This window comes from Lytechinus variegatus, chromosome 19 (genome assembly GCF_018143015.1).
Source record: "Lytechinus variegatus isolate NC3 chromosome 19, Lvar_3.0, whole genome shotgun sequence".
Classification (NCBI taxonomy): domain Eukaryota; kingdom Metazoa; phylum Echinodermata; class Echinoidea; order Temnopleuroida; family Toxopneustidae; genus Lytechinus; species Lytechinus variegatus.
In genome coordinates, this window is record NC_054758.1 from 20,603,996 (window position 1) to 20,725,891 (window position 121,896).

The window sequence follows — 121,896 nt, forward strand, 5'->3', positions numbered from 1 at the left end:
TTCTCGTTTTCTCTTTTTTTCTTGACATAAATCACCGTCATTCGGAAGTGAAGACTCCCCCCCCCACACTTTTTCTTTTTTGTTGTTTGTCATTTTGTTTTCTGATTGTGATTAGTATTGATTCTATTTCCCTTTAACGGCCCTACAACATTTCTACATTTTTGTTGATACGTACCGGCCACCATCACGTGAGGGTGGGGGGGGGGGGGGTGCGAGGATGACTTCTTATTTCTCAATTGATAAAAAACAAAAGGGGAAAAGAATACAAAGGAGAGGTCTGGCTCACTGTAATTATTACATTTTTAGGGGAAATGACGTCATCTTAGAGTCGGCTTGCCTTCCCCCACCCCCTCTCCAATCTTATAGAGGGGCGTAGATTGAATGAAAATGGAGAGAACTCAGAATCTGAGAGAAGGGAGGGTGTCTCTGATCTCCAGTAGCCCCCCCCCCTCCCCTTCTATCCTGCCACCGCACTTTCTTTTGTCGGCCGGCCCTCTCGTTTTGTTTGTCTGAACAACCTTCAATAATTTTTTGACAATTTTTTCAACCCCTTCCCCTTATCCGACTTCCCATCTTTTATGCTCCTCCTTGTTTTCATTTTACTTTCTCTCTTGTTCGTTTCGTCTCTCAGCTCTCCTTTTTCTCTTTCCCCCTCTTTTTCTACCGACACCTTATTTTCCCCTCTTGCGCCTTTTCTTTTTCGGCCCCACCCCATCTCTCCTTCCTTTTCTCTCCCTCTGACCATCCCTAGTCTGCAGGCACAGACCCTGATTAGAACTTTTATCAACAAGTGTGCCTCTACGCAAAGACTAGCACATACAAAACTTACAATCACTGTTCCAGTACACGAGGCATGAGTAGGCTGCACATTCAGACCATTAACTCGAGTGAAGGGTTTGCCCAGCAGACTAGACCACCCCCACTCCTCTTCAACCTCTCTCCCCCTTCTCTCTCCCTCTCTCTCTCTACATCCCTTCATTCAATAATACAAATGCAATTTCTCTCTAACTCTCAATCATCAGATAAGCTACAATTATGTCTTCATTATACTTAGGAAGCAAATAAAATCATAACCTCATCTGTTTAAAAAAGAACTTATGTTATTCATGTGCACTACATCGACTTGCTTAAAATATTTACACAAATTACATATGGTACAGATAAATAATTGAAAGGTTGAAATGCCAAATAAAATATAAATATTGGAAATTCTGGATGAGCTACAAGTATTTCTTTACTCAACTTACTTTACATTTAAGACCATTTGGGGTATTTTTACTATTTGACACATATTCCAGTTCAATCATCTGGAATGTTGTTGCAATACTGACTAAGGGTGATTTCAAGTGCAGTCTTGACCTTATAGTGTTGGTGTCAATAATAAGTCATTTTACCGGTAACACCAAACATAAAATGAAGATGGTCCTGAAAAGTCACTAGTTGTTGAGGCGTCAATAATGTGATCTGGATCAGTTTTACAAACTCAGAATAGGTTTTGGAGCCAGGGGAAGCAATTCAACTTGTGCTTCTTACACCAACGCCAACACAGAACTTAAAATCACCCTATGTCTTTAATATTTTAAAGCGGTAAAATGTTGATTGTGAGGAAATGAGGTCATATCAGGAGTTTATGCCAGTTTATAATTGGCAGTTCAATTTTTTTTTCATTTTTCATCACAGGGTTGTGAAACAGACTTTAGGGGAGCGTTTCATCAACATTTTTGTCTGACAAGTTGTCAGATCTGACATCTTTCCTTGATTCTGATTGGCCCAGAGGCACTGTTACTATAGTAACTGTTGTATAAAATGGGACTTGTCGGATAAAACATCCAACAAGTCCTTTCATGAAACGCTCCCCAGAAAAGATCATGTTATAAATATCTAACCAAAAGAAAGTCAAAGGAACTTCAGAACAATGTATGAAGAAGACTTGAATATGAAACCATCGTTTCCCACAACTTATACACCCTTGTAATTTTACTTGAAGTCAAATGTACAAATGGTTTAGCGGATTGACTGACTGCTAATAAAGAGAAAAGGCATCAAATGGAATTACCCAAAATTACAATTTCTGCGAAAAATGAAAACTGGGGTCCTTAAATTGTTATTTTTATCAGGCACAGAAAATATTAGGCACTGTTTGGTATTGGTAGAAATAAGGTCATGTATTTTACAAACTTTTTACATAGTGAGTGCAATTGGTTCCGACCATATTGAAATTATCGTTCATGATTTTTAATGTAACGCCAATATCATTTGTGATATTGATGACTTCCATTGCTTACATCGTACTTCGAGGAACCAGATTCCAGAGTAATTATTCTACACATCACCTCCTAGTTCTGTTGCGTCAAGCATTGTAATAAAATGAAAAATTTATAGCATTGCATGTTATGACCTGCTTTAATATATGTCCTTTTATGACAGCATATTAGAATGTTTATACCATCAACTAAAAAATGATATTTGCTTATGTCATAAAACAGAACTGTATATATGGTGCAGAGGATATGATTTCTCAACATTCAGCCATCGATGACTAAATAAGGAAAGTTCACAGTTAATGCATGACTGCAATAACCTCAAATATTCTCAGATATTTATAGCATGTCTTTAGCTTTTGTAACAGATTATTTATGTGATGTATTTTCTAGATTAGTATCATCAAACAGTGCAATAGAAAAGCGTTGTAATCGTTGACTGATTTTACACATTAGACTTTAAATATGTCATCTTCAGCCATTTAGGATGTAAATTCAAATCTACCACCACTCTTGTTGTTTTAATTTCATTCAAAATTATCCTTGTCTTTGCTTTACATATTTATCAATTGGATTAAATTGGATATTAGAAAGCTATTATCCTGAATTTTTGTGTTTTATATAAACAATACAAAATAATACAGATATTCTATTTTGACTTGGCACCCGGTCTAAATTAAACTATGATGTAAAATCAGCAAATTTATCTACGAAAACGCATTTTAGTTTATATCCTTTATACCACAACTGTTTTGAGGCATTAACATATTCAAGTACTGAAATGGAATAGTCAGGGGGTATAAGTGGTCACAAATAAAAAGATCTGAAAAAAGCTGAAGAGTGTTGAAAATGTCTGAAAAAGAAAGAGCTCCCATACTTTTTGTACAGAAGAAAACCAAAAATTAAGCTGAAAATCAAATCCAAAAGAAATCTAAAATCAGCTAAAAATCTGAACTGTCACACCCCTAAATAGTGACAAGCATTTTTTTTGTGTTGGGGGGGAGGGGCATTTACCAAAGGGCAATTCCATAAAATGATCAACCTTTTTGTGCGTCCGACCCCCATTTTTCTCAAGTTTTACTTCACTTCATAAGCTGACCAAGTCATGGTCTTTTCAGAACATTACAGACTGTCAAAAGAACAAGAAATCAGAGATAGAAAATTTCATGAAGGTCCCACATACAGGGGGGGGGGGGAACATACATATTTTCTGGAATTGCCACAAAACTAAAAATAGGCTTTAAACATGGAGAGATCATTTCTATGCACTTACATGTAGGATATCTCCCAGTGTCACGAAGAGTTTATCATGAATAGCTTTAATTTCATTTTGATACAAAAGATTCCTCTTTTAAATGTGCAGTTGCCTGAACCGGTATCTGATTTATGTTAAAGGTCAAGTCCACCTCAGAAAAATGTTTAGAGAAAAATCAGACAAAATCGGATGTAAAATAAGAAAGTTATGACATTTCAAAGTTTCGCTTATTTTTAACAAAATAGTTATATGAACGAGCCAGTTACATCCAAATGAGAGTCGATGATGTCACTCACTATTTCTTTTGTTTTTTATTGTTTGAATTATACAATATTTCAATTTTTACGAATTTGATGATAAGGACCTCCTTGCCTGAAGCACAAAATGTTAAAATAATGGAATTCCATGTGTTCAGGGAGGAATGAAACTTCATTTCACATGACAATGACGAGAAAATAAAAATATTTCATATTTCAAACAATAAAAAAACAAAAGAAATAGTGAGTGACATCATCGACTCTCGCATTTGGATGTAACTGGCTCGTTCATAAAACTGTTTTGTAAAATGAAGCGAAACTTGAAAATGTCATAACTTTCTTATTTTTACATCTGATTTTGATGAAATTTTCTTTGTTATGCTTGTTAAATTTTTCTCTTTTCATTTAAATCAAGTTTTTGTTGGGGTGGACTTGTCCTTTAAAGATAATTTCCAGTTCTGGTAACGATCTCAAAATGACTTTTAACAGACTTCAATATAATGACCACACAAGTGTCTGTTTGTATGAATAAAAATCTGTGCCAAAGGATTCTGGAAGAAATTGTGTAATTGCTGAGAAATAAGCAAAATAAGCACGGATTTGGTCACTTCCGTCGGGTCTTTATTCCAGCAATAATACTGTTCCACGTGTGCCTGTTTTGGCGACCTTCAGTGTGATTGTATTTCAGCTTAGATTTTATGATTTAACAAAGTTCAGTTAATGTTGCTGTACCAGATCTAGATCCACGATGATATAGTAATACTTAAAGGTATTGTTTAACTTTGTGAGCAGCCAATTTAAAAAATTCTCAAACCAAGATGAAACATGTGTACAAGTGCATGTATTTGAAGTAATAAACCCTGAAAACAACCATTATTGAGAATGAAAAGCTAAAACTACAAGGCGAACCCCGATTTTGTAAATAGGCGTCTTATAGACACCTAAATAGTAGACATTAGTGTATGGGATGAAATTAAGATGGTGTTTCCGGTCACTTTATATTTCAATTTTTGAAGCACTAAATAATCATTTTCGAACACAATTTTTTCTGGGCTTCATTTTTGGAACATATCACAGACACAGGTGACAAGAGTGACCTTCTAGCTCAGATTTTTTAAAAGTCAAACCAATGTTAACCAATCACTTTAACCTTGGTTTTACAGTATTTCTCACGGAATTAGTGTTTTACTGCAACTACTATCATTTAGCTTTAAGATAATGTTTGCTTTGCAATATAGCAGTTGGAAGCAATCGGTCTTTTTGAATATCACATCACCACTGACAAAGCCAATAAGCCTCCTTTGTAAAATAGTACATAAGAAACATATTCAAGTCAACACATGATATAAACAACAAATTTCAATCAATCATGATTTGCTTACAGGCAACGATACTTATGTTGATCCCTCAAAGGCTAAATATTTGTTGAAGTTAAGAAAGAACATTTCTCTGAATCAGAGCCAAGGCAAGGACTATTCATTTTCTTCAAATTCAGTTTATCAAATCAGCTGCGAATGTGGTCCTGACCCCTTCAAGGTCACAGGTTCACTGAGGTCAAAGGTTGAAATCCAGGTTGACACTTTGACCTTGGTTGACATGGACGACGTGCGTCTGTTGACCTTTGCCCTTTCCCCATCCTCCTGCTGTCACAGCGTAGGTCCCTGGCTGAACTTGGATGTGAACGTCTTCAGATCGCTCAAGCTGCAGGGAAAAAAAGTACAGAAAATGACAACACAGTTTACATTCTCCATCATGAATGTCTAATTTCCATGGAATGTTGCAGGCAGCTAAGCATTTATACACCGATTGGAAGTTAGCCAGTAAGTTCTGATTGTGTCTATTGGATTGGCTCTGTCTGAAGAGTGCATGGTATTAGCGTGAGATTCAATGGTATTACTGTGAGAGCCCCCACACTACATTATTATCCATCAAAACCTCTAATTCCCTGCGCACACTGCAAGATTGTGTATGCGACTATCAACAGGTCACAGTTATACGAAAGTTACAAGAAGTAAAATTATTTTATTTGAAGTCTGGCATTATGCATAATTTTGCACAACAAGCAGTCTGTTCCATGACATTTGCTCCGGCGACAATCGATCTGCTGTAAATTCAATACATCAATGGAATGACCAACTTCGATCCTGGATTTAACACTACACCCTATCCCAAACAAACCTAACACAAAACCCTAATTCAACCCAAACCCTCTATTTTAAACAGAATAAAGCCCGGAGCAATTGTCGCCAGAGGAAATGTTGCATCACCAAGCAATCATGCATTGGTCGAGGATAGATGATGTAATGAATCATGCAAATGGAAGGAGGGATAAGGACACTTGCTGTGAGAGAGAATCCTGCACCCCTGTCCAGCCGAGATGAAACTAGAGTTTAATAATTCATCGGACCATTGACTGTCTGACATGACATATGAAAATTTTTGTTAACTGCTGATAATTAGCGATGAAATAAATCCTTTAAGTGTTTCAAAGAAACTAGAAAGCGACCAAGCATGTCATTGGGGTGGGTATTTTGCATGAGGATTTTGTGTACAAATTTTGGGAAGAATCTCTCAGTAAAAAAAAATGTAAGTTTTCAAAATGCTTTGTAAAATGTAAACAAAAGGATTTACTTACCGGATGTTGCATTTTTCTGGGCTCGGTGTATCTCGGAGCATGGAATCTCCCACAATGCCGCTTGTCTAGTGCATTCTGGGATGAAGCTGGAATACTGGAGTAGTATCTCTGTCAAATAAAATTACAAACCAAGAATTGGTATGATGGTCTTATGACAGGATTAATTAAGAAACAATAAATATTGTACTTTGAAGCGGGATGGGATTTTTTTTACCGAATGGCACAAAATGACTCCAAAGCAGCTTTATTTTGGAAGCAGCTCTGAACACAATTTCCAATACAAAAAAAAATATATTTTTTTCCTGAATATATTGTGAAATTATTTGAAATACAGTCATACTTAAATAGATCTATATCTCATGAAAACTTGTGAATTTGCAATGGCCTTCATGAAATTACTTGGTACTTTCATTAGTAAAATTACTTTAAACTTGAAGTCTACAAAAGGCTAATGAAACAGACTGCGAGTCAATGTGATAGATGAATAACTCTACACTTTTGTCCATTAATTTAGGCGTAACTTTGGGAAGGGTTTTCTGAAACATTCCCTGGTCAATGGGATAGAGGACTTACTCTGCATTTTCATTCGTAAAGTTAATCATAACAATACAAAAGGCTAATGAAACAGATCCCTAGTCAAAGGGATAGATTACTTACATGTATTATATACTTTTGTCCATAAACTTAGCCTAGGAGTAACTTTAGACTTGTAACTTATAATAACAAATACATGTACATATTCTATAACAAATTTGTCATCAGCCAATTAGATTGAAGGATTTAAACTGTAATTGCAAATTTCTGTCATAAAAAAGTTTTATGAAACAGACCCCTGGGCAATTGGAAAGATAACTTACTCTGCATTGTCTGCTACTGGTTGTCATATACTGTAGGATGCTACCGAAGGCCTCATCTATGGTGGTGTATGCCAGGGCATCCTGCATGAATCCAATATCAAATGAAAATATTTTAAACATGAAAGCAAGAAAATATAATAAGGGGAGGGGAAGGTTTCACAAAGAGCTGTGAGTTACTTAGAGACATGCTTAAATGCCAATGCACGCGTTACTTAGCTCGTAATCAGAGTGACCGATATAGGGTAGAGTGCATCCTGTGAACATGATCTGAACAATTGGGTTGATGCACTCTCTAACGCATGCAACTGCAATTTAATGTAAGTGTGACTGTAAGTCACACATAAATCCTTAAGTGAAACACTCCTAGATCAAGAATAGTGTAACAAATGCAGAGAGAGACACAAAGGAAATAATGTTGAAATCATGGGCAGATCCAGGATTTTTTTAAAGGGGGGGGTGGCACATTTCCCAAGAAAATTTTGACAAGCAAAAAAAGGTTTTAACCAAAAATTAAGGGGATTTTGTCCATGAAAAAAATGGACAAGCAAAAAAAAAAGGGCTTTCACTTTCAAAGGCGGGGGGGGGGGGGGGGCACATTTATGTTTTAATGGCATTTTTACATTACAAATTTTAATTGTGCCTCCCAAAGGGGGGGGGCATGGGCCGACTGTGCCCCTGGATCTGCCAGTGGTTGAAATGTTGGAAAAAAAGGAATGTAAGTGGCAAAATGATTCAAATAAAATAGAAGCATACTATATAATGCCACAAAAAATTGCCCATTCATTGGCCCGCATTCTGAACTCTGGTTTTATTCAAACTCTAATTTAAAGTTGTGGTTCTACTATGGATAGCCAATTGTGTCATAAACCTCTAATGTTAAGTGTTCAATGTATCTGCTCATTTGGTTTTAAAATCATTCTTAACTGTCTTGCAAGGGTAAATAATAAAGTTGTCTTCTCCATTCATCAAGAATTAGGAAAGACCCCAGTGAACATACAATGCAAACAAAATTCTGACATGTTGGCTTCCCATAATTTTAGCAAAGTTAGACCACAGACAGTTTAAGTTAAACCCAACTACGGAATAGGGGCCATAATCCCACTTTTCCAGATAGCCCTACAGTTGCCCGAGGGGAGGCAGACTTGACAAAAAATGAATCTCGCTGTTACACAGAGTTTGCTTCCCAACGAGATGTCTCTGTTACAGAATTTCCAATAAAGTTTTAACAAAATCTGGGGGCAGCAAAAAATTATGAAAGTTGATGCTCGTGCGATTTAAATGTTGTCTGAACTGACCTGGATGGGAGGAGTTCCATGTTCTCTGGGTTCAGGCCATGAGATCTCTCTTCTTCTAGCTCTCTCTAGGACCTGCTGCCCTTGGTGATTTGCTCTGCACAGTGTACAGGTCATCCAGTCTTCAGGGTGCTGGTCAATTCAAGCCATAAAGGGAAATAATGATTTATATTCTTATAGTTCACATTATACATTGAGGAATAAGAAATTTAAACATCAAACTGAAAACAGAGAGGGGAAATATTATGAAAGTACGGTAACACACATCAAGAGGGCATTAGTAAGAATTATACAAGATACTATTATTTTGTTTTGAATGTTTTTATTCTGATTTCATGAACAAAAAGTTACATTTCAAATCACATATAATACTTTACACTTCATATTTTCACTTTTTTTACATTAACAGCAGTTCTAACACCAACGATGCATAGCCAAGGGCATTAAAAAAGGGTTCCAGCTTTTCATAAAAAAAGTATTCCTTGATTTTGCCCTGATGAAGATTAGAAATTCCCCATCAGGTGATAATTATTTAAACCCATGCCCAGTTTCAATTGTTTTTTAAGCTGTTGCAGTGAATTTCATGTATTTTCAGTATGAAAACTATGAAGTAAACTAATTAGATCTAGTACCACCATAACCAGTCATTCAATGGATGTTGCTTTGAAATGCAACATATAAAACAGAGTCTGACTGACTACCGCGCTTTCGACTTTTGGGCTGATCAAAATTCCCTGATTTTTCCCTCATTTGAAGTATTTCTTATCGAATTCCCTGACTTGGAGACAGGCAGAAACAACATTTGTCATGGTATCCTCATATGTACAGAACACAACATTTACTTTTCTGGCTATTTATTGCATGAATATTGTGAAAATACAAAGCCATGATATTTTGAAATGTATCTGGATCTGCGTAAGTGCCCGGGCATCGGATCCCCCCCCCTACAAAAGCATCTACCAAAAATGGTTAGATCTAGGCCTTTAGCAGTACTCACCGAGTGGTTCATTTTGAGATGGCTGAACTAAGATGACTGGCGCTCTTTCACGAGAGATGTCACAACTCATCAACTGTTTCAAAATGGAAGTATAGAAGAAATATAAATTTATTGGAAAATACGAAGTCTCTTTGTTTTGCGATATGTGTGCTGTAACTACATGTATAGCAAAAGACAAAGAAATCAGATTTAAGATAGCAACGTAAAATTGGCAAGTTCCAATCTTTTCATATTTTCTCAGGTTTTTAATGAATTCTTGTATGAAATCAATATAGCAGAAATGAAGTTGTATCCCATTTCCATGATTTAGGGCTACATGTAGATCCTTTAGAATGGAAAGTAGAAATCTCGGGGGTAAACTTTTATTTTTTTCGCGGTACACGCACATCATGGAATGGATCACTCACACTATTGTGATGTTAGTATATGCATGGACCCTACAGGGTCCATGGTATATGCTATACGAACCTCGCACAACCAACGGAAATTGTAGTGGATTTTAGAGTTGTCGTTAGATCGCTTCATTATGTGAATGATGTTTGCCGAAACCCATTCCGCTACTCACCAGAGCTTTTTCTGGTAGGAAGCGTTCCATTTTCAATTTTTAACATATTTTTTTTAATTTAAAAAGGACACAAAAAAGAGCAATATCGCTTTATACCTCCGCCTGGAAAGTGGCTTCGCACGTCTCTTCCAGGGAAATAAAAGGTCGTTGGTGGCGATAATACAGTTCATAACCTTAATTCAGCTTGGTGGTATTTTTTTTAACTAGATTAATGATTCATTGTATGCGCAATTTCAATAATTGTTTGATAAAATAGAGACCCCAATTAATAAATGCAATAACTTCAAAAACATACTTTTTATTATTTTTGCCGACGATAAAATTTTTTGGAAAACGTTACAAACGAACACGAAGAACAAAAGGAAACAAGATGGCGGCGTAAACATCGGGCAAGTCTCTTCTATCTTGTCATGATATTTATTCATTTTTTTGATGAATTCTTGTTTGAAAATAAAATCGATGGCGAAGAAATGTCGGAATTGAAGTTACATCCCATCACCCATGTATGGTTGGAACTACCCCTTATTCGACCACCTAATCTTCTAAGCATCGTATCTGAGAAAATATTCAATTTTACCCAGTTTTCGTCTCATTTGTGCAGAAAATGGAGCAGATCAGAATCCCATGTTTTGCTCGGCGACTCCGATTCGATCCGTGTATATATTGACGAACAACGAATGCGACGATTTTCCATTTGCTCATTTGCACCCGTCTTTTGAAACCGACCACCCGCGGTACACTAAGTTTACGGATAGGGTTAGGGTTCTTGTCGCGGTGGCGAAATATTTTTAAATCTTTCAAATCAGTTCTATGACGTCAAGATGCTAAATGATCGCCTCACTACTTCCACTGCGAGCTCCGGCGCACGATTCGACGGTTGATGACGGATATTTGCTCTTAAGCCATTTCCTATCGGATTTCTTGGTTTTTCAGCGGAGTTTGGTCAATACAATTTTGAATATTTCTACTAATTTTTTTACTTCATGTTGCTTCTTTTTTTCTCTTAAAATCGATTCTTGTCATTTCTATGGACACTGCACCTACTCTCCCGCGCGTATCGTTTGTAATACGCAATGATTTTAACGCGCACAAGGTGGTCGGTTTCAAAAGATGTGGTCGATATGTGGTAGTCTCACATAGGGCTAGGTCTTTTAGAAGTAGAAATCTTGGGGGCAAAAGTTTCAGGTATTGGCGGCCTATACGCACATAAATGGATAGGGATACATGGCTTCGTTGAGAGTAACCTTACGTTTACTCTCTAGATCTCGAACTAGTCTAGGGCTACGCCTAGAGGCTAGACCCTAGTAGTAGACACTCTAGGCGACACCGCAATACTTACCCGTGTTAAGAAACTGGGACTCCACTCACGCGCATTTGGGCCGCCCTAGCTTAGAACTAAGCTTTCTTTCCGTAAAAAAAAATTATTCTTATGATTCAATAAATGTTAGTTAATACATAATTACTGTTAAATCGGTACTCACCGGTTCTTTTCTTGAATTTTCTGCCAATTTCCCACGCTTCTGGCTACAATTCCGCGTTAAATTTTGTCGTCATAGACAGCTGTTCATGCAACTTTATTTATAAATGGAGCGCCCTTTACGAGAGTTGTTAATGCCGCGGAGAAATCGTTAGGCATTTTGGCCTGTGTTCAAGGCGTAGCTGTTCTATTTTTTTATATGTGTGAGATCGAAATCACAGCGAGTAAACACTCTTCCATATGGAAGAGTGTATACTCGCTGTGATATGATCCCGATAGGGAGGCGCAACACCCCCACCCACATGGGCGCAAACCCCAGGGCCGGGGGACATGTCCCCTCACCCAAAATAGTAGGGGGCACATTATGAAATGTTCCCCTACTATTTTTGGTCATTTTGTTCAAAATCGAAATGTATTTTGGAAGATCTTACTTTTGGGATGCACCCCTTTTTTTTGCTTGTTTGCTTGTCAAATTTCTTTTGGTCAAGATGACCTTCTTTAGAGGGTGATAAACCTTCTTTTTTTTTTTGTTTTTTGCTTGTCAAATTTTCCAGCCCCTGGTCCCCCTACCTTTGGGGAGAGATTTCCGCCCTTGCAAGTAGACATACTCTTGATATTGTTTGCGAATCTGCACGGGCGTCGAGGGCTGGGGATGAGGAAAAGCGGTGAGACGAGAAAAAAAATTGAAGGGAAAAGGCAACAGAAAAAAAGTGAACGAAAGAAAAATTAATGGAAAATAAAAGGGAAGAGAAAATAGGGAGAAATGTGATGGGTAAAATAAATTATGGGAAAAGAGGACAGAAAAAAAGTGAACGAAAGAAAAATTAATGGAAAATAAAAGGGAGGAGAAAATAGGGAGAAATGTGATGGGTAAAAAAATTATGGGAAAAGAGGACAGAAAAAAAGTGAACGAAAGAAAAATTAATGGAAAATAAAAGGGAGGAGAAAATAGGGAGAAATGTGATGGGTTACGTCGAGATTTCATGTGCCCGTGCAAAAAGAAATGAGCAGAGGTTGACATGTTGTCCGTTTGGGCAAATGCCTGTCTATTTCTCGGACTGGCGCTCGTGTTGCAAAAATTATTACCGTAAGCTGATGGAATCACTGCTTCATGTATACCGACAGTGACAGGATTTAGCCAGGGGCGGATCCAGCCTTCGCCAATAGGGGAGGGGGGGGGCGGAAATTTTTTTCAGCCATATTTTCCCCGATCGGCCGCTCGAATATGATTTTTGCCGGGATTTTTTTGTTTCTTTGAAGGGGTAGTCCTAAATGGTCACTTTTTAGATTTATTCTTATGAAACATAAATGTATAATACCATAACCCTTATTTGTATAATGCGAGCGGAAAGCGAGAGCTAAATTTTTTTGGAAATTTTATGTACTTTTTCCTAAAATTTTGAACATTCTGGGAAATGTTTGTTTTCCTGAAAAAAAAAGATGTGTATGCAAGTTAATAATTACTACGAACGTAAAGAGTGAGCAGAAATGAAGTGATGGAAAAAGTATTGTTAGATACTTGCTTGCAGTTAGCCATGAAGACGTTACACATTTTAAAAAATCAAATAATGCGAGCGCGAAGCGCGAGCCGAAATTTTTTGACATTTTTACCTAAGGAATGGAAATTCTTAGACGTTTTGTAACTTAACTGAATAGGTATATAATTAAACATGCGAGCACGAAGCGTAAGCAAAAAAATTCGAGATTTAGACCTGCTGAACAAGACACTCTATTCAATTAGTATTGTAAATCATGAAAAGGATGAGTAAGTGGGGATCTTCCTTACATTAATAATGCGAGCGCAGAGCGCGAGCAGAAATTTTGTGTATACGTTTTGAACTGCTCAAAATTAGACTGCTTGCATTTAGCCATGAAGACTTTACATATTTCAACATTCAAATATTGCGAGCGCGAAGCGCGAGCTGAAAAATTTTGACCTTTTTTACCTGAATAATGAAATGCTAAGCACTTTTTGTAATCTTGGAATGACTCTAAGTATTTTATTGATGCGAGCGCGAAGCGCGAGCGGAAAAATTCTGGACACACTATTCATGTTTTATCATGAAAAGGATAAGTTATTTATCCGCGAGCAGACACTTTTTGATATTGTGATCTGAAACTGGATAATGATTTAAATAGAGAACAATCTGCGTATCTGAATTAACGTGTGTTTTAGATTTCGACCTAGAATTTGGGTATTCTAAGTAACTTTCTTATCATGAAAATCAATAGAGCGCAAAGCGCGAGCTAAAAATATATGATATAACAAAGGGTGAATTTAAGCTCTGTAATGCAAACACTTTGTGGGAAAATTGTGAATTGTGATGGATCACAGTTAAAAAAGAGCTGATGTATTTTATTTTTATTACTTTGAGTTTTTACATAGGACTGGAACATTCTATGAGGGCATTATGTCATCATATGAAAATGATGACCATCTTCCTATTTCTCTTCCTAAGCATGAGAGCGCGAAATGTGTTAATATTATGGCCTGAAAACTGGACATTTAAAGCACTTTGTAATTATGCATAAGAGGCATTATATCTATCAATATGAGCAGAAATCGCGAGTCGAATTTATTGATAAACTGTCATCAAATTAGTTTGATTTAGAATTAATATTGGGATATACATAACCGACTAATCAAAATGCTAGCGTGTGGCGCTAGCTGATACGTTTTAACAATCTGACCTGAATAGGGAACTTTTTGAGAACTTTATGGAATACATGCAGGAAAATAATAGGTACCTGAAAATTCAAATTTTGCGAGCGCGCAGTGCAAGCAGAAAATGATAATGTTCAGACCATAACACAGACATTTTTACAGAGCACTTTTTAAAATCAATTTGTAAATGAAACAAAATAATGAAAGTTCAATTTCCCAGCTGAAATATGTTTTGTATATTGACTTCAAAGTTTGATATTTCAAGCTCCATATTGAGCAAGATAAACAAATACCCTAAAAGACAATAAGGCGCGAAGCGCGAGCGAAAATTTGGTATCCTAACAAATAGATTTAAAAAAAAATAATTTTCAAAGTCTTCCCCTAATGTTATTTCATTTAATCATGTTCCTCCTCTTAACGGTTTGCCTTTCTTCTTTTCTCCTCTCTTTTCCCATCCTTTTCTTTTTTCCTTTCTTTTTTGTTTTCTTTTTTTGCTCCGCCAATAGGGGGGCCCGGGCCCCTCGACCCCCCCCTGGATCCGCCTATGTTAGCGGTTGTAGGTATAAATCGCGCTCTAACGCTCTAAAACTGTGTTCTTTATCAAAAAGCTGTCCTTCATATTCATTTTGTTCGCAAAAGAATATAAAGTTAATTTCAATCATTGTCTATAGTTATCCTGTTTATGATAAAAATACTTAGAAATACTTTGGAATTCATTAAATTAAAGCAAAGTATCTCAACATTAAATAATTAAGGCGGGCGAAGGTATCAGCTAATACACCGATAAATTTTTTTTGGACATTTGAAGTATTTTCGCTAATCATGAAAAAGATTGATATTTCATGAAAGCTCAAATCCCGAGGGGAATATTTTTATTAATTGACTTTTTAAAAAAATGTTCTAAGCCCCATTTAATATTTGATTATAAGTCGATGCAGTAAAAGCTGAAAAAATAAAGTATTTTGTGTTCCTCTATCATAATTGTCTTTCTCTTTAATCCTGGTTCTTTTTTTTTTCTGGGGGGCGAGGAGCATTTTGGTTAAAAAAAGAGAGAAAAAAGATAATTGCTGGCTTGTAGACGCCCGGTGTGGACGGTAGTGGTAGGGACACCCCCACCTCCCCCCCCCCCCCCGTAGTTACGCCAATATGGGACCAAATGATCCTACATGTCCGAGGCGAAACTTGTGCAATCAAACGTTATTTCTGAATAAATTAAAGCTTGCGCTGTTCAACTTCAATCTCTTTCAGCTAAATTGCGATGAACGCTGCGTTATGAAATATATAATTATCAACATCTGGCGAAAAGAATAACCGACCGATCACCTGACGAGAATGCGTATCACGTGATCTGCATATCAGGTCCGATCGCGAGTCAGAAGTGAAGGACAACTGCCAAGAAAATCAGGAAAAAAGTCGTCAAAATGTAAGTTCCCCTTCATTTCTTTCAATTTTTTGTTATTTCCATTAAAGTTTATATCTCAATAAATCAATATTAAATCAAAAGTCTCAAATTTAGCTAGTACTTTTGTGAAAATTACAATAAATTTAAGGACACAAAAAATTAACCCAAAAATAGCACTGATGTCGCCTATGAATGAGGTCCATACATGTAATGTTCGGACCTCATTGGTACTAGGTCTAGGAGTGGTAGTAGAAGCCTCCTGCCCTGGCTAGGTGGGAATGGATGGATGGGATGCATGGGACGCAATCCCTGGCTCAGCTCTGCTGAGAGTAAGCATACGTTAGTGAATGATTTTAGGAGCCTCTTGGCTACCCCATCCTACAAGTTACTGTTGCTATACAGCCTTACAGGGCCGTCACCAGCTTTTTTCTAGGGGGGGTGCTTTTTATGAAAAAAAACACAAAAACACAAAAAACAACGTATCACTCAATTTCATGCAGTTATATAGCCCGCCGGCCACTCATGGTTTCAAATCGTCTCCTGTGTGAAGGATTCATATGCACCTGGTGCACGCGAATCTTTCACACCCTTTTTACTAAAATAACTATGACTTTACATCGTAGCTAAGCATTATATTTATTCTATGACACTTACCGAACCATATGGATCGTTTGTTGAATTCTGTTTGGTGTTGTTTTTAATAAAATAAGAGCATTTTTCGTGATCTTCACGTAGATGCCTCTTGATCAGCGTTGATATCAACTTTTGCCTAAAGAGGGCGCGCGATATTATTTCAAAGTCGGTAGGCACTTAAGAACCAAGTTTGAAAGGATACTCGTAAAATTATGTCACTCTCGCCGATGAATATTCATTAGATCGTGGTCGTGCGTGTTCAATACACACTGAGTGCATGCATGCAGAGAGTTTTTATTGAACACGCACGACCACGATCTAATGATTATTCATCGCGAGAGTGACGTAATTTTACGAGTGTCCTTTCAAACTTGGTTCTTAAGTGCCTACCGTACCTTTGTTTACGGTGTTGCAAGCTAGCTGCATTCTAGGCGATCAGCATTATTTTCTTGCTCGTTCAATCCACTTTCATCATCATCTTGTCAAAAGATGGCGTACTTTACCAATAAGTATATGATGAGATGCAACCTGTTGATTTTTGGTACAATTTCCTATTATGCGCTGACGACTTGAATTGAGAATGTTCGATACGAAAAATTGCTTTTCGATTGTTGTTTGCGTACTTTCCACCGCAGTATTAAGGACGGATCGAACAGAGTATCCTGGTTGAGACTTGGAGGTAAGCGATAAAAACACTTTTATAAATAATTTCCAATTCATTAAAAAAAAAAGTTAAATCATAAAAACAAATTTCCATTAGTGGAGAAATACTCAAATGTTTGGCGCTTTTCATTCCCTCACATTCGTGTGATGAATGAAAACGTCAAAGTCCACTATGAAACCACATGCGTTGTGCGAGGTTAGTATTACTAACTAACCTCGCATGTTGTGTGAGTGGCCCGCCGGCCAGATCTTTTTCAAAAGAGCCCTCAAGTATCCTACCCCCCTCCGGTTTTTTTTTTTTTTTTTTTTTTTTTTTATTTATTATTATTATTTTTTTGGTTCTGAAGGGGGGTGCGTTCGCACCCTCCGCACCCCCCCCCCCCCTGGCGTGTTTGGAGTCATTACGCCATAGCACTCATTAAATGAACAACAAGGTTATATTAATAGACCACCGTGACAACGTTTGCTTCGTATGGGACTGTAAAATATCGATTGCTTTCATCGTATTCGTAGAAAATCAAATGTCATCTAGTTTCTACACAAGGGGTCCCAATATAAATAAGCTAAGACATAAGTTATTATGATTCTCACATTAGGCCTACCTATCATAATGTTTTCCTCATTATCTTCAGAAATTTTACACAATTATTCTTACCTGGTAAGGCAAGCCTCGATCCTATTTTGTTTTTGTTGACGTTTCTCAGCAGCAGTACGCGATCGCGCGACGCGCGTGACCGTGACCACTGAAATGGAAATTCACTGGCGCTGGTCATCGTAGATAGATAGATAGATAGGGTGTTCCATCCCACCAGTGGTGAATCAATTAATTTTAATAAATCAATTGATTCAAAAGGGTGGAAAAATAAACGGGAGGAAAAGGGTGGCAAGATAAACGGGGAAAACCCCATGGAAGTGAATCCCAGAGGGGTAGATCTTGAAAAAGTACAAATAACTTTTTTCAGATTTACCCCTCCCCATATTCAAGTGCATGATGTTTGTCCCATTTAATCTACAACCCTTTTGAATATCACTTCATTTTTGTTATGCTTATATTGTTGTATGCGGTTGGATGTAATTAATATTAAACATTTTATCATGTGACCCCATCGGATACCTCTCATGAAAATATTGAGGTTCAGTGAGCTCAATATAATATGATCATATTTTTACAATTTTTTAATAAGTGAAATCAATTAATTGTTTCAGAAAGAATAATGATTCATTTCTCTCTAAAGCGTATCTTCGGATATGAACATCGGATGTTTTTTTTTCATGTTATTGTTATGGACTTGAATAACTAAACTTGATTAATTTTTTTTTTTTTTTTGGCAAAAAGAAATCTCTTTTGAGTTTGGAAAGGGATGACAGTTTTGCATTCTATATGAACACACTCCTCATATGGTACGTAAATTTTATTTTAAAGGGAAAGTTCACCTTGACAAAATTTTTATTGGAATAATAGCAGAAAAATAATATATGGCCGAAGGTTTGAGAAAAATTCATCAAATTACCAAAAAGTTATTAGAATTTCAATTATTTGATTTGTGACGTCATATGCAACCACAATCCTACATAGCGAATGGTAAAAAATCAATGAAATGTCATTTTCTCAGAAAATTGAAAATGGTTTTCACTGTACCTTTTTTTAAAGAGACAAATCATTTCACACCGATCATGAATAGAAATCAGGAACCATACAAAATTTGAAATTCATGCATTTTATAGGCCTATTACATAACCCTTGGGGCAGCTGCTCGTTTATGACGTCACAAATCCAAAACTTGAATTCATAACTTTCTTGCCCTTTAACGGATTTTCATCAATCCTTCACCAATATTTTTTTACTATTTTTTCTGCTATTTTTACAACAAAGTTTTCTTCAGGGTGAACTTTCCCTTTAACACATATATTAGCTGTACACACTGATGGTTGAAGAAAATGTTGAAGAAATATCATAACATGGCAGTTGAGTTTTGACTGTTTTTATGTTTGTTTTTGTTTCATGCACTTATAAAGCATTTCAAACATGTTAAAGTCCAGGGTTGAAATCGTCTAAGGAATGACGGTAAGCCCGATGGCGCACCAGAAGCCACACAGTTTGTAACTTGTGCTGGTCTTAATTTGTCCGAATCTGCATTTTATCGCCATGCATTAAGAAGAAAAACCAAAATAGCCAGTCGGGTTAGATTTAAGAGAGAAGTTGTATACATCATGCTCAATGAACAGATCAATTTGTACATGGCCAGACAATTTTTGTCATTTTTTCTTTCGTATGATTAGTTTAGAATAGGCTTACTTGTAACACAAATTGAATTTTCAAAAAAAAAAAATTATACAAGTACAGTACACGGCAACAATGAAGGAATTTCCAAGAACACCATGCATATCAACCACTCCCAATTGTCCTAACTTGTGATTTTAGTGGGGGTAATGTTGAAAGATCCCCATCCACAAGAAAATTTTTGTCAATCATCCCCCCCCCCAACCAAGAATACCGATCGACACCCATGGAAGCACCCCCAATGTTTTCCCATCAGGGGATGCTGCGTATATTTTTTTTTCCATAGGCAGCACCCCTGGAATTCTGGTTGGTGTTTAACATACGAGAAATATATGGAAAATGACCAACATCTTGTGTGAATACCCATTTTTGGTTTATCAAATTTCTTGGCAACAAAATGACCTTCATTTTGTAGTGAAACCTTGTTTTGCTTGTTATATGCGGATCACGTACGGGACCCGGGACTCCCTATTGGCGGAGCAAAAAAAGGAGGGGGGCTTTTCAGGGAAAAGAGAGGATGGGTGAATAAAATAAGCTGAAGGGACGACTAACGCTTGGAAAATAAAATTAAAAAAAACCTTTCATGTCATTATATAAAGCTTTCGCTCGCGCTTCACGTTTGCATTGGATGTATGATGAGATAGGCCTGCATGAGATTCTTCCTCAATAGGCTTTAAATATCAAGTTTTTAAGTCAATATACAAAACATATTTTAGCTCCGACATCGGGCGTTAATTATTTTGTTTATAAATTGATGTTCAAAAAGTGCTCTCTAATATGTCCGTTTTATTGTCTCAGTATCAACGCTTTCAGCTCGCACTGCGCGCTCGCGTTATTTGATTTGTCGATTTGTCAGGTATCTATTTTTTCTTCGTGTATTCCATAAAGTTCTCAAAAATCCTTTAATTTTCAGGTTTGGTTGTCAAAACCTTGAATCAATCGGCGCTGCGCACTTGCATTTTGATTGTTGAGTAATGTATACCTCAAAAATTTCCTCTATGATCATAAGCAATTCTAAAACAAACTACTTAATATCCTATTTTCATGACATCGCCATTTGCGCTCTTATTAATTTGTTAAAAATAAATTAACCCATGCATCCTATTCATGATTACAAAACTACTTAAAATATCCAGTTTTCATGAATTGATATTAACAAATTTCTAGCTGCCATGAAATTAACATTAACATTTTCATGAATTCCTAATAAGTATATTGTCTTTTTTTTCAGATGGAATATCTCGCACTTAAGAAGAGGAGTAAAAGAAAGTCATTTTCTTAATTATGATGACAAAACGTCCTTAGAATGTCCAGCTCCAAGGTCAAAATTATATCAGCTTGCGCTTCGCGCTCACATAATTTATTAAGAGCGATCCATAGTATACACTTCACGATTTTCCTACACAGTGCTTGAATTAGTGCTTAAATTGACACTTTTTCAGATAGGAATATTTTCAGCTCACGCTTCGCGATCACGTTAATGATTTTCATGGTAAAAATATATAATCAGAATGCACAGATACTAGGTATAAATATCTTAAACACACGCACGCACTTTTTATTGAGATATATATGCAGCTTGTTCTTTATTCAAAACATGCTTAAATCATCCAGTTTCAGACTTAAATGTTCTGCTCGAGCTTCGCGCTCACATTATTGATGTAGGATATCCAATTACCCATTCTTTTCATGATTTACAAAGCATGAATTAGGTGAGCGGCCAGAAGCCAAAAAGTGCCTTATTTCTTGACTTTAATCCCCCCCAGCTGGATCAAAGCAAAATCATACATCAAATTAAAGGAAATTTCCTGAATTTTCCGGAATTGGGCATTAAAAATGCCGTAATGTGTAGCATCACTATGGAAACCAGCCTTGAACCAGCCACGCCCATTTTAGATACTTATTGAATATTTATCACGAATATTGAATTTTTACTTATTAATTTAAATTATCAGATATTTTTTCTTATTTTCAAAGGCTAGATCTACTATATATTGTAAGAAGAATTACTGAAAAACAACTTAGCATGAATTTTATGAACATTTTCTTAGAAATTGTTGCCTAGCAACATAACTTTCCTTAGCAACCATTTAGCTCCTTAAGTTAACCACTTATTTTTCCATTTCAAACCAAACTTTTAACTTTTTAACTAGGTTGAATTAAACCAAGTAAGTTACACCAATGAAATTACATAAATTATTATTTAAAAATAATATAAAGAACTGAAAACCCCCATTTAAGCTATTGAGAACCTCAAATTAATTTGCTATGCTCAACCGGACACACCCCTTCACATCGTACAAATCGCCATTTCATTGTTCATTTTGACTACATTGTTACATATACATGTACGTACAAGTCACATACTTTATACTATTTTGTGGTGAAAAAGTTGATTGAGTGAATAATTCCTGATCAATTATCTTGTCTTCAATAGCACAGCAACAAAATGACCATTTCACATTATCCATGGATACCAATTTGTTGCCTAGCAACGACTATTTTCCATAGCAACGACTATATTAACACTCTTTTCCCTGGACAAATCTGTGGAAAATAGTCCATTATGAGCAATAATACTGAAACAATTATCAATTTAGATGTCTACAAACTCGTTTTCAGTAATCATTCAACAAACTGTCTATTTTATAGCTTCCATGGAGTCAAATGTGTTGCCCAGAAACAATATTCCCTAGCAACGGCTATGTTACCACTCTTCATCTCGGCTAAATGTGTTGATGAAGTTGTGCCTTAGAGTAAAAATATTGAGAGAATTAACATGTCATAGTTTGTTATCGATAGGCAAACAATATTCCGGATTTTACCATTATGTACTGACACAATTTCATTGCCTAGCAACACTATTTACCTTAGCAACGATATGTTTCCCCCTAACGAATTTGGGGGAAAATATTCCACTTTTAAGTGTACAGTACCATTTGTACAATAATATACCTACATGCATACTGGCAATGGTAAATTGAAGGACACCCCTTAATTTCTTTATCGTTTAAAAAAGAGCAGCTTCAAAGAGAAATTTAAATGTTTTTGCAGATAAAAATAGAATAATATGGTTTGGATGATTCACAAACTGAAACTGAAATAGCTGCTGGGTACATAGCATTTTTCTTTCTTTTTTAGTTTGCTACAGTAGGTATAGCATTGATGATATGATAAAATGGACAACACTACTATAATTTAGGCACAGTCCCTGATTAAAACTTTGATCATACAGTGGGCCTTCACCTAAGGCTTGTACAGATATTTTTTTTTCAATTTCAGGGCCCTCCTATACTAGTACTCAATTAGGTCATTGGCAATGGCTTTTGGCTGCATATTTACATGTAGATTACTTTCTTCGAGTGAATATGGAATGGTTAACAAATGGATCTCTCTTGTCAAATAGTACCTAATCACCCATGCATATCCATCTTCCAAAGTTGTGTCTGTGTTGAGGTTGTAGCCCAAAGATGCCAAAGCTGTGAGTTCGACAAGTTTCTGATGAAACTTTAATACTATTAATAGGTGTCAGAAGTTTAATCACAGGGAATTTATTATGTCACTTTCAATCTGATAACTGTCAAGAAATCAGAAGGATGAAAGTATGAAAACTTGGGATCTTAAGCCTTAATATGGTGTTTTTTACCCGATTGCTAAGAAAGCATGAATGCTTTTAAGCAAACAACCAGAGGACCGACGGCTTAATGTCCTCTCCAAGACCTGGTAATGAGGGTGTAATGAGGATGTGCCTTAAAAAAGAGCACTAATACACCAAGTGAGAATCAAATCCAGGTCACCGGAATCCGAAACCCCCGCTCTATCATGTCTATTGACTGAGCTATCCTTCCGATCAGGCCAAGAAAAGGACAATAAAACCATTAAGGATAAAAAGGCTTACTAAAGTGGGAGATGTTTTCTATGTCTAAGTGTCATGTAATATGTCATGAGGTTTGCACACATCTGCTGAATAGAGACAACCAGGGTGGGGCATACAACGAAAGTCCCAGAATATAGAGAGGAGGCATATCAGCTTATGTAATCTTTGATGTTGTCTTTCGGGTATTTTCTGCTACAGCGATAGTGTCAGTGACTGCGATGGTCAAAAACTGATGCCTTGAATAAAAAAAAAGATGTCTGAAAGAATAGACAAGGATTCCTCTCAACATGCATACATATGTAAAGGACGTTGACATGGGTAAAGCTTCAGAAAACAGGTGCAGATGCCTCTATTGTCATGATTGTTGGGCTTAAACTAACGCTACGCTACTGTTCGTTCCATGGAGATTTAGATCAATGTAAATCTCAAACACATCCATGGTATAAGAAATATTTCTGAGAAAATATCTGAAACTGAAAATTGGGATGATACCCCTACAGTATTGGTAAAACATGCTGATACTAATAATACAAATACAAATGCATCTGCATTTGTAATGATGATTTGTTCAAATGATAAGGCTGGAACATTTAAATTACAGCCATAATTTTGTATCACTACTTGAATGGAGTAGAAATACATTGAATTGAACAGTAATCTCTAAAGTAATAATCACTCCTCAGTGTGCCAAAACGGACTCAGTGATGATCTGGCAAGTTTAACTCCTTACTGTGCTATAAATCATCTCTGTTCCGATCCAGAAAGACTCAAACTTAGTGTATTCCACCTTAAGAACAGAGAGCAGATCAAAAACTGAGGGTCAGGTGGTAACAAGCCAACCTACCTTGGCGTCATTGTAGACCGTTCTTTTTTCATACAAAGAACATGCTGCCAAAACAAATGCAAAATTTGGAGCAAAGGAATATCATTCTGAAGAAGCTGGGAAACATATGGGGAATTGATAGATGCCAAATCTCTCTGTACCACAGCTCTGACTTTATGCTTCTGCACTGCTGAGTACGCAGTCCTTGGTGCTAAATATTGACCCCAAATCTTGAATGGAGCTTGCAGAGCCATCACTGACTGCCTGTGACTAAAAGAAGTGGGTAATCTTTACCTACTATGTATTATTGCCCCCACCGTACGTCAGATGAGAAGTCATCAGCACAGATGAAAGAAAAAAACAATCAAGAACATAGTTTTCCACTCGTCATTCATGAGCCTGCAACGAGACTCAAATCTAGACACAGTTTTCTCTGCTCAATAGAATCCCTTGATGACTCTGCTCGCATAAAAGCGTCACCCACTGGTCTAACAATCTCCAGTCTGTGATGCACAATCTCACTTATGGACTTAGTACGTTACTCTCCAGGTCCAAGTGAAGAATGGCCTACCTGATCTTGTTGAACCGCCTATGGGGCTACAATAGGATTGAAGAAACTTCCTGCAACTGTAAGGATGATCAAAGGATACAACACTTTTTTGGCATACCCCTCCTACCAGAGCTTTGAACTGCCACTGCCTTTGCAACTGCACTCGATTCTTTCCACAGAAAAACTACATGTAGATCTTGTACCATTATCAGGGCATGACATCTTTAATGAGCTAAGAAGTATGTCATTAATTATCTGACTGGTAGAATACACCTATTTATGGTAATCTGACATTTGGGGAAAAAAATATTATTTGGTCATGGGTTGTTGGATGGGGGAGGGGACAGGGACTTAATTGGTTCCTGATGGGGTTGTCGGTTAGGCCATGGACCTAGGTCCATGGTGAGGCTAAAACTTTGCTGAAAACGGTGCCTATATTCTGAATGTTAGTGTTTTAAGGGGAAATTTACAATTTGTCAGTGAAAGAGCAAAGATATTCGATGCTAACAATCTTACCCAATATCTACATACCCCCTTAAAAGGCCATCTATTGGAGAGACAAACTCCTGCACACCTTTGCTTTCATTTGGTCATAGTGTACTGAATGATTTTAAAGGGCAATATTTGCACTGTGCCCATCTTCTCGGGTAACGACACAAGTCCTTTGTAGTAGAGGGTTCAAGCAAGATCTGGCTTTTGGTTTGAGTGACTCCAGATCTTTGGCAGCGCACGGCTCTGGTAGGAGGGGGGGGGGCAGACCAAAATGTGATGCACTGTCTGATCCTCTCCTCAGTCGTAGATAGTGTCTGCATTCCTGCTGTAGCCCCGAACTGCATATTAAGGACTTTGCACCTTTTTGTTCCAGACCATATGTAAGACATAGCCATGTAAGGCATAGCCAGGATGGCCAATTGTCATTTGAACCTGGGGCGTGATTCGTAGGTCACATGGAAAGCTTTTGCGTCACAGACTGGAGGTGGTTTGTCCCTAGGGCGATCCTTTGACTGTGTGCATAGCTATCAAGGGATTCAGTCAAGTGAAGGAAATTGTCTTGATTCCAGTCTCTTTGTGTCAGGTTCATAGTTAGAGTGGAAGAAGGACATCTTTTTTGCTCTTTTTTCCACCCGTGCTGATACCTCTATATCTGGGGGACTGTGCCACACAATAGGTAAAGATCATCTACTCTTTATGGTAGCATACAGACGGATTACTTGGTCGTCTGTGTAGATGTTAAAGAGGAGTTGGGCAAGGACACTTCTTTGTGGGAGACCTTTTTTCTGCCTCCACCATTTGCTGCTGGAACCACTGAGATTCACAACCGGTTTCATCATTTTTTGAATTAGCCTTGTCAACTTGACTTCCTTTGTCACCACAATGACTTTCCTCGTAAGAAGGCCTATCCCACGATTAACTGTTTCATAAGCTGCAGTTAAGTTAACAAAGGCAGCTCTAGTTTTCAGACCTTCCTCAAACCATCTGATGTACCGAGTCAGATTCAGTACTTGATAAGTGAAGGACTTTACTGGCCTGAATCTACTCTACAAAGTGAACAATGCGGTTAAGCAGGAGCTTTTCAAAGGGCTTGTATGTGTGACAGAGTAGAGAGATTTTTCTGTAACTCTGATTGGGTCTTTGCCTGGCTCGACTTTGGCAACTACCCTAAATTTCCTCTTTTTTCTTCATGCAAATAGTGGTTTAACATGTCAGCAGCCATTGGTCCAAGAAGGGTGATCTGCTCACAGAGGACATCATCTAATCCAGGTACCTTGTTGCTCTTAATTATTCCCTTTGATAGCCTAGCACAAGCAGACAAGAAGTTCAGGCTGAATGGTCTTGTGAATTTAAATGACTCTTAGTTGGGAGACTGTCACTGCACTTTTATTTAAGGGAGGTTGGCCCTTCGTGGGCAATAAATAGGGTTACCTTGACTGTACACAAGAAGGTAGTGGGCCACTTGAACGGTGGTCACTATGGGTATATATTGAATCGTTTTTCAAGGATCCGAATCGTTTTCCCCGGCTTTTCTGCTGTTGTGAGTCATGTCCATTGATTTATTAAATTACTGTCACTTTCTATTTTATTATCCATAATGGCAGTTGTCAATTTCCACCACATTCAAGTGTATCGGCACCAAAGGGGCCATTCTCAAAGCTCCTGAAATATTTACTGTACAGCAGCTTCATCATTCGTTAAGCCCGGAGAATAGTTTGTACAGCATCCTCGTGGGATATTCTTCTCTGATGATTTCTTCAATAGCTTTCCAAATGTGTCGTAATGAGTAGGGAGTGCTGGAAGATCCTGTGGATAGTTATCAGGATCTATGACAAACTGCTCCCAGATTGCTTTCTTCAGGGTGAAACATCTGTGAAAGGGAAGTGTGCGTAGAGTGATGGCTTCATTCACCTTCAGCCCAATAGGTTGATGTTAAGTGTGCGGGAGAGGGTCAAGCACAACTTTGTCACATTTTGTTGGGTGATGCAATCTGATTTGCATCTGACCAGTTCTCAACAAGTTCTCCATCTCGTTGGTTCCTCCATACCCCCAGATAATGCTGTGACTGTTGAAATCCCCAATAATTACATTTTCTCGATCGGAGGTGGCTTCTCGAGAAATGGAGAGAGATTGGTTTGGAGTTATAGAAAGAACTTAAATGGGAATACTCATAAGTTCTATGGTTAGGACTTTGCCATTAATCTTGATGAGACAATAACAGGGCTTACACCTAATTAATTCTACTTAAACAGATATGTGACCTGCTAATGAACTGCTGGAATCAGTAATGTAATGCCCACTAATGTACAGAGACTAATCGGTTCTAGTGAGCAACAGGCACAGATTAGAGTAATTTTTGTTGTCTAGTTGGTACATTCGACATACTGAGGATCTCTTGATCTGTGTTTAAATCATGGCAGGTGATCATTGAAAAGGGTTTTTTCATCAAGTTGTGCAGATAAACCAGCAATCATGTTTGAAGGTCTGCAAGTATACTACTTTGTTAAACTGCCCTATTGCCCATTCATTGGTATGATAACAAAAAAAAAACTTCCAACAACACAGGAAAATTGCCAGAATTGCAGATAGAAACTTTGATAGTTCATTGTGATTTACATATTTTAGTAGGAACCTCATAAAGTAATTAGTTTTTTAGTTCACAATGTACAGAGTTGCCAGAATTGCAGATAGAAACTTTGATAGTTCATTGTGATTTACATATTTTAGTAGGAACCTCATAAAGTAATTAGTTTTTTAGTTCACAATGTACAAAGTTGCCAGAATTGCAGATGGAAACTTTGATAGTTCATTGTGATTTACATATTTTAGTAGGAACCTCATAAAGTAATTAGTTTTTTAGTTCACAATGTACAGAGTTGCCAGAATTGCAGATAGAAACTTTGATAGTTCATTGTGATTTACATATTTTAGTAGGAACCTCATTAAGTAATTAGTTTTTTTTTGTTCACAATGTACAGAGTTGCCAGAATTGCAGATAGAAACTTTGATAGATCATTGTGATTTACATATTTTAGTAGAAACCTCATAAAGTACAAGTTTAGCTTTCGAGTTCACAATCACTATATTTCCACAAGATAAATAATTCCGTTTTCCCATGGCAGGCACTCTAAGACTTATTGGCTGGTCTTGGATACACTTTAAGACTTATTTGTTGGTCTTGGATATATATATATTACTTTTCCTAAAATGTATAATAAAATGTTCCAAATAACAAACTAAATGATACTGTTAATAATACTCATTTCCTCTACCATGGCCGTACGCAGCGAAAAGATGCATTTTTAAACTGAAAATTTTCACAAAATTCACCAAAAGTGTGCATTATATCCTTCCATTTACTATGAATAAGCGTCCATTGCCAAACTCGGTCGCTGTGCTTCCTCGCTTTGTTAATCAGAGACTTTTAGTCGGCTTGCCACTCCAAAGAAAAGTTTTCTGTATACACCCATGCCCTCTCTTAATATACCGACTGCCTGGCTAGATGGCTGAAATTAATTGTCATCACCACAATCAATGCTAAGAATAGTATAAGATGCATTTTGAGCAGGACCAAGAAAGGGAATTTGGGGAGGTTGCAGGCTTGAAATATCGCCAAAAAGTGATGGTTGCTAGGTAAGATGGTGTTGCTAGGCAACGTAATGGTTTCCATAGGTAACAGAAAATTTATATGAATACTGAATTATTTAGATTATAAAAGATAACTTGACACAGGGCATCTAACTGAAAATTTTCACAAAATTCACCAAAAGTGTGCATGATATTCTTCAATTTACTATGAAAAAGCATCCCTTGCCAAACTCAGTCGCTTTGCTTCCTCGCTTTGTTTCTTGGAGACTTTCTTGTCACCCCAAAGGAAAAGTTTTCTGTATACAGCCATGCCCTCTCTCAATATACCGACTGCCTGGCCAGATGACTGAAATTAATTGTCACCACCACAATAAATGCTTAGAATAGTACAAGATGCATTTTGAGGACCAAAAACAGGAATTTTGTGGAGGTTACAGGCTTGAAATATCGCGAAAAAGTGATGGTTGCTAGTTAAAATGCTGTTGCTAGACAACGTAATGGTTTCCATAGGTAACAGAAAATTCTATGAATACTGAATTATTTAGATTGTACAAATAACTTGACACAGGGTATCTAATTGAAAATTTTCACAAATTTCACTAGGTGTGCATGATATCCTTCCATTTACTATGAAAAAGCATCCCTTGCCAAACTCAGTCGCTTTGCTTCCTCGCTTTGTTTCTTGGAGACTTTCTTGCCACCCCCAGGAAAAGTTTTCTGTATACAGCCATGCCCTCTCTCAATATGCTGACTTCCTGGCCAGATGGCTGAAATTAATTGTCATCACCACAATAAATGCTTAGAATAGTATAACATGCATTTTGAGGCCCAAAAACAGGAATTTTGTGGAGGTTACAGGCTTGAAATATCGCCAAAAAGTGATGGTTGCTAGGGAAAATACTGTTGCTAGGCAACATAAAGTGGTTTCCATAGGTAACAGAAAAATCTGTGAATACTCAAATATTTAGATTAGAACAGATAACATGACACACTAGGGTATCTATTTGATTTATAACAATATTACAATATCCATTAAATGATTCATATAGTCGTAAATACACACAAACATATCTATTTAGTGATATCCGTCACATGCAGGGGTTAATCAAACACGGCAATAAGGTAACTTTTCATGATCATATATGCATTATACATCCTAGTCTTCCTCTTTTATCACTTTTTCATCAAAATTTACCTTTTTCATTAGTTTTTACAAATTAAAAACTTTAAAAAATTATAAAATGAATTAATCTGGTAAAAAAATTAAAGAATATTGAAAAGTGAATATGGTTGCTAGGGAAAATAATGTTGCTAGGCAACGATTTTGATATCAAATATGTATGAAATATATATTTGGTTGCTAGGCATTATCATATTATTCAATCTGTAGTGATTTTATCCTTGAAAATTCTATACTTATATATAAATTAGTATAATTAATTAACAAATCTAAATAATAACTTGCTGCTTTGCATTTATCGCAAAAATGGGCGTGGCCTATTCAAGGCTGGTTTCCATGGTGAAGCTACACTCTGCGACACTTTTAACTCTCAGTTCTGAAAAATTCAGAAAATTTCCTTCAAAATGATGTATGTTTTTGCTTTGATCCAGTCGGGGGGATTAAAGTCCCAAATTTTTGCCTCTCGCCGCTCGCCTAGAATAGTGTGACCCGTTTTAGGTCTAGATCTCTTTTTTCCGCTCACGCTTCGCGCTCGCATTGTTTAGTTATATGCCCTATATGCCTATCCTGCCCATGATTACAAAATATGCTTAGAATGTCCATTTTTTAGGTTTGAATGTAAATTTTTTCAGCTCGCGTTTCGCACTTTCTTTGTTTGATTATTGAATATGTATCGCTTTATGGCTAACTACAAACAGTCCTCAACAAGTCCCTTTTTGATCAGTTATATTCGGATTTTGTTCAGGATCACAAACATTGCCCAGAATGTTCAATTTTCAGGACAAGACACTTTAAATATCAATAAAATTAGCTCGCGCTTCGCGCTCGCACTATTTACATATGGCTTATGAGATTACTATGTTTTATAAGGATAAAGCAAAGAAGTGACTGTTACGATGAAACAAAAAAAATCATCTTTGAGTGGCCTATCCGGGAAAATATGGGTATTTTTCGCCCCCCCCCCCCCGTTACTGGCGAAAGCTAGATACGCCCCTGAATTTAGAACTTCTTTAGCACCCCCAGCCAATATCAAAATTTCGAAAAAAAATCGTTCCCAGGGCCCTTCTTAGCGCTAGCATTATTGTAAAGTAAGGTGACGATACTGTACACGGACCGTTGTATATGTGCTTAGAATGTCCAACTTTTGGTCGAAATATAAAAAAGAAAATAATAAAAAATAAAAAATAAGCTCGCGTTCCGCGCTTCCGTAAAATGTTTTGTTGGATACATCCTGTTCATGATTACCCAAAATTCTTACTCGAATATTCAAATTTTAGCTCAGAATGTCAATATTTCCAGCTAGCGCTTCGCGCTCGCATCAATTGTTTAGATAGATACTCATCCTGATCATGGTCACAAAAAGTGCTTAGAATGGCAAGTTTTGGGTTGGAATATCAAACAATTTCAATTCGCGCTTCCGCTTGCATCGAGATGCCCATCCTGTTCATGATTACAGAAAGTGCTTATAGGATGTCTATGCAAATTTTAAGGCAGACTATCAACAATTTTTAGTCAGCTCACGCTTCGCGCTCGCATCAATTGCTTAGTTCACCATCCTGTACATAATTATTACCAAAGTGCTATGTCCAAATTTTAGGTCAGAATATTAATTTTTCAGCTCGCTTTTCTCTCTTGCATCAATTGTTTATACTAAAAATTGTTTATGCAAAAAGTGCATTATAGAATGTCCGATCAGGAAACACGTACACCCCCCCCCATTGGCTATAGCTGGATCCGCCCCTGGTAAAGAAATTACAGCTCCCGCACATATGATTTTAGTAGGGCATACCAATCTGATGAGAATTTAAAGTAAATTGAAACCCCTTTGCTTTTTGGACGCATATTTTTTCCCCAAAAGTGGTATTACAACATATTTATTTCATGAACACATTTATTAGATTGCCATTTATCACGTGATTATGTAATAAGATAATTCAATATGTATTTACCTAACTATGATTGCCTGGCCGGGGGGGTGAATTTTCCGAAAAGTTCAAAGGGGCGCCAAAATTAGCCCCCCCCCCCGTGCATGATCGATACGCGCCTGATATTGACGGTAGGAAGAAATTCCTTGAATGCTTGAATTGAGCGCCTGAATACGGTGGCTCAGCTACAATCGGGTTAATGTAAAGCGCGGTAGAGTATTATCATCATTATTTTTTTTATTATTATTTCAAAATCCTAGCTTGTTTAAGAGACTTGTTTGTACTGTATTTACCAGGTCGCTTAACTCTGTTTACATATAACTGATATTAGGTCCTCGCTTTGCCGCATCTCCTATTTTTGGGGGAGGGGGTGAATCTAGATCAATTTATTATTGTTTTTGTTTATTTTATTTGCGTAACATTTTGCGTATATATAATAATAATAATACACAACATTTATAAAGCGCTTTATACATAATGTTTCAAAGCGCTAAGAAAATAAAGAAATGATAAGATATATAACAGTATATATGGGATTTTTAATCACTTTACAATCATTTGTAAATTTGTGTATAATTGATTTTGATTAATTGTAATAAAACAAAGTAAAAAAACACATATATGAAATTTACATTAACATTACTAATTCGGCTGAAAATAACATTTTTTTAAATATACGTAGGAGAAATATATATTTTAAAAACAGGACGGCAATATGAGTAACGTGTGAAACTGAAAATTGACATTTTTTGGTCATGAAAGTTAACATGAATATTTACCAGGTAAATGATGATTTACGTAGACGCATAATGATCCCGTCTTTAAAGTTTTGGAAAAGGATCAGTAATGTGAATTATATACTCTACATAAAATCATTTAACATTCCGACTTACAAACGTTTAGCAGTTTAATGGCGGTTTGATGATTTTCTTCAGCCGGTACGTATATTCTGAGTGTCTGAATATCATGTTGTATATAAAGGAACAGGATATTGTTTACGTTTGTGTTTTTCGAAATTTATTCTCGAAAGGACACTTTGAACTGCTATAACCGACACATTATTGATGGTGGGTCGATATCATAAGGAAACTGTAATTTTCATACTAATCTGTATATAAAGTATATATACTAACATGATGGCCGATGGAGTGGTTTTGCATCAGAGAGAGAGAGAGAGAGAGAACAAAACACAGGGACTTTATTAATAATATTGTTTTTGCTTGGGCAACTGATAAAAACATTCTTTTTTCTCTTTATGTCGCTCCACCTACTTTACAGCAGTTTCAGTTTACATCAAAACAATTGATGTGCGCGTTTGGGGGAATTTACCAAAAAAATAATACAGGCTTTTAATTTTGAAGAACCGAATGTAGGTTCATAGGCCTACAGTATCCATCACAGTATCAAACACCTTCTTCATTGATTTTTACAAATCAAAAATATTATAAAATTATAAAATGAATTAATCTGGTAAAAAAATAAGAGAATATTGAAAAGTGAATATGGTTCTTAGGGAAAATAACAGTTTTGAAATCATACATGTGTGAAATATATATTTGGTTGGTAGGCTTATCATATCATTTTTATCTGCAGTGACTTTATCCTTGTAAATTCTATATTTATACATGAATTTAACAAATATTTTTGCTTTGCATTTATCACAAAAATTGGCGAGGCCTTTTCAAGTCTGGTTTCTGGAAGCTACACTCTCCGACACTTTTAATTCTCAGTTCTGAAAAATTCAGAAAATTTCCTTCAAAATGATGCATGTTGTGGCCTCTCGCCGCTCGCCTATAGTGGCGTAATGATGAGCAAACGTACATTGAGGGGGCGCATGGCGTCTGTCACAATTTTTTTTAAGTCCAGAGAGCAAAACATTGTTGATCAAAGTTTCTAAAAAAAAAAGATTTTCGTGATAGATTTTTGACACAATAAACAGAATGAAAAATCACATCTATTCCCATTTTCGTCCTCTTCCTTTTCCCTGTTTGTACCCCCCCCCCCTTCATCTGTACGTCAGTCGTCTATTGGCCTATTAGAACCCAGTCTAACGTGTCCGCTCTTGGGCGGTATTCTGAAAATCGCATTAACTTCCGTAAATATTTTCTTGAATGTGCTACAAATTTGTGCTTTACTATTACTTAATCACTCCATATCATAATTATACAGGTATAAATCATATAATGTACCCTCCACCGAGGTACCCATTAAAACAAAGCTATTCATCCTTGTAAAATTGATATTTTACAACTTGTTTTCAACATCACTTTGAGCAAAGGGGAAATTGCCAACGAAAACAATTTCCCGAGAATAAAATACGATATTTAATGCTTTTGGAATTTTGAATAATTCATAGTACAAATGTTAAGTATTAGCATAATCATTATTTAGAACTTCAAATTTCTAGTTTCTTTTGCTATATAAGTTATTTCAATAATTGTTACGGAAGTTAGACTTCTCTGCTGCACTTTGCTGAGATAGTACGATTCTAGTTCAAAACAAGTGTCATGGCTTTGTCTAATAGCTCTATGGTCTAATGCTTAAGTCGGCAGAAACGACGCGTCGCGATGGAAAGGGGAAGGAGGAGGAACAAGGAAGCTTTCATGGACAAGGAAAGAAGAAGAAAATGCATCCCACACAATACTGGTCTGCATGCTTTCCAAGAAAGGACTATAAGTCAAGAGAAGGGAGAAAGGCCGTTTTGAATGATAATGATGATAATAATAATAATAATACTAAAAACAATAATAATAATAATAATATAGGATTGGTATCCACCTTGCTAGGTGCTCAAGGCGCTCCTATATTACCCCGGCTAAGCTAGTCTACCGATTCTGGTGCGCACAGCTTTTCGAGATATTACTCCTGCCGTCACCCATTTACCTCACCTGGGTCGAGTGCAGCACAGTGTGGATAAATTTCTTGCTGAAGGAAAACATGCCATGGCTAGGATTCGAACCCACGACCCTCTGTTTTAAAGGCGAGAGTCAGAACTACTAGACAACGACGCCGGCGCTCACACAATACTGGTCTGCATGTTTTTCAAGAAAGAACTAAAAGTCAAGAAAAGGGTTGTTTTGAAGAGAGTAAAGATTTGGCATCAAAAGCGTAAACAGGAATAGATCAATCAAAACTAAAACCATCACAACAAGTGAAGAAGATAAATTAATTGTGACAAAAGTCTATACGTAGTCGCTAATACTACTTGATTGTGTTCTCTCTTTGCTCATACACCACAGCGCGCACTACCTTGGAAGGTGGGAGAGAGACAAACAGAAAGTCTGTAGAGACCGATAGAAGAAAAATACCATACAAAACAACAAATGTCTGTAGGCTTATCCACCAGAAGCCTATAGTTTTTAGGGTATACACCTTTTTTTTTAAACCTAGCATATACATATTTGTATTCTTCATAACAAACTGATTTTTGTATGAATTTATTACGAAAAACGTATAAATTTTTGAAATGGAAGATTTTTTTTTGTGAATTGAAAAATTGAATTATTCAAATTAAAATAAAAATACGGCATGGTTTGTTTTGACGCGATGTCAAAACGGTTAAGCACATCCCAACCAAAGAAGTTTATAAATTTTATGTTAACAGGACCAGGCTGAAAAACAGTTAATCTGAGCCTGCTATCCTGTATAAAGATATTTTAAGAAATAAATACAATAAATAATAAAAATACAGAAAATCAAATAATTTCATAAACCTTAGAAATTACTGTTATGCCATTTAACGTTTTGCTTACTGTATCCCCAACAAAATTTAAAAGCCGTTCTCTCTACTTATCCGTTTTCATGAACAAAAAAACCCCGGAAAATTTATTGTGGTATTTTTGCATCTTGCGTCCCCACTTTTGGCTCAGCGGCTATCCGTCTACGTTTAAAACTGTTCCAATGACCTTGATCGCTTCCTGTCATGTCCATTAATGCATCAGTAATTGTAACTATTATAATCAAATTAGCATGATTAGGGGCTATATAAAGAATATAGTCATGACGGAAACTAGTGCCTCTTCAGGACTCAATTTTTTATTTGACTAATTTCTAGTTTTTGTTTCCTCCTTTTGTATGATGATATGACGCCGCAACGCCACAATGCTGGTAAAATGGCGAGTTGTAACAGCTGCAGCTGTATTTCACCCAGTGGCGGACCGTGACCCGGACAAGACAAAGCATTGGGGGGGGGGCACAGCATTGTTCACAGACAATGCAGTGCCCCCCCCCCATGTTTTGTCTCGTCCGGGTCACGGTCCGCTGCTGGTTTCACCCCACAACCCCACAATGATGATGTGACGCCGGAGACGCCACAACGCATCAATGCTGGCAAAATAAAATCTTGACTTTCCTCGTATGCTCTCTTTTATCATTCATCTACCTATACTGTACATGCATGCAATCTCAATGTATGTCCTCCTGGTAGGTCATAGCGGTTACACTTCTTAATTCCGAAGGTTCTTTATTGCGAAATTCGTGATACCAAAACACGTAAATTGCTAGGTTACACTTCGTAATTCCGAAGCTTCGTAATTCCGAAGGTTCTTTATTCCGAAGGTTCGTAATTCCGAAACACGTAAATTGCCTATACCTCTATGTTCGTTAATCCGAAAACGAAAAAGGGTTCGTTAATCCGAACATTTGTGGCGTAATTCCGACGGTTCGTTATTCCGAAGGTTCGATAATCCGAAAACGTAATAAGGTTCGTTGTTCCGAAGGTTCGTTAATCCGAAAACGAAATAAGGTTCGTTGTTCCGAAGGTTCGTTAATCCGAAAACGAAATAAGGTTCATTGTTCCGAAGGTTCGTTAATCCGAAAACGAAATAAGGTTCGTTTTTCCGAAGGTTCGTTAATCCGAAAACTAAATAAGGTTCGTTAATCCGAAAACAAAATAAGGTTCGTTAATCCGAAAACGAAATAAGGTTCGTTAATCCGAAAACGAAATAAGGTTCGTTAATCCGAAAACGAAATAAGGTTCGTTAATCCGAAAACAAAATAAGGTTCGTTAATCCGAAAAATGAAAACCGGGAAAGCAGAGGCAGAGGCAAGGAGGAGGGGGCGGGGGACACTGTTGCCGTTCAATTGTTATGAGGATGGAAAGGCAAGGGCGGCCGAACGAATTTTCGTTTGGGGGGTAAAGCCAAAAAAATGAAACTCATACGTCAAAATTGACATTTTCACCTTAAGATTATCATCTGCTTGAAGTCATTGTGTGTTTGATAGTGATTAAGTAGAGAAAAACCTTTTTTTGAAGTGATTTCTTATTAAGGCAAAACGTATATTTAGGCTTTATTTTTCGGGAGAGAGTATAATGAGCGAGCGGCTTGGTAAAACAAATTCAAAGGTGAAGTTGTAAAACTTTTTGGGGGTCAATTATTCTTAAAATGGCATTATTGTGAGGTGTTGCGAGCGTGAATCACAAGCTAAAACTTTAGGGTATTTCAATAAAAAATGAAAATAAGTTTTTAAAAATCCGAGCAGATTTCTGCTGTCATTAAACAGATGTGCATCTAACTAAAAAATTAACACGAGCGCAAAACGCGAGCTTAAACATACTGACCAGAAAAGGAACCTGTTAAAGAAAACATTTAGTGAAAATTTGCAATATTCCAGCCTGAAAACTTAACTTGTATACTTTAAAAAGAGTATTTTATTTCGAAAAACACGAAAAACGGCATATTTATTTTTGAAAAAGGAACTTTCCCATTTTGGAAAATATTAATTTCCCTGTTTTTTTTTTATTTCATTTGGGGGGAAGTGCCCCCTGCCTCCCTCCCGGCGAATCCAACTATCGTCAAATAGGGGAGGGGGCAATTTTTTCCAGCCATATTTTCCTCGATCGGCAGCTTAAAGTTGATTTTTGTTTGTTTCTTTGAAAGGGTAGTCCTCACAGTCAATAATTAGCTTTATACTTATAAAATAAAGTAAATATGTAATAACATGATAAATCCTTTTAAATAATGCGAGCGCGAGCTATATATTTTTTATTAATATGATGGGCAATATGTTTGTGATCTTCAAAACGAGATGCCTATGTAACTAAATTAAGATAATAACTGCGAGCAAGAAGCGCAAACAGACATTTTGAATATGTAAGCTCTGACCAGATCAAAAGGGGACATTTTAAGAAATTTTTGCAATTAGCCATGAAGACGATGCGTGTTTCAACCAGTGGCGGCGGAACATATTTTCCTGGGGGGGGGGGGGGAGAGCAAAGCCCAAAAAAGGGGCCAATAGGGGCAATTTGGGGCAAACGTATATTTTCACCATGAGATTATCATCTGTGTAAAGAGGTTGTGTGTTTTGTAGTAATTGCATTGAGCAAAATATTTTAAGTGATAACTGATTGATAAATTATATATCTATGTGTCATTTTTGCGAGCGTAGCGAGCAAGTGGTTTGGGGGAAAGAAATCAAATCTGAAGATGTATAATTCGCCTTTTTGGTCAATTACTGTTAAAAGGGCATTCTTGTGAGATGTTGCGAGCGAATCACGTGCTCAAACTTTTGGAAATTTCATGTAGGCCTAGAATGATAATAATGATAATTATGATATAGATATTATTTACCCTGGGAAGCCACTTCAGTTCTGAAAACTGTTCTCCCAGCTATTATTATTTTTTTTACAAGAATGCTTAGAATGTCCAGTTTTCAGGTTGGAAAATCTGAAAATTTTGGCTCACGTTTCTCGCTCGTATCAAATATTGTTTATTGAGGAACTCATTCTATTCCTGGTTACAAAAAAGTATAAAAATGTCCAGTTTTCAGGTGGAATATCACAAATTTTAAGCTTGCGGTTCGCGCTCTCATTATTTAGTTCGTGAGATATATACTCTATTCATGAGTCACTAAATGCAGTCCTTAAAAGATTACTTAGAAGCCTGTTGCATAAAACATTTTACCTGAGAAAACTCTGGTAAAAACTGAAAACTAAGGTTAGTCTGATTTCCGCCATTATGCCTTTAGCACAGAGCAAAAACTCCGATAAAAACAACCTGAGTTTTCTCAGGTAAAAAGTTTTATGCAACGGGCCCCAGGTCAGTATATAAACAAATTACAGCTCGCCCTCGAGTTAATTTTTTAGAAAGATACACATTTTTCTCACGATTACAAAAAATGCTCAGTATGTTTAAGTTCACGTCTTGTTACATGAAATGTCTACTAGTTTGAGCTTGCGATTCGCGCTTTCAACATCTCACAAGGATCATTATTAGTATTATTTTTATTTTTATTACCAGCAGAAGCTGTTATCAAAAATGACACCCCCTCCAATACAAATTCTATTATCTATGGTTACTCGCACGCGACCAACACACTTGATCCCTGCATCTTTAAACCATTTGCTTAGGCAGCAATTGCTCAGATAAAATCAAAATTAACCTATGCTTGATCAGGGCGCGTATTCTTAATGAAATACATGCTTTTGGCCACAACACAAGCATGTATCATCGATCGTTATTACTATCATTGCAGAATATCGTGTAATCTTGTAATGACAACACCGTTTTTGTTACCAAACTGAATAATTTTCATTTTCGGAAATACGAACCTTATTTAATTTTCGGATTAACGAACCTTATTCCGTTTTCGGATTAACGAACCTTCGGAATTACGAACCTTATTTCGTTTTCGGATTAACGAACCTTCGGAATTACGAACCTTATTTCGTTTTCGGATTAACGAACCTTATTTCGTTTTCGGATTAACGAACCTTATTTCGTTTTCGGATTGACGAACCTTCGGAATTACGAACCTCATTTTGTTTTCGGATTAACGAACCTTCGGAATTACGAACCTTATTTCGTTTTCGGATTGACGAACCTTCGGAATTACGAACCTTATTTCGTTTTCGGATTGACGAACCTTCGGAATTACGAACCTTCGGAATTACGAACCTTCGGAAATACGAACCTTCGGAATAACCGAACCTTCGGAATTACGAAGCTTCGGAATTACGAATGTATGCGAATTGCTATACCTTGATGTTCGTTAATCCGAAAACATAAACGGGTTCGTTAATCCGAACATTTGTGGAGTTATTCCGAAGGATCGATAAGCCGAAAACGAAACTAAGGTTCGATGTTCCGAAGGTTCGTGAATCCGAAAACGAAATGAGGTTCGTTATTCCGATGGTTCGTTTATCCGAAAACGAAATAAGGTTCGTTGTTGCGAAGGTTCGTTATTCCGAAAACGAAATGATTGAGGTTCGTTAATCATTTCGTTTTCGGACAAACGAACCTTCGGAATTACGAACCTCATTTCGTTTTCGGACTAACGAACATTCGGAATAACGAAGCTGGAATTACGAATGTCTGCGGGTCATGCCGGCCATCTAGCAGCAACACTGTATGGATTAACCCAACACCCTTCGTATGCCTAGGGGTATGGCCTCCTTGTTATATCCTCCACGCGTATTTCCTCCTGGCAGATATACACTACCATCAACCCAACCCCCTTCATACGCAATGGGGGCGTGGCTTCCCTGTGATCTGAGCCACCCCCCTTTAATCTCCATGGCTTCCTGATAATGACCTTTATCTTGTTCATGTTTCCTCAAGGTCAACATTAATTCGTTATGTAACTTCCGCCGGATGTTATTTGTTATGTATTTCAAGAAAAGCGATATATACTGGCCCCTATATTCTTCTTACATATCTTGTTCAATATGCTGATATGGATTTTTGAAGTCAATACACAAAAAATATTGCAGCTCGGACATCGCGCTTTCATTATTTTGTTTGATTTATCATTTAAAAAAAGTCTTCTTTAAATGTCATTTTCCCTCGCGCTACGCGCTTGCATTAATGTAATTTGCCAAGTACCTTATTGTTTTCGTTTATTCCACATAGTTTAAAAAAATATTCCTATTCTGATTGTCAAAACGTATCAAGTTGCGCTGCGCGCTCGCATTTTGATTGATAAGTTCTGTATACCTCTATAACTCTATATAACAAACTACTTAAAACCCCCTTTTCATGACAGTTTATCAAACATTTCGGCTCGCGATTTGCGCTTGAAATAATTTTGTTAAAAATATATCAACCCAGGCATCATTATTATTAATAACTGCTACAGTTATAAGTGGTCTATAACTTGACGACAAACGTGACCTTCATCTTTCAATGTATAGCTTTGTTATTTTTATTAATATAGCATTCTTCTACTTTTGTAAAATATAATTATGGAGTAATCATTGAAATTGGGTAATAGATAAATATAGCGAATCGTTTTGGAATCAAATCATATCCGCTTAATGCAAATTCGATATATATCCCATGCATCATATTATGGATAACCGCTACAGTTATAAGTGGTCTATAACTTGACGACAAACGTGACCTTCATCTGTCAAAGTATAGCTTTGTTCTTTTTCTTAATAGCATGCATTCTTCTACTTTTTGTAAGATATAATTATGGAGTAATCATTGAAATTATATAGCGAATCGTTTTGGAATCAAATCATATCCGCTTAATGGAAATTCGATACTCTTATCCGTCTCTCTCCCCCTCTCTCCCTCTTGCTTTTTATCTTTCTCTCCCTCTCCCTCTGCCTTTCTTTGTCTCTCCCTCTCTACATTTATATCTGTGACATCAAAGGCCACGTGACTGCGCTGTTCATTTGTTTTTATACAAAGCTAGTTTTGATTGGTCAATGACTTGTTACTAGACGGATATGGGCGGACCTACGATCTTTAAACAAACATACAAAATAAAAGATCACGGTCATACCTAAATCAAGTGTTTATAATAAAATCACATTGAGAAATTTTTCATTTAGATAGAACCGCTGGCAGACTGCGAGTTACAATTCAGGTCCATCTCTACCATCTTTTTGTCATCCGAGTTAGTGACATCTAACAAAAGACCAAGGTAATCAATTAGATTTCTTTCTACTCTTTTTATCAGACGTGTGACGCCTTATATGTCCACTTTTTATTCCATTTTATTTTTACCTATGTTCTTTATTGTCAGTTCTTTTGTTCTTTATAGTCAACTTATATGAGAAATAATGTTGAAACTATAAATGCCTAACCAAGCGTTTTTTAAAAAGCCACCACTCCTCTGCGCTTTTTAGGTTTAGGTTTACAATGATATTTTTTCTTCAAAATGAATTGAAGACAGGTAAACTTATTTCATATCAACAATTTTATGTTCACATTATAATCATTATGAAAATTTAGTTTCGCGTAAGAATATTGCAATAACTGGGAATAAAAAACATGATTTTTCTCGGAATGGTCCAAAGTGGACCTAACCCTTTTTGCAACCAAGCTCTTCATTTTTTTTCTTGGTTGTCATTTTTTTAGAGGGGGGGGGGGGCAGCCCCCCACCCCCGACTGTAAGGAAGCGCTAGAAAACAGAAAAAAGAAACCGAAATTAGTAATTGAAAACGGGAACGAACAAAGGTTGAGAAAATTCGCGTGATCGAGAAAAGTGATGTCAGGCCTATTTTAGTTCAATCACGTGCTTGAAGATAATTTCATGAAAAATAAATCCATATCTTTGTAACTGTCACATCACATGTATCGGTTATTGTGAAATCCAAACAATCTTGTTAAATCAAAACAGTTGTTTCCCAAAGCTTTGATGTATGCCTATAGTAACGTGAAGATAAATTTATATATACTGCATGTATACCCTTAGCGAAAAGAACACATTGGTCGCTTTAGACATATATTATTACGAAGGAAATCATGACGTCACCGACGCACTATTATTATTATTACTTTTGTTTATTATCATCAAAACTCATAATACAAAGATAACTTTGGGAGATCGTGCTTTTGCCTCTGCAACCCCAAAATTATGGAATGATTTGCCCTATGTAATAAAATCCTGTCCATCAGTAGAAACGTTAAAACTTAAACTAAAAAACCTATATCTGTTCAATTAATTTCCATACATTTCTTTTTCCCCTTTTCTAAATCTGTTCTCAAGCATTTAATTAGCTGCAGCGCAGCAGAATATATGCACATATAGTAACTGCGCTATATAAATCAGTATATTATTATCATGATTTCCTAAAGTATTAAAATGATTCGAATAAGAAATTCCTTATTATTAAATCTGTTAAAACTGGAAATATACCTATTGTATTATTCATACTATCAAATACAAATGAGATATTGTATGTGAGACACCGTCGTCGACTCTTTCATTAAAAACACACGTGTTGTGCATAAAACTTAAACAAAAAATAAATGTAACAAATTTATAATTTCCCACCACAATGTAATAAAATTATAAGCGTTATGCTCGTTCGATACTAACATTAATATTTCCTTTTCTGGTCAAGACAACTTTTTGTTGGGGCAGACTTTCCCTTCAAAGTTAAACAACGTAATGCACTGCGTGCATTAAAAGATTTTCATGTTATAAGTGCGTCCCAGAAAAAACGAAACCGAGATTTAGCGATCATTATTTGATCATAAATAAAATAGACAAATGACCTACCAACTTAAAGCTTATAATCTCTTCTTTCATCTGATATTACTTAGATTATTTCTCATTCACGCATGAGTGAGCAAATGCAATTTGAAGAAAACTCATTTCGAAGGGCGTATCTGGGTTTCAAAAAGAAAACCACATTTATGAAAAGTTCAATATCTCCTCTTTAATTTGATACCTAAATTACACAAAATGGTCACGAAATAACAAAGTTCTGGTCATTTGAAATAAGGCTTGAATTTCAATAATTTCATAAAATGAAGAGGTTCTCCAGGCTGGCTTTTAAACTCTCCCGACACTCTGTTTTGTTGACGATCAGCCATGCATTAAATCTTTTGTTCACCATGCGAAAGCTTCTGTGGGAAACCGGTGAAACCACGTTTATCTCATGAAATTATGGAAATACAAGCCTTATTTCAAATGACCAGAACTTTTTTATTTCTTGACCATTTTCTGTAATTTTGGTACCAAATTAAAGAGCAGATATTGGACTTTTCAGAAATGTGGTTTTCTTTTTGAAACTCAGATACCCCCCGCCAAATGAGTTTTTGGTATCCTTTCTTCAAATTGTTTTTGCTCACTCATGCGTGAATAAGAAATAACCTAAGTAATATCAGATGAAAGAGGAGATTCTAAGCTTTAAGTTGGTAGGTCATTTGTCTATTCTATTTATGATTAATAAATGATCTCTAAATCTCGGTTTCGTTTATTCTGGGACGCACTGTATAGTCAAAGAGAAATGAAGAACAAATACAGGCATGTATGTCAATCTATTTATATGGATTAAAACAACGTTCAAAACAACGTAACAATAAAAACTTGACATTAAGAACTTAAGATAATGCACCGCGTGCCCACTCAAATGGTTTCATTTTATTTTGTAAAGCAAAAATACTGTGAAAGTTTCAACATAATTTTATGCCAACACAAACCAATGGAAAAATATGTAAATGCGTGCCAATCTAAGTCAAATACTCTTGATATAAAAAAAATCATTGGATAAATGAAAAACAAATACAGGCATGTATGCCAATCTAAATCAAAACAACGTTGAAAAACAGTGTAACAGTAACAAACTTGATGTCAAGCACTTGAGATTTAGATGTTTCAAGTGGTTGAATCCACTGTAGACCTTCACCAGAAGGGACGGGAAACTGCACGGGGGAGAGCGGAGTAGCACAATTCCGCCCAAAACCCTTTCCCCGTTTCATGTACAATATTCGTAAAAATATACCATCTTATTATGATTTTTTTTTCAAAATTACTATGCTACGAAGATCCTCCCATTGGTAATTTAACATAGATATGTGATGTCACATAATAACCGCCCCTTTATACAGTACACCTTTGTACAATTCACTATACCCCGAAATGCATTTGTAATGATAGTATACAAACTCTTTGTCAGTGATGTACTTAATGGAACTTTCATTTCATTTTCTGTTTAATTTCAATTAAAATGTAGGGTAGAGTAGGCCTTATTTCAATTCTAACGAAGAACATTAATGGTTTCCGATAACAAAGAGAGAGAGACAAAAGAAAGCAAAAACTCCTTGGCCCGTATTCTGATAGCAGGTTTTACTTAAACTCAGGTTTGAAGTTATGGTTTAAGTATGGAAGTCAAAAGTATCAAAAACTTTATTAAGTTGCATGTTTCTTATGTTTACTGTTCTCTTTCCTGATTCATCGACGGTGAAGACAATCAGCAATTTATACTTCGTAGACATTGATTTGAGAGCCAAATGAGCTGGAGTTACGGACCACTCGTGGACATGGTGGAAAGAACATTCGATCAAGTTTTTTTTAAATAACAATGGAAGTAAAATATGTACAGCTCCCATATACATTATGCATAAACACTGAATAATTCAACACCAACCTGGTATCAGTCCACACGAGAGAGGTGTTGAAACGACATCGGTCTGGTGTTAGGCTAACACCAATTTGGCATTATAAAGTAACACGAATTAGTGTTGAACCAATATCAGTTTGAGTTTTATACTGGTGTTGTTTCAACGCTCCTCTGGTGTGACCGATACAGACACCAAACTGGCGTTAAATTAACACCGGTGTTTTTGCTGCATATGTACATGTATGTATATACAGTGTATATACATACATATATATATATATAGAGAGAGAGAGAGAGAGAGGAAAAATGACTACGAAGTGGTCGTTGCTCCTTGCTTCTCCATTTAATCAAATGTGTTGATAAGCAAGAAGCAAGGAGAATTTTTTCCTCTATATTGACCCTCACCACTATGAATGACCGCCAGTGTTACGAGGCTTTTGGAAAATTTCTTCCGCTATATATATATATATATATATATATATATATATATATATATATATATATATATATATATATATATGTGAGGGTGTGTGTGTGTGTTCGAATCCCACCATGGCCTAGCGTCCTTTGGCAAGGCGTTAATCCACACTTTGCCACTCTCCACCCAGGTGTTAAATGGGTACCCGGTAGGAAGTGAAAGCCTATATGTAGTATGCCTAGCAATTGAGTCTTGGAACTCTTGTTGGAATGCTCCCCAGGGAGTGGAGAAGGTGCATACATTGTATGCGGGCATGCAAGAATCCGATGACCGGGGTAATAATACGTCTGTAAAGCGCTTAGAGACGTCGTTCCGATGTATTAAGCGCTATATAAATGCGGAATATTGTTATTATTATATATAGTAATCTCAACATTGAAATGCTCATAACTTTCTTGTTATTCAATAATTTTTTATCAAACTGTCAATGCATTGATTTGTTTGTTTGCTTGTCTGTTGGGGGGGGATTTTTTATATGGATGCCCTTTTTCACAAGAGCTATGTCTAGGATTTCATTTTCCATAAAGTTTAACTTTCAAAATAAAATTAACACAAAAAAATCACAACAGACTGACCTTTTGGGGTAGAGTAATACCTTTCTGGTGTAGCATCTCTTCTTAGAATTCCTCCCATCTCTCAAGGTTTTTTTTTTAAAGGGGAATCCAGCCTTGGCCATAGAATGTTGTGTTGGGAAGGAGAAAAATGAATTAAACAGAATGGTGAAAGTTTGAAAGAAATCGGACAAGCAATAAGAAAGTTATAGCTGCTTTAAAATTGAGATCCCTTATACCATGTAGATATCAAATTGGCAACTGGGTAAGTAAATTATGACAAGGGGCAAGGACAACTTTCCCATAGGCCATGTACTTTATTATCAGGGATTTGTGGTTTTCTCCTAATTACCCATTCCCTTGGGGCAGTAATCTAAATATAACCCAGGTATATTGTTTAATGTCCTCATGAAAGAAAAATACAAATTGAAATAAAACTTTTCGGGAAAATGACATTTTAGCCATAATATGTCTTACATCACTGTGACATCACATAAGCAGCCAATTTGAAGTCTCCATAGGTATAGTGATTACCAATATTTACAACTTTTAAAAATTTATAACTTTCTTGTTATTTATCCAATATTGTTCAAACTTTCACCTATCAACTTGTCTGATTTTTCTTTTTCTTATAAAAACAAGTTTTTATTTGGGTAGGATTCCCCTTTAATAACTTAACACGATACAATGTTATGATCAAATAATTTTTCAAGCTGTAACAATAAATTATTATATTGATTTTAGTGTTACCACATCAATAATGGGCGTTCTTGCGATTACATGGGTATACATAAATTGTGTGGTAATTATTTTTCATGCCGGCATGAATTCTATTCTAGTCTAATATTATTTGTAAGCTCGTCAACACCAAGGTTAATTAATTGAAAAGAATGTTTGGAAAAGGTTAATAGATGAGTAATGATGGCATCCGGGATCTTGAGAAAAACTATAGAAATGTGCCTACGTGTGAGGAAGTAAAGGTCACCGTTTCGTTTTTTTCTAACGAACAATAGCAGAGTTACGCCTAAATGCTCAGCCGCACAATTATACATGAAATACCTTCGAAGGTCAATGCATATGATGCATGAGGGGAAATACGAAATTTCCCCCTTTTCTTTCATTTCGAGTGAGATCTGAAATGATAATGCAAATATTTGGGAATATAATAATAATAATAATAATGGTATATTTACCCAGGGTAGCCACTTCAGTTCCGAAAACTGTTCTCCCAGCGGGCTCTGCTATTAATATTAGTATCATATAGTGTGTTCAAATAGTAGACCATGCGATGCACTTTCAAATGACTAAATTTATAATGGGAGAATATGGGTTTCACATTGTATTTCAAAGTTATGAGAATGATCTGTAACCTGTAATCATTTACAATTCACAGTGGCGCAATGAGGCTTGAAATCACCCGGAGGGGAGGGGAGGGGGGTACTCCCATTAACGAGTGACCATCGTGACCCCAAAACAAAACACGTGAAAAGCGATGTCTTTTCGAGATAGGGTACGTTACGTACGTAACGTGATAGGGGTGTTTATGGTCCGATTTGAGCGAGGTGTGTGGGGTGTTACTAAACCCAATGAAAGTAAAGGTAATTAAGCCGACGTCCGTGGCATAAAAATTAAGATATTACATGTTTAGGGGGTCAGTTCAAAGAATACTTGCCAAGGGTTTCACAAGCCGATTCATGTTTCAGAACATGGGAAATACTTGTTTAGGGCGCTTTTCGAAACCACGTGGTCTCGCATGGTATCCACTCGTCAATGGAAGTTGGGAAAAGGGTTCAAATGAGGGAATTTGGGGATGGCTAAAAATATAGGTCTTTTACTTGGCAGCCCAAGCGGGGATAAAGCCTTGTCAATTTTTTTCTCGGAAAAATAATGTGCCCCCCCCCCCCACTCTTTGGAAAATCCTGGATCCACCGCTGTCCCACGCATCCGGTATTAATGAAGACCAAAAGTATTTAGCATTTTGCATTATGACTGTGCGTTTTGTTGTTTCCTATTAATTTTGCAATTGTATTGTCATGATTGTGTACAGCGGTTTCCCTCAATCCAAGGCTCGTTTTCGGCGAAACAGGAATGCTGCCACCTAATTTCACGGTCATAAGTTCGATATCACCATCAAGTGTTGTAAATATTGAGCTTCGTGTTACAAACCCACTTTGTGCTATTTCCTGCAACCCCAGCCTATGATCTTAGTTCATCTACAACCATTTAATTCAATTCAATTTTCAATTTCAATTCAATTTTATTTATTTCACTTCCATCAAACAAAAACAAATTGTATACAATATATATAAACATAAGTATTTGTATCCATTGCAAAGAAACAAAAATAATAATACATATGTTGTGAATAAAACTTACACGATTTAGACAACACATTGGAGGTTTTAAATAAGTATACTATTTTTCAATAGAAATTAAATTAAGATGGAAATGGAGGGACCCACTAAAAAGCAATGCTTGTACAACGTGGGCCCCTCAAAAATAGATAACAAAACCAATAACAGAGTACAAATACAGACATATGTAATCAAATGAGAAAAATAAATAAATGAGAGAGAAATAATACTCACAAAATAAATACGAAGTTATCAAGTAATATAGTTTGTATAGGACAAAACAACCCGTCCTAAAATATATCCACCCTTCCCCACCCCCCCCCCCCCAAAAAAGAAAAGAGAAAGGGGATTTAGTCTATTAAAGGGAAATGAAACCTTTGGAACAAGTAGGCTTGTGTCGAAAAATCAAAGAATAAGAATAAAGAAAGTTTGAGAAAAATCGGACAAAAAATGAGAAAGTTATGAGCATTTGAATATTGCAAACACTAATGCTCTGGAGATCCTCCCATTGGCAATGCGACAAGGATGTGTGATGTCAGATGATTGTGAACAACTTTTCGTTTGATGGACTATTAATATAGAATACCCCCAAAATGTATCTTTTTGCATTTTCTTATGGTGATACAAACTCTTTATCCATGATGTATTCTTTAAACATATGTATTACATGCATGCCCTCCAGTAGCAAGAACACATGATCTACTCATAGTTGTGATAAAAGAGGCAGTTTAAAAGTGAAATATATAGGCCTACTAAAGTAATGGGGAGAGTTGTTCACAAATGATATCACACATTTTTGTCTCATTGCCAATATGAGAATCTCCATAGCATTAGTGATCGCAATATTCACATGCTCATAACTTTCTCATTATTTGTCCGATTTTTCTCAAACTTTCGTTGATCTGTTTCTTTGATTTTTCTGTTTTCACACAAGCTATCTTGTTCCAAAGGTTTCATTCTCCTTTAATCATTTTGCTTGATTACAGATTCCATTTAACCATTCTCTGTAACCCGTCAGGCATCCCCAAATAAGCCAGTTCGTAGTTCCTTTCTGCGCATGATCAATATATTCTACGCATGATCAGAGGAAGGTCATTGGTACTAAAGTGACATGGTGGTTTAAAATCTAATGAGATAAGCACTAACTTTGGTGTCTTGATTATTCATATATTCCTTTTGAATTGCGGTTTTCATTTACATCCACAAAAACAACAATGCGTCCACGAACGACTGGTATTTCACAGTGTGCCAAGTACATTTGTGCAACATACTATGATGCATTCAAAGTAGGAATGCAACAAATACCTTCATAAATTGTTCATTGGTGTGCTATTCTAGTCACCGGGTCTATTCAATTTCTTCATCCTGCTATGTAAGGCAAGTTTACGTAATATCTTGCTTCAAAATCTGCCTATCATAATGACAGGAATGAAAAGTCATTTGACCAAAATTTCCCATGAAGTAATTACGAACTGGTCTGTTTCCCAATTTTTTATTGGTCAAAACAATTTCGATTGACAAAATGCAAAATACTGTAGTAGAGTTACGTGGACATTAGACCAAAAGACTTAGGGCTCTAGACGAAATGGCAGAAGGCCAATTGAGATGGTCAGTGGTCAGTCAGTCTGAGAATTGGTCCATCTGCAAAAGTAAAAATCAAACAGAAGGGGTTGCGGAACGGTTTAGAAAGTGACGGGAGAGGCCGGGTTCTGCATGGCCATTCAAAAAGAAAGGGAAAAAAATCATAAACATTTTCTTAAGTTTTTATTCACGTTTATTTAGAACGTTGGGCAGCCCCCATCCCCTCTCCTGACTCGTCGGTTCCTGTTTAAACTGTGGACATGGCTAAGTTATTCAGTTTGCCCCAGAAAAAAGAAGAAAAAAAAGGAAACCGAAATTTGGCGATAGCAAAATGTAATTGATATATGACGAATCATTGTAAAACTTCTAGGGCTTGTTACAATCGTCTGCGTTTCGCGGAGTGGGGATTTTCGAGAAAACCGGGGGAGCTTTTCTCATAAAGGGTGGTTTAGGCGAAGGGAGTCAATTAAAGGTCAACTCCAGCCCAAAGAATGTTGATTTGAATAAAAAGAAAAAAATAGAACTAGCATAACGCTGAAGATTTAATCAAATTCGGATGTAAAAAAAGAAAGTTATGACATTTTAAAAATTCGCTTTGTTTTCATGAAAATAGTGATATGCCCAACTCAGTGACATGCAAATGAGACAGACGATATCATGTCCCTCACTCACTATTTCTTTTGTTTTTTGGTGTTTGAATTATATAATATTTAATATTTTACAGATTTGAAAATAAGGACCATATAGTATTAAGCAATGCTAATTCCACATGATACTATATTTTACCCATCACTCCTTCCTCCCATCTGTACGCCACTGCTAATGAACTATCAATATTATATTGTTGTTATTCGCTGATGAATAATTTTCGTCGAAACGACTCATTCGGAAAACTAACAATGCCTCTCGTGAAAAACTCCCCTAATTGTCCAATAAAGATGAGTTAATTTGACTCCCTCCCTCGACCCTCCCTTTCGAGAAAAGCTGCTCGGTTTTCTCGAAAGGGCGCGGCCGCCTCCATCCCCGCTACACGAACATGACGAACGCAGACGATTGTAACAAGTCGGCTTAGAGTCTCCTCTGGTGTAATAAATATGTGATTCTTCATTAAGGCAATTTTTATATGTGAATAAAACGAAATTTGATAACAGGAGTGTGCTACGAGGGAAAAAAAATAATGTGAACTATCTTGTTTTATTATTATTTCTTTTTTTCTCTCCCATCCAGATGTGTCCAATTCTGAGTAGGGGCATATTGGGTAGCAATACTAAATCGACCCTATATTTCTCGCATTAAAGTTGGGGTGGGGTGGGATCGGAGGGGTGTTTACAATGTTTTTATAGGTAGCCATTATTACACACATAAATTATGGTTCTCTTTCTTTTGATTTTTACAGGAGCTTCCGATCTAGCAACCATGAGGGCGCTTTTTATTCTCATGTCGACCGCTTTGGCGGTTTCTATGGTAGCTAGTCAGCCTCCTTCGTACACTCCTTGGCCGGTGATGCCCCCTGGTGATCCGCTTGAGCCATTCCAAAACCCAGGAGAGATCGTTCCCAACACTGGTCTAACGATCCCGTATCTGATCAACGCTGCTGGGGGCATCTGGCAACAGGGTCGTGCCATTGACTCCGCGGCTTATTTTTGCAGTGATGTCCTACCTTTCATCGCTTCGGTAGTACCGGAAGTAGATGACTCAAGTCTTATTTGGGGTCCACTATGCGATGATGTGAGGGAAGCGTCGAGCGACCTTGATAACTTCGACGCAACGGGCTGGTGTAATGGAATAATCGATATGTTCTTTGATCCCACAAACCTGGTATATGGTGGAAGGGTTCGAAGGCAATCTTCCTCAATGGGGTACCCTGAATCCATGGAACTTCCTTTTAATATCGTTGAAATCCTAGTCAATATAACCAGGGATCTCTATGGAATAGATATCAACGTGATCATCGAGGATGTATCCATGATCAGAACCATCTGCACCGCCAACATCAAGGATCACTTCCTGCGGCCGTCCCTTGAGGACGTCATAACTACTTTCGGCTCTGAGCTTATGGCTGTTCTTCTACCTCATGCACGTCCGATCTGTGAAGACTTTGACGGCTTCCTTCAGAGCTTAATGGTCAACTCATCTTCTGAGAAAACTATCGCCCAAGATATCCGTGACCTAGCAGCCCAAGCGGTCGGCTTCAGCAATGGAGATGCCCTTTGTGAGAACATCCTTTCAACACTCGAAGGTAAAAAACTGAAAATAGCGCTTGGCATCCCCTTTATCAATGTTTGGCTCCCCTTTTTTGTGTGGATTAGTCGGAGTAGTTTCTGCATCTAAATTCTGCTAGAAATTTAATCGCTTATAGGTCATGCAGAAGCAGGCGCATATTAAATCTAAGTAGACATTTATGACAATCACTTTATTAATTTTCTGATTTCATATCATCAAAATAACATTATGATTTGCAAATCTTTTTTGTAAATATAATGTCCATATTTTTTTTTCAGGTCGAAATATAAAAGATTTCAGCTCGTGCGCCACACTCGCATTAACAGTTCAATTAGACACCAATCCCTATTTTTGCCAGGTCGATATCAAAACATTTTACTCGCTCTTTTCGCTCACATCACTGTTGATAATTCAGATAGCATCTCGATCATTCATTTGGTACAAAAAAAGTGCTTACAAGGTCAAGCTTTTAGGTCAAAGTATTCATGTTTTCAGGTCGCGCTTCTGGCTCGCATTATTTGGTTTCATGAGGTATGTTACTTCTTGAGTGACTGCAAAGGTTCATTTTCTGTTCTCAGATCAGTATATAACAAAATTGAGCTCGTGCTTCGCGCTAGGAGTATTTGGTTGGTGAGATATTTCAGCTCTCACTTCACTCGCATTAATTGGTTAGGCCTATTAGATACGCATCTTGATCATCATAAGATGCTGTGATCGTTCACTTTTAAGGTCTGAATACATAAATGTAATATCTAAAGGTTCGAGCTTCCCCTCGGGTTACTTATTTGAGCTGCCGATCGGGGACATATAGATTTCTGGTCCCCCCTCTCATATTGATGAAAGCTGAATCCTTCCTGGGGAGTAAATGAACCGAACCGATCACACACTAGCAGGGTTACCCCTCAAAGAAATTCTGGTTACCGGCCTGGGATATCAATACATAGGGTTAAAGCCTTTAACTGGAAAATAATGACACACAATGGTAAATGGGCTGAATCGCGTTCAGACAAAATAATTAAGGACGACCTGCCGGAGACGAGCCGGAATTTTCGGGCTAGGACAAAAAGGAATGTATATTTCCGGTGCTACATGACAAATGCCCCCTCTACTTTGTGAACTTGGTGGGATTTACGACTGATATATTCCTGTAAGCAAACAGCCAAAGTTTTACGTAACGGCTTTCCGGCATGTCCGAGGGATCTGGCAGTAATTTAATTTACTACGGGCACTACAGCGCCTAAATGCGAATCGACCCCGGGTCACCAGAATCCGAAGTTCGGATATCACGCCTCCTTTGAATTCCTGTTTTCTCTCTAACCTGCTTTCTTGATTATTCGTTATCTTCCCTTCTTGCGTGTGTAGATGGAAGCATCCAGGCCAGACGCTCATTCTCAGAAGCTCGGTTTTCTAGCGTTTTCAGAATTCCAGAAAGTGCAGGTCGATGCTCTGTGCTGCTCAATGGTCTCATTGATGACGTCATCGAACCGATTGTCCAATTAGGATACCCTAGTGGTATGATGTTTTCAATAACGGATGAGATGATTTACATGTACACTGGATTTCCGGGACCGGACCCTGTGGATAGAATGTGTCGAGTCGTGGAAATTGCTTTCACTAGTGAGTTATGAATAAGTAGGCCTATAGCTTCATTCTCATCATTCAATATTTCCTATAGTATTTCATAATTCATTTAATCTCTGTACTTCTGTTCTGTCATTTCTTACCAAGTGTAGGTAATCAAAGATAATAACCCCCTTCGGCCACAGCCGACAGCATACTTTTGTATATATACATATATATATATATATATATATATATATATATATATATATATATATATATATATATATGTATATATGTATATATATTCATATATATAAACTGGAAATATACAGTTTGATCTAATATTTGTTTTTTGTTGCTTGACAAAAATATTTCTTAGGCGGGAAGCTTGATGTTATATTACTGTAACATAATTAGTAATCATTATGGGGAAAACTGATTACTTGTAAAAAGAATGTTATCTTAAAACAATAAATCATTTTAATGAATACCAAAGGAGCATACACAATTAATCACAATAAAAATCAGTTTGTCTTAGAAACTAAAAACAAAACAAACCCATTTTATTTATGTTTGACGAAATGCCTGCAAATATAGGATTTGAAGAAAATATAGATTTTCAAAGAATTTCGCCCCCACTTCAAATTTAATTCAATAATTGCTAACAGGAAATAAAAAACATCGCTGAAGGTTTTATTAATTTCCTTTAATAAAAAAGGAAATAACTAAGAATATGAATCTCCTTTTTTATCATAGCGCTGGTGGATCTTCCTGATTCAGTACCAATTCAGCTCATCCCAGAGACAAATCTTAGTGTGGAGTTCTTCATCAATGCGGCAGGGGGTCTGTGGCTTCGTGAACGAACGATTGATTCCTTTGATTTCGGTTGCAGAGAGATCCTCCCCGATCTTCTCAGGCTGGCGCCACTTTTGACCAACTATTCTGCCTACTACGAGCCAATCTGCAGCGAGATTCGCGAGGCTGCAAATGACCTCGATGCGTTTGACGCAGAGGGGTCATGCAACGATTTGAAAGCCACCTTCATGAACCTGATTAACCAGGACGCCGGCAGAAGGAGGCGAAGGCAGGCGGAGGATCCTACGGCTCCGAGCTTCGACATCATCGAAATCCTGGAGGATATCCTCAGAGACGTCTACAACATTGATATCTCGGACGAGTCCACCATATGTCCGAATATCGGCCAGTTCCTTGGTCCAGCCTTGCCCGACTTGGTCACGAGATTCGTCGGAGAGCTGACCAACCCCTTACTTCCCGCGTCAAACTACTACGTGTGCTCAGACTGGACTGAATATCTTCCAAGTGTTGGGATCTACACCAATTCATCCTATTACCCTATCATCTTGGCAGCAGCAGATATAGGATCCCGAATGCTCGGATATGAAAATAGGAATGACATCTGCACGGCTATCCAGGAAGGTCTCACAAATGGAGGTAAGTCAGACAGGAGCAGTGTCATCTAATGACAATTTCCTCCTCTTTCACTGGCCATGTTTGCTTGTCAATATTCAGAAGAAATCTTCCTGTCCCATTTTTGCGACCCATGTAGCACCGTGTAGGCCTATTGCAAAAGCATCGTAGCGTAACGACTCAGAATGATTCTTACCAAGTAGCCATACGGTCGCTTGTTTGAATTCCACCTCGTCCTACCGTCCTCTGACAAGGTGCCACTTTCCACTAAGATGTTCAAGGGTAACGAGAAGGGCAACGGGTTTTGGATCCTGAGTCTTGTTGAAGTGCTCCCCAGTGGTTGATCCGACCGTGATCCTATGAACTAGATAATAGGGGGTTTTCGTATCGCGACGCAGTATGCTTTCAACACAGAAAATGTTTTGTCAAGTGCCCTTCTTTCACCCCCCCCCCCCGTAGGGCGTTTTATTCTATAAAGTTTCAGTTTAAATTTGCTTTCATAGTCATCATCTAGTGAGTGATTAACAGTACACTCTAAATTCCAGGGATTTGAAATAAATCCAGATCGGCTGTCAATAGTGACCATCCAAATTTCGAATTTATTTTAAATCTATAAGGATTAACTTTCAAATCTCAAACGATTTTATTTCAAAATCTCTTAGATTTGTATTTAAATCAACAATGTTTAAATCTAAATCTAATGTTTGACTGGTCACTATTCGCAGCCGATCTGGATTAATTTTAAATCCTTGGAATTTAGAGTGTAATGAAAATAAGTGATAGCATACAATCTTATCATGAAATGGGTCATTATCAGTACAAATAAAGCATGAACAAAATCATAATTACAATTTATGTAGATAACCAGAGATAAGGTGCGCTTCTTGACAATGAGCATCCAAGGGTCTTTGTCGAAGCAGGCGGATCAAAACAGCACTTGCGTCCTAGTCTTTGGACAAAAAACATTTATCGTGTTTATTGTAGCTCAAAATTTTATTTTGCATGATCAACTTTTCTTGTGGCGTCGCGATGCTAGACCCGTATTTCGCCTATTTGATCTCAAACCTTGCGCAAGACTTGCGAAAATAAACTGTTGAATTTTTGCGCCCCTATCTTTTTGCGTTTCGGAAATATCGCGAAAACCGTTGACGGGGGTCACCATGCTCTCCCATTCGTTTTAGGGTTCAAATTGTTTTACATTCTCTCACGTGTGTACTTTTTACGCACAGATGAAGCTGGGAAGCGTTTCGGGAGGAATGCCTTTGAGAGTGCCATTGACATCTTCACTGACGTTGACAGGTGTATTAGGATCGGGACGGACGCAGTTGATGACGTCGTTGAACCCGTCGTTCGAGTCCTGCTTGATCATGATGAATTTGAAGTCACAAGATACATGATGGCCCGCTACACGGGATACAGCACCGTGCAGGAAATCTGTATCGCACTGGAAACAGCTTTCACTGGTAAGTATCCCCTTCAATTAAAGGTCGTTCCCATCAACCAGTTGTTCCCAACGAAACAAAAATCAAACAAACATACACTATCAAGTTCATCGAAATAAGCATTTAGAAATTTCGCTTTCAATTGAATCCAAAATACTCTAATCGCGCCAATTCTGGATGGGGGGGGGGCATTATCATTGCATACAATTACTTGTCTACATTTAGAACTCTATTTAAAAAAAACAAGTGCACACCTAGTTCCCAATAACATTTCCATTTATTTGAAAGCAGGATAAAAGAACATTGTAGATTAATTCCCTTGCTCACGGGCATAGGTGCCGCGGCCGGCGGATCGAACCCCGGACTTTCCATGTATAGCCAGGCGCCTTTGGACCACTCGGCCACGGCACCTCCACCTCTATATTAATCAAACTCGATTCTAGCCGATATTGAGGGAAATTCAAATAACTAGTTTAGCATCTAATTTGAATGAGTTTCTTTGATTGCTCAGTGTTACCTCCGAGTCCCAAAATATTTATAGGCCCTATGCATTTTTTTTCGCAACAACCTGTGGCCAATCTTAATACGAGTAAAATATTCATCTCTACCAGTTCAAGAGCTAAATTGGTATCAATTCTCTCTTTGCCATAACGCAGAATTATTCAACAGTACTTTGACGGTGACGATTACCGTTGAAACACTAAATGGAGAAGAACTTCAGTTCACGGACGACCTAAACAACAGGAACTCGGCTGCCTTCAAGAGACTTGAAACAGCCTTCTGCGGAGGGGTATGATATTTCATTTTCTTTTCGTCATTCATCAATTTAATTCAATAGTTATTTATTCTTGCAAAACAGTGACGTAATCAGGTAAGATTTTTGAGGGCGTCATACATGACATGCAGGGCTACATTTTTCTTGAAATGTGAGCAATTAAAATGAGCGAGCAAACATTTTGATCTTTCAAAGGCAACATCTGATTTTAAACTCGATTCTAGCCGATGGATTGAAAATGTTACATTTACCTTCTGTAATTTCTGGCTTGAAAATTGCGTGGGTTAAACGTTATATGAGCACAGAAAATAAAGGAAAATGGAAATGTTTTTTCGAACACAACTTGGTCACCTTTGGAGGAGAATTGTTTTGGACATGTAATTTAAAATACGATGATCCCAAAATATTACAAATAAAAAATCAATTCATTCGAGAAATCTTAATTACTTGGAGTCGTTTAACATTCTCTCCTAATTTATCTGATTTGAATATAAAGAATCAAGTGTTATGGAATAACTCATTGATCAAAGTAGATGGGAAAGTTATATATAAACAACTTTGGCTTAAAAATGGGATCATCAGTATTAAACATTTAATGGATGAACAAAACAATTTTCTCTCACATACAACTTTTTTACAAAAATACAAAATTAATTGTAATTTTCTTGAATATCATTCATTGATTTCTGCAATACCCAATGAATGGAAACATTTTAGTCAACATCTTGTCGAGAGTAAAACAACTCAAGAAGATTTGTTGTATAATTTAAATAATGTTTTTAAGGTATGCAAGTTTATCCATAGAATTTCTGTTGATAAAATCTTAAAGTCCCCCACTTCGCAATCAAAATGGGCATCCATTTTAAATGAACCGGTTAATAATTGGAACAGATTGTATATGATTCCCTTTAAATGCTGTCTTTCTACAAAACTCCGCTACTTCCAATATAAACTTTTCAATCGGATAATGGGGGTGAACAAACATCTTTACGATATTGGCTTGTCTGAATCTAATTTATGTACATTTTGTTCTTCCTCTGTTGAAAGTATTTCACATCTGTTTTGGGACTGCCCTGTAACTCAACAATTTATTCAAAACTTCCAAACCTCTTATTTGAACAATAACGTGGATTTGAATAAGAATTTATTTTTGTTTGGTTGCCCAGACGCTCAATACTCTACTGTAAACCGTTATATTCTTTATGCTAAATATTTCATTTTTTCCACACGTTGTAAGGGTAATCGGTTGTGTTTTAGCTCTTTTAAGAGTGTATTGAAACGCTATTGTGAAATTGAAAGGGTTCTCAGTCAAAAACATCATAATTTTGTCATATCATTAGATAATAGCACGCATGTACAGTTGTTGTAAACATGTTCGCTTCATGATTCTTTTGTAAATTGAATTGCTTTCGTGTTTGATTTCTGAATAAAATCTTTCTATGAAAGAAAAAAAAACATCTGATTTTTATGATAGATCCTGACTTAATATTAAGAAATTTACATCATATTTTTTCCTCTTCCATTCCTGTTCTTTCTTTTTGTCATTTTGTAATCATTGTCATGGAAATTTATACGCGGCCCCACCCCCCCCCCCCCCACTGCTTCGATCTGTACTCCTGTGTGCAAAATATGAATTAGACTTCCTACCAGGGGTTTGTTTCATAAAACTTGTTATGATAACTATGATAACAAATTTACGTTAAAGTTAGAAGCTACAGAAATCCTCCAATCTTATTGGCTGATAATGTACTTTTTTTATTTGTTATCGTAGCAAGTCTTTGTAAAACGGAATACTGATTAACCCTTTGAAACAATCGATGGGTCGTTGATCTATCAAGTTCGTTTTTTTTTAATCCGGTACACTGTTAAAAAAAACCCCTGAATTTACAGAAAAAAGAAGATTTTGCAGAAAGCAATAACAGAATCATTCTTTAAATTCATGAAATAGGAATTTTTCCTCAATTTAACAGAACGGGTCTGTTAAAAAAAAAAGAAAATTGCGTTTTCTTTTTAAGGGAATGTGTAAGGTTCCATACACCAAATACCAATTTCCTGTGAGATCACGCACTCTGGTAAGATTACGGGTGTTCTCGAGACTCTGCTGCAGGAACTTCTTTATTTTAAGGATAAATTTTCTAAAAGTGTATGTGGCATCCATTTTCAACAGGTTGTGAATCTCATTGAGAACGAGTCGGGTGCTCGTCGAGTGGAATGTACAGTGACGTCGTTCAGCCCTGGAAGCGTTGTTGCTGAGTTAGACGTAATGGTCTATGCTACAACCCAAACCGACGCTGATGGCATCGCGGAAAGTGTGAGCGAGCTGTCTGCTGACGTTCTTTCGTTCGACGGAGATTCTCTGGGCGTTTCAGAGATCACATCCATGGTGACTGGTAAGATAATACATGATCATACTCTTGGCAACCCAGCTGCATTCAATTTCTATCAGAGATCGCATCCATGATAGTAAAATAGTAAATGCATGGTCTAGGCTGGAGATATTTATATCTCAATAAATATTATAAAATTCACAAGACAAAATGCTGAAAATTTGATCAAAATCGGATAACAAATAACAATAACGAAGTTATTGAATTTTAAAGATTTGCATTATTCCGGTAAAACAGTTCTAGGCATGTCTTCATGAATATTCATTAGGTGGGCTGATGATGTCATATTCCCACTTGTTCTTTTGTATTTTATCAAATGAAATTAGGTTTATTCAAAAAATTTCTACCAAGAACTAAAACAATTGGATTGATAACTATTTAAGTGCATTAGTTATTTATTGCCGCAACTTATTTCATCATAATAGCATTTTGCTCTGTGAATTTTAGATATATATATTTTCAGCCCGGACCATCCCTTTAGAACATCTATTTTAGATTAGGTAAAACGTCAAGAAATTACGAAGAGAAATTAGATTTGTTCCTTTGGACTTGCTGTTATTGAAACGGGAGATCAGTTTCACGACCGATCCGGGACGCTTCTTCAACTCGTGTGAATTAACTGGCTGGAAATCGTCGCTGCCGCTTAATTGGCGCCGACGCACAATAAAATGTTATTGCCTTTGAGACGTCGAGGGTCAATAATGTTACCTTAACTTGAGTATCATTAAAAATTCCTATCACAAAAAATTGTTTAGGAAATGGGTGGGTGTGTGTGTGTTTACGTAGGTATATGTATAACATTTTACTGGGTCTTTCTCATACATTTATTTCTTCTAACAAACTTTTTTCTGCATCTCTTGGCTCTTTTCCCTCTGTCCCACGCACTCTCTCTCTCTCTTTGTATGTTTCCTACATTCTAGGAGGTGCTGGAAAGATTCGAAGTCCGTCCATAGGAGCAATCGTATTCTTTGCCTTGGGTGTGGTTACAGCGGGACTATAGTAGATCTGCCTTCATCGGCGATGACGTCATTTCATGTGAACGGATAAAAAATATGACAGAAGAATCGCCGTCGATTCCAACGCATGGACGCGCAAATCAATTTGAAGTTCTATTGCTAAAGGGGAGTGAACTATGTGTGGTCTTTCATTGACTGTGTGTTATAAAGACATAGTCCTAAAATATACTTTATCAGATATCTAATAATACCACAGAGAATAAATTTACCTATGATTGTATTTGTTTTGAAACACTAAAATATTTTGAGAGGAAAAGTAATTGTTTTGTTGCTTGGTAACATAATTGTTGCGGTATAAATGTATTGAGTAGTTAATTAGCATGTTATCATTCACGTAGGTCTATATTACTAGACTACACTAGTCAGGAACTTGGCTAGGTGTGAGTAGTTGAGGACTCGAGATGGCGCTATTGGTTCGTATCTGCTTTAAGTTGCTGAAATGCATTAAGTATACAAACTCTTTTATGAATGTACACTGATAGAGCAAAGAGGTAATACAAATAAAATGATAGTTCACGATTGAAGTAATAACAAGTGAAAACTTGAAAATCTAAGTGTTAAAACATCGTAATAAACTTGGTAGACAAACTTTGTATTGACATTAAACAGAAACAGTTCTGTGAATAAATTAGTAGTAATGACAAGTGAAAAGTTGAAAATTAAAGATACATACATCTTTATTATTCATATTTAGTGATAGTAGTAAGGGTTAATGATATTGTTTGTATTAAGGTTACACAGAAAAAACATATTTAGAATGGAATGTTAGTTCTAATGCGCAAAGATAAACGGTGATAACAAGTGAAAACTTGAAAATTAAGGACACACGCACTCAATATTTAGTATTTTTAGTACTAAGATTTAATGAAACTATATAAAGAATGTACACAGAGAAAGTTGGTAGTTATACGACTGTCATGGGAGATGTATTAATGGGCGATTCCATAAAATAATCAACCTTTTTGTACGTCCAAACCCAATTTTCTAAGGTTTTAGTTCACTTGACCAAGTCATGGTCATTTGAGAGCATTACAGACTGTCAAAAGAACAAGAAACCAGAGACAGAAAATGTCATGAAGGTCCAACATATATATGGGGTCGGACGTAGATATTTTATGTAATTGCCCTATTAATAAGTGAAAAACTGAAAATGAAAGGCATATATACCCTTATTCATGTTCAGTACAATCTAATCAGACAAGTGAATTATTTTAAATTCAATGATAGTTTTTAGGAAGCACCGCAGCTATCGTCAGAAATTCGAAACAATTTTAAGGTTGTGCCTAATTACTTCGCTTTTACAATGTTCTGAAGTCCTGAGCTTTGACTAACGTCCAGGCACTGGGCTCCGTCGTACAAAGAGTTGATTCAATCAATTGTAACTTATGGAAATCTATCAGGGTCATTATTTTTTCTACAGTAAATTTGCAAAATGTCTTTTGAAAACAAAGGAGAACACACCAATTTGTCTAGAAATCAATGAATTTATGGATATACATTCATATCTAGAATTTTTTTAACAAACCTGCATTTTATAACTATGTTGACTTTGCTGGCTTTCCATAGTTGCGATTTGTCGGATCAATCGCAACTCTTTGTGATACGGCCCTCTGATCTCCCAACCCATGGGGAGATCAGTGGGTCCAAGTCAGTTCTTATATGATAAGAAGTCGAAAATCTCAACATTTCGTTAACATTTGTTACACTAATACATGCTTTTGATATTTATTAAGTGCCTTTTCTACATGTCTATGTGTTTTGAAAGCATTAGTGGTGGAGAAATCTACTTTGGTTTTCATTCACAGAAAAATATGAATAATTAAAACACCAAATATTCTGTCAAATTGAACCTCCTACTGTTTGGTATTTTAGACACAGTTGGCTTTCCATATTTAAAACACATATTTAGGCCATCAATGCAGAGTTTCCAACGCATCTCTCTCCCCCACCCCCCCCCCCCTCTCTCTCTTTCTTTTTCTCATACTAATGAGGATTATGATTTTTATTTTATTTACATTTAAATTCAATTCAACTCTTTATTTCATATCCAATTAAACATAATACAAAGTATTAAAAAAAACCGGGTACGATTTTACAAATGTACATTCTCACCTCGTTTCACAAAAATACATTTGGCTTTCTTTTGTAATAACTTCCTTGTTATTAGGTTATAAGGCAGCAGTAGTATTGCTATCAGCGTTTCATTCCTAAAGAAGATTTGAAAAAAAACAAATAGGAAAGTCTTTCACATGCCATGTAATATCGTATACTATTTATTATTTCATGGTGGCAAAACACTGAGCAGTTATTTAAGTTATATTTCTTTACTCATCAGTTCTTGCCATTTTATTCTTTAAATCTCATAACCACTTTGAGTTCAGTACAGACCTGAAATACATTCCATTCTGTATGCCTCGTGTTTGAATTAAATGACATAGAATATCAATGAAAAGTCTGATATTTGTTATCTGTTACTGAAGACTTATTTCCACAAATCTGTTATGTAAGTATTATCAAGTTTTACCAAGGTATTTGCGTTGAATCAGATGAATTTGCAAAAAAAGGAGAACTTGTTTAAGGACATGCAATTCCATTACAAGAAATATTTGATTTGAATAAAAAGAGGAAAATACAACAAGCCTAACACTTAAAATTTCATCAAAATCTGATGTAAAATAAGAAAGTTATGACATCTTAAATTTTCGTTAAATTTCAAAAAACAGTTATATACACATCCCGATCGGTAGGCAGATGAAGAGACTGATGACATCATCCACTCACTGTTTCTTTTGTGTTTTATTATATGAAATATGGAATATTCTAATTTTCTCCTCACTGTCAAATAAAACAACGATTAATTCCACACTGAACATGTGGAATTACAACAAAACCAAAAGAAATAGTGAGTGAGGGACATCGTTGACTGTCACATTTGGATGTCAATGAGTTGTGCATATCACTCTTTAAAGCGAAACTTTAAAATGCCACAACTTTCTTAGTTTACCTCCGATTTTGATGAATTTTCCAGCGTTATCCTAGTTTGATTTTTCTCTATTTAATCGAATCAACATTTCTTGGGGTTGGGCTTGACCTTTAAGAACCACATACTGTGACGAGGGATGATCATCATGACGTCACACTTGGTACGTAGCAAAGTCTATGCCTAACTTAAAACTGTGGGTATTTACCTCATATTTTGTCCGCCCATTTGATCATGTTGATTGGCCAACAAATCTTTTTCGAAAATTGCTTCTCCTCCCTCCTTGGTAGATAAGACAGATAACTCTTGACCTAATTATAATTGTGATGATGGCAATGAGAAACAAAAATATTGCAAAGAGTGAGGTCAAGTTTTTGATGATGATAATGATGATGATAATGTTAATGATGATGATAATAGGAATAAGAATTACCATGATTTTATTCTAATGATGGTAACAATGGCAATAATGAAATAAACCATTCTAGGGATAATGGCAAATGGTAGCAGTTATATAAGTAACAGCAGTAGCAGCAACCAGTAGTAGTAGTAGTAGTAGTAGTAGTAGTAGTAGTAGTAGTAGTTGTTGTTGTTGTTATTGTCGTTGTTTTAGTAATAGATGTAGCAGCAGCAGTAGTAGTAATAGTAGTAATGTAGTAGTAGTAGTAGTAGTATAGTAGTAGTAGTTGTAGTAGTAGTAGTAGTAGTAGTAGTAGTAGTAGTAGTAGTAGTAGTATAGTAGTAGTAGTAGTAGTTGTTGTTGTTGTCATTTTTGTTGTTGCTTTTGTTGTAATATCAGTAGTAATATTAGTAGTAATAGATGTTGCAACAGCAGCAGCAGTAAAGTAGTAGTGTAGTACTAGTAGAAGTAGCGGCAGCAGTAAAAGTAGTACAGTGAAACCTGTCTATAGTGACCACCCAAGGGAAACACAAAATGTGGCCTTTATAGACAGGTGGCTGCTATACACAGATTCTTATACACACAATCAGCCTCCATGGGAATCGCTTTTAGTGACCGCTATAGGCAGTTGGCCACTATAGACAGGTGACCACGAACACAGGTTTGACTGCAGTAGTAGTAGTTGTTGTTGTTGTCATTTTTGTTGTTGTTTTTGTTGTAATATCAGTAGTAATAGATGTTGCAGCAGCAGTAGTAGTAGTAGTAGCGGCAGCAGTAAAAGTAGTTGTAGTATTAGTAGTAGTAGTAACAGTAGTAGTATATGATACAGTAGTAAACTCGCTTGCTGATGGGGGAGGGTCACATCTGGAAGTTTTAGGGAGTGTATACTGATGTCTTGTACATGTGAACACCCATCTTCACATTCTCTGATATCAAACATTCCATTTTTATCAAGAATTTCATTTTAACGACACAAAATGATGGGAATTCAGAATCATAACCTGTGTGGTTAAAAAAGGCGATTTTGAGTGGTATCAAAGGGTAAGTTTGCCCTGACGAAAAGTTCATTGCAGAAATACCATAAAAAAGTGTTAACACAAATTGGCGAAAGTTATTTTTGTGACGTCATTTAGGAGCAGGTGTCCCATTTTTCTTATGAAAAGTGTAAATTTTCAATTGATTGATTGATAACGAATTTTTTACATTCTGAAATTTCAACAAAGTTACAAAGTAAAGCCAAATCTAATATAACGTTATGAAAATGAAATAGAAACATTCTGAAAAGCAAAGCTTGTTATTGAAGGTTTCCTTCCATAATTAAGACAATTAACGCTTCAGGCTGACTACAAACTTTCTTCTTTCATGAGCGGGTGTGAAATATTGTCTATTGATGTACGCCCTACTGAAGGTAAAAAACAACAATTCATATAATTGTGTTTGAGGAAATATCATTTTTTTATTCACGTTTTGGGAAGCTGCTCTTATACGAAGTCACATAAAAATGTCATGAAATTCTAATAGCTTTTTAAAATTGAATGTATTTTCCTCAAACCCAATGCAATGCTTTTTATATTTTTTCTGCTAATTCTATAATAAAAGCTTTTTCAAGCTAAACTTCCATTTTGATAAGAAAATGACTTTCCACAGCCTACGTTAATATACCTCGGCATAATTATATGCTGTCAAACAAATAGATACAACATTCTCGTAAGTGGGGTACGTGCCACCAACCATGCCTTAACCCACGCTCCGAATTGCCTTGAATAATAAGATGGGCACGATGGGGATTGATTCATCGATGTCGAACATGTCTAACAAACCCCGGAATTCCATGTATTATCATGCCATGTTGGACATAAAGATATTGATATCTAGTCATTCAAATCAATCTTTTTTTTTTACATTTCGTCTCCATAGAAATGCAGTGGTGCACGAAAAAGGATAATACATATCATGAGCAGAATTTTGCACGTTTTTCTCGTAACATCGAAGATGGGAACAGCAGAGCCACGGGAATATTTTTTTTGTCTGTGGATGCTGAAGTAAATTCATCGAGAAAAAAAAGTATTCACTACAAAATAAAGGTCGATTTAGTCCCAATGAATTAATCAAGGAAAAAAGAAAGGTTTTACATCAAAATAAGGGTCGTTTTGGTCCAAAAAAATCGGAGAGCAAAAAAAAAATCCTTACATTCCTCCAATTTGCCACGCCTATTAGAATTCCATGGTGTGCTGCGTGTAATACTCCCCACATGCAGGCAGAACCTTCGGGAAAATCTTGGGGATGCTGAAGCAACTCCGCTTCCCAGGGCCATAGAGAACAGGATCCCATCTTCCAAAGAGTTACGAATGATCCGATCATTCTCAAGTATATGGAAATCCATCAATGTCATAATACTTTCTCTAGGAAATTTGCTCAATGTCCTTTGAAAACATAAAGAAGCATACTGCATTGTCAAGAAAACAGCAAATGAATGAATTTACGTCATTTCTAGAAAATATTTTGAACAAACATGTATTTTAGATGTTGATGCTGCTGGCTTTCCATAGTTGTGATTGATCGGATCAATTGTAACTCTTTGTAAGATGGTCCCCATATGTACTCTTTATAAAAATTGAAAATGGGCCTAATGATCAAGCTGATGACAACATGGTTTATATTACATATTTTGTGAAGACACACGAGCACTTTTGCTTATGGTTTATGGTGGATTTTCAGTGAAATAATTCAAATGTTGTCGTCGAGTGCAGCCAGTACTAATATAAGATGTTAGTTGTTCTTTTTTCAAAAAACGACAAAAGATAACGATGAATGGAATTGAGTGAAAATCTTTAATCATTTTCTTATAAAATAAAATCGGTCGTATTTTAATATTTTGTCTTCAAAATATGTGTTTAAAATAGACATTTTACCAGAAATGAATGTTGTGAATGAGCAGAGTCGGTTTTTTTGTTAATAATAATTAAAGTTTGTTTCGCTTCCCCCTAACTAATCGGTAGTTACATAAAAGCAAAACTGCCTTAAAGGGGAATCCAGCCCTGGTCATAATATGCTGTGTTTGAATGAGAAAAATAAATAAAACAGAATGGTGAAAGTTTGAAAGAAATCGGATAAGCAATAAGAAAGTTATGGCTGTTTTAGAATTGAAATCTCCAAGACTCTGTAGATTTCAAATTGGCAACTTGGTAAGTAAATTATGACAAGAGGCAAGGACAACTTTCCCATAGGCCATGTACTTTATTATCAGTGATTTGTGGTTTTCTCTTAAGTACCTATTCCTCTGGGGCTTTAATCTAAATATAGCCTAGGTAGTATATTGTTGTATGTCCTCATGAAAGAAAAATATAATTTGAAGTAAAACATTTGATAAAAATGTAATTTTAGTCATTTTATGTATTGGAGTACATGGAAGAGTAGTCCTTGCCTTACATCACTTTGACATCACATTTGTTGCCGATTTGATATCTCCATAGGTATAGTGATTACCAATATTCACAACTTTTAAAAATTCATAACTTTTTTATTGTTTGTCCGATCTTGTTCAAATTTTCATCTATCAACTTGTCTGATTTTCCTTTTTCCTCTAAAAGCAAGTTTTTATTTGGGTTGGATTCCCCTTTAAATACTGATACCACCCTGTTTTCATGTTATATAAGCCGTACACTAATATTTGAATGAATTTTTAGCAATCAAAGGTAAATTGATTGATTTGATCAAATATGAAATTGAATGCAATGAAGAACTCAACGAGATAATGAGTCTCGTACTTGCTATTTGGCGTCATGTCAAAATGCCCTTAGCATTTACAAGGCCCTGGGAAGGATTTTAAAAAAAAATTTACAGGGGGAATGATGTAAATTTTGATAAGCCAAATGGGGGGGGGGGGGAGGTTCTCACCGAAAAAAATGAAGGTCATTTGGTCCCGAGAAATGTGACAAGCAAAGGAAAATGGGCTTCACTGCAAAAAAAAACAAAAAAAACCTTAAAGTCCTTTGGTCCAGATAAATTTGACAAACAAACAGAAGAAAAGTAGGGGGTATACATATTATAGGTTATTTTGCTTCCATTTCTCCATTGTGTAACACCTACCAGAATTCCAGGGGCTATGCAGTATATGGATAATAATACACCCAGCATCCCCCTTTTTCCAGGGCTATGAGCATTTACATCCGGTGTGGAATTCCCCACGCGGGGAATCCCACCTCCTTTTAAATATTCTGCTGGTCCAAAGCCAAATAAATTGTACTTATTATGCATACACACAAGGCTAACAAGCGCTAATGTTCAATGTACTGAGTGCTGAAGGCGCTCTTGCGATTATGAACGATTCACTCTACGTGGTCTATATTAATTTGCATAAACATGATGATGGGAGCGGGGGAAATGCCCCCCCCCACCCCTAAAAAGCAAATGATTTTTTAAAATTAATTTATTGCTAAATGAAATAGAAGGAAGTAAAACTGAATTAAAAGAAATTAAATTAACCAAACGATATCAAATTAATTAAAATAAAATAAAGTTAACTAATCGAATAGAAAAATCAAAAGAAACAAATTAAATGAAATCGAATAAGTAGATACATTAATGAATAGAGAGGTATATAAATAAATGAATAAATAAGTAGTAAATACATAAATACATAATTGATTAAGAATAAATATATGTATATATTGAATTTTATACAATCGCCAATTATTGGTAAGGGATTTCTGCATCCTCACCCCCCCCCCCCCGCCGTGACTAAAAAAATCTCCAGAAATCGCTGCGCATGCGCATGGCAAAACATTCGTCTTGCTACACACTGAAACGGGAAACTATTTCAGAGGTACACCGTCTTCTTCGAAAGGTAAGAAACCAAAACTTCTATATCTTTCATCTACATGTATATTCTCTTGGTTCATGTATGATATTCTTTTGTTTCCATATTCGAAAGAAAGGGAAGGTTACGCCCTCGTATGTTTTTGTTTGTTTTTTGTTACTTAATGTTGTGGAATTGACTTATTTTGATATATGTTGTATATTATCGGTGTTGTACAATCATATAAAATACTAATTATTTATCCTGGACCCAGGAAAAGAAAACTTTCGTTATATTAACAAAGCTGAGTATGCTTATCCGGTTATTTCGCTAAAGATGCTGTTGATATCACTTTCTGCATTTATTTACTGTGCAACGATAATGATGATGAAAGGAATAAAACATTTTTAGTCAAGAATTGCAATTCGAAGTAGATATCATACACCACGTGCGCTCCTTAATGGCTTCCATAATGAAACTCCATAAACGCTTTCCAGAAAACGGATAAAATGTGGCAAAATTTGATTAAAAGTATTATTTGGGGGTTCGTTGATTTATCATTAAGCCTTCCGTACACGCCAAGTAGGCCAGTGAATTTTGATTATAAAGTAATCTTTACTCCCGGATTAAAGGGGAAGTTCACCCTGAAGAAAACTTTGTTGTAAAAATAGCAGAAAAAATAGTAAAAAATATTGGTGAAGGTTTGAGGAAAATCCGTTAAAGAGTAAGAAAGTTATTAGAGTTCAAAGTTTTTTATTTGTGACGTCATAAACGAGCAGCTGCCCCATGTGTTATGTAATTTAAAATGTATGAATTTCAAATTTTGTATGGTTCCTGATGACTTAATTTCGTTTTCTTTTCATGATCGGGTGTGAAACGATTTGTCTATTGATATACAAAAGTTACAGTGAAAACCATTTTCAATTTTCTGAGAAAATGACATTTCATTGATTTTTTACCATTCGCTATGTAGGAATGCTGCTTGCATATGACGTCACAAATCAAATAATTGAAATTCTAATAACTTTTTAATTATTTGATGATTTTTTTCTCAAACCTTTGGCAATATTTTTCATTAATTTTTCTGCTATTTTTACAATAAACTTTTTGTCAGGGTGAACTTCCCCTTTAAATATTCTGCTGGTCTAAAGCCAAATAAATTATGCTTATTATGCATACACACAAGGCTAAAAAGCGCTAATGTTCAATGTACTGAGTGCTGAAGGCGCTCTTGCGATTATGAACGATTCACTCTACGTGGTCTATATTAATTTGCATAAACATGATGATGGGAGCGGGGGAAATGCCCCCCCCCATAAAAAGCAAATGATTTTTTTTAATTAATTGATTAAGAATAAATATATGTATATATTGAATTTTATACAATCGCCAATTATTGGTAAGGGATTTCTGCATCATCACCCCCCCCCCCCGGCCCCCCGTGACAAAAAAATCTCCAGAAATCGCTGCACATGCGCATGGCAAAAACATTCGTCTTGCTACACACTGAAACGGGAAACTATTACAGAGGTACACCGTCTTCTTCGACAGGTAAGAAACCAAAACTTCTATATCTTTCATCTACATGTATATCCTCTCGGTTCATGTATGATATTCTTTTGTTTCCATGTTCGAAAGAAAGGGAAGGTTACGCCCTCGTATGTTTTTGTTTGTTTTTTGTTACTTAATGTTGTGGAATTGTCTTATTTTGATATATGTTGTATGTTATCGGTGTTGTACAATCATATAAAATACTAATTATTTATCCTGGACCCAGGAAAAGAAAACTTTCGTTATATTAACAAAGCTGAGTATGCTTATCCGGTTATTTCGCTAAAGATGCTGTTGATATCACTTTCTGCATTTATTTACTGTGCAACGATAATGATGATGAAAGGAATAAAACATTTTTAGTCAAGAATTGTAATTCGAAGTAGATATCATACACCACGTGCGCTCCTTAATGGCTTCCGTAATGAAACTCCATCAACACTTTCCAGAAAACGGATAAAATGTGGCAAAATTTGATTAAAAGTATTATTTGGGGGTTCGTTGATTTATCATTAAGCCTTCCATACACTCCATGTAGGCCAGTGAATTTTGATAATCAAGTAGTCTTTACTCCCGGATTGGGTCTTGAGTTTTATCGGGAACGTGAGGGCAAAGAGGCAATTCGTCTATCGTCTATTGTCAGCTCGTCCACTCATCACATGGTCTACCTTCATTTAGTCTAATGCAATTCCCTGATTCCGTTCAACAATATTTCCTCTAACAACCATTCGGTCCAATAAGCATGCATGTGGTACTGTAATCACTTCGTCTAATAATGATCGGTTCGTCTATGACCATTTCGTTTCATTACCAGTTGGTCGAATGCCCATTTTCTTTCCATTCGTTTCGCCATCACCTAGTCAAATTAGACCAAATGGTACATTGGATAAATGGCTTATAGACAAACTGGCTATTAATTAGACGAAATTATGAGTAGACAAAGTGACAATTAGACCCTGTGGATAGTGGACGAACTGGGGCCCGTTGCATGAAACTTTTTACCTGAGAAAACTCAGGTTGTTTTTACCAGAGTTTTCCCCCTGTGTTAAAGTCAATAGCAGAAATCAGACTAACCTTAGTTTTCAGTAATTACCAGAGTTTTCTCAGGTAAAAAGTTTTATGCAACAGGCCCTTGATGGCAAACCAAATGACACTAGACGAGTTGCTTATTGGCATTAGACCAATTAAAACAAAAAACTCCCTGAATAACTTAGTAATACGTTTATACATTTTACCCATTGGATTCTGATATACACTCGCTACATGATGATGTAAAGGATTCGTCTAATATATTCATTTAGAACGAAGCCTGATGATGCTGCAATGACCACCTTAAGAATACATACACATCACCAACATACACTGAACTCGAGTTTGACTGACCGGATAAAGTATATGGATTTTAAACGAGTTGAGAAATGGATTTAAAAAATGATATTCATATTTAGCATAGGGCCTATAATAACTTGTGAAAGCATGAATAAAATATGAATTTAAAGGTAAATGCTAGTTTTGGTAACGATAAAATGAGTTCGTACAAAATCCAATGAAATGACCACCAAAGTGTCTGTTTGTATAAATAAAACGCATGTGCCAAAGGATTCTGGAAGAAATTGTGTAATTGCTGAGAAATCATCAAATAAGCACAGGATTCGGGTACGTTAGAGCGTCGGGCCCGACGCCCTAAGCAATAATTATACATTGTCCCACGTGCGCGCTTAACTGTGTTGGGGATCTTCGGTGTGAACATTTTTAAGCGTAGATTTCAAGATTTCACAAAGTTCAGTTAATGTAACTGTACCAGATCTAGATCCTTGATGATATACTGACAATTAAGCCTTGTTTTACAGACTTTCTCATGAAATCAGTGTTTACTGCAACTACTGGAATTTCTCTTTAACAGAGAAGGAAGCATATTATAATGGTTATCTCGACCAGAGACGTCCCCGGTTGATTGGTAAAATGGACGATAATGCATGTCCTCAGGAGAGGGTCATTACAAATTCTATCACCTACACATTACCCTACGACAACATATGCACACATACACAGACAAACTCTTGTGGTTCGACCACTGGGGACTCATTTATCATTAATCGCCAGAGTGGGGACGTGTGTGTACACTCATATTACACCACTGAGCTCATTTTCAAACCTAACGTGAGCAACAGAGGGCGCTTCGTGTCCCCTGCACACACAGTTTACACTTACAGACCATCAATGCATTTATAACACTCTATGCACATACCTTCTTCTCTCATAGTTTTTTTTAGAGAGCTAATGATTTATTTCATTTTATTGTATTGTACATATCGGTTTAAGAGACATCTTAGAATCATATTATGTTCTACTTTTTAATATCCAATGCCAAGTAAAGAAGACTGATACTTAGTATAATAATTTCCTGTTTTAAATTATTGAAATATATGTATATATCTCAATTTTAAAAAAATAGCCACCAAAACAACATAATTATGTCCAATATTATGAGAAGGGAAAGCGAAAAAAAGCGCCGAAAAATGTAAGGTTGTGTTAGTCAAATAGAAACGCATGATTTACGATACAAATATTTGCATAGCAGGGCACATAAATTATGCAGCCAGCATGATCAAACATGCCACACAGCCTATACACTCAAACAACCCATGGAAAATTTCATATTTCTATAAAATATTACAGACTATATCCAGTTTATTTGTATCGGGAGTGTGGCACTTCTCTGGAATTTTTTTCTTCTTTTTCCCCTTTATTCTTTTGAAGGGAAACAACTTACAAAGGGCACTTTCTATATAAACGTCCTTTTAAAAAATAGTCAGTGGTGCATAATACGTTTTAGGAAAATTGCCAGTGAATTTCCCTCAAACTATTTAGCTCTGAGCCAATTAGATGCAAGGATTTCAGTAGCTTATAACATAAGTCAAATCACTGACTTCTCGTTTCATGAAATTCTCGCCAGAATTAGGCCTCTACCCAGAGGCAAATATTAAAAAATATATATGTTCACGGTTACAGGGGTAATCCATGCTGAAAATGTTATGATTTGAACAGATAGACAAATCAGACAAACAAAACACAGAAAATGTTTTCAAAATTGGACGAGGATTGACAAAGTTATGGCATTTTAAAGATTGGCATTGATTCGGTGAAACAGTTCTCTGCATCATGTCTTCATGAATATTTAATGAGGAAAATGATGATGTCATATCCCCACTTGTTCCAATGAATTTTTGTTTATCTGAAATTATGTTTATGCATTTTTTTTTATATTAATAAAATGAATTCGTAAGAGACTGGCAAAGATTCAAGTCGATCGATTTCAATTTATCAGTCTATGATATAGAAGATAGACTTGAAAATCTTTCCTCAACCGGCATTGTATATTCAAAAATTACCTATACTTGCACCAGTGCATGGGCATAACAGATAATGTGACATCATACTCATATGGGAAAAATATTTTAAAACACAGACGATAGAGAAAGGAAAATAGAGAGTTAGAGATAAAAGGAAAGAGAAAGGGCAAAATAAAAAATGTAATCATCATTGCCGTCGTCATTTTTAACCCACCACTGCGATTATGGAAGAAATGGCATTAAACAAGACAGGCCACGTCGTACAACCATCGCAGTTCTGATGATTCTATTTTTTTACAAGAAATAGCCTGTACAGTTTGTCTGCATCTCTCGTGCATCGTGTGGATGTATTGAGGTTCGTCTTTTATCTGGCAGAAAGATTCGCACATCACGTCTTTGCCAACCGACAATAACCGTTCATATTTTTTTTTTTCAGCGTCGAACAAAAGGGTGCCACCATGGCCTACTTCTCCGCTTTTTTTGTTTTGTTACCCTAATGATCACAAGACACAATGACGGTGCAATATCCATAAATATATCCCAAGCCAATACAAGTGAATGATATACAGTGTAGTCTGCATTCTCATTATGTCTAGCATATATGCATAGACGGGCAATATTGTTGCAATGTAATTAGTCTACTTTACTGTGTATTTCACGTCTCATCTTAAAATATCATTCAGAACACACTTTGAAATATATCCGTCATCCAGAGGAACCGACTTCATTTGTTATCACATCAGGCCTAGTTAGTTGCAGGTGATTATATTCATGATTCTTCCTTCCTAGGAACTTACCAACAACAAAAACAACAATGATAATAAGAAGAATAATGACGATGATAATAATAACAATATGCCCATTTATATAGCGCAGTTACTATGTGCATACTCAACTGCGCTTTGATACTTGATATCATATCATTACCCCGGCTGTACATAGCTAAGCCGTCTTTTTAATAGGCGCTATAGCGTTCAAGGAATAAATCCTACACTCTAAAAAAGGATTGGTTAAAATGACCAATCTGTTGGTTTATGTGTCCAAAATTGGTCAAAAGCAACCAAATTATTGGTTCAAATCGACCAAAATTTTGGTTGATATTGACCAATTTTATCGGTCGGACACATATATTATTTAAGAGTGTACCGGGTACCCATTCACCTCACCTGGGTCAAGTGCAGCACAATGAGGATAAATTTCTTGCCGAAGGAAATTACGTCATAGCTGGGATTCGAACCAACGACCCTCTATTTCAAAGTCCGGACACTAATCCACTGGGCCACAATGCCCACAAAATATTATCCTTTGAAAGTGATAAAGTAACACATTGAAACACATTTGCAAAATATTTCATTTATTCATGTAAATACAGGAATATGAAACATAGTTTTGATCGTTTTATGCTTGGTTTGGAAAAAATCGAAACAAGGGAGAGAACGTGCATCGAAAAAATGAAATGTTGTGTACAAAATGAACCATTTATTTGAATTTGTTTTAAAGAATGTATGCTATTTCTTAAATTATGATGTATTTGTGCATGTGATACCTATTTATGGAATAAGTTGAGAAAAAATCTTGAAAAAGAAAAAAAGTGACACTGACATTGCCTGTTAGTTACATCAGTTGGTGTGATGTCTTTCACCGTTGTCTAAAAGTTGAATAAAATTTAAATTTGTTTCCAGATTCCCATTTCAGCAAAATTACCATATATGAATCAAATCTACATCTAGCGTGTGTACTGTTGTGACGTCGAACATAGCAAAACCTACGAACCTACAAAGTGACGCATATATATGGTAATTCGGGATCGTTAGTCAACAGGAAATCTTCACAGAACAGCCTGTTATATCGTTCAGATTTCTAAGTATTTCATGTGGATCTTATTTCAAAAAGGTACTCATATAACATCTTCCTTATGAAGGAAATACATTGATGAAATCCACTTTGCATACATTACTTGAAGTTATGTCAGTTAAGCCTCTGGCAATCCTTTTGGTTGTCACAAGAACAGCCGAATTTGTTTTATATTGGATAGAATTTGAAGCTTATAAAATAACTGTAGTTAATTTAGCATGTTTAGTGAGAAAATGATAGAGTAGATTCAGAATTTTAGCAGATTGATATAACACCTGTTCAGAGAAGAGACGTTTGCGAATTTGAATCCATTTTAAGAGTGTGGACGAAATGTTGCACCACATCCGGCTCAATATTATTTCACCAGTGGCTCGTCTTACAAAGAATTACGATTAAGCCATTCAATCGTAACTCTATGGAAATCCATCAGTGTGTGTTTTTTTCTACAGGAAATTTGCGCTATCTCCTTATAGAAAACAGGGAAATGTGGCAGCCTTTTGAAAAAAGACGTGACTATTTTCTTAGTATATTAGCATATCAATGCATTTATGGGCTTGCAACTTCTAGATTGTGTAATGAAATTGAAATGTATTTTGACAGACATGGTATCAATACTAGAAATCATATCCCCCTAAACGCAGTCTTGCCCAAACCTAATAAGGAAATTTTTAAACTCTCATCCAAATATGCTGCTATAAAAGTCTGGAATTCTTTGCCAACATCAACGCAAAATATCAAATCACTGCAATCTTTTAAACGTCTTTATAAAGCTACCTTTTTTAACTAATGTCATATTTATTATTTTATCAATTTTTACCTTACCTCCTGAATATTAATTTTGTCGCACTTCTACATATCTTTTTTGTGAATTATTGATGTATAATTTGTTTCGACTTTTAATTCTCTTAGATTACTATATTATTTTTTGTAGTTTTATATCATGAATTCCCAAGTTACTTTGTTAAATTGTATTAGTTATTTTTAATCTATTTGATGATTTTTTATAAATGTATATATATTCAATTTTTTAACCTGCTGTATCAGGACCATGATGTAAAACAGCTGTGCCGATCATGTCTTTTATCCTGTATAAATAAATTCAAATAAATAAATCACACTAAATCTTCAAGAGAACGATAAATGTATGAATATACATCATAGAAAATATTGTGAACAAACATGCATCTTAGATGTTGACGTTGCTGGCCGTCCATAGTTATGGTTGATTGGACCAATCGCAATTCTTTGTAAGAAGGTGTGTGTGTATTTGAGTTTTGTCAGACGTGTATCAATCAGATATGATTATTTACGTCTGGGACCGACCTTTAACGTCACCATCCGGAAGACGTGACCAGGGCACGAACTTCGAACCTCTGCATCAATTTGTAACTTCCCCACAGCTTGGATTACAGGCGCACGCCACAACGCCCAGTTGTTCCGAAGCTTTGTAAGTCCGTTTGTAAGAAGGGGCCCTCACTTGCTTGCTCTTAAATCAAGTTTTAAATCGTGTTGAAATAGTTAAAAGAACTACCCCCTCGTTCTTCACTTGTCCCTCTTATTAAATGCTTATGTTAATTGAATTTGATTTGTATGTTGGATATGGAAGTAACCGAAATTAATGTAAATTAAGTATAAATTTCAAATTTTCTTCACTTTTGGAGAAGATCGATTTTTTTTCCACGGATTATAACAAGCACCATGAGACGCATTGGGAACTCAGGTCATGGTCGCATACATTCGTAATTCCGAAGCTCCGTTATTCCGAAGGTTCGTTATTCCAAAGGTTTTTATTTCCGAAGGTTCGTAATTCCGAAGGTTCGTATTCCGAAGGTTCGTTAATCCGAAAACGAAATGAGGCTCGTACTTTCGAAGGTTCGTTAATCTGAAAACGAAATGAGGTTCGTAATTCCGAAGGTTCGTTAGGCCGAAAACGTAAAGATTAACGAACCTTATTTCGTTTTCGGACTTACGAACCTTGAGAACAACGAACCTTATTTCGTTTTCGGACTTACGAACCTTCGGAACATCGAACCTTATTGCGTTTTCGGATTATCGAACCTTCGGAATAACGCCACAAATGTTCGGATTAACGAACCCTTTTACGTTTTCGGATTATTGAACATCGAGGTATAGGCAATTTACGTGTTTCGGAATTACGAACCTTCGGAATTACGAAGTGTAACCGTAGTAAAGCATATTTACAATTCTTCTGAAGGTCTGAATCTTGGCGAGTTTCCAAACACACCGAGTGTTAATATGATGAAAACAAAAAAGGGAATAAAGATTTCTAAGCGAAATATTCCACATCACCATTAAACGACTACTGTATTTATTTAGGTTCACGCACCAGTCCTTAATATAGCTCTGACACAACTGACAATAAAGAAAAATCATCAGGAACTTATTCTTTTCGTCAGTTGAATTTCATTTTCCTTTCAATTGGCTCCTCGATCATTCAAGCAAGATACAAGGTAGGAATGTGACTATTTTATACTGGTCTTTCAGTTATTTTAATTAGTAATTTTGTTATAATTTACATTTGGTCCAATGCCAATTCGTCCAATTGCCAACTCGTCTACTATCATTTTGTCTACCGTCAGTTCGTTCACTATCCACATGGTCTAATTGCCATTTTGTCTACTCACCGTTTCGTATAATAACCAGTTGGTCCGAAACCATTTTAGTCCATATACCATTTGGTCCAAGTAGACTAAGTGTTAATTGGGCAAAATGAATGAAAATAAAACGAATATTGGACCAACTGGTAATGAGAAGAAATGGTCATAGACGAACTGGTGATTGGACGAAATGGTTATTGGACCAAAATGGTTGTTAGATTAAATTTTGATGGATGGAATGGCATTAGACCAAATGAATGTTAGACCATGTGGTGAGTGGACGAATTGACAATTTACCGTAATTTTTGTGTAAATTTTCTTTGTATCGAAATATTGTTCATGTTAGTTAATCCATAATATCGAAAGTTCATCAAAGTAATAAACCACCATAGGTGGATCCAGGGGGGCCTCGAGGGGCCCGCCCCCTCCTATTGGCGGAGCAAAAAAGAAAAAAAAAGGGAGACAGAAAGAAAACAAGAAAAAGAAGGGAAAAGAGGGGGGAAGGGGAAACATAGAAGGAGATAGACGAATGAATAAAATAAGATGAGGGGAAGACTTGAAAAATAATTTTAGAAATATTTCATGTCACTATACACTATAAAATTTTCGCTCGCGCTTCGCGCTCGCATTGCCTTTTAGGTGAGGTATATATCTTCGAATCCTTAAATATCAAATTTTGAAGTCAATATATAAAACATATTTCAGCTCGGAAATCGAACTTTCAATATTTTGTTTGATTTACGAATTGATTTTCAAAAAGTGCTCTGTAAAAATTCATGTTTTATCTCCTGAATGTTAACATTTTCTGCTCGCGCTGCGCGCTCGCAAAATTTGATTTGTCAGGAAACTATTGTTTTCCTGTATCATTCCATAAAGTTCTCAAATATCCCTATTCAGGTCAAATTGCCAAAACGTAACAGCTGCACGCTTGAATTTTGAGTGGTGATTTGATATGTGTATCCCAATATTAATTCTTTACCAAACTATTTAAAATCCCAATTTAATGACAATCTATCAAAAATTTCGGCTCGCGATTTGCGCTCGCATTGATTGTTGAAAATGTGTTGACTCGTGCATTCATAATTACAAACATGCTTTAAATGTCCAGTTTTCAGGCCCTAATAAATTAACAGATTTCTCGTTCTCATTAGGCTTATTAGATTAATGAATATGAGATATTGATTTCATAATCAAACTGACCCTTTTCAGAATGAAATATCGACAAGTTTCATCTCCTACTTAGGAAGAGAAATAGGAAGATATTCATCATTTTCATATAATTACATAATCTTCTTAGAATGTCCCTGTCCTATTTTAAAATTCAAAGTAGTAATAATGGAATACATCATATCTTTTTCAACTGTGATTGATATTTCTACCTCACAATTTTCCTACAAATTGTCTAAATAAAGAGCTTTTTCCAGATCGAAATATCAAATATTTTAAGCTCGTGCTTCGCGCCCAATTTATTGATTTTCATGATGAAAAAAAGGATATTTAGAATGCCCAGATTCTAGGTCAAAATCTGAAACACGCGCACGCATGTTTATTCAAATGCGCAGCTTCTCGTAACGTCTGATTAATTCTACGCGATACGCCATATCAATCCCCCTCAAAATTGTTGGGCTCATTACTGACACCTAACACTACTGGGACAACCCCTTCAAAGAAACAAACAAAAATCAACTTTGAGCGGGCGATCGGGGAAAATCTGGGTGAAAAAAATTTCGCCCCCCCCCCCCCTATTGGCGGAGGCTTGATCCGCCCCTGACCACGATAGTAATAACTTCAACCTTTTAAATTTCCAATGGAAAGACAGTATTGAGGAAATTCAGTTTTGGCTACACAAATACTTTTACTCAATATTGATCCCCTTGGGCGTGGTTGTCTAGTGGTTATGTCTCTCGTCTTTCATTCCAAGGAACATGGGGTCGATTCAAAGCCATGGCGTGTTTTTCTTCAGCAAGTAATTTACACAAATTGTGCTGCACTCAACCCAGGCGCCTCGAGCGTTCCTCGGAGTGGATATGTGCACATTGCACCCTCGCACACCCTCCTACACCCTAACCCACATCCACACATCAACACATACACCCGCACACACCCTTTGTGTCGATATAATGCATACACTCCACAAACACTACAATAATAGATGTTCATCCAATTGATGTTTAAAAATCGTGATTTGAAATAACTTATTTCATGTGCATATAATCTTATAACTTTTTATACTTAAACCTATGGTTTCTAGTAGCTTTTTACTTATATTTGGAGGCATGAATAAAGCCAGCATGGCCCAAAGCTCGCACAAATAACATGCTGAAAAACAGCTTGTTGTCAGTTTTCTTATAACATCTGTGTGGTTTTGTGTCAAATATTAGGATCGTACAATAATTGAAACATTATATTGGAGGATTTCTACTTGGATTTGTCTACATGCCTTAAGTCGGTAAGGTGCTTGGATATTGTCATTCAATCATATAACCAACCCCCGTTTCAGTATAAAAGTTAAAATATTGCATATTAAAATATGAAATACATGTATATCATGATACTGTATATATCTGTCACATAACTTTCCCTTTTCTCGATTTTCAAGTTATCAACACATTCTTTTCAGAATGACAGTTAGTTTTCATCATGATGATCATATTAATCTAAATTAACATGTAGATTGTATTCATGATCATGAGAATCAGAGACAGATCACCTAATTCGTCCTCGTGACGAATTAAAATTCTAGTTTTCATTTCATTTCATTTATTAAATGAAATGAAAATGAAACTAAATTTCGAGAGCTTTGGGTCGCTTTCCTTATTACCCTCTTATCTTCCAAGTGTATATTGTTTATGGGGTGAGCTCGTGACCTTGTAAGCTAGTGAACACTTTTTGCGAGAGTGATCACGAATTTCCTTGTTGACCATATAGTCTATGTGATTGGTGAAAAAAATGTTCAGAAAATGGTAAAAGCATTAAAATTGGCACAAAGGTAGAGTAAGTTATTCTAATCACTTTTAGCAGGGGGTGCCAACGTGAATTTGCCAAACATAGCAACGGTTGCTAGGTAACATATTTACCTTAGTAACTGAGCTGTATTGGGCTTAAGTAACATTTTCATGAGCGATGTGTTGCATGAATTTTAATCTAAAGCATGTTCCTTTGTATCACAACAGTTTTAATCCATTTATTCACAGCAACGGCTGCTTAGGGACCATTTTCCATAGCAACAAATTGTTTATCATTGTTGAGATGAATATGATCAATATGATTTACTCAGAATAGCTCAGAAATTAAATCTGGCCCATAGATTCCTCATGTGATGAATTTTTCCTTAGGAATTCATAAAAAAGCACCATAGCAACGGTTGCTAGGTAACATTTTTGCACAGTAACCAATTCTTATAGGGAATTTTTTCATGATCATACTTCATATGAACCACATACATTAATCACAACAACCCAAGAACCATTATACCATGTATACACGCCCATGCGAAATACCAGATGATGTAACATGTTTATTGTAGCAACCGATGGTTAAAGGTCTTACGGTAAGATTATTGATAGATGATTATTGATTGGCGTAAAATCTTGCACAAATTAAACTACATTGTACCTCATGATATGGTTCATATTTCCAAAGACGATGTCTATGGGTTCCATGTTATTGGTATAGTAATGCTTAAAAATCACCTTAACACCAATTTTTCTCCATTTGGAAACCATAACTATCATGGATTAACATAAACACATGTAAAAGATCGACCATCGATTTAAATTATTTGGTGTCTTTCATAGCAAAGGTTAATTTGTTAATGTCTGTTATTACTATATAATTTAGTTACCCATTTATCATTGAATGATAAAAGACCTCTTGTTTAATTATCTGAGTGATTGGAAATGGAAGTAAAATTGATCGAATTTGTATCATCGAGAATTAAAAGTCTAGAAACCGTTGACATTCTGGAAATTTGTGGGCTTTGTGGCTATGTATTTGCCATATGAATATCCTTTAAGACCCTGTATAACACCAACAAATGCCCTTGGAAAGAATTCCACAAAACCAACATTTAACAAGAGAAGAATAGTTAGAAGAACAGTTACGAGAGCTCACCAGGAGGTCATGGTTGCTTAAAAGTTGAATATCTCTGATCTTGGAGCGATGAAAAATGACCGCCAAGAATTGAATGAGTCAACCATGTTAGAAATTATTTCAAACACCAAAATCCCACCAGAAAGTAATTTTCAAATGAGTGCTTGGATACCACTTATCTCTAGCTAACAGTGGTCGTTCTCTTGAAAGCCAACAAACTCTGCCTTGGTTTATCCCCTCCCTTTCGAAGCCTGCAATGAAGATCATATTAGCTTTCCATACCGTTTCCGGACCTAATGCCATGTGCAGGAGTTGCAATTTCCGTCTCCAGGTGTTCTGACTTGGATCAATCCTGCAGCTCTGTGATCTATCATGACGTGAAAGATCATGCATGCTAAAGTTGATTTTGACCGATCAGTTCCGTTTCTAGTCATGTTGGCTGGATCCTGTAGCTATAGGATCTAGGATATAGGATAGCTATCCCGTTCTGTTGTAGGTGTTTTGACCTGGATCAATCCTTCACCTTCAGGATTTATCATCACGTGAAAGATCTCCCAAGAGTTGATTTGGACCAACCATCAGTTCTGTTTCCAGGCTTGTTGGCCTGGACCCTGCTGCTCCATGATCTACATGTATCATGACTTGAAGATTGATTTTGACCAGTGAGTTCCGATTGCAAGTGTTTTGGCTGGGATCATGCAGCTTCATGGATCATTACTTGAAAGATCTTGCAGGATGTACCATATGACACACTTGTGATATTTTGGGCCCGTTGCAGAAAGAGTTGCGATCAAACGCAACTCAAAAAATCTTGCTCAATTTGATTTTCAGCCAATAAAGCACCCGTGTTTGGGACTTGCGTTTAAACGCAACTCTTTCTGCAACAGGCTCCAGGTTGGCTGGACGTGATCCATACTCGACCACAAAACCCCGGCACAGAACAGTAACATTAAGATCAATATGCTTCTTCCTTCAAAATACCTCCAATACATTTTTGCATGTCCAACTCAGAACTCAGATGGAAATGAAATTGCTGATTGCACTACCACCTTATATAATTTCCTTATGTGGAGAAATGTCTCTCACACTCTGATTGACGAGCAATTCATTGTTACACCGAAGATGATGGCTGTAACTTCGATGAATTCCCCTGTTGCCTGTAATATTCTTTGTCGAGCATAATGCATGCTTTACAGTGGTTTTGACTTTACCGACTTATGATCAATCCAGACAGTCTTTACCTAAATCTTGGACTAGGTATATGCCCAACTCTGTAAAGGCATGTGTAACACATATAATGTACGTTCTATTCATTCGCTAGAATGGTGCACAAAGTCCTAAACTACTGGAAACTGCACAGTTGTACATTATGTAAATACTTTTTTCTTCATTATCTAGATAGAAACTATTGAAAAATAAATGACTCAACTGTCCAGCATTATAATCAAATAAAAAAGGTGCAACATACATACAATGATGCTTGAGCTGTTTCAGGTATACTGCACATGCTCTGCAGTGCATATACATAAAATGATTCTTGAGACTGTTTCAGGTCTACTGTATATTCAAGTCAGTCAATATGATATCATAATTTTACTGACAAGTGCGTATGCATTACTCGCCATTACTTCCCAAGAAGGTTTGTCATTTAATTGGGAGCGATTAGTTAATGTTAAAAAATTCAGCTTCCCTTTTCCCTCAAGGTTCGGTGTTTTTCCGCGTGTTCCATTCTACATCTACTGCACCCTGTTTCAGTTTCATAACAAGAGAGATCCTATCTGCACATTCGATGGCCCAATGATGATTCTTGTCTGTGTGTTAGATTTGTCATATGTGAGTAAAAAGTATGCAAAAATAGTAAAATTATGTATATCGAAATTAGGTTTGTTACCTAGATAAGATTAGGCCTGCAGGCATTATAATTATTTGGACTGTCTCTGAACTTTTTAGGGATCTGGTATATATTTTTCACTTTAGAGTCACACATTGACCAATTTTCTAACCACTTTCATTCAGACATTATTTCCAGATGTTGTGTTAAGTAATTATTATCTATAGTTGCTATGGAAAATGTGTTGCTTAGCAACTGTTGCTATACGTGGTTGGAATGTTTCTAGATATGTGATTGTAAAATGGGAGCTTCGAAGTCAAAATATAGTTTTTGAAATGTAGATAACACCCCCAAAATGGTGGTTGTCAAGGTAAATATGTTACCTAGCAACTGTTGCTATACGAGAAGAGGTCAGGTTGGCACCCCCTGCTAAAAATGTTCAGCACGATTTTCTCTACCTGTCAGCCAAATTTTATGCTTTTACCATAATCTGAACAATTCTTGCTATTTTTTGCACCGATCATCTAGACTAATAGTAGATTGCGGGACAAATGAATACCCTCTAGCGATTAAATCATTACATGTCATCATTGGCGGCGGAAGCCAAAAATTTTAGGAGGGGACAACCAAAAAATTGTTGACAAGCAAAAAAAAAAGGTTCTCAACCCAAAAATTTAAGGGGGACGTAGGAAAATAAATTGACAAGCAAAAAAAAAAAAAAAAAAAAAAAGAGGTCATCAACAACAAATTTAGGGGGACCGTCCCCCCTCCTCAAATTTAGGGGGGGGGACACGTCCCCCCGTCCCCACCCCGCTTCCGCCGCCTATGCATGTCATGGAACCGCATGATCTACTTTCTAAAGGCATGTCCGGCTTTTCCTTTTTGTAATGCAATGTCGGATATACGTAACTTTGTGGAAAAACATCATAATTCGAAGTGACCTTCGTAAAAAAAAAGAAAGCTGACCCGGATATTTGCAGACGGTGTATCGATTTATGTGTATGTGTGTGTGTGTATAGCGTGATCGTGAATTTGATGCATGTAGTACTGTCGCGCAACAATACCCCATAAGGCCTGTTTTATACACCGATAATTATCATAATATAATTACTACTATGTACCGCATATTAATCAAGTAAAAAGAGGAGAACGGCTCTTGGACGGAAACACCTATCTCTGGCTGATGTTACGTCACGGGCGATGGTACAGCGGTGGGGTGAGATGGGGTAGGCTCCGGGGGGCACTTACATTGAAGAGTGGATACCATGCGCGACCAAAAAAACCCCATAGGGCACGTTAAGTACGTAACGAAATAAGGGTGCTAAAAACACTAAAATAATGAAAAAGGGTGTCTATTTTTGTTAGGAAGATACGTGTTTAGGGTCAGATTTGCGATGGTATATAAAATGAAGACTAAATTGTTTTATAAAGGATTTACTTCTTGTCCCAAGATTCAACACTACGGCAACACTACGTGTTTAAGTATGATTTGCGCGAACCCAACGATGTAGGTAAAGGTAAAACCGACGTCCGTGACGTAACAAAATATTGCTGTACTTTAGGGGTTCAATTCAGGGCTTACTAGCCAAGAGTATCGTTTTGTTTCCAATACTTGTTAAGGGTAGGGTTTCACACGCCTATACTTGTTAAGGGGTGCATTTTCAGAATATGGAAAATTCGTGTTTAGGGTGCTTTTCGAGACCCCATGGCCGCGCATGGTATCCACTCGTCATTGGAAGTGCCCCCCCCCCCCTGGGTGGTAGGCTGTAGGGGGTAGGGGAATTTTAAAGTAATAAACATGATGCAGGAAAGGGAAAAAGGAGGAAGAAAGGAAAGAGAAAAAAATCAGTGGCAAACGAAAGGTATACGTCATGTAGATGTATGATACGCCTGATTATCAAATGAGAGAAGGAAAAAAATTACTTTAACATAATTTCGCACCCCCCCCCCCAGGATGTTTTTAATAAGGTGTGTTGATTTGGTAGAAAATTTTGACAAAAAATGGCGGGTATTTTGGAAGTCAAGTAAACGAAAATATGTATTCCCCAGGAAATAAAGGCGATTTGGGTTAAATTTGTATTCTTTTGCATACCAATATCATTGCCATGGCCCCATTTCGTAAAAAGAAAATGCCTATATCAACTCTTGCTGGATTGTCAACTTTCATTGTTTGGAAGAGTCAACTTATAGGATCAAAGCAGAATTTTTACTGTTGTCATGGTAATTTACATTCCAGGAAAAGTGGCTATCATATCATTTTTAAAAAGAAATGTGTCCCAAAAAGGGGAGGGGGTCCCGGAGGGGGTGCTGCCTATGGTTCATAACAATCTTTGGGGCGGCAGCATGCACCCCAGCTTGCAATGACGGCATCGCCTCATTTGATAAGGAACCAGTGATAAAGCTGTTCCGGTTTCGCCATTTGCTGTAACTGCAATACTCCGTAGCACTGAAGGAAAGGCCTAAACAGGGCAGGTTCACACGCATAGCTGAAAATTATCCCCGGAGCTGCGCTGGTGGTAATGTCACGTGATCAAGTGACTTCATCATTTATTTTTTCATTGCTATTGGTGTCATTCCACCTGAAGGGTGTGCTCTGCTTCGCAACGCGAAGTTCACGGAATGCACGTAGGGAAATTCACTGTGGCGTCGCGATTGACGAAATGTTCTCATTGCCTTTGTAAAGCATTCTCCGGGAGCATTATCCATTACTGACTACCGTACGGATCCAGTCTCTGAACTCTTACACGATTGACATCGTGTCTGTCACTGTCATTAACAACTGTACGAGGTGAGAAATGAGAGCTCGTAATTTACTTGCATATACTTTGATAGTATTCGAATAATTGGATATGGGAGAATCATCTCATTTAATGTGTTCATCTTCCTTTATTTGATATCATAATGCATGTAATTCATCTAGCTCAGTGTTTCCACAGCTCAAAAATAAATTTCCCGAAACTGAATCCCAAATTTCCTGAAATTCACAGATATTTCCTGGAATTTTCAAAATTTGATTTTAAACAAAAATCGGGCTATAATATAGCGAGCCTAAATTCAGCCTAGGTGGCCAAAATCAAGGATTTTAGTATTTTCATTGTTCACGCCCTCTTTAAAAATAGGAACAATTACAAAATTTTGAGCTACGTATAGATCTAGCTGTAAAACATTATTAAAATATAACTGAATATCATGAATATTAATAGTTTCTACGTCTAATTGTTGTTTAATTGTAATTTTTGGATTTCCTGAAATTTCCTGGAATGTTTTCATTTCCCGAACCTATCCTGGAAAAAGTCAAAATTTCCTGAAATTTCCCGAATTTCGAGAAGAGTGGAAACACTGATCTAGCTATCCGGGCTAGCTATACACTGTAAAAACGGTGGTGTTAAAACTGACAATTGGTGTTAATAGAGGACCACACCCTGATTAATAGCATTAGTTACTTATTGCCACTTATTCTTATTCTTTCATAATGAAGACACATACCCATGTATGAAAAAAAAATCATGATTTCATTGTAATAAGCCTTTTCGTAGTTCCTTTCTGCGCATGATCAAAAGATTCTTCGCATGATCAGAAGAAGGTCATTTGCACTAAAGTGACATGGTTGTTTAAAATCTAATGAGATAAGCACCAACTTTGATGTCTTGATTATTCATATATTCTTTTGAATTGTCGTTTTCATTTACATCCACAAAAAACAACAATGCTTCCACGAACGACTGGTATTTCACAGTTTGTCAAGTACAATTTGCAACATGCTAAGATATGCATTCAAAGTAGGAATGCAACAAATACCTTCATTAAGTGTTCATTGGTGTTCTATTCTAGTCACCTGGTCTATTCAATTTCTTCATCCTGCTATGTAAGGCAAGCTTACGTAATATTTTGCTTTGAAATCTGCCTATCATGATGAAAGAAATGAAAGGTCATTTGACCAAAATTGCCCATGAAGTAACTACGAACTGGTCTATAGTATAAGAAAAAGGAAAGTTGGGATATGACATCATCTGCCCACCTAATGAATATTCATGACGATATGCACATGACCGTTTTCACAAAGTATTGGTAAATTTGAAATTCAGTATAAATTTCGTTATGTTGTCCGATTTTGATGAATAGTTTTCTCTGTGAATTATACTCTATTTACTGAGATATACATTTTTTAGCCCGGATCATCCCTTTAAATACCAGTCCCCTGACGACGTCTTGTCGCTTTCCAGTGGATATATGGAGGACGCAATACAAAAGAAGACATGAATCGTCGAGATATCAGAGTTGGCGCTTATCTTGCATATTATGACTACCACGCAGTGGCGTAGGCCTACCTAGGATTTTCCAAAGGGGGAGGCAAATCGTCCGCCCAAAAACTTGACAAGCAAAAAAAAGTCTTTAACCTTGTAGCTCGTCAGGAGGGGGGGGGGCAGGGCTACGTCCCCTGCATGGGTTGTGACTTGTCAAGGGGGCAGTCTGCCCCCCCCCGTAGGTACGCTAATGCTCCCACGCCATGTTTGAGGTCACATTACATTGTCTGATTATGCGCTGAATGGAATTACGAAATAGGAGATCCCATTATAATCATGTTCTTCCATTTCATTACATTTTTCGTAAACATAAATTCATACATAAATCGATTTGTTATGAAAAGAAGAAGGCGTATAACCTAAAATCTTGTGATATTGCTTCTCTTTATTCATCTAACCCATTGTAACTATTTCGCCTATCAACGGCGGGTGATTACAGCAAAATGCAGGGTTTTAATCAGTAAAAATGTTTCGCATCTTTCAGCATTACCACTTAAAATTCTTCTCGATTAAATGAAGCCAGAATTGACATATCCATGGTCTTCAGCCTACAACTTAGTATTTTATGTCTTTAGCAGGATTTTGTGAGTGTCAAAATTACCATTTTTTATATCTAGTATTACTCTTATTGTAAAAACGGCATTATCGTGATATTGGGAACCACCGTTCACTTCATACAGCAGCGCTTTATTCAGTCACACGCACGGTTCCTTATTTCCACCTCCATTCACTTTGTACACAAGTGCTCGTACACAAATCTACGAGTGGTTCCCAAAACCACGATTTGGCCGTAAAAACAAACTGTATCCCTTGTATCTGTCATTTTATTATTTTGGAAAGGTTTGCCAAACTTCTCCCTGACCTTGCTAATTTTCCCAGTCTAATTTTACTTCAGTCCCGTTTGGACCACATATTGGACCCATTATCCCCCAAATACGCATTTGCAAAAAATAAAAAATGAAAAAAAAAAAAAATGGAGGAACACTATTGCAAATTTAGTATTTAAATTATTTATCATATCATAATTATTTAACTAGTTGCAGTGAATAACTGAATGTACCATTCTCAGTACAGTATCTGGCGCCATTCCTTAATATATACGCTAGGACTAGATCGATAATTATTTCGCACTCTCAATCAGGCAACGCGATGAAATCAATAAAACCATTGTTTAAAAATGCAACCCAACAACTTTTCTCAAAATCTGTCCATTTGTAATTATTTTTCACTCTTGCGACATACATATTTCAACCGTTCATAGAATGGACATACATTTTTGCCAATTTGAGGAATACAAAAAGATTCATTTCGTTCTGAAATGAACGTCTCACCCCTGTTGAAAAGAATTCAGCATCACACGGTGCGTTCACATGGTCGACTATGTGAATACGTGATTCACGCTGCTACAGTACTCAAACCATGGACGTGTGAACATGATGAAGAGATGGACATTCATCGCTTAGATAATGAATTCACTAACAGGTGACTGTTATTGTCATCTGAATAACATTCTCTTCATACTGGCTAGTCTTCTTTCGTCCTATGATCGTCACCATGAGAAGGGACTGAAGCAGTTCGTTATTGGACATTTATATTTCACAAATTATATTAGCAGTTGATATCAAATCAATGAAATAATGGAAAATCGATGTGCAGCCCCGGGGGGCCACTTCCATTCACGAGTGGATACCATGCGCGACCATGGGGTCTCGAAAAGCACCCTAAACACGTAATTTCCATATTCTGACAATGCACCCCTTAACAAGTATTGGCGTCTGAAACCCTACCCTTAACAAGTATTGGAAACAAAACGATACTCTTGGCAAATATTCCCTGAAATGAACCCCTAACCAAGTACAGGAATGTTTTCTTGTTACGGGTCCTTCGGTCGTCGGCTTTACCTTATTTGGTTCAGTATACGACCCCACCTTCTACACCTCGCGCAAATCGGACTCTAAACACGAAGCGTTGGGGCTAAAAGGACATCCTTTATAATACATTTTAATTTTGTTTTATCATCCCGCAAATTCGACCCTAAACACGTAATTTTCCTAGAGAAATAGATACCCTTTTTTCATTATTTTTGTGTTTTTGACACCCTTATCACGTTACGTACGTAACGTGCCCTATCGTGAAAAAGACATCCTTTTTACGTGTTTTTTTGGTCGCGCATGGTATCCACTCGTCAATGTAAGTGCCCCCCCCCCCCGGTGTGCAGCTTTTGTTTACTTTTGTTAATCTTAGTTCCATGTGTTTTATTTGAGGAATTGTCTGCATATTTTAATATAGAGACAATATTGTGATTGATTGTTTACCATAAAAGTCAATTTTCCCAAATTTCTTCATAATACTCCAGATATACGTGAAACATAATATGTATATATCGTGTATCTCTCTCTGTTATTGAGGCCCTTAAGTGTGAGCGGTAGCTAGCGGATCGAATGACATCATATTTTATATCATAAAAATCGTCTGCTTCTCAAGTTTGCTGCTCCATGTATCAGCCAATAAAAATCAAGACCGGGAAACTGTTCAGTTTTTTAATGAGCAGATACCCTTGGTAGTCATGGTAATTGCTATTGGTATACAACACCCGTGTGTGTGTTCTCATTAATACGGCGGCCGTATACGGCGAGTTGAAAACAGCCGTTTTATTCATTTTCATTCAAACAACCTATATGCAGCTGGTACAAAAATGTTAAAACGGCTGTTTTCAACTCGCCATACGGCCGCTGTAGAGCAAAATTTGCTCTACCATCTTATACCTTGGTCACATTTAATGTGACCATGGTATAAGATGCGCATAACCAGGTGACGGTGACTATCATTGGATCGAAGAAATGCTCGCGTTAATCGTCCATCTTATAGGTCTATGCTCAAACTTCAAAGGAAAATTAAATCTTTGGAACAAGGAAGCTTGTGTGAAAACAGAAAACCAAAGAAACAGATAAAGAAAAGTTTGAGAAAAATCAGACAAATAATGAGAAAATTATGAACATATCCCTCCTATTGGCAATACGACAAAGATGTGTGATGTCACTTGTGAACAACTTTCCCATTACTTAAGTATTATATTCCACTTAAACTGCCTCTTTAATCACATCTATCAGTAGATCATGTCTTCTTTCTATAGGAGGGCATGTAATACAGATTTTCAAAGAATACAGTATGGATAAAGAGTTTGTTTCACCATAAGAAAGAACAAAAAGAGACATTTTGGTTGTTTTATAGCCTATCAAAGGGAAAGTTATTCACATGTGACATTACACATCTTTGTCGCAATGCCATAGGGAGGATCCCCATAGCATTAGTGATCGCAATATTCAAACGCACATAACTTTCTCATTATGGGTCCAATTTTTATCAAACTTTCGTTGATCTGTTTCATTGATTTGTCTGTTTTCACACAAGCTTTCTTGTTCCAAAGGTTTCATTTCCCTTTAACAGTGTGAAGGTGATTTCACATTGTTTTCCATAGTGTACAAACACCGTGTCACCCACTGTGGGACCATAGAGCTATCATAGCTCCTGTATTCTTTCTAGTGAAGATATGTTTGAATCCCTTTGTAAACATTGTCTCTATTGTATATGGTAAGGTGTGCGTGTCAATGGCGCACAGCCGCGCCCGTTTCGATTCAATGTACATTTTGCTTGGCTTATGATTTACATTATGATAAACGAACAAACAGCCACAGACAGAAATGGCATTTCGTCTTGATTACCCTTACCTACCCTTTTATTTTTTTTATTTTTTTTTTTCACCTGAATATGGCTAATAGACAAAAGTAGAAAAATTTTGTTATTATTGATCTGCTTATGTTTTAATATTGTTGTCATTATTATTGTTGTTATTATTGTTACCATTCTCCTCAAGCTCCCCTTCTTCCTTTAAATATCACAATGTACTTATTATAATTTGTATTAATTCATTATGATGTAAATATGTATTATTTCAGTAGGTCATGTGACCTAAGACTCCACATACTGTATTATGTTTATGTTTATAATGTATGTTATTATGTAAATAAGTGGCTATATTCTATTATGTATCATATTAGGTATATGCCTATTATGTACATGTATGTCTATTAGAAAAGCGAAAGAGTCATGAGTAATGCAACTAAATTTAAATTGCCAACAAGTTCATATTTAATTTAATATGTGTGTTTATTATGTATATTATTATGTATATCATTTAAATTATTTTGTTTCTGTTTGTGTTTCATTGTATAATTTTGAGAACAATCCAACATGTTTGTGATTATAATCAATAAATTTTGAACTGAATTGAATTGATTATCTCCTGCGCAACGGCGATGAGGGGGGGGGCATATGCAAAATTTTACTAAAAACTCGAGGATTCTATGAAAGTTACTATGCAGGTTATCTCCAAAGGACTATTTCTAATAAGACTGATTCCATGGTCACATTTATTCTACGGCGGCCGTACGGCGAGTCGAAAACAGTCGTTTTATTCATTTTTATTCAAATCACCTATATGTAGCTGGTACAAAAAATGTTAAAACGGCTGTTTTCGACTCGCCGTACGGCCGCCGTAGAACAAATGTGACCAAGGTATAAGTATTTTTAACACGCAGTCGATGAGTGACTTTCATGTAGTATTGATAAGATCGCTACCACTTCAATGGTTCCGTTCATGTTTGTGCTGATGTCGACAAAATGTCCTTGGTGATATTTCATCGAAATTACTCCTTTCCCTCATAAATATGATTTAAAACCGCAGTGCAAAAAAAATGAAGATTATTATGTTGTCAGAGCAAAGCTGAACTTTGAGCTTTACAAACTGGATAGCCTACACTCTAAAAAATGAAGTGCTAATTCAGCTCTTAAAGAGCGTGTATAGTGACTGCACTTCGGAGTGCTGATTTGTCTAGTTCAAATTTGAACGAGAAAAATCAGCACTCCGAAGTGCAGTCACTATACACGCTCTTTAAGAGCTGAATTAGCACTTCATTTTTTAGAGTGTATGTACTTGTTGAAAAGGGTAGGATAGAGTTAAAGCGGTAAGCCAGGCTAAAACCTGAAAATTATATGTCATACCGTTCGAAAATTTCATCCACATAAAAACAAGGATTTTTTTTAAAGTATGACATTTTAAAGTTTTGCTTTACTTCAGCAAGTAGTTCCATCAGTTCTTCGTGAATGTGCAATGAGAAAGCTGACGGTGTCACTTTCCTGGCGTAATCCTTTTTATTTTGTAATTGATAATGTGAAGTTATATTTTTATTCAAATTGTGTATTCTGAAAAAAATGTTGAATATAAGCTATTGCTTTGGTATTTAGGGTTGGACAGTTTTCAATTTCGTTGAACTCAGCCGTGTATGACAAAGGCAGGGAACCGAGTCAATATCGTGTACGTGCATAATGATGAGAAACGCCAAGAAAAGGGCAAAAACCGATATTTGTTTAAAATAAAAATAATTGGTGTTCACTGTGGCCATTGCGGTGAAAGAAACGAAGGTCGTAGCTGAAACGTTACAATAGTTGATGACGTCAGAAATATAATAACGACCTGGTCTTTATCTACGACCATGCTCTAGTTGATATTTTGTGATTTATTTATTCATTTATTCATGTTTTATTAGTAAAAAATGATAAAATAAGGTGAAGGGTAGTTCGGTTCAGGTATAAAACTGCTTTACAACGAAGCCCTCCCCTTTTAGAATAATAGAATATACTTTGTTATAATAAATGTCTGGCCAATTGGTAACCTCTTTTAAAAGAATTTATAGCATTGGTGTATTGAACTGAAAATGGGAGTTCATTAATAGGGAGCTTGCTTTACAAGAGAATGACTTTCTTTTTTTGAATTTAGTTTTAAGGGATGGAATGTCAAGGAGAAAATTTAGTGCATAGCGGGTACGATATTTCAAGTTGCGATAAGTAATAAGCGATTTTAAATAGTTAGAGGGGGGGGGGGCTCTTTGAGTACAAATAAACAATACTGATATTTTAGTCTTTGTTCAACGCATTGCCAATTTAGGGTTGTAAGAAGTGTACACTGCAGTGTGTTATAATCCTTATCTAATATTAATCTTGCATATCTATTTTGTAATTTTTGTAGTTTGGATTGATTTGTTTTTGAACAACTTCCCCATGCAGTGCAACAATAATCAATATGTGGTAAAATTAAAGCAAAATATAAGGTTATAAGAGTTTTATGGGGTATTAATTGCTTTATGCGGCGAATACATCCAATTGTACGTGATATTTTATTTCTTATATATCTTACATGGTCAGACCAGGTCAGTTGCGAGTCGAGTATAACCCCAAGATATTTCATTTTATCAACACACTGCAGGTGGTTATCGTATGATTTGATCTTGAATTGGTGATTATCTAGCTTTCTTTTAGTGCTAAAAGGCATGACCATGGTTTTCTGTGGATGAATATACATCTTATTAATATCAAACCACTTGCATATGAAATCAAAGTCATTTTGTAAGTTCAATTGAACTTCAGAAAAGTTATGAGAATTGTTAAAAATAACGGTATCATCTGCATAAAGTGAAATCTTGGAATTTTATGAATTTCTTAATAGACAAAAGATAAAGGGGCCAAGGATTGACCGTGCTTTTGCCTGCTTGTCAAATTTTCCATCCAGCTCCTGGTCCCCCTACCTTTTGGGAGAGATTTCCGCTCTTGTACGAAAGTCTCTCCAAGATTATTCTTAAATAAATAATCTGTAACATTGACTAAATAAATTATGTACATTGTAACAATTTCCATCCTCCTTTGTCACGTATAAAGTTTTAACGAAAACGCTCTCTTTTTTTTGGGGGGGGGGGGTGGGTGACCAATGTTTTGGAATTCATTACTTAATTATTTTACAGTTCGTAAATCTATTAAATCATTTCAAACGTGTATTTCTCCGGGGCAAAAACAATCCCAAACACGGCTTTCCTTTCATTGTAATGATTTTTTTCACCCTCTCTCTTTCTTGGACTAATTCGTATTGGGATCATGATAATAGGTTAGTCATCGTTCATGAGCTAATTTTACATTGTATTAATATGATTTTTGTAATCAAGCCTATAATGGGGCCAATTTATACAAGCAGTTGTGGTTCCTCTTGGCCTCCACATGTGAAGTATCTTTTAAAGTAAACGATTTGTATACATTATTTGTTTTATTATTGTGGAAATAACCTCTGTGTTATTTAGCTCAGTTGGAAGAGGGATCGTCTCACAACCGGGAGGTCGGGAGTTGTGTGTATGTGTGTGTGTTTGAGTTCCGTCAGACGTGTATCAATCAGAAATGATTATTTACGTCTGGGACCGACCTTTAACGTCACCATCCGAAATACGTGACCAGGGCTCGAACCTCGAACCTCTGCATCAATTTGTAACTTCCTAGCAGCTTGGATTACAGGCGCACGCCACAACGCCCAGTTGGGTTTACTTCCAATTCGTCTCGTGCCAAGTAGTCCAATTGCGAACTCGTCTACTATCATTTGGTCTACCATCAGATCGTCCAATATCCACATGGTCTAATTGCCATTTCGTCAACTCACCATATCGTCTAATAACCAGTTGGTCCAATAGCCATTTAGTTCATTCGGTCTAATAAGACTAAGTGTTAATTGGGCAATATGAATGAAAATAAATCGGATATTAGAGCAAAAGGTTATGAGACGAAATGGTCATAGACGAAGTAATGATTAGACAAAGTGATTATTAGACCAAATAGTTTTTGGATCAAAATGGTTGTTAGACGAAATGTTGATGGACGGAATGGCATAAGACTAAATGAAAGTAGACCGTGTGGTGAGTGGACAAGTTAAAAATTTACCAAAAGTCCAAGCACCGACCACGTCAGACCAAAAGACAATAAAATTGTTACAAGGTTACAGTTGTAGGTTTCTGTCTTGGATTACAGATCGATTCGTTCTGTAAACTTAGGAATTGATACCAACCCTCATTCATTTTTTAAACTCTGGATTACATCTCAAAAGTGTTCAAAATGTCCATGTAGATGCAGTTAACCAGGACAAACTGAAACCATCGCTTTAACACGTCTTTCATTTTTCATGTCTTGCCATCAGCATAGGGCGTTAAGTTTCTACCTTCTGATCAAGTCAACCTTACATCCGACGGGTTATATCTACCGTGCAAAGATGAGGGAGTTTACATTGTCCCTGGCGTTCTCTGTTCTGGTTGTTATGGTGTCTGGCCAGCTTCAACCAGATTATATGGCGCCATTTACAAATCCGGGTGAAATCGTTTATGAGTCTCCGCTAACCATCAAGTTTGCGATGAACGCGGTCGGAGGGATCTGGCAGCAGTCCCGGGCAATTGATTCGCTGGCCTATGCGTGTACGAGCGTCTTACCGGTTGTTGGATCGGCGATACCAGCGGTTGACGAGACAAGTCTGGTCTGGGGGTTCATCTGTGACGAAGTCGTCGAAGCTTCCAGCGATCTGGAAAACTACGACGCAAGGGGGTTCTGTGTCAACTTGATCGAGGAGATATTTGATCTGGTTGCGAATACGGATGGGATGACCGGTTTCAGGCGCAGACGCAGACAAGCATTTCCTTCAGACATGTCAGAGGACGTTAACGATCCCATCATAGAAACCCTGATCAATAGTACTAGAGACCTGTACGGAATCGACATCAACATGATCATTGGTAATATATCTGATATTGATATGATTTGCACCAACATCAAAGATAACTTCCTGAGGCCATCTCTGAAAGAAATCATTACTACAGCCGGAGGCGAATTGGGAAAGGCTTTTCTGCCACTGGCAGCACCGATCTGCGAAGACTACGATGGCTTCCTTCTACAAACCTTCCAGGTACAATCTCCATCACTAGGCTACAACGTCAGCCAAATCATTGCCGATCTCGGGTCTCTGGGCGCTGGGTATGACAGCATGAACGACCTCTGTGAAGATATGGACCTAGCACTGTCAGTGCAAGGTAGGAACACTTGTACTTCAGAATTTATACGTAACAATCGAATTTTCCCGAAAGCAGAGGTCTCTCAAATATTAATAGATGTTGTGACAGAAATAGCACATTTGTCACCCGATTAGTGATAATGGATAGTTCTTAAGAGCAAACGTTCATCAAACCAACTCCCTATAAAAGCCTGATCTCATTACCGCAATCTAACTTTCCATGCTGTCTTTAAACATTTGACATAGAAAATGACTCTTAAAATCCATAAAAAGTCACCCTACAAACCAGTGTGCGTTCGATGCCATCTTTTATAGTATTTTTAACTCGGGACATTAAAAAATGCCTTGAAATATACTGTACGCACTGAAAAGACATCATACCTGATTCGTTGTATAGGCCTATATTCATTTTTTTTTCAAGTTAAGTTATTTTGTTCTTTATGGGACCCCCTTCTTATTGCCGCCGTTAGTTAGGACTAGGTCAAGGTAAAACTGACGACCGACGTCCGTGTTTGAAATATCGCTGTACTTGTTTAGGGGTACATTCAGTGGCGTACCTATGATTTTACACAGGGGGGTCAAAAACGTCCGCCAAAAGATTCGACAAGCAAAAAAAAAGGTCTTCAATCACAAATAAAGGATTTCGTACCAGAAAAAAAAGAAAAAAAAAGCTCGTCAGGGGGCAAAAAAGGTCTTTCGAGCCCGTCAGAGGGCATGGGGTACGTCTTTTGCATGGGTTGTGGCTCGTCAGGGGTGAAAACTGCCCCCCCCCGTAGGTACAATTCAGGGAATACTTGCCAATAGTATCGTTTTATTTCCAATACTTGGTAAGAGTAGGGTTTCACACGCCAATACTTGTTGAGAGGTGCATTTTCAGAATAATACGTGTTTAGTGTGCTTTTTGAAATCTCATGGTCGCGCATGGTATCCAGTCGTGATTGGAAGTGCCCCCCCCCCTTACACCCCTCTTAAATTTCCCTTACCACTGCCCTCACACTCAACCCACGCCCTGTGACTTATCTGCAGGTGACAATGGGGATGCGAGGCGAATGTTCGCTAGTGACGCTATTACAGATGCCTTCGGTGTCTTTGAGAATGCCGATAGGTGTACTACAATTGCTACTGGTGTAATCAACGACGTCGTAGTACCTCTGGAGCGTGTGAATGACCCTAGCTACGAGATCAGTAACGACGACATATATAAGTATACTGGCTTCAGTGGTGGTGTTCCTAGCGTATGCACCCCCTTGGCAAACGCTTTTACGAGTAAGTATATAATTAAATGTACAAAAACACATTAAAGCCTGTATATTATTTTCTTTGTTAATAAGGGCCTAGCTGTGATAAGGGAGGCAGTTGCCTCCACATCCATTTTCTGAATGCACAACTATGGATTTTTAATGTGAATTTTGCAAATTTTTTTTCCAAATCACGCCCAAAGTCTACAAGTGTAAAAAAAATAAATATTGTTGTAAATGGAATAATATGTGACCTGTCACACTAAAACCAACAATAACTCACTGAAGAAGGAATTTTAAATTTATTTGTATCTGTGTAATGAGATCAAGAGTGCATTATAAGTTTTGAAATAAAAAAAAAAAACCTGTAAAAATTGATCAACAAACACGCACAAGCAAGCGATTGCATAAAGAAGAAATTCAGCGTGAGCTTCGAAAAACAAGTAGAAAAGTTTGGGGATAAATGAAGAGATGTGCACATTGTGCCTTATCAGTGAAACCTCCAATTAGTCCGCAAAAAAATATGTCAAAGAAACTCTTGTATCTTGTATTTTATTTAGTTTGTGACAACATCAAATTTCAGACAGTATAGAAAAGCAGCATGATTTTTTCAGATAAGTTATTTTATTTTTTTTTTATTTTTTACTTTTTGAAGTCCAAATTCTTATTTTGGCAATTTACTTTTATTCAGTTTGTGACAACTTCAAATTTCTTACAGAATAAAAAAGATGAAGGATTTTTTCAGATAAGATATTTTTTCTCTTTTTTTACTTTTTAAAGTCCAAATTCTTATTCTGGCTATTTCCAGAGAACCTATCCCGGCGACTTATTCTAGGTTTTTGATTGGCTGGTCATATATTATGCTATGTTTCGCGTTGCTTTTGCCGAATACATTGCCGACTCAGGTATGAAGAGCCTGGCATCATGAATGTTAAAATTCACCTGATATTCACTTCGTGATATTCGATTTTGGCATTTCCCAGTTCAAGATAGTTTGAAATAAGGACTAGCCAACTTTCACAGACATAGGCGGTCTGTCATCCCGTGGGGGACATTTCAAAGTCAAGATTGGTTTATTTCAATTCGACTCGACTCAATTACACAACATTATTCAATTTCAATTCAATTTATTTTTCATTCTTCAACATAATACAAATAAGTACAAGATAAATTGATTCAATTTGAATAAAAGCATGAACAAAATTCAACATTGAGTAAATGATACATATTCAATAAGTGATTTAAATATAAATTAACACGCATAATAAATGATTACACAGATATAAAATGATAGCCATACAAATCGATACAAATAAATATACATTCTAAGCAGTATGACTGTACAGGAGAAATAGGTAACTGTATATAGTAAACACTTAACAATGTGGTAATTCTGTTATTCAACATGTTCAATAATGGTATATAATATACCATTATTGATTAACAGAATTAACTAATGGAGATCATTCTCCATTTCCCAATTCTAATTGTATTTATCTTTTTTTTTCTTTTTCTATTAAGTAAGTTGAGGGATCCACTAACATACAGGACTTGGTAAGTGTGGATCTCTCAAAAAAATTGTTAAAGATAAGAAAATATATTTATATTTAAAAGAAAAAATAAAGAATGGAGTAAAAATAAAGAATAAAGTTGATTTGATGGTTGATAAAAGAAATACCGAGATAAGGGGAGGAGAAAGACCGGCACTGTATCACTTTTTTTTTTTGGGGGGGGGGGATGGATCACCCCCTCCGGGTATGAAACTGAAAGGCGTGAATACTTAAGTGGAAAAGAAAAGAAATGAAAATGGCCTCGAGAGCTCGGTCAAGATGTGTTCAAGATCTACGTTAACATCACCATTTGTTATATGACATTTTTCGTCCCTTCTGGTTGGCCGACAGACTTTGCAGGATACACCCTCCCCCCTAAAAAAAAATCCTTTCTAGGAACGCTTCCCGGATCCGGACACTTTAGGAGCTCCAGTATCGACTGAACCTCTGGTCGCTGATTTTCGACACTTTCGTTGCTAACTGCTTAAAGTCACGTGCTGGTTTTAGCGGCCAAAGTGCTGAAAATCAACACTACAAAGTGAAAAAAAAAACATTATATATTCTTCTAAAATCCTGATATGAGCGTTTTACTTCTTAGAGTGGACGCTCATAGTTGTGTACGTTTTTTTTAATTTGGTAAGTTCAATGCCCTTTATCTCATTCCTTTAGGTTTAGGACCCCATTGGAAATAAGCCTTTCGGCTTTCATGGGCTATCCTGTCAAGGTATTCTTCAATTTCATTGTAATCTCTTGTGATATTCCTCACGAATAAAATCAATCAATCCTATTTTCAGATATTGTAGACCTGGTGGATGCTGAACCGGTCCATCTGATCCCCGAAACTACGTTGACCGTTCCCTTCTTTTTGAATGCTGCCGGAGGCATCTGGAAACAGAGCAGACTCATCGACTCAATGGCTTTCATCTGCAGCGACGTCATGCCGGAGCTAGAATCGATGGTGCCTGCGCTTAAATCTTACTTTGACCAGGCCGACTGGGATTACAACCAAGTTTGTGATCGGGTTCAGGAGGCAGCCAATAACCTGGCGGGATTCGATGCTGAAGGTTTCTGCAATGACATCACCCAAATGATCGTTAGCTTGTTCAGTGATGCGAGGAAACGGCGACAGGCAGTGGACCCTCCCACGCAGGACCCTCTGGAACTCATCAATGACATCACCAAGAGGCTGTACAACATCGACATCACCGATATGACTACCATCTGCCCAAACATAGGCCAGTTCCTGGACCGGTCCATTAACGATATCTATACGGAGATTGAGACAGAGTTGATGGTCGCCTATCTGCCGGAGGTATCTCCATTTCTGTGTGAAAATTGGAATAAGATGCTAGAATCCTACTTCCCGGGTGTCGAAAATGCTGATGAATACATCGAGTTGATCAACAATGGTGTTCGTATCGTAGTCCAACTTTTGGGGTACGACAGCAGGCAAGATCTTTGTGACAGAATTGGCGAGGTGCAGGGGCAGTCAGGTAAGGAGAGCTTGATCGGCGTTTTGTGCATGGTAGAGTGGTGTTAGCATTGAACTCACGATCTTGGGGCTGGGAATTCGAATCCCCACTTGGCCATTTTCCCCGCTTCTCCAGAAAAAAAGTCTTCGAGGAAATTTCGTCGGCTTTCACGGCGTTTGACGGAGTTCAGAACACGGTGAATGTATCTTAAATGTCCATCAAAATGACAGTGACCTCCTGGGAGGTCTTTGACAAACATTGGTGAACCGATAAAGCAGTTTATCCTAAATTTTTGAAGCGGACGAAAAATTGCAAAAATGTCGTTTGTTCAGAGGCAATGATGAAACTTTTTTTTATATACACCAAAGTTTGTCAACGGATTCCTGATTGTTCATTCATGTCATTGGCATCTGGTAATACACTTTCTATGTTCTTGACCCCTTCTCTGTTGGTACTGTGGTGTTAAAACTGACACCAGTTGGCAGAGGCGTCGATCCGGGGGGAGGGGGCAGGGGGCGATCGCCCCATCAATGAAAATATTGGGGGGGCAAACATATCATTTTGCCCCCCAATAATTCCGGATATGCATTAAAAAAAACAAGATTGTAATGTTCAACAAGCAAGATGGAGATACACAACTCGTTCTTTATTTAAAATCGTGCTCAAAATGTCCGCTTTTCAGATTGGAATATAAAAATTTTCAGCTCGCGCTTCGCGCTCGCATCATTTCTGTAGCAAAAACCCATACTTTTTATGATTAAATAGGTGAATGTAAATGTACCGTTTTCAGTTCTAAGCCTCAAAAGAACTCCTGCTCCGATTTGCAATCATCTTTTCTTGGATGTATATCTCGTTCTTTAGCAAAAAACGTCCATTAAACTGTCATTTTTTCAAATCGAAATATCAAAATTTTCAGCTCGGGCTTCGCGCTCGCATCTATTATTCTTTTAGATACAAATCTCAATCATTGGTACCAAAAATGCTTAGAATATTAAGTTTTTAGGTAAGAATATAAAGGAATTTCAGCTCACTCTCAGCACTCGTACATTTGTATCCTCCTCAGAGTTACTACAAACAGTCCTAACAGGCACGCTTTTCCTGTCAGTATGCTAAAAAAAAATTAGCTCGCGCTTCGCGCTCGCAGTAATTTGTTGATGAGTCTGTGTCTCATGAGTCATATATATACACACACACACACACACACACACACATATATATATATATATATATATATATATATATATATATGTGTGTGTGTGTGTGAGGGTGTGTGTGTGTATGTATATATATATATATATATATATCTATATATATATATATAATGTGTGTGTGGGGTGTTTTGTACGATCAAGCGCCTTTGGAACATTAATGATTTCCCCCCCCCCCCCATCTGAAAAATGGATCGACGTCCCTGCCAGTTGGTGTCTATAGAGGCCCACTTCCTAAGGTGTGTAAATTACATCCGAGAGATTGAACATTTACATCCTAAAGATTACATCTTATTACATCCTGGAGATCAATACTAACATCCTAGAGATTAACACCAAAGAGTGTAAATGTAACATGTAAGAGGCTGTAATAACACCTAAAGGTGTGTTAAACTAAATATGTCAATTTAACACCGGTGTGAAATGATTGGTATGGTCCTTTATGTACACCGGTTATTCACAGTTTTTGCGGTAATAAAACTGAAACATCAAAGGTTTCCTCTGTAATGGGTTGCCTCAGCCTAATGTTATAAGATGGAAAGCTGTGCTACGGAGTTCAGGTAGGAATTACTTAAAGGGGGTACTCCAAGCTGAAAATGAAATTTGATTTGAAGAAGTAAAGACAAATCTGACAAACCAAACACTGAAAACCTGATCAAAATTGGACGTAGAATAAGACAGCTTTGTTCTTTATTTGTCTATGTGTTTTTATTGATTAAAAAATATATACTTATTGCTTATTTCTAATTCTTATTCATCTTTTTTTTTTTACATTTTCTTAATTGATGCATACAAAGTGTAGGTCTATTTCATATTAGAATATGGTGCCCGTAATTTTTCATCTATTTTTTCATTCTTTATTTCCAGAGCAAGCAAGAAGGAACTTTGCTCAAGGAATCATCGAAAGTTCTTCGAGCATTTACGTCGACACAGCCCGGTGCTCCATGTTCGCAAACGACGTCATTGATGACGTCATTCAGCCGCTCTTTGACATCTTAGGGCTACCGATTAAAATCAGCGATTATACCATTTACCGTTACACTGGATATATGGGTGTAGAAGGGGTCTGTAGAGCCATCGAAACAGCTTTCACGGGTAAGTCTAATACCCGGTTGTTGTATGTTAACAGGGGCGGATCCAAGATTTACCATAGGGGGGGGGGGGCACATTGACAAGCCCCCCCCCCTTCCCCCTAAAAAAAGAGGTTTATCACTATTCAAGGGACCAGTTTCCCCAATGAAAAACATAGAGAAGCAAAGGAGTTATGACTACAATCAGAACCCCCTCTGTTGGCTCCTGGGGGCCGTTTCATAAAGCTGTTCGTAAGTTAAGAGCGACTTTAAGAACGACTGGTGATCCTTTCTTGTGCTTAACCATCGCCAGTGACTACATCATTTACCACAAGAAAGGGTCACCAGTCGTTCTTAAAGTCGCTCTTAACTTACGAACAGCTTTATGAAACACCCATCAGGGGACCCGTGCATGGCCCTGGAAAGCGGGCATGCTTGGGTGCGGAAGTACCCCTCAAGATTTTTTGTGGGGATGCCGAGTATGTTATACACCATAGGCAACACTCCCAAGAAATAAGATTGTTATGCTAAAATATTTAAATACGACCATTAATCATCTTATTTTGGAGCAAAAGCTTTTTTTCTTGTAATATTTTCTTTTTTAGCTTACGAACCAACACCCCCGATTCAAAATTTTCCAGGTCCACGGAGAACCTTTTCCGTTGTCTTCCCCCCAAAAAGGATCAGCACCAACTCCCCCCGCCCCGATCGACCACATCCTATGTGATAACAGGTTGTTCGTCCGGACTATATACAATATAGGCGGTCGTTTCAAGGAATTTGCGAGAAATAGTTCATAAAAAAGTCTTCATATGAACACGATGAAAATAATGTCGGGCAATAATTAGAAAAGTGTTCATTCATTCACAATGCTTGTGCATTGATTTTGCTGGCCTTAATTTGTGACATCCAAAGGCCAAAAAATGATGTGTTGTTTATCTGTGACCGGAATTCCCCGGATATCCGTACTGCCATCCGACTGACGAGAGTACATGTTGTTTAATTAATGACAAGGATATCCCAACAAAGAGGTGGATTGGAGTGAATAGAAAAAAAATCAGACAGGCTTCACTCCAACCCCCCCCCCCCCCCATCGAACTCGAATGTAAAACAAGTAAGTTTGACATTTCAATACAACGTTTGCTTATTTTCAGACGTAGGTTATTTGCACAACATCGGCGCTATACAAACATGACAAATAAGAGTCAATACTGGTGCAACGCACTAACTATCCTTTTTGCATTTAATATCTTTTTACGTGCCACAATAGGTTGCAACGAAGGCAATCCCACATATGAATATATCTTCTTTAAAGCATAAATTCAATCATTCATACTTTTAAGAATAGTTTATCGAATTTTGTTTGTATTGATAAAGGACAAAGTCAAGATATTTCATATCGAAATACTAAAAATCCTCTCAAATTGAGTGGATATCGCCATTGGTTCCTCATTTGCATGTACACCAGGGGCCTGTTTCATAAAGCTGTTCGTAAGTTAAGAGCGAATTTAAGAACGACTGGTGATCCTTTCTTGTGGTAAATGATGCTCACCATTACATGTTGATGATTATTCAGCGCGTAGGAAAGGATCACCAGTCGTTCTTAAAGTCGCTCTTAACTTACGGACAGCTTTATGAAACACCCACCCGGATGTGCATAAAGCTTGTTCGTTACAATAAATCTAATTTCCATATGTCATAATTTCCTTATTGTACATGAAATTGTAGCATACAGCTCGTAAGATTATTCCCTTTTCATTGAAAGTCGTGTTTTGTTTGGGCTGGACATTCCTGTAAATGAGTACCATAATCAGCTTATGTAGTGACGTAGTGAGTCAAAAAGCCTAATATGTAACGATAAACCTTCAACATTTTTGAAAAGCAGCTGGGATGAGGGGGGGGGGGGTATCAAGATACGGGATCGAATGTGATAACTGATTAATTTATCATATACCTGTATATGCTTGAGAAAATGTCCAAGGGGGACGTTTAATCAACATTTTTTTTTTCATCTGACAAGTCAGGTCTGAAGGCTTTAATTGATTCTGATTGGCTGAGAAGCAGCGTTACCATGGTAATTGTCTGGTAAACTCGATCCTGTCGATGAAACGTCCTGCAAGTCTGTTTAATGAAACACGCCCACGTGTTCTTAGAAGCTACTTATTAGCATGTATTATATGCAGAAGGCCTAGCGTCCTTTGGCAAAGCGTCAATCCACAATTTGCCACTCTCCACCCAGGTGTTAAATGGGTACCCGGTAGGATGCGAAAGCCTATGTAGTATGCCTAGCAATTGAGTCTTGGAACTCTTGTTGGAATGCTCCCCAGGGAGTGGAGAAGGTGCATATATTGTATGCGGGCATGCCAGGATCCGATGACCGGGGAAATAATATATCTGTAAAGCGCTTAGAGATGTCGTTCCGATGTTTTAAGCGCTATATAAATGCGGATTATTATTATCATATAGTGAAAACAATAAGCATTTTCTTTTGATTTGTTTGTTTTGTTTCAAGTGCTTTCTGTGAGTGAAGTAACGATGACGCTCAAAGCGGAGAGTATGAATGGAATACCACTCGAGTATACCGACGATCTAGCTGATAAAAATTCCAATCGCTTCCAGGAATTAGAAGAACTTTTCTGCGGAGTGGTAAGTTTATAGTATGATCACAAACAGGCCTATCTGAAAATACTATTTTATGACTTATCTTTTGGATTAAAAAAATGATTTTATTTTCATTTCCTTTGCTGTTTATGATTTGTTTTCATAACGTTTAAGTTCAGTTTCAATTAATTTTACTTTTACTTCAGTTTATTGTATAACATATATTGTGATATATATCATATCTAGTTTGATGTATTGATATCTTTATTTCAACTGATATTGGACGCATTTTTGTATCATGTGTACAAACTTAGTCTCGAACTAGGGCTTGATCTAGAATTAGACTATTTCATTCTTTTTATTTTCATTCATTGTTTTTTCTTGTTACGTTCGAAGACTCTCACTCTTCTTAATGATAATTGTATTAATTGTATTATTATTATCACTATCATTATAAGAGAGAAGATGATAATGAGCGATAACAATGTACCTATACTACAATACATCAGTACACTGAAGAAAAAAAAATATTGAGTAGAATTTATACCACCACGAGGGTAATTATGTGTCTAACCAATTTGTGGCAGTATTTCACCAATTCGGAAGCATATTGTCCAGTAAGACTACAATTAACAGCCATCATGATATCTTTAGAAAATGGCATAGCTTTTATCACACTGGATAAATAAAAATGCCAGGGGAATGCCCAATGTTGGTTGGGCACATGTGAAAAATGATGTATAACTTGATAGGTTTGAAACAAATTCGACCGAGCTATTGCAACTATTCTGAGCGAGAATGATAACAATCGTAACACTTCATACACAGCAAAAACTGTGGTGTCAACCGGTGTACATAGAGGACCACACCAGTTATTTTACACTAGTGTTAAATTGGTGATGTTAGTTTTACACCTATAGGTGTTATTACAACAGCCTTTGGTTGTTACATTTACACTCTTTGGTGTCATGTTTAATCTCTAGGGTGTAATTTTAATACCTCAGGGTGTGGTCCTCTATTAACACCAATTGGTGTCAGTTTTAACACCACAGTTCTTACAGTGTACCATCTTATCCGCTTCCTTAAACAATTTCAAGATCCTCTGGATCGAAAGGGCAGAACACACGGGGAGTTCGGTTTATGCTAATTGTCATAATTCTGTTTACTGCTTCCAGACGACGAACTTTTTCACCCAGGAGCTCGGGGACGATCTGCGAGACATCACCTGCAGAGCTACCGCATTTCGACCGGGTAGCATCATCGCCGAGTTGCAATTTGAACTACATGCTATTTCGGAAGAGGCTGCGAATACACTTGCCGACGACGCGGTCGAGCTTGCATCCAGTGATAGTCTGACCATCTCTGGGGATGGGAATTCACTGACTCTTTCCGAGGTCCAAGTTACAAGTAAGCCCTTAGTCCTTTTTCCCATTTTGATACGTAGAATTGACTCCTAGTGATCAATGCACAGGTTTCAGGTAAGCCACCAGTCGGCCTGTGCCAATGCTTCCACTTTTCAAAACGGAACTTCCTGGAATTTACTCTGACAGTTCTTGGAATTTTACAAAATATCCTAGAATTTTCTGAACAGATCTTCAGTCTTCCAAAAGTTATAATTTTCTTCTATACAAACACAAAAAATCAAACATAGGGCCAAGTGCCGTAATTGAGCCAACAATTTTGAGGGGGCAAAACATGACGTACATGTAACGGGCAAAGTTTATAAAGAGTTGCGAGCGAGCAAATATTTTGACATTTTAATTAAAAAGATCCAATTTTATGATAGATTTTGACATAATATTCAGATAATATAATTTCATTCTCGAAAATGATATACTTCCTGGAAAAATTCCCGGAATTTCTCACTTCCTGGAATGATCCTGGAAAATAGCAAAACTTCCTGGAATTTCCTGGATTCCAGGAAGCACTGGCCTGTGCAGTCCCTTCTTGATAATATCCAACGAACGTAGTAGGCAGCAACACTGCCGTGTGTTGCCGCCCTCAACGGACATTGGTAATATTCATTAACTCTTTATGTATGATTTACAAGTTAAGTTACAGTTAGACATCAGTATGTTCTTCTAGAGATTTAATCAACATAATCTTGGCGGCAGTATAATTTAATAGAAAGGTTGCAATAACAGTGAAATGAACTTTTACCCATAAAGGCTTGCAGCATAATCATTCTGCCAATTATAGGTCAACTCTTACTAAACGAGTTGATTGCGTCGCATATTAGAGACGTTCAGAGACTGTTTCACTCAACGCATACAGAATAGTCAGGAGTATATTATGAAAAACTCGTCTAGCGCAGCCACTATGATATACTCTACGGCGCTTTGGTTACTCATATTGCTTGTAGTACACAATAAAAAATGATCTACTTAAACGCTTCCCAAAACAGATGTGTCTTCTATGATGTTTTGAAAGCAGGTACATATCAGTTCAATAGTTTCTGAGCTTCATAGCTAGATGCACAGTCTCCAAGAGTTGCCTTTGTTTAGAGTATAGGGTATGTTTTTCCAAAGGGAATCTATCCTCAGTACTTCGCAGGTTGTGTGAGGTCGCGATGGCATTTTCCAGAAAAGCAATTAAAGGTCCGATGTCACCAATTCCATCTTATTCTAGATACATATCTATTATTGGTTAGTTTTACTTGAAAAAAGACGAATTTGCCATCGGTTCCTGTGTACGACGAACCGATGTTTAATCATTCCATGTAAATGAACTTCAACGGGAACGCCGACTAAAATTTTCGATAGATTCGACCGAATGACCTGCCAATCATTGTAATGTCATCGAAGGCAGGTTTTCCAACCACGTGCAACCATAATAGGCACTTCACGCTCCAAACGTCAACAACACTCAGCAGTTTCCTTCCCTGACGTCATAATTGTCACGTGATATACGAAACCCAAATCGGGCTGAATTTTTGTGGGCGGGGTGAATTGGCTCAATTTTCAATATAAAACTGCCTTTGAACCTGATGTGGCACGTTTTTCGGGTAAAATTTTGATGGAATCGTAATTAGTAACCAAGCACTAAGCTAACGAATATATCGGCATGTTTGCTGTATTTCATGGGACCTTTAACGATAACTAGGGGCGTGGTCAATCAATGCTTTAGACACCAGCATCGTGTATGTAACCCTTTTCATTTATATCATTTCTATCAGCTGATGAAAGGCCAGGTGGACGTGGAGGTTTGAGTACTGGAGCCATCATTGGCATCGTCGTTGGCGTTTTGGTTGCCCTTATCATCGTCGTCGCCATCATCGCCTTCGCCATAAAGCAAACACACCGGCCAGCACATAACAAGTGGGTATTACGGAGAGGGACGGGTCTACAGTGGGGAGGGGGTTGTATGTGGGTAGGGGTGGTTGACCCAGTTGTGGATCTAACCAGGCACCCGTCTTCCAAAGAATACGATTGATCTTATCAATCGTAACTGTATGGAAATCCACTTAGAGTCATAATTTATTTCTACGGGAAATTTGCACAATGTCGTTTTCAAACAAACAGAAACACAGTGAAACTTTAAGATAATGAATGCATGAATATACATCATAGCTAGCAAATATTTTGAACAAACATGCATAACAGATGTTGACATTGCTGGCCGTCCATAGTTGCGATCGATCGGATCAGTCGCAACTCTTTTAAGACGGGGCCCAGGTTAAAGAAAATGCCCTCTTTGGAGCCGTATTGTGTTCGCACAATGGTCCGACTTCAACACGTTCAAAACTAGGACTGTCATTATTCCAGCTGGACCCGCGTCTCTTTACAGGTTGTGGTCTTCTTTGGAAATAGTGAGAAGGGGTGGGGGAGCGAATATGAAGAAGGAAAAGAGAGAGAAGGCGACGGAAGAAGGAAGATATTATATATTATGAAAATAATGCACGTATGTGCGTGCATGCAGGGCTAAATAACGAACGATGTACGAGAAGAGTCAATTAATGGATATACCGCACCTAGGTCGATCCGCATGCAGGACCGAGTGCGGTATATCCATTTGGCGAGTCGAACCATGGTCCATGGTCGAACACAGAGTTCATTATTTAGGTCCTCTATGCACAAGAATGCGTGCATTGTTCGTTTCATACACCCCCCCCCCCCCCATGTCACTGAATTGCCTCGAATGCTCTATTTTGATCTAAATTCTAGATAATTCTAGATAATCCAGACCTCGCACTATTCAGTACTCCGACGTCAGGGTGCAAGATAGTACATTTGGTATGACGTCAGAGTGCAGGATAGTACATTTTGGATACAATAGTGCAATTCGCTGAATATCGATCATGTGATCCGATTTAGACCAATCATATTGCGGAGCATTCTTGGGAGTTGTGTGATACAATATAAAACAAACCAACACGGGTCAGGCTTGTAGCCCTACCGCATAACACTAACTGTATTCAAATGAGAGTGCACAAGCATCATTTCCTTCAAACACACACCCACACACTCACCGAAATATCATAATGCCGCCATGATAACACCATCTAACAGTCTAATGGAGAGAAGATAGCAATTTGAAATTAAAGTCATTTTTGTTAAAATGGTACGTTATAAACGAACTTGCGGCAAACAGTCAAATCTTGTTGGTTTAATTGGCAAAGCCCCATCAGACGTGGGGGCTGTTTTAGTACATATACCGACATTTGGGTAGTCATGTTATTGGATCCTGTACAAACCTTGGGTACAAACTCATTTTGAAATCGTATCTACAACTTTCATTTATCTTTAATTGGGGAAAGCATTGCTTGTGCCGTGCCAGTAAATGTTATTTGCCTGTTATTTTTGCCACTACTCTATCTGTGTATAATATACATGTAGTAATCAGGGGAGTAGGGTAAGACAGGTCAATGGCCTTTCTGACTTCCTACATCCGCTACATTTTCTTTTCATTTCTTTTATATCTCTACACTTTTCATTGCTTATACTGTGATTTAGATTCTTTTACTCCTTTGTCGTTGTATCATATTATACTCGGTCGCATTTCATAAGTTGGGTATGCAAAAAGGGTGGCGTATGAACAATTTCCACACGGTGCCATGGATAAATTGTTGCTTCATCACAGTATCTTGACCAAATTTATTGAGTAGTATCTCATTTTGAAGCTAGCACTATAGGCTAAATATATTACTGTGAATTAGATCAATACAATATCAGGAACAAAAACTATAGCACATTAAGTTTGAAGTAATAGGGGTGGTGGAGCCGGTGGATGCGGTAAATGATAAAATATTAATTAAACGTAATTAACAACTTACTATAATATGTAATATGACTGTTATCCTCATATTTCTAGGCGTTTTAAAGCAGGGAACAACTAAATGTCATAAAAATTTGACAATTTTGAAAATGTGCAGCAATGGAATACATGTGTATGTCAGCTCTGATCTGCAACCTAATCAATTAGTAAACCGGAGAGATTTGATTAATTATCTAATTTGTAATCTTAATTTTTAGTACAAATGTTGTGTATCATTGCAACAAACATTTCTACCCATGATGTTGTGATTTTGCCAAGCATATAAATACAGTGACAGGTATTTTAGGGGCAAAAATGTGAAATTGAATACTGTTAATTAATTAGTATAATTAATATGCATACAATAATATACAATTATTAATTTTTTGGCACAGATTTAATTATTGATGTTTCAAGATTATAACTGCAATTTACTAGGGTGATCCAATGTTTCATTAAGTTTTGACACCATTTTATGTGCAGCAGGTCCAATTTGAGAAAAACACATTTCAAAATTCACATTTACATTGACGTCTATGTAATAATTAACTGTTATTTAGTCATTTTAAGGAAAAATAAAGGTATTCGAGACTTACAACTTTTCCATTATTTAGAGAATGGTAATAGCTATAACATATCACAAAATGATTTTTTTAGCCATTTTTACCCTGTTCGCGAAATTGGACCACCTCATGACATGCGACCACTTGTATATATGTTTGCATGTTTTTTAAAGGATGTCAAATAAATAAATTGAATTGAATTGGATTGAATTAATATTCCATCCTTTGTTTTGCATGATGCAGTGCCCCTGGTGGACGAGGTATCGGAATGCAGAATCCTGGATACACTACTGACGAGAAACCAAGATACGGTAAGTATCGATCACACTATCACGATCCCACTGCGCGTGAGAAAATGAATATTTCGATTCCCATAACGTACTCATGCCCGTCAAAATATGCACAGCAACAAAAAAGTGAGAACTAAATAGTAAATGAAAAACCCCTTAGAACCATTTTCCTCCATACTGAACAAAAGCACAAAATTTTAAAAATTGTAAATGTCAAAATATATATTTTTTAAAGACACATCTTTTGGAAATTACCGACGATATAATTATTGTGACAATATTTATCGCATTTTTGGGGGGGTTATTTTTTTCTTTAGAAAATCGATTTATATGAATTGTTGATTTTATTGTAATCAATATTTGATGCTTGTTTCACAAACCTGATCGTATAAAAGTTACACATGAGTATACACAACTTTCGGGGATTTTTAAGAGTCAAAATAAGGGTATGTATATCTAGGGTTGGTTTTGGGGTAGATCAAAATTTTCTGGCCAAGTCCCGTCCATGTATACACGTCTATTCCTGCTGCGACGAATGTATCATTGGGAGGTGCGTTTGCAATTTTTTTTACTTTCTACGCCTTGGGCACAGTTTTGTGAAAGGATGAACTCGTATAAGCCCATACCACTGGATCTTGATTTTTTTAATATGATTTATCTCAGTATAATAACGTAACAAATAAAATTTTCAAATCAACTAAAACAACATACATGTATATATAAACAAAGCGGAAATGTTCTGCTCGGAGTTGGTCCAATAACAATTCAAAAACAAATAAAAACTCCGTAATGAAAAGTATTTCACGAATTTTCGCCCAAATGAAATAGAAGATTAATTAATAATAGTAAGAAAATAAATAATAAAAAAAGATAATAATAATAATAATAATATGTCCATTTATATAGCGCAGTTACTATGTGCATATACTCAACTGCGCTTTGATACTTGGTATCATATTATTACCCCGGCTGTAGCTGAGCCGCCATATTAATAGGCGCTAAAGCGTTCAAGTAAAAATATTAAAAAAAAAAAAAAAATAAAAATAAAAAAAAAAAAAAAAAAAAAAAAAAAACGATTTAGTTGTTTGATGGTTCTGGCTCTCGTCTTTTAAAAAGATGGTCATTTTATTTCTTTTCATTTCATTTATTGACTTCCGTTTCACAATGTTGTACATAATGTGATAAATATAAAACATAATGTGAAGTAAAAAAAAGTTCGAATTCAAGTCATATCGTGTTTTAATGTAAAATTGGCAGGTATGTTCTTCATGATAACATCATTTAGGAAACAAAAAAATATATTTTCTTTTCACAGCTTAATCTGCATAGCTTCAGGTGTATTTCCAGCCTTGCAGTTTGGTAACCATGATGACGTGATTGGATAGAAGTCGGAGAAAAATGGATTTATAAAGGTCTTTCATCATTACTATCGGGAAAATTTTTAATTATTTCATGTTAATAATCTGTAAATCATGTTCTGTATTGGTTTTGCAATGGAGTCTTAATCTAAAGAATAATGTAGCATTTTACAATTATGTAACATGATAAAAGATATCAGATTTTTCAAATCAGTTTTCATCCTTATTTTGTACTATGTTACTTTTAATATAGTCTTAAAGATTTGATAGTGAATATTTTACACAGATTACAGTACTTTGTCGATTACTACTGGTTACTATCATATTTAACTCTTACTAGACGAGGCTTGAATATAACAACTTTATTCATAGCGTAAACATTGTATTTTTTACTTTTATTATACTTCTTCATTTTTACTATGTTATTTTGAGATTTAATAGGCCTTATTTACACAGATAACAGTACTTTAATAATTAATGATATTTAGGATCATACGCAGCTCCTATCTATAGGCTTTAAAGTATCAAGTTTATTGGTAATTATTTTATTTCATGCGTTGTTATCATCGTCATGATCGTAATGCACTATGTTATTTTATCGTTTTGACAAATATTATAGAACTTTGTAGAGTTGTACTGTTAAGTATTATATGAAGCCGTTTTAATACCAATATAGGCTGAATTATGTACTAGCATGATGATCGATATCTTAAAGAATATGTTTTCTTTTACTTTTTTTTTATACGTTTTCATCTGTACTATGTACTGTTATTTCATCTCCATGGAGATTTCGTAGGACTAATTTTGCACAGATTGCAGTACTTTATCGATACCAATTGATATCATATTCTGGTCATAATGACATAACTATATAGAAAATCCTTCTTTACCTTTATTTTCAAGATTGACAAAACTATGATGTTCATACTTGGCTGTATATATAGTTATGGTCTAGATATTGTTTTAGCAACACCCTTTTCGGCTTTCACTTTTTTGTTCAATGTGATAAAACCCTTTTAATAATTTGATCTTGGAAAATGTGCCTTTCTAAATGTATAGCCTACACTTGTCAAACTGCAGGGCGCCAATGTAAAGCAGTTTATGAAACTGAAAAGGATAACCCTGCAGTATAATACATAAAGAAAATAAAGAGAGAATCATTTTCATGATAAAACAGGAATGGTTTTAAATTCATGATAACGAGTAACCAAGAGTGTCTAATGAATATTGGTACGACTGCATGTATATCAGACTCTAGCCGCTTTAAAAAATAATCCAAGTAATATGTGAAGCAGAAAACTATGGTCAAACCATTTAGTTTTGCTACCTATCTCTTCGGTTACACTTCGTAATTCCGAAGGTTCTTTATTCCGAAGGATCGTCATTCCGAAACACGTAAATTGCCTATACCTTGATGTTCGTTAATCCGAAAACGTAAAAGGGTTCGTTAATCCGAACATTTGTGGCGTTATTACGAAGGTTCGATAATCCGAAAAGTTAACGAAATTAGGTCCGATGTTTCGAAGGTTCGTTAATCCGAAAACGAAATAAGGTTCGTTGACCCGAAGGTTCGTTAGTCCGAAAAAGAAATAAGGTTCGTTTATCATTTCGCTTTCGGACTAACGAACCTTCGGAATTACGAACCTTATTTCGTTTTCGGATGAACGAACCTTCGGAATAAACGAGCCTTCAGAATAACGAAGCTTCGGAATTACCAATGTATGCGATCTCTTCATGCATTCATATGAAGGGAAAGAATTGGGCGACCGAACGCGGGATCAGTGCCACATAACAATAAGTCATGATATCAATGTTGAAAATGCTCTTGTGATTTTTTCAGGGGGGGGGGTATTGCAGGGGACAGCGGACAACGCCCACAATTATGTTTATTTCAAGTGTTGAAGAGAAAGAAGAAAACTAGGGGGAAAAGTGAAGAAAGAATAAAGAAAAATACAAAAGAGGTATATAAAGACGTTTAACGTTTTATTACTCCTTTTGTTTTGAATACCTCGTTGTTATGCTTATGTAGTATTATTTTTTTTCTTATGTTTCTTTGTTTTTATGATGATCCTTCAATGTCAGGATTTTATATCCATAAACTTTTGAATTTGAATTTGGAATTCATTTTTATATAGAAAATTAGGTCGACTTGAATACCCCCCCCCCCTCCCCATTTCAAAATACCCTGGGCCGCTCCTGGTCTTTTTCATAATGATAATAATAACGTCCAATTTTACCCAGGGTAAACACTTCACTTCCGAAAACTGTTTCCCTAGCGGTCCAAGCGTAAGATGTCACGCAGTTTGTTTGTTTTTGTGATCATAAATGTGAAGATTTTTTACGATTTTTTTTCTTACATGCAATACTTAATCTAGAACTAATTCTGAAAAAATAAAAATAATAAAAAAAAATGTTTTTCTGCTGTACTTTGAAGATTTGCTGAGTGATCTGTCATTGTATTTAAAGTGTAAGTGTGTCCCAGAAAAAAGGAAACCATGTTTTAGGAGCGATGCCTTTTCGAGGGTGTTTTTTTTTTTTTTAAATTTGCCACTATATTAAAATGGGTCGATATGAGAACGACGACTCCCGTTCCATGTAAAATTCTAGTTCCCAAGCATAGGCGGATCCAGCGGTGGGGGCCGAGGCCCCCCCCCCCCTTATTGGCGGAGCAAAAAAAGGGGGAAAAGGAAAGAAGGAAAAAAAAGAGCTAAAAGAGAGGAGAAAAAAGAAAAGGAGTAAATAAAATAAGATGAGGGGAAGAATTGGAAAATAAAAAGAACCTTTCATGTCATTACATAAAATTTTCGCTCGCGCTTCGCGCTCGCATTCCCTGTTAGGTGATTTTCGTATCTTGTGCAATATGGAGTTTATATATCAAGTTTGGAAGTCAATATACAAAACATTTCATCTCGAAAATCGAACTTTCATTATTTTGTGTGATTTACAAATTGATTTTTAAAAAGTTTTGTAAAAAATGTCAGTTTAATGGTTGAATATTACCATTTTCTGCAACCATTCATCTTTGGATAATCATGAATAATATGCAAAAGAAGTCCCCATTTTCGAAATTTATGGAATACGGAAAAGAGAAGGAGGTGCTCACCTGAGACGTCGCAAAATAAAACGTAAAAAATCGCTAAAAGAAAGACAATAAGTGATGTGTATGCCATAACACACTTATGTGAAACTGAGTTACACTGAATTCAAAATAAGGATACATACCAGTATCTAAATTTGGATAAGTGATGGAGTCAAATAGTGTGTGTGTGTGTGTGTATGTGTACCTCCATCTCTCTCTGCCTCTATCCCTCTCTATGTTTAAGGTATATGATACCATGGATCTATCCATGATTATACCTTTTTGCTCTCCTCGTAAGACCAGGGGGGTGTTTCACAAAGATTTAAGTATGACTTAGGTCACACTTAAATGTCGACGCGTACATGATATGCAACGCGCAATCTTATTGATCAATACGCAGTAGTGCGCGTCCTCTTGGCATGATCTGACCAATGCTGTCATGCCTTTTATACTGCGCGCAACTAGACATTTAAGTGCGACTCTAAGTCATACTTAAATCTTTGTGAAACACCCCCCAGGGGGGTGTTTCATAAAGCTGTTCGTAAGTGCCAGAGTTGTGCGTAAGTGCCCTGAGTTGTGCGTAAGTGCCCAGAGTTGTGCGTAAGTACTCCGAGTTGTGCGTAAGGTTGTGCGTAAAGTCGTGCGTAAAGATACGAACAACTCGGTCCGTTTCATAAAGGTTTGAGTTGTGCGTAAGTCCAAAAAGTCATGCGTAACTTTACGATAGGTTTGGGCTGTTCTTAACTTCAAGAGGTTGTTCGTAAAGTTGTGCGTAAGTGCAGTCATAGTCATAGCAACAAAATGGCTGCAAGAAGGAGGAGGGTTTTCCTGCCAAGAGAGGATCCATTTGATGGCCTGGATGACAGGAAAATCAAGAAAGCTTATCGGTTTACGAGGAATGGGATCCTGCACATTGTAGACATCATAAGGGCAGACTTGGAGCACAGAACTCATCGAAATAGAGCATTGCCAGTGCTACTCCAAGTCTGCATTGCTCTAATGTACTATGCTGGGGGCACGTTGCTGTACCAAATCGCACGTGCCCACAAAGTGAGCAATGCTTCCGTGAGTAGGTGTATTCGGAATGTGACGTTGGCACTAGTTCGACGAAGAAGCGAGGTAGGCAGTGACCTTTTTTGACAATATTAAATTTTAAAATATACTCGCAGTTTGTGTGTTTAATTATCATGATTATGGGCAAAATAGAGCCAAATTCAGTTCATACATTACTGCTAATGACAATTTAACTAAGTTAGAATCTTAGATACCTTTGTATTTAATCAAATCATATTGACATTAATTATTCATTTAAATAGGGGCCTACTATTGCTAAGTAATATTAATTTATTCCTAGAATGGCTAGATCTAAGGCCATGTCCATACCCTCCTGAGCTGATGCCATTGCTCAATATTCCAAAACATAGATATTCTAGGTGTGGGCCAAACGTAAAATATTTACACGTCTACGATAGCGGGCCGATAGACTAGGCTTAAACTCGAGCTCTGACTGAGCTGAGCCGATCGTCTCCGTCATCCCGGCACCGCCGCTAGGGCTGGCGGAAGGGTACGTTCCCTATCGACAGTCCCACCTGCTAGAAAAGAAGTTAGAATAAAATACGAGTTCGACATGGGCTAGATCTCAGTGATGTTGAGAAGTATTTAAAACTTTAATTCACATTTTATTTCCGATACAGTTCATCAAATTCCCTACCGGAGCTGAGGCTGATCGGGTGAAGAATGATTTCTTCGTGATAGCAGGTTTCCCGAGTGTTTTGGGAGCTGTGGATTGCACGCACGTCGGCTTGAATTCTGCAGTTCTCGGGGAAAACGAAGCAATTTACGTGAACAGAAAGTTTCGGCACTCCATAAATGTGCAGATGGTTTGCGACGCAAAATACGTCATTACCAACGTCGTCGCAAGGTACTACTATTATTAATTTTACCATTGTTACTATTTTCATCACATTATTATAATTATCATTGAAAATTAATGAATGATACTCACAATAATGATAAAAATAGTAATAATGATAATAATAATAATAAAAATGATAATAATAATAATAACAATAATGATAATAATAATAATGATGATGATAATTTAGTAGTAGTATTTGAAGTATATAGCAGTGATTACTATAATAATTTTTGTCATATATCATCATTAATGATTATTAATGTTATCATTATTTAAATCAATATTACACTATAGTTGTTCAAACGGTTAACGGCACAGGGTGGCTGGTGTGTCAGCTATATTGAGAGCGTGCAAACGGAAATGTGGCCCACTTTATTCTAAAAAAAATTATCATCTAACACTTAATTTGTAAACATGCATTTTCTGTCATATAAACCCAACCCATCATATTTGTATTTAGGATTGACGACCCTTCCCCCCCCCCCTCATAAAAAATGGTTTGTTCCCTTGGCTTACACGAAGATGAAGCATATTCTTCTACTAGTACAATAGCCAACTAGAAAATGCTAATGTTCAGGGGGTTCAGAGAGGTATAAAACTTTGTTTTACAGGACAACTTTGATCAGAGAAAATAAAAATATTTCATATCTCATATAAAAAAAAGAAATAGCGAGTGGTTGGCATATCAGTTCCCTAACTTGCATACCGACCAGAATGTGCATTTCTTTTTAGCAGGATTTTGTGGTTTCCCCCTCAGTATACCTACTCCCCTGGGGCAGTAATTAAGATATTACCCAGGTAGTATTTTTTTCATTTCCTCATGAAAGAAAAATATAATTTGAAGTTAAATTATTGAAAAAAAAATTAACCATGTTGTATATTGGAGTATTTAACATGGTTTTAATTACAACATGGCTAAAAAGATTTTTTTCTGAATTACTTACTTATTAAACTTTTGAAAATTCATAAATTTCTTGTTTGTCCGATATACTGTTCACACTTTCCCATATCAATTTGTCTCATTTTTCTTTTTCTTCTACAACTTTTTTTATTTGTGTTGGATTCCCCTTGAAGCGAGTCTATTGTGCATTTGAATTTATCCAAAGCCTATCAATTGATTTATGTTTTCCAAGAAAAAAAAGTTGAATAAAAAAAAGTAGATATTAAAGAAAGAATGAATATCTTGAGCGGATTTTTAATCTATGCATTATGTCTGGTAAAAAAATGCATGCTATATTACATTCATACTGAAGAGGCAACCACAATATATGTTCATGAAGGAGTATGCTACTTTGTCATTTGCAGATGGCCCGGATCAGTCCATGATGCACGAATCCTTAACATGAGCCACCTTGGAGAGTTTCTGCAAAACAGAAGGGAAAGTGGTTATCTCTTGGGAGACAGTGGCTACCCCCTAAGACGATGGATTCAAACCCCATTTGGTCAAGACAAAGATGACACACCTGCGAAGAAAGCCTATAACAGGTATGTGGAATGTTATCAAGTAACCAATTTATCATGCATGATCGCCATTTATATATAAAATAAATTGACAAGTTTCTTGTAAAAGGATATCAACTTCCCAGCTAGATAACCATCCTAACAGTAATAAGTATAGAACTACCCTTATAGGCTTGCCTGAATTCAGCTATTCAAATATGTGAGAATTTTTAAAGGGGAATTCAGCCCTGGTCATAAAATGTTATGTTTGAAAGGAAAATGATAAATAAAACAGAGTAGTGAATGTTTGAAAGAAATCGGACAAGCAATGAGGAAATTAAGGCTGCTTTGAAATTGAGATCCGTTTTGTATATTTCAACTGCCAACCATGGGCAATCAAATTATGAAAAGGGGAAGGACTTCTTTCACATAGGCCATGTTATCAGGAATTTGTGATTTTCGCCAATCAAGTACCAATTCCCCTAGGGTACGTAGTAATCTAAATAGAACGTATATTGCTCAATCTTCATTAAAGAAAAAAACATTTTAAGTAAAACATTTTTCCAAAGAAATTACATTATAACTAATTGACTTATCGGCTTATCGGAGTACAGAGGAGAGTATTCATTGCATTAATGACATCATAATATATGCGGCCAATTTGAAGTCTACATGGGTATAGTGAATGCAATATAGATTTCTTGTTAGTCTGATATCAACTTGTCTGATTTTTCTTCTAAATGCAAGTTATTATTTGGATTTGGCCCCCCTTTAATTGTTTTAATGTCTTCATGAAATGTTTATCTTTATTTATTAAAATGCAGGGCACATGCACGGACACGATGTTTGATTGAAATGACGTTTGGACAGCTGAAAAACAAGTTCAGGTGCTTGAAGGGGCATGGGATGCAGATGGAACCAAGGAGAGTCTGTGATGTTGTTGTTGCATGTGCAGTCTTGTACAACATAGCTAAGTTATTAAATGAACCACCAGACGAAGAAGAAGAAGCGGATCAACAGCCTGAAAATGAAGAGGGAAGAAATGATGAAGTCAATGTGGAAGAAAATGATGATCATGAGTACCAGGTTGGCCAGATGGTACAAATGGATATTGTTAATGATTTCTTTACATAGTCTAATTCATATATATTTCTTTCAGACCAAGACCTGACCCAAACGTAAAATTGACAAATCATATACCGATTAAAAGCTTATAAACTACTGAATAAACAATGTACCGGTAATTTTTTTCACCACCGAGCAGTTGAATATTTTGCTTTAGAATAGCTCTAATTATTGTGCTTTTCATCGGCCTAAAAATTGTGAAGTAATGTTGTGATTAGGTTTGTACACATAAAAACTGAAATATTGTCAGT

General features: G+C 36.6%; 4 protein-coding genes across 8 annotated transcripts; 3 read left to right on the forward strand and 1 right to left on the reverse strand.

The window, feature by feature from the left end:
* Positions 1–5,263: 5,263 nt before the first annotated feature.
* Positions 5,264–9,661, reverse strand: LOC121406332 (A-kinase-interacting protein 1-like). The gene is made up of 5 exons (XM_041597358.1): positions 9,555–9,661; positions 8,561–8,689; positions 7,266–7,346; positions 6,409–6,516; positions 5,264–5,474 (listed from the first exon to the last, which is right to left on the reverse strand). Exons 1-5 carry the CDS (start codon positions 9,564–9,566, stop codon positions 5,328–5,330), a joined length of 477 nt encoding a protein of 158 aa, XP_041453292.1. The 5' UTR covers positions 9,567–9,661; the 3' UTR covers positions 5,264–5,327.
* Positions 9,662–41,384: 31,723 nt separating this feature from the next.
* Positions 41,385–61,063, forward strand: LOC121405951. The gene is made up of 8 exons (XM_041596944.1): positions 41,385–41,545; positions 51,336–52,178; positions 53,525–53,779; positions 54,482–55,177; positions 56,383–56,616; positions 57,252–57,385; positions 59,538–59,760; positions 60,678–61,063. Exons 2-8 carry the CDS (start codon positions 51,356–51,358, stop codon positions 60,755–60,757), a joined length of 2,445 nt encoding a protein of 814 aa, XP_041452878.1. The 5' UTR covers positions 41,385–41,545; positions 51,336–51,355; the 3' UTR covers positions 60,758–61,063.
* Positions 61,064–68,978: 7,915 nt separating this feature from the next.
* LOC121405818 lies at positions 68,979–115,337 on the forward strand. Of its 5 annotated transcripts, none has more exons than XM_041596777.1 (10): positions 68,979–68,999; positions 96,620–97,499; positions 98,507–98,746; positions 101,063–101,761; positions 103,816–104,043; positions 106,531–106,664; positions 107,795–108,026; positions 109,795–109,936; positions 112,679–112,746; positions 114,041–115,337. In XM_041596777.1, the coding sequence occupies exons 2-10, from the start codon at positions 96,692–96,694 to the stop codon at positions 114,043–114,045; spliced, it is 2,556 nt and encodes an 851-aa protein (XP_041452711.1). In that variant the 5' UTR covers positions 68,979–68,999; positions 96,620–96,691; the 3' UTR covers positions 114,046–115,337. The 5 variants fall into 5 exon arrangements, with proteins under 5 accessions (XP_041452711.1, XP_041452712.1, XP_041452710.1 ...); XM_041596778.1 differs by lacking the exon at positions 68,979–68,999 and adding an exon at positions 70,483–70,502; XM_041596776.1 differs by lacking the exon at positions 68,979–68,999 and adding an exon at positions 78,055–78,180.
* A 2,347-nt stretch (positions 115,338–117,684) lies between these two features.
* LOC121405983 (putative nuclease HARBI1) lies at positions 117,685–121,654 on the forward strand. The gene is made up of 4 exons (XM_041596976.1): positions 117,685–118,281; positions 118,857–119,083; positions 120,386–120,565; positions 121,345–121,654. The coding sequence occupies exons 1-4, from the start codon at positions 117,964–117,966 to the stop codon at positions 121,652–121,654; spliced, it is 1,035 nt and encodes a 344-aa protein (XP_041452910.1). The 5' UTR covers positions 117,685–117,963.
* The last annotated feature ends 242 nt before the right edge of the window (positions 121,655–121,896 follow it).

Bases quoted from the DNA above. Each gene is read 5' to 3' on its own strand.
- LOC121406332 (XM_041597358.1), bottom strand. The intron at 7,347-8,560 runs GTCAGTTCAGAC...GGATTCATGCAG, and splicing joins ATGGAACTCCTCCCATCCAG to GATGCCCTGGCATACACCAC. The intron at 5,475-6,408 runs GTAAGTAAATCC...TTTTCCCTGCAG, and splicing joins CCAGAAAAATGCAACATCCG to CTTGAGCGATCTGAAGACGT.
- LOC121405951 (XM_041596944.1), top strand. From the start codon at position 51,356: ATGAGGGCGCTTTTTATTCTCATGTCGACCGCTTTGGCGGTTTCTATG. The intron at 52,179-53,524 runs GTAAAAAACTGA...TTGCGTGTGTAG, and splicing joins CATCCTTTCAACACTCGAAG to ATGGAAGCATCCAGGCCAGA. The intron at 55,178-56,382 runs GTAAGTCAGACA...TTTTACGCACAG, and splicing joins GGAAGGTCTCACAAATGGAG to ATGAAGCTGGGAAGCGTTTC.
- LOC121405818 (XM_041596777.1), top strand. From the start codon at position 96,692: ATGAGGGAGTTTACATTGTCCCTGGCGTTCTCTGTTCTGGTTGTTATG. The intron at 97,500-98,506 runs GTAGGAACACTT...ACTTATCTGCAG, and splicing joins CCTAGCACTGTCAGTGCAAG to GTGACAATGGGGATGCGAGG. The intron at 101,762-103,815 runs GTAAGGAGAGCT...CTTTATTTCCAG, and splicing joins CGAGGTGCAGGGGCAGTCAG to AGCAAGCAAGAAGGAACTTT.
- LOC121405983 (XM_041596976.1), top strand. From the start codon at position 117,964: ATGGCTGCAAGAAGGAGGAGGGTTTTCCTGCCAAGAGAGGATCCATTT. The intron at 118,282-118,856 runs GTAGGCAGTGAC...TTTCCGATACAG, and splicing joins TAGTTCGACGAAGAAGCGAG to TTCATCAAATTCCCTACCGG. The intron at 119,084-120,385 runs GTACTACTATTA...TGTCATTTGCAG, and splicing joins ATTACCAACGTCGTCGCAAG to ATGGCCCGGATCAGTCCATG.